This window comes from Dermochelys coriacea, chromosome 20 (assembly GCF_009764565.3).
Source record: "Dermochelys coriacea isolate rDerCor1 chromosome 20, rDerCor1.pri.v4, whole genome shotgun sequence".
NCBI classification, from domain to species: domain Eukaryota; kingdom Metazoa; phylum Chordata; order Testudines; family Dermochelyidae; genus Dermochelys; species Dermochelys coriacea.
Window position 1 is genome coordinate 7,757,018 of NC_050087.2, and position 109,534 is coordinate 7,866,551.

The following is a 109,534-nucleotide window of genomic DNA, read 5'->3' on the forward strand; positions in this document are numbered from 1 at the left end:
TAGAGAGAGAAGTCCTGGGATGGCAGGCGAGGCCCCTACTTAGCATGGGTCAGGCGCCATTATAAACCCGATACTGTCTGGGCCGGGCTGGGTCAGGGCCAGGAGAGAGGCATCTCTCCCCACCACAGCCCCGAGCGTCTGTGCGGTGCTCAACAGGCTGCTGAGCAGCCACGCAGTTTAGAGGGAATTTAGGTCACAACACAATCAATGGTGGATTTCGCTTAGATTTGCTTCCAGAGAGCAAAGAGTTAAAGAGAGATCGTCTGTGCGGGAGGAAGGGGCCGGTGTCCTGTTAACAGTGCCTGTCCTCTGCATGCTGTTCTGTGTTCTATAGCATTTCACACTGGCTCAGAGATCGCCAGCAGGCTTATCCACTCCCACAAACTTATCCACTCCCATCTGCAGCAGACACTGAGGCACGGACAGAGCATTAATCCATCTTGACTTGCAACTCCTGCAGCGGTTCTCAACCTTTCCAGACTACTGTACCCCTTTCAAGGGTCTACTTTCAGCCCCAGGCGGTGAGACTCATTTTTGGCTTTGGCTTCACTTTCACTTTGGCTTCAGCATTTATCTGTTTCGCAGCTCTCCTGCTTGCCACCCCCCTAATGCTGGCCCTGCACTTGCAATCCCCCATAACCCATCCTGTCACACCCAGATTGAGAAAAACTGATATAGTATACAGGGCAGTACAAACAAGTGATTGTCTATATGAAATTTTCATTTGTACTGACTTCGCTAGTGCTTTTTATGTATGCTTGTCTGTTGTAAAACCAGGCAAATATCTAGTTGACTTACCCCCTGGAAGACCTCTGCGTACCCCAGGGGTACGTGTACTCCCTGATTGAGAAGCACTGCTGTAGAGCAGCTGCCTTGCTCCCTCTGAGTTTGGTGCAAAGGGCTGTAGGAGGTTGGAGGCTGCAGGGAGAGGAAGAGGAGAACAGAGTTGGCAAAGATCAAGACTCCAGCAAATCACGGGAAGGCTAGCTGACTGCCTTCAGAGAAAAGAAATCCATGCAGAAGCAGGGATAAAGCAACATCAGCAAGTCTGCCTGCTGGAATGGCTGGAGAGGAAGGGGAAGAACAAGGAGCATGTGATGCTGAGAGAATGGGGGCCAGAGAAGAAGCAGCAGCCACAGGTTGACATGCCAGCAGCCTTTTCTATACCTGAGCTAATACCTGAAATCAGCGCACCAAGTGGTACAGACTGCAGCCAGGCTATGCTCTTGCATCCCGCCCTGTAAAAACTTCTTTCAATATCCCCATCTCCCCCCACATTACAGGTGGGGAAGCCCCTAAACTAATGCAGTTGGAAGGTAGCCAGCTGCTGCCGTTACCTATTGTACCAACTACATCCTAGAGCAATTCACATACTAGCATCAATGTTTAACATGCTACACAGCAAGGAGCCCATGCTACCCAGCTCAGATCCAAATATAGATGCGTCAGGCTTAGCCCTAAACCTACGCAAATCCTAACCAAGTGAGAATGACGGGAATCCCCAAATTCCTCCCAAAGCGTCATCACCACATGCCCTGGCTCTGGGAGTTCTCTCTGACTAGCCCAAGGTCACTCAAAGCAAATTAAAAAATGTCATAACCCCATAAAAACACTCAATCTCTGTGGATTGTGCTAGTGCCAGAGGTACCTGTGCAAGCCCCACAGTTATTGGAACAAGAGGCTGTAAGACCACATGCGCTTAATGATGAGCAAAGTCAGTTACAGAGATGCCAGGAATGCTGCTAAGCAGAAGCCTTGGAAGGGTGCCAGGGCCAGGAATACTTCCCAGCACATATGAAAAAGTGTGCAGCATTGGAAACATCAGCATTTCTACTCTGTGTGCTGGCAGCTGCAGCTTGGCTGGCCTGTTTGGCAGTGTGGCTCAGAAGGCAGATTTTTTAATTTCAAATCACTCTCAACATCAGCCAGAACAATGCAACTAGAAATACTGACCCTGACAATGGGAACTTTCAAAAGTAAACGATGTATTGATTATGCTGCTCTAAGCAATGGCCATGCTAACACTTTGCCTGCACGCACCTCCAAAAAGCACAGAAGACGATGGCAGGTGCGTCAGTGAAGTGGAAATACTGCTTAGTGATATGTGCTCAACTAGAAGTTGTGTTAGAGACACAGTGAAATCCTGGCCCCACGGAAGTCAATGAGAGCTCTGGCATTGATTTCTAGGGTGCCTGGATTTCCCCCACAGCATCTGAACTGCTTGCAAGCAGAATTCATCCAACAGTGTGAACATTATACTGAAAGAGCTTGTGCCCAGAAGAGAGACAGACAGACAGATACAAAGGCTGAGAACAAACTGCATCACGTGCTCTAGAAAAGCAGAACAAGTAAAATTTTCTGTGCCCACACCACAGACTAACCAGAGTCCAAGGGCCAGGAAGGGAGTCAGCACTGATAAAACTCCCTCTGTACCCAGTCTACAGATATGTCCCAATGCCATTCAAGATTTCCAAGCTCACTATAAAGGGAGAGAATCAGGGTAGCACAGGGGTGGGAATGAGGGAAGATAAACAAGAACAGGACCAGGCCTTTGAACTGAGGAAAGTCAGGATGCAACAATGATACTTTCATTCCAGAGAATAAACCCACAACCCCTTTCCAATTCATCCACTTGCAGGTCCCCACTTTATGCAATAAGCCTTTCCAAGCCGCAGTGAAGGCCACAAAACCAACTAGCTCTCATCCTTGCAGGAGCTTTGCACAGGGAACGAGCCAACCAGAAACCAGCGTCGATACCGCAATACCATAATTTTATTACTTCTAGTCATCAAGGAGGACTCTGTTTGCAACATTAGGTGCGGGGAGCTTAAGACATCCATCAGTTCCTGCGGGGAAGGAGACCGCTACAGAAAAGAGAGCCCAAGTCCAGCTAAACTACACAGGATGTAGGATCAGCATGAAGAGTGAACATGATGCTGGAAAGCAAAAAGGAGCTGTGCCGAGATGCTAAGGAGCAGACCTTGCAACCAGCCCTGGGTCAGTTCTCCACTCCGGCCTCACCATACTCAGGGAGGGAAAGAAAAAGGAACCCCCAAAAGCAGTGCCTAATACTGTAGCGGCTCAGTTCTGCACCATCTTACTGTGCTGCCAGCTCTCTTGGGCAGCAGAGCGACTGTCCCAGATACCCATGCCTTGCAAAACAAGCATTCATCCTCCTGGGAAACAGCAATGCCCTCTCTGCTCCACTGGGAGGTCCTAGAGCCTGGAGCATATTTCACCTGGGAGAAGTGCTGTGCATACCAGACCAGATCAGCTGCCCAGTTTCCAAGGCAGAAACATGGCCTCTCCTTCCCTCCCCCCTCTCATGGGAGAGGGAAGGAGAGGCCCTCAAGGGGGAAGCCACTTTGGTAACACAATGCTTGTGGCCTTTGAAGCAACAGCCAATGACAGAAATGGAGCAGGTGCCTTGGCACAAAGCCAGCCACCTGATACGCTCACACTATAGAAATACACAGCCCAAATGAGAAATGAATATATACATACATATTGTATAAGATCATACAAAAGCAGTGGCAGGCCTCCACCTGCGCCCGACAGGGGATACACAATCGCATTTAAAGTTAAGAAGGCTCCGCTTTTCCTATCTCCCACACATTAGACTCCTCCTGGAGGAAGGGGGCTCGCTCTGCATCTGGGAACCAATACTAATGCAGGCTGGGCTTGCAAAGACAACACAGCTAGCCTGGGAACTTATCCTAGGCATGAGACAGGCTGGAAGGCATCAGAACCCAGGACAACTGGTGTCCCCCAGGATGGAGTCCAGATGCAGAGTCCCAACAAAACTTTGCCAGTTATGTAACAACACACAAGCCAGCATACAAAGGTCACATTGACCATCTCAGGATGTTGCCCTGTGTAGCACTAGCAGGAGGGATTTCCCAAATGCAGACAGCTCCTATTGCTTTTCCAGCCAACAGCCATTTGTGCACTTGGACAGGATAACTCCACTTAGTTCTGTTTAGAAAGAGCATCGCTGCCACTCTCGGCATTTAAAGCGGCAAAAAGGGATGGAACCAAAGGGAACCAACAACTCTGTAAACCCCTGGAGGCTCTAAGAGGATGTGAGAAGTCAAAACCGTTTTCTGGAGGGTGGGGGGAGGAGAGAGGAGACACAGCACATAAATCTCGTGGGTTTCACTAGAGATGAAGCTGAACATGAAGCAAACCATTTATGTTATGACTGAACCAATAACAAGGTTTCTCCTGGGAGCACAGTAATAAGCACATTTCAATGGATGTGGTCAGGTCGGGTGGATGTGTATGTACAGCTAAGGATGGCCCAGGATGGCACTTTAGCTTTTCGCTGCTTCTCTCTCTTTGTTTTCCGTGTCCTCTGGATACGCGTGCCAGGTCAGTCTCTCCTCATAAAACGCTATCACAATCTGCGGGCATTTCACATTGGCTTCCTTTGCTAGGACCAGGTCTGCTTCATCTGTGTCTTTCCTGAAGATTCAAAGAGAGAGTATTACTATCTTTGTTAGCTCTGGATTTCCACTGGCCAGCTTTCCACATTACATTAGAACCTCAGAGTTACAAACACCTCGGGAATGGAGGTTGTTCATAATTCTGAAGTGTTCATAATTCTCAACAAAACATTATAATTGTTCTTTCAAAAGTTGACAAGTGAACATTGACTTAATACAGCTTTGAAATTTTACTATGCAGAAGAAAAATGCTTGATTTAACCATCTTGATTTAAATGAAACAAGCACAGAAACAGTTTCCTTATCTTGTCAAATATTTTTTTTTAAACTTTCCTTTTATATTTTTAGTATAACACAGTACTGTACGGTGTTTGCTTTTATTTTCTGTCTCTACTGCTGCCTGATTGTGTGCTTCCGGTTCCAAAGGAGATGTGCAGTTGACTAGTCAGTTTGTAACTCTGGTGTTCGTAAATCTGAGGTTCTACTGTAATAGGACTATAAAACTCTGCTGTGAGCAACAGCGTGAAAACACAAACACACACACACCCTTCCCTCCTTCACAGGATATGTGTCTCTCTCTTTATGTATATACATAGCCCTTCTCACCATAATCCCCGAGCACTTCCCAGCCATTAATGGGTGTGATCTCCACAGCTCCCTTGTGAGGAAGGGAAGCATCATACCCATTTTACAGATAGGAACCTGTGGGGCAGAGAGACTAAGTGACTTTACCAAGGACACAAAGGGAGCCTGGGAGTAACTGAACCCAGGTCTCCTAAATTTCTGTCCACTAGATTATCCTTCTCACTCGGTGTGCAGATTAGTTTTGGACAGTGCCTTGAAAGCACATAGCACTGTGAATGCGGCTCATAGAAACAACTTTAGTCAGATGTCAATGCTAGACTATTAAGCAGCTTCTGTTTCTGTGAAATGCTTTCCATTCCCAAAATCACTTCAGCATGTGACTAAACACTGAGCATCCCAACTAGCATTGGTGTTAGCAAGTTATGGCATTCCTTAGGAACTCTCCACAAACCTGCACTAGCTTGGGGACCAATACAGCACCCTTTCAATTTCTAGTTTTGTGCAGTACAAGCAGCTGTCTCTGGGGTGGAACAGCCAACACAACGATACCCATATACATAAGGCAAGAAACTTCCTGTTAAACTGTACGTTCACCATAAACGTAAAAGAAGAAATTACTCACTTTGTCCAGTAACAATGATTCTTTGAGATGTGTGTCCCTATGGGTGCTCCACTGTAGGTGTGTTTGTGTCCCTGCACTGCTGATCAGAGAACTTTGGTAGCAGTGTCTATTGGGCCCACGCGTGCTGTTTCTCCTCATGCTGAGCCATGAGGCTAGTCAGCGTGCACGGGCTAACCCCCCTCAGCTCCTTCTCTACCGCAGTCATTGACAAGAACTCTGAAGTAGAGGGGAAGAGGGTGGGTCATTACTGCACAGGTGAGTAACTTCTTCAAGTAGTGTCCCTATGGGCATTCCAGTGAAGGTGACTCCCAAGCAGTACCCGTTCTGGAAGGCTGGAATTTCAGAGTCGGGTCAGTTACAGATGACAGTACTATGGAGCTGAAGATGGCATTGGAGGCGGAGTCCCCAGTGATCGCATAATATTCTGCGAAAGCATGGACTGACGCCCATGCGGCATTATCTGATTAGAGTATAATAATGCAAATCACTATTGCTACCACTGTTATACAATTGCAACAAATCTTATACAAAATGTAATGCATGGCCAGAAAGGGCCAAGCAGCTTGCAGGCTAAATGACCCAGAGCCAACCTTTAGAGACATGTAGAAAAGTATGTGAATGGTAATTAGGGTCATTCCATGGTAGATAGGCTAGAACTTTGAAATGCAAACCTATACTGTTAGAAATCAGAGGTGATATTAATTATATGTGTGTACTCATATCGTTAGATGTTAGCTATGTAAACAGACAGTTCAAAGGGAAATAGTAACATTTAAATGAACTGTAAACATAGTGATATCACTGTATTCATCTCTCTTTGAAATGTATAGCAAATCACCTGAGAATGGTGGAAAACGGGCAACTGCCTCATGATAATCTGTGTAGCTAATTACAGTGATGCTTAGGAAATAGGTCTACTTCCAAAGCTCCATAATTGCCTATTGTTTGCCTAAGGACTCTGAGCTTCCAAAGAAAACCTGGAACTGTATAAAAACCCTTGGGATCCTGATCCTTTTTATCTCAGATGTGCTTAATGCTTCACAAAGGGGAATTTTAAGCCATAAGGCTGAGATCTCCAGTCCTAATCTGGATCACCCTGAATATGAACATTGGACTATAACCTATGGACTAATTTTGAAAGAACTCTTTGCAACTACAAAACTCACTATCTATACTATGAATCTGATCTCACAACTGTACTCATGTCTGTATGTATATTGATCTTTTAACCAATACCCACTCTTTTCTTTTTTAATAAATTTTAGTTTAGTTAGTTAATAAGAATTGGCCGTAAGGGCATAATTCGGTAAGATCTGAAATATTCATTAACCGGGGAGGTAATGTGTCCTATCATTTGGGATTGGTAGAACTTTTTTATATGATGAATAAGATTTTCAGTAATCCTCATCATATTTCACTTGGGTGTCTGGGTGGAGGCCTGAGGCTGGGTTGCTTTAAGGGAACTGTGTTGTTGGCTTCTGGATAACCAGTGAAGTATTATAGAAGCTGTTTTGTGCTTGGTAAATCTAAGTACTGGAATATCCACCAGCTCTGGGGATTGTCTGCCCTATTCTTTGCAGTTCACCCTAACTGAGTAACTTCAGCGTTGGTCCCCAGGACTCCAGTCACAGCCCATGTCACACTTCTACAGATCTCTGAGATAGAAACATTCATGAAAAAGGCGATAGATGAGGAGATCAACCTTGTGGAGTGTGTAAGAGTAGTATCTGGAGGTGTCATACTGCGAACTTGGTAACATTGTCTGATGCAGTTTAAGACCCACTTGGAGAGTCTTTGGGCTGATACTGGTGAGCCCTTGGATGTGTCTGTAATGAAAAGGAAAAGCTTGGGGAACTTTCTGAAAGCTTTCATCCTGCCCAGGTAGAAGGCTAGGGCTCTCCTGCCATTTGAAGTGTGTAATTTAGCCTCCCTGTTAACTTGGTGAGGCTTGGAATAGAAGGTTGAAAGATGAATCAACCTTAGGTTATCTTCGGAATGAATTTTGGATGCAGCCTGAGTGTAACCTTGTCCTAAAAGGATACCATTGAAGGGGGGATGTGCCATCAGAGCCACTATTTCTCCTATTCTCCTGGCCAAAGTAATTGCTATCAAGAAGGCCGTTGTCACCGACAGGTATGTAAGCGAACAGGTGGCCATGGGTTCGAAGGGAGGCCTAGTCAGTCCCTAGTCATATTTAAGTCCCATGTGGGAGTAGGAAGTTGAGGTTGTAGGAAAAGGTTTACTGTACCCTTGAGGATCCTTTGGTGGTTGGGTGTGACAGCACTGAGCACCCCTCTACTGGATGCTGGAAAGCTATTAGAGCTGCTAGGTGGACTCAGAGAGTGCTCAGAGACTGTTCCAATATTTTTAGGGCCAGAACAAGTCTAAGATATGTGGAATAGTCGCGGATGTTGGGGAGATTTGTTGTGAAGTATACCAAATCCGAAACCTGGACCATTTTTGGAGTTAAGTACCTCGTGTTGAGGACTTTCTACTGTGTAATAATACCTCTTGCACATCATTCAAACAGAAGTTTTCTAGGCGTTTGAACCAAGGATCCATGCCTTAAGGCAGAGAACCCTCAAGCCAGGATGTAGGTCCTGGGAAAGGAGGTACGGAGTGACAGGGAGAGGGATCGGCAGGCACGTTATGCACTGTGACAGCTAAGGGAACCAGGTGTGTCTCGGCCAAGTAGGAGCGATCAGAATGACGTGTGCTCCATTTCTTTTTATTTTCAGCAGAACCTTCAATAGTAGGGGAAAAGGAGGAAAGGCAGAAAGAAGGTCCCCATCCCAGGGGAGGAGAAGGAGAGCATCAACTTGGGAGTGTTGTCTTATCCCTGCTCTGGAGCAGTAGCATGGACATTTTTTGTACAGGTAAGTGGCAAACAAGACTGCGGTCAGTGTTCCCAGCGACCAAATAGATTGTGAAGTACTACTGGGTTTAGCTCTCACTTGTGGTCATGCGGGTGTGACATTACACCCATATTCTTCATAGAAATATTGTTGTGATATGAATATAGCATAACTAAGATATGTTTTATGCAAGATGGGTCATGTGAGGAATCATTGAAAAGGTTATGATCTACTGAATGTGTTTATCCAATTTGCATGCATGTAAAATTTCTGTATCTGAAGTTAGAAATATTGACTATGTAACAATTACAACTGTGTGTATATGAGGGGGAACACCCACCAGACAGTAAGCAATCAGCCTGAATGAGCCATTTAAGGACAAAAGAACTTTGAAGATACTAATCTGAGGAGCTTCCTGGGAAGCTTTCTGAGGCGCTTCCTGGGATGTTGCTTTGACACTGCAGGGTCATCTGATGAGGTCACTGATATGGAGTACCACTGTGGACACTGCTGGTATTTTTCCAGTGGAAACAAAAGATTCCCACCTTATGTAAATTCTATTTATGGCTGGGAAGTAATGCAATCAGGACTCTTCTCCATTGCCTCTCTATCCAAGAAGGAAGATTGCTAAAAACACCTGAAGGGAAAAGCTGAGACAGGGGTCCAGTCTGTGAAGAGAAATAACTGGAACCCTAAGCTACAGAAACTCTGCAACCTGCCTAAAACAACATTTAGGGTGAAAAATTACATTTTGTAACCTGTTTCTTGAGTGTGTTAAGCTTAGTTTGCATGTTTTGTTTTATTTGCTCAGTAGTCTGCTTTGTTCTGATTTCTATCCCTTATAAACCTTTTGTAGTTAATAAACTTATTTCTTGTTTATTTCAAAACCCAGTTTGTGCTGATCTTTCTATTCAGGACAAGACATTATTTTGGGTTTATACCCCAAAGGAGGTGTGCATGTGAGTGCTGGCCATTCTCCTAGCTAAGTCCTCCCACACAGAGCTGATTTCATTCTGTGTCTGCAGCAGGTTATGGCCTTACCTATGTGTGTGCTGGAGAAGGCTTGCGAGCCTAGCACAGCAAGAACAGGGTGAGGAAACCCAGGCTGGTGGTAAGGACAGGCTCAGTGAGACCCCAGCACATCAGATGGCACCCCAAAAGGGGGGTCCAACCTGTCACAGTGGGAATTTGCAACTAAGACTGTCCACTATTGAGTTTTATGTGCCCAGGAGGTAGGCTGCTGCCAGTGTGACGTTGTGGGAGTTCCATAGTCTCATTGCCTCCATGCAGAGGGAGGGTGACCAAGCTTCCCCTTGTCAATTTATGTAGTACATGCAGGCTACATTGTTTGTTAGGACTCTTGTCTGAGGTCCTTTGATCAGCAGGAGGAAGTGGGCGCAGGCATTCCTGACTGCCCTTAGCTTGAGGAGGTTGATGTGAAGGGTTATCTTTGTGAGTGACCATTTGCCTTGTGTTATAAGGCTGGTGGAAAAGGGCAGGCTCAGTGAGACCCCAGCACATCAGGTGGCAATGTGCACCACCCTATGAGCAATGTGTTGGTGATGAAAAGCAACACACTGTGGAGATGGACCTGGCCGCAGTGTCAGTTGTGTCAAGGGCAGATGATAGCGCTGTCTTTGCTTCTAGCTGTCCCTCCTGAACGATGACCTTAAATTGATCACAATGTGACTTGGGCAGCTGTTCAATAAAATCATTCAGTTTTGAATTTATGTAGTTGTATTTCACCATGAGGGCTTGGTAATTAGCGATTCGATTGGAGCATGGCCAAGAAGTACTCCTTCCTCCCAAAAAAGATCCAAACGCTTCCATTCCCTGTCATAGGGAGTGGACCTCATCTGGTGTTGATAGCCATAGGAGTTAACAGTATCCACCACAATGGAATTGAGTGGAGGGTAGGAAAAGAGGAATTCAGTCTCCCTTGTTGGACATCTTGCTAGGTCCTGGAAGAGGAAAAATTGTCTGCCAGAAACAACGGGGGAGGCATAACGGCATCATCCACGGAGGAGGAGGAGGAAATGGTCCTCAGGGTCACTTCTTCCTCAGTGCCACCCTCCTGTTCCTCCACGATTTCTTCCAGTGGTTCTGAGACCTGGGACATCACGGCCGAAGGGGTGTAACTCATGGGTTCTCAAGTGGGGCTAGAGGTTCAAGAGGCATGGTGGTGATATGCAGCCCAACGGTCCCAGTATGGCCTCTGGGGTGGTGGCATAGACATCAGTGGTGGTGCTCATGGATTGCCATACCAAGGTGATGGTGGTGGGGACATCTGAGGGTATCCTTGAGAGCTCTTCTGATATTGGGCACCACAAGGAGCCTGTGAGGAGTATTGAGATGTCATCTCCTCAGCTTCACTGTCCGAGTCCTCACTGGAGGAAGACTCCCGTGCCGAATGAAAACTGTGTGGCGGTACTGGCACCGAAGAGGAGACTACCTCAGCAAGTCTGTTACAGAGGTCCCTGGAGTGTTGGAATTCGGCAGTGCCGGGGGCAGGGGGGAGAGAAGGGACGGAATCTAGGCAGTACCAGTCGCTCTGGTGCTGGATGAAGCATCAAGTATGGTACCAATGCGGGATCACGTATCAGTAATGCCTTTTTGGAGGAGTGCTTACTCCTGTGTTTGTCCCTCGGTGCCACTGACTCAGCGCCCATGCCCATCGAGTCCAAAGGCTTGTCAACGGTACCTGCCACTGAGGACTTCCATGAGCCATGGGAACAGGACCGAAAAGGTCTCGGTGCTGGCAGCATGAGGATACTGAGTTTGCCAGAGAATGTTTACAGCTATCTTGGTGCTCACTGTGGGGACCTTTCACTCTCTTTTTTGATGATTTGTGAGAAGGGTCAGCAGCTTGTTTCTTTGACCCAGTCTTTAAGTGTTAAGGGCTGTCGAGAAGACTCGCATCTGCCAGGTGACTTGTGGTGCAGGTCTGGAGAGGGTCGGAGAGCTGACTCCATGAAGATAACCTGCCTGAGCTCTCTATTCTTAGAAGACGGGGGCCCGAGTTGTTGGCAAAGACCACACTTTTGTTGGATGTATCCTTCCCCAAGGCAGCGAATGCACTGGGAGTACTTGTCTGCAATAGGGACTGCCACTTTGCAAGAAAGGGACTTCTTGAAGCCTGGTGAGCCGGACACACCCCACTGGGGGAAGGGTCCACAATAGGGGGGTGGGGGGGCAGGAAAAGCAGGAAAAGAAACTAAAGGGTATCTTTTTATTATTTTATTTTAAAAAGGGGAAAAATAAGAAAAGAGAAAAAACTACAACTAAAAACTAGGAGGCTAACTAGCTATAGAAATGCAAAGTATGGTAATGGAAGTAATGGTCTTAATAGTCAGGGGCAGTTGAAAAGGCATTGATGGGGTTTAGCCCTTGCACGCTCACTAGACTTGTGGCACAGCACAAGGAGAGACAGTTCATGTGCAGGCCTAACGGACATCGCTACTGAAGTTCTCCGATCGGCAGCGCCGGCACGCAAGCACACCTACAGTGGAGCACCTGCCAGGACGCGACTCAGAGAAGAACTGAATAGTGGAGCAACAGCTGCCCCAGCGCTACCATCAAGTAAAACTGCCAGATAAATTCAATTTATGTACAGGATTATAGGAAACTTCATTTCCTGCTCCCCACAATCATCTTCCATCCCAATCAGTGTAATGCTGTCCACTTTGGTAATGTCAAGAACAACATTAGTTTAATATTCACCCCTCACCAGGGAGCTCTCTCTCCCTGCCTCTCTCATCTACCAAGATTTTGCCATCTTCATCTTGTGAGATCACTTGCAGTTTCCACCTCTGTTCCATAAATATAGTCCATTGATATAGGATACTTTTATGCACACCTTCTTCCCCGAGTATCACCATTCCTACACCGGGTGTAATCTGTGCTGTGCAAATGAGGTGGCAGGATGAGACCTGTCAATAACCATGTCAGGGGCTGGCTCTACCTTCAGGAACACAAAGCAGTGAGAAGGCATCCAAACCTGAAAGCCCACTTAATTATTAATTTCCCCAATTAAATCCATCTGCAGAACACAGCAGTGTAACTCTTCTACTGATCTGACTCAAAATGTAGAAGGGTAACAGTGAATTAGGACAAGACTGAACAGTCGAAGTTCAGATGTTATCCCCCCAGTGCAGAAATGGCAGCAGCAAAACCCCCTGGCTGAGCTCAGAGTGAATGTTTTAGAGGCAAAACTTTTTTTTTCCATTTGTAAAGACAATATCCCAGGACCAGAGAGGCCTCTGCAGATGTTGCCTTCACTCCTTGTTTGCAGCATCTGGCAAAAGCCTGCAACATGACCAAGTTTCTGCCTTACACATTTCTTCATACAGCACGTGAATTTACAATGTAGAAGTGTGCTCACTCTTAATAAGCTTTTATCGTTACATTCCTTTAGTACAACATCTTTAGCCACCTGGTAATGTATGCATAAGGTGCTTTTTCACCTTTAACTAGTGAGTACAGAACAAAGAGAACTGTTGGATTTCTATATGCACAAGAGCTTACCAAAAGATAGGCTCAATTAACAGCTGTAAGAGCAACACCCAGCGTGCGTCACTTTGTCCTTATAATGTTTAGCTTTGGTGCATATTGCGGGCAGAGGACCCGAGACCTGTGGGAAGTACAAGACTTTGCCTGCTGATTTGAGGCAATGGAGAGAATCTGCTTCTGTCCTGCTGGGTTTCAGGGAAGCCAAAGCAGAGCCAGGGCTCACTCTTGTGCTGGACTCTGGGCCAATGAGAGCAGGTGCCACGAGCCAAGGAACTATTTACGGCAGGGCTGGGAACTGGAGCAGGCAGGCAAAACAAAGCTGCAGCCTTCTCCTGCCTAGCAAAGCTGCAGGATTGCTGTGCATGAAGCTCCCAGCTCTTTGTCTTTGCAGAGGGTGGGGGAGGGGCCACTGGCTGCCTGCTATGACGGCCCAGCAAGATGCCAACCCAGATGAGAAAAGCAAAGGAACCAACAAAACAAAAAAGCTTCAAAAACAGACTCCAACGAGAGACTGCTGAATTGGAATTAATTTGCAAACTGGATACAATTAATTTAGGCTTGAATAGAGACTGGGAATGGATGAGTCATTACACAAAGTAAAACTATTTCCCCATGGTATTTCTCCCCCCCCACCCCACCCCCCACTGTTCCTCTGATATTCTTGTTAACTGCTGGAATTAGCCTACCTGCTTGTCACCATGGAAGGTTTTCCTCCTTTCCCCCCCCTGCTGTTGGTGATGGCTTATCTTAAGTGATCACTCTCCTTACAGTGTGTATGATAAACCCATTGTTTCATGTTCTCTGTGTGTGTGTATATAAATCTCTCCTCTGTTTTTTCCACCAAATGCATCCGATGAAGTGAGCTGTAGCTCACGAAAGCTTATGCTCTAATAAATTTGTTAGTCTCTAAGGTGCCACAAGTACTCCTTTTCTTTTTGCGAATACAGACTAACACGGCTGCTACTCTAAAGCCAAATGGGAATCTCTTTCAAAGGATTTCCTGTGCGCTATCACTGGGGGGAGTGGGGGGCAGTCGGGAGGAGCAGAGTTGGAAATTGCCTAGTTGCTGGTTCCAGCAGGAAGCTTGAACTTGATTGTGTTCTGGGACAGGGGAGCGAGCCCCAGAACCAGTGAACACCAGGTCAGTGGCACAGCAGAGGTAAAACCTAAGATAGGAGGGGCAAGCCTGAATAAGAGAGAATGAAGCCACACAAAAGAAAGTGGAGCTACCTAGTTGCCCTAGTCCTGTTTACTACAGTGGCTCACTTGGGACCATTGCTTCCCTGGGTGTGTTAGATGAGAGCACAGACCAGAAAACCATCCAAGCTACTAATCTGAAAGAGGGGGAAGGGGGAGGGGGGGAAAAATGATGACACTCCGGACTTACCATTTCATTAAGAACATTAAATCTCCACAGGAGTCTGTGGCACCGATGATCTTTTCTGGCTCTAATCCTCTTTCAAAGCCCCTGGCAATATCGTTGCTCTGGCAAGGATAGAATGGGTTGAAAAAAAAAAAAGTTATAACAATTTATATTATCTTTGGCCATTTCTTTACATCCTGACAATTTAGAATGAAGCAGGCTTAAAAGGGCACTGGCAACCCTCTGATATGTAGAAATATGGTGGGGTTATAAAAAGATGGCTAGACTCCTTAACTTCTCCAACTCATTGTTTGGAATCTACAATTCATGAGTCAATAATAATGAACATGGAGAGAGGGGAAAACAAGGAAATCCATAAAGACAAGCCCCTATTTTAGGGCAGTCAGTTTAAATTTACAGCTGCTGAGAGGTCCTGGATTGATAACAGACATCCCCAAAGATCAAAGTCTGCTTCCCCAGAAGAGGAATATCTCTGGCTGCAGTGACACTAGCTTCTCGAGCTTACCACCAACTCCAAAGGAAGAGGAGAGTTTGATTCTGTCCATGAGGTCTCTGGGCTGAGGTCACCAACAATGGGACAATTTGTACATTTTTACTAACAGTTTGAGATGGGGCTTTTGAGCGTGGGAGGGAGGCAGGGGTGATGCAGCTCCTTGCACATACCATCTGATGGCTGTTAGGTGGCCGGACAGCTTTCAGTCACCAAGGCCATAGTGTCTAGGATGAGGGTTCTCTCTTTCATTGCAGCAGCACATGGTATTCTCAGATACGCATGTTTGGTGCTTGCCATGCTGTACAACAGATGCTGCTATGCAGATCAAGAGGCAAACAAAGAGGCAGCCAGTTTGGCTTTGGATGCACTAAAAACATTTGCCAAATGAAGAAACGCTCAGAGGGTAATGAGAGAATACAGACCCAAGCAAAATCTGGCTACTTCACTAGTGACTAGGAGACCCACTGGGAATGCACCAATTTCAGTAAATGAATAAAATACAAAAAATCTAAGCTACTGCATCACAATTTGCACGGTAATTTGGAGACAACAGGCATTTAGTTTTTATATTGGAGATAGGTCTAATCAAAAGTACAGACCTATACACTGTACAACTTTAGAAGAGTTTGGGTCTGGAGGAGAACTTTTAATGTTCAACTCATCACTATCTTCAGCTGCAATACTACAGTGTTGGGGCTAAATTTTCAAAAGAGCTCAGCACCCAAACAACTGCCTTTGAGAACAATGGGAGCTGGGCGCATTTGAAAGTCTCCCACTTCATTTAGGTGCCTACACAGGAGCTGAGCACATTCAAAAATATATGCCTGACCCCAATCACGGGTGCTCAGAGCTTTCTAAAAATCTAACCCTAAACATTCTGTGGTATATTTGGTTAAAACAGGGAAGTTTTATCAATGACAGCTCAGCTACTAGATCTAGCTGAGATGTGGAGGGTAGAGGAGCATTTTGGGGGTAAACAAAGATGCGTACCTCAAGGATATTTTACTGCAGGTGCCACACAAGAGATCATATGGTGTAAGGGGCACAGCTTAACAAACAAATCATATTTCTGTTTGAAATAGTGGCCCTATTATTGTTACATGCAATAACTGAGATTACCATCACCGAAAGATTAGAGGGGGGGAAATTTCCCAAGAGTATATTTTGTGCATTTCACAACACTTTGTGTATCAGTTTCACTGTTTCTCCTATAATTACCCAGCTTCCCCTTTTGTCTTTACACAAGAAAGGAGAGGAAAAAAACATCTTTTAGAAAGTGTGACTAAGCCACAGAAATTGGCAGGGGACTTGGGGACAGGTGCATTTTCTCAAACTACTTTCAATTCTTTTTTTTTTAAATTATCTAGATTTCAAAACAATGTCCCTTGTAACAATGATTAAGAAATATCTGCGATTCCTTTTTTGCCCACAGAAGATGTATGCAAGGCTCCAGCCTTTTAATGTTCAATCATGGACTCATGGCTGATGTAACAAAGCAGGGGAAACTCCAGCTTCAGATACATGGCAATTGCCATGAAACGTACTGGTGGATGCAAGCATGGCATGGATTTCTAAGACCCATACCAGTGTGTTGATATTTGCATCATCTCTTTGGGAAACTGTGCCAAGCTAGAACATTGGAATCAGAAGACAAGATGCTTCAGCTAAGCTGCAGAAATCAAACTGCTCATTTTACTGGTGGAAAGCTTTAGTTCCAAAACTTTAAATAGGATACATAATGGGTTATAAAACTGTAATCCCTACACACTAAGGGTAACCTTCTGGATATGAAATATATGACCTTATTACCCCTTATGATTTCATTACCGGCAGATAGTAGCAATGTGGGTTTGAATCTCCAATGACTTAGCCATAACTTTGTACAGACACAGCTGTAAAGGGCAGGGCATTTCTTCAAATAAGGTTGTAAAAAAAGCAACGAGAAGACAGTTCTGCAGGAGAGTTTCTTCAGGAAAGAAAATCTGAGACATAAAATACTGCTCAATGGTTCCTCATTTATGTAAGATTCCATATATTAGTCTTTTCCACAAAGATGGGCTTTAATAACCCATCTTCTCATGCTTTGTGCATTGGACAGCGAATTCTGCACATCTGAGAAACTTTTTTTTTTTTAAAAGGGAGTCAACATTTTTATTTTATACTTCAGCCAACAAGGCACCCTCATCATAATTGAGTATCAAGGTGCTTGCAGTGCCAGTAATTTAACCAACAGGCATCATTACCTCCAGCATCTTATCTGGATTTCCTACATTTTCAAAGCCACGTCTGGGGATTTACTTTCAATGCCCCATTGGCTTTTAATGGTGGTTAAAAGTCTCTGCAGCACTTTGAAACACAGAGCTCCTATTCTAAGAGAAAGCACCATGTTTCTGCAGCTCTGTTGTATTCCTTGATTTCCTTTCCTCTCTTGACCATGAAAGGTCCACCCCACCACCTCTGCAGGCTGTAAATACTCCCTCCATAGTTGCTTGACCTTCCCCTGTTTCCATCAGCCTATACTGTAGTTTTGGCCTCCAGAGTTTGAAAATTAAATGGCTGGGTTTCATTAAATATTTGCTAACAGATTAGAAAGGCCTGTCAGTCTTCTGTGATCTTCACAGCTGTGAACAGCGCTTTGTCTCAACAAGGCTAAAACCATAACCTCCATAAAAGTTACTCTGGTTTCCCAGGTCTACTTTAAATGTACACGGTTCTGAAGTGACATCTAAGCCATATTGAAATCAATGGGAGTTTTGCCACTGATTGCAAGGAGGCCAGGATTTCACCTCTGACCTTTGAAGCCCTTACTAGCTAGGCCCCCATCTTGAAAAATGTATTTCCCTCAGTGATGTGTCATGGCAGCTATTGGCTGGTACAGATGACAGAGTCCATGGCCAAACACTCAGGAGCCAGAGCTGTCCCAGTGGAGATCTGTACAACATCCAGCTGTGGGTGTCAGGAGGAGACCACATCTTGTCAACTGCACAAAGAGATGCATCTTTCAGGAGATGCTGCAACAACTTTCCAAAGAGAAGAGCAGAAGTGCCCAGCAGCATTCCAGTGGGAGACAGCAATCAATAACGAAAGCAAGGGAAGGACAGAGGAAATGGGTCCTACTTTACACAGAAGTTGTTCATTTTACTGATGCATCCTCCCTAGAGCCCCAAATGATTGTTGCAGACTGAGACATACAGGAAAGCCTCTTGCTTTAGGCACGTATTGTTTTAAGGCAAGTTCTACTTTAAAACACTTATGTCAAGCTTAAATCGGCATTTAAAGTCTCTTTCTTCAGTCAAACTTCAAACAATAAGCTGTATTTCTTGTGTCCTAGCCTACTGCAGTTTGCTCCTTGTTTGTTTATTAATCTTTATTATATTTAAGATCCTAATTATTTTTAGTGATTCAATTTTTTGGAGTCAGCGGCCGCATTTAGTTCATCCTATTCTAGGGCAGCTTTCTTGAAAGTCGTACAAAGCTGGCAGACTGAAGCACAGCCAAACTGAGGTGTTGCTCTATGCCAGTTTGCCTAACAGAATACACCCTCTTGACTCTTTCGTTTTAATAATTCTCTCATGTAATTTTTAGGAGGTTGCAGGTAGGAGATGGTTTCCACCAGTACAGATCAATATATTCTGTGCAGAACAGGGCTCACTGCTTTGCTAGAAGCTTGTGGCAGAATGGGGTGAAGGAAAATCCTGCAAGCTCACCTCCCTCTTCTTTTTGGTTTTGATGTCCTCAGCACTGTTGGAGAGGCTGGATTTCCTCTTTGTGCTTTCGGATTTCTCTCTTGATTTGTTGTTCTCACCCTCCTTCATTTTTTTATATTTTTTCATAAACTCGGAAATCAGCTCGGGGCAGTCCAGATTCTTCTCGGGTTCCCAAGTGTTGTGTTCCCTGCCATGGAAAAGATGGGCAACAACAATTAAAACGGAGGTGGAGAAGTTTTAATGCTGCCATCCAAAGATCATAGACATTGACCTACTCTAAAGCAAAGTTAGTTAGTTGTTAGCAAAGGTTTTAAGATGGGTTCCCCATTTCCTTTGGGAGCCCAGACACCTGCAGTATCAAAACTTTAGACACCCTTGCACTTCATGAACACATATTGCCATGTTGCTAAGTGACTCATAAGATGAAGATTTCAAAATGAAGCATAATCTCAGACTAACAGGAGACAGAGAATGCATTTGATTATTCTAGAATCACCTGGAAGTCTGCAGAGCTCTTTACTGCAGTGATAATGGAGGTCATTATCTTAAGTGAAGACATATGGAGAAACCAGGTTTGACTAAACAAGGTTCTACCAGATTTTCTATGCAAATACATACTTCCCAATCCCTCCCCCCAGAACCTTCCTTTCTGATCATCTGTATTAAATGTTCTGCGTCCCCCCAACACCCCCCCAGTATAAAGCAGTGTGCATCCATTTAAATAACCCATGCCAAGATATAAACCTTGCACATTTTCAGTCATGGCTGTGCTTCACGGTAGACTACTAGATTCCCCAATGGTCTGGGACAAAAGCCATGACAAACACAGAGGACACACAACCTGCAAAAAGTTTCCCCATTGGGGCAGATTAAGAGGAAGTTAAGGGGGAGATTTTTTTAAAAAGGCACTTGAAGTATCCCTCTTCTAAACAGCCATTTACCCAAGCTGCAGTTAATAGCATCTCCACAATAAGTCTAGACAATAACTGCTCAGGTGCACCTTCACCTGCGAGTCAGTCACTGGTGCTCAAGTGAGGAGGAAGACTATAGACGAGAGTGCTGGTGAACAACTCAAGTGGAACTACCAACTCCATGAAGTGAGAGAGGGAACGCAGATGCCAAAGGGAAAGTAACTTTTGCCAGTGTTTCACAACCCACTTACAATCCCAGGCCCTCTCCTCGTGACCCACTCATTTAAATGGATGCACGCCATTCTTATCTGGAGTGAAGAAGGCAAGCTCCACCCTTGAAGGTGTTTAGGAAAGCTTGAATGAGGGCAGCGAAGGTCAAATTTGAAGCACTGCCTGGAGCGCTGCTAAAGAAGATAGCCCAAGTCAGAAGGAAAGTTGGACTTACTCAGAGAATCCTTTCCACTTGAGAAGATACTCCACTTGACCCTTCACAACACGCCTGTCTAGCACCTTCTCCACAACATACTCCTCCTCATCTTCAGAGGACGAACTATCTGCTGTCCTCTTGGTTTTCTTTCCCATAGCGCAGGAAGTTCCACCTAATGCACCAAGGCCACCCAATTCCTGCAAATCGGAAGTGAAATGTTGTTAATTGTTGGCACTGATGCAGGCTTCAGCACTGCTCCCAGCCAAGGTATCACCCACCCATTTGGGACCCTCTAAGGTTTCTCCAACTCTTGTCACTAAAGCGCAGACCCTGCAGAGAGATCCATGGTCAGAGCTCACTGAAGGATCAGGTCCTAGGAGGACACTATGAGGAAGAATGAGCGTGAACAAGACTATGGCCTGTCATTTAAGGACTTGACAAAGTGACTTTGTCCAGAATTGCAAGATTCTTGAAGCGAGTTGGTATTTCCAGTTGAGCTGTTGATCATAGCTAAACTGATCCATTTTAATCTCTGGAAGGCCTGTCTACCCTGGGCTGGATGCAGAGTTCAGTAAATAAATATATCCTGTGGATTTGCCCAGCAGGAATGCCCCCATCTAGAACTACAAATACAACCACATTTGGGGACCCAGTTACAACAACGGGGCCCTACCTACGCCAGGGACATTTTTATAGAAATTCTGAACACCAGTCCAGCACCACAAGGATTAGCAATGTTGGAAGCCACAGCACGGATGAGCAAGGTTTATCATATGGTGTTAAATGCCAGTGGTCCATCTACATTAGGGCTTCCAGCAACAGCGGATCTGAACATTTGAAATGGTGTGATTTTTTTTTTTTTTAAACAGTTTCCTCCATGTAGAGAGGGCTTGACTGTTCTTGAACCAATTCTACAACCTTCACCTTTACAGATACCAATGGATATAACTGCCCTATCCTCCTCGGAAGGCAAGTATTATCTCTGTTTTACAGAGGAGAGAAAACGAGGCTCAGAGTTTGAAATCATGACTATGTTAAAAGACTAGACCATATCAACCTGCATTGAAAGGTCCAGATGTGATTTAACTAAGTTGCATCCTGATGTAAGAGAAACAATTGGACTGGGGTAACACAGACAGGACCTTAAACTCTGAGCCTCAGTTTCTCCTCTCTGCAAACCAGGGATAATACTTAGCTATCTCCCAAGAGAGTAGTGAGGTTAAATTAATCAGGTTTGAGATCTTTAAATGAAAACTGCTATGCAAGTATTATTAAAAGATCTGAAGAGATATCATCACTTTCCAAAACATACGTGGGTCACAAACAAGGGAAAGTTCAGCCCCAAACTAGAATTCAAGTGATTGAGAAATAAAAACGGGCTCTTTCAACCTTGACTATCACGTTACTACTGTGACTATTGGGCTGTAGCCATTAAAGGCAGGTATTCATGGGACAATAGTTAAAGTTCTGTCAATGTTAGATATAAAATGGCATTTTTGCAGGAATTTATAACTTGGCAATAAAAACCATTCCAGACAAACATGGGGTTATGAAGTTTTGGTCCACACCATTTTAGGTACAAGAGTGAAAAAAGTTGTTACAGCAGATTTGTGCTCCTATAACTTTACTCTGCTTCCAGTTTAACAAGTCTAACAAATTATTAGTCCATAAACCTCGTGTGGTCCACCTGCATTGGGTATTAAGTTTCATTTTATTTTTAAATTACAGATCCCCTCTAGTATAAAACTCAACCATTGCACATACACAGAACAGTCATTGCTGCACGTGGCCTAGCTAATTAGAAAAAAGGGTCCCAGTTTAAAATGTTGACTTTTCAACATTATTTCTTAGTACACAGGCTTACCAAACTGGGAACCTTTCCAAGCTCTGAGGTAAATACATATTTTTATAACCTTAGTTGTTGTTTCTTTAAAAGAGGAATTCAACAACCCACCCCCTGAACACGCAGCCTGTGATTTAGACAGAAACCAGGAAATTCCAGGTTAAAGCAGACTCCCAGTTCTTAACTTGGAATTTCCTGGCTTGTGTCAGTTTAGGCCACACAGCTAATGTTCATTAAACAGTTATGCATTTAGTCCTATGAGGCACTAGTATACTTCTGGCCCAGGAGTGGATGAATAAGCTGCCTGAGGGCAGAAAAAGCAAATGGACAGAGCTTGAAACAAGCCAATCACCAGCAAACCCAATTTAATTGCACTATTTCAGTGAACCTGGGAGCATGAACAGGAATCCTAACCTGGTTGCTGCAACAACAGAATTGCTAACTACAAATGCAGAATCTTTATTGATGGTGATGCATGGTCCACAATTAGCCTAATTTTCTTCACAGACCTCAACGGGAGTTTGCTGAGCCTTTTTACATGAAAAACTGAGCATATCAGCTCATGTGCCAGACACAAAAAAACGAACCTGGAAACCCATGGAATCATTTCCACACAGTCTGTTTTCAAAGTAAAATCACACTTTAAAAGCATTTTTAATGGTGTTATGCCGCATTCACACAGCTCATTGTACATGTTTTACAACACTAAGGGCTTGTCTACACTTAAAATGTTACAGCAGCACAACTACAGTGTAAGTAATCCACCTCCCTGAGGTTGCTAGATTGATGTAAGAATTCTTTGGTGACCTAGCAATATCTACAAAAGGACTTAGGTTGTCTTAACAATGCCATTCCCCTGAACGATGTAGCTAAACCAACCTAATTTTCTAGTGTAGACCAGGCCTAATTTATACACAAGGAAGTTCTAACACAAAGACAGAGCCTTGGAATAACTACTTTCACATATCAAAGTCTGGCCTTTCCTGGAGAGAAGCGGGGGGAGGGGGGAGAAGATACACGGACTTGGTTGGCTTAACTACATTGCTCGGGGATGTGGATTTTTTACATCCCTGAGCGACAGTTTTCTAGTTTAGGCCAGGCCTTATTCTTTAACTTGCTTTACTTTAATTGCAACTAACCTGCTCTTCAAACAATCCCTCCCCCAGGGTTATTCAAAAGCATGGTGATTTAATTAAAGGTTACAGCTCTGCACCAGTGAACTTGCACCACTGTAGTACTTCAGTAAAGATGCTGCTGCACCGATGGGAGAGCTTCTCCTATCCACGTAGTTATCCACTTGTACAACAGTCAGTAGCTATGTCAATGAAGAAGCCCTCTTGTCAACATAGTGCTGTTTACACTGGGGGTTAGGTTAGTGTAACTAGGTTGCTCAGCAGTGTGGATTTTTTCACACCCCGAGCAATGTAGCTATACCAATGCAAGTTTGTAATGTAGACCTGACTTCAGTCTGTCCAGGTGGTGACCATATGTGGCTACAATCCTACACTCACCTTAATCTACCTCTCTGCCACAGCCTATAGTCATGTGCAACATTTGTCTTTCTGTCATGTTATCATGTGGCTGAGGCCATGTTAGCTAGCTGGTAAGCAGCCTGCTGCTCACCCCCACCTCAGCGTTAGCATGTGCTGCAGTCTGAGAGCTCAATTCTGCAGAATAACAAGCACCACAGAGTTAAAGGCGCTCTCAGCTCTTTGCAAGATAAGGCTCAGAAGAGAGTGCATTTATTAACTCTCTGAAAGAGATCACTGCTCTAGTGTTACCTGCCTGAAAACATAAGAACGGCCCTACTGGGTCAGACCAAAGGTCCATCTATCCCAGTATCCTGTCTTCTGACAGTTGCCAGTTCCAGGTTCCCCAGAGGGAATGAACAGAGCAGGTAATCATCAAGTGATCCATCCCCTGTCGCTCATTCCCAGCTTCTGGCAAACAGAGGCTAGGGACACCATTGATGGACCTTTCTTTTTTGAACCCTGTTATGGTCTTGGCATTCACAACATCCTCTGGCAAGGAGTTCCACAGTTTGACTGTGTGTTGTGTGAAGAAATACTTCCTTTTATTTGTTTTAAACCTGCTGCCTATTAATTTCATTTGGTGACCCCTATTTCAGAACCTCAGAAATTTTGGGGATTACATGTTTTCAACATCATATTTTAATCCAGAACGTAAAGAACCACAAAATTAGCAGACTCAATGTAGTTTGATTTTAAAACAAGTCACTTTTAAACCTGTTTAAGATATGCTTTGCTATTATATTACAAAACTATGTTATAGAAATGTACGCTAGAGTATTAAGAGGAAATAAATCTGTATTTATACTTTAAAAGAACAAAGGTGAAGAGGGAAAAAAATTCCATAAAATATAGTTGGTTGCGCTGTGATACCATGGTAATGGGCATCCTGTATATACCTAAGTGTGGGTAATTTATTAAGTTAATAACTTTGTGAAATCACATGTACAAGACCACACACTAAGGCCCCCCTGCTAAAGTGCACTGCTCCAGGTTTTCAAAACAGCTCCACACCCAGCGTCTACCCAATGTGCTGAGCCCTTTTGAAAATCTGGCCATTTATTTTCATGCCTTAACGGGAGCTCTGAGCTCTTTTCAATAGCAGGCTCAGTTTCTTGTAAACATTATAAAACAGGAACAGGAGCTGCAACAACCCAAATGTCAACTCCAGATGCAACCCAGATCCAAAGAGAGAAATAACTAGTGGGATTTTCCCTTGTATATGTCTACAACAGTTGGACATCTTGTGAACTAGCACAATCACTTTTCAATTTTGGAGTCTTATGTACTGCTACTAGAGAATCCATTAAGAAAAGGAGTACTTGTGGCACCTTAGAGACTAACAAATTTATTAGAGCATAAGCTTTCGTGAGCTACAGCTCACTTCATCGGATGCATCCGATGAAGTGAGCTGTAGCTCACGAAAGCTTATGCTCTAATAAATTTGTTAGTCTCTAAGGTGCCACAAGTACTCCTTTTCTTTTTGCGAATACAGACTAACACGGCTGCTACTCTGAAACGTAGAGAATCCATTGGCAGTCTTTTTCTAAAGGCAGAAATCTCTAATCTTCCTGGAAGGGAGGAAGATGGACAAAATTAAACAATTGGAAACCTGTAAGAGTTTTACGGAAGCCTATGTGGCATCTGTTATTACAGGCAATACAGGGACAGTATTTGCAATACTTTGGTAATACTGCAAAATAAACTAGTAAAAAAGTGTTTGTAACACAAAGCTACAGGTTAAGATATCCAAAACAAAATATACATTTCCTATGCCACTGTTGTCTATCAAGTTTGGTTAAGTTGTTTCTGGTAGCACCCACAAAGTGCTAGATGCTGCACAACCACAAAACATGATATGATCCCTGTAAGGATTTCAAAGCACGTAATAATCCTTAAATATTCCAATACCTCCAGGATGGAAGTGGTAATTTTTCTGATAAATCACTCAACCTCCAAGAAACCCTAAACTTCTCACTTCTAGCAGTGGAAAAAAAATCTAGTCTACTAGAGATGACCATTCTGGAAATGGCTTTCAAAACCTTGATCTGACAGTCATGTTCAGCAAGCATAGTTCATAGCTCCTAGTTGAACTGAGATAGAATTTGGTTAAGAAAACCATTCAAGACTAGGTCATTGCAGAGCCTCAAACGATTTTCAAGGAGAATCTGTTAACATGTTAAAATTCCAGTGAAGATAATGCAGCTGTGCTTTTAACAGATTAGCTGGTCAAGGTAATCCCTAGCTAATACGCATCCAGACAAGACCTATGTTATCTGTGTAGACTGTAAACTCTTGGGGCACAGACCTGTCTTCTTACGGTATATAAAGCACATAGTCTATTTGGACATAAAGGAATCTTTGCTAACTAGCTGCAGTTTGAAAAAGCATTAAATACCACATGTTCCTTAACCCATGATCATTAAAGAGTTGCATGTTTAGAGAACTGGGACTTTTCATAATTATTCATAGATTCCAACACCAAAAGGGAACATTGTGATCATCTGGTCTGACCTCCTGTATAACACAAGCTATAGAACTTCCCCTAAAATAATTTGTAGAGCAGATCATTTAGAAAAACATCCAGTCTGGATTTAAAAACAGTCATGATGGAGAATCCACCACAACCCTTGGTTAGTAGTTCCAATGGTTAATTATTCTCTCTGTTAACATTGTATGCATTTTTTCCAGTCTGAATTTGTCTAGCTTCAACTTCCAACCATTAGATTGTGTTATACTTTTTCTGCTAGATTGAAGAGCCCATTATTATTTGTTCTCCACATAGGTAATTACAGATTGTAATCAAGTCACCCATAACCTTCTCTTTGTTAAACTAAGTAGATTGAGCTTCTTGAGGGTATCGCTATACGGCAGGTTTTCTAATCCTTTAAATCATTCTTTTGGCTCTTCTCTGAACCTTCTCCATTTTATCAACATCCTTCTTGAATTGTGGACACTATAACTGGACACTGTATTCCAGAAGTTGTCGCTCCAAAGCCAATTATGGAGGTAATATGGCCTAACCATCCCTACTTGAGATTCTCCTGTTTACACATCCATGAGCATTTAGCTCTTCTGGCATCACACTGAGAGCTTGAGTTCAAGCTGCTTATCCACCATCCCCCCAAATCTTTTTCAATGTCACTGCTTCCCAGCATACATTCCCCCATTGTGTAAGTATGGCCTATGTTCTTTGTTCAAAGATTTACATTTAGCCATATTAAAAACACACATCGTTTGCTTGCACCCAGCTTACCAAGCAACCCAGATCACTCTGTATCAGTGACCTGTCCTCTTCGTTATTTACCTTCCCCCTATTTTTGTGTCATCTGCAAACTTTTATCAGTGACTATCTTATGTTTTCTTCAAGGTCATTATCAGAAACGTTACACAGGGTAGGACCAAGAACCAATCCCTGCGGGACACAGCTAGAAACATACTCTGACCAGGGACCCCTTGGTGCCAACTGGCAGAGGTCATAAAAGGTCCAAGGGGAGTTTTTAGGGATCCCTGGGGTCTCGTATCTACATAATAGTAAGCCAAAGGAGGGCATTTAAAGGCTCTACTGAGAGTCCATTGCCTGCTGGTCGTCATAATCACTTTGAAATGTATGTAAGGATCTTATTTAAAAAGTTATGTATCTATACTGAAAACTACGTTCTTAAGATATGTAAGGCAAGACAAGTAACTAGAAGGTGATAAAAAGGAATTGTTTAAGCAAGAGGCAGTAGACATTTATCTTCCTGGCTGGTCGCTGTAAGTCTATTTACATATAAGCCACCAGCTAATCAATACTGTGAAGTTGACAAGAGATCACAAAAATCTACAGGAGGGAACACACAGCAGGAAGGTGTCCTGTTGATGTCAAACATTAAAGAACTAATCTGGTACAACAGGAGAATGCAAGGAGACATACAGGATCCTTCTCCAGAGAGAACAAGTTGAGAGTGTGGCTTGTTTCATGAAAAAAGGATCATGGCCCACCTGGCTGAAAAACACTGTTGAACAATATTACAAGACATGACAATGATACCGGAGAAATTCCCCAGACTCCACTTTGTACAAATTGTTTGTATATTATTTATTATATTAGTGTGTTGTTGAACCAAGAAAATGTATGTTAAATTACAAATAGTTCAAAAAAGATTGGAAATTGTAATGGGTTTATTAAAAGAAATTTAAAATTAACTTGTAAAACATGTATTAAAATTTAATGTGAACAATTCACAGCCAACCATTTGTTTTTCTAAATAACTCATAAATATGTCATGAAACAGTTTTAGCCTAGTTTTGCTTAAACAATTGTGTGGGTGTAATATTATATTTGCAAGAACTTGTTATAAGAGTCAAAGCCAATATACACAGAGTTATGATCATTATATGTCACTTTACAAATAAAATGAAACTAAAATAAAACAAACAGGAATGCAAGCAATTTTGCATCTATTATAGTGATCTTAATGCTTCAGATATTGGTGGTGACTGAGATGCTTATTTTAATACACTGAATTAAAAGAAAGCTTAAACAGTTGGAGAGAGCTGAAATCATCACATCCTTCTAGTGAGGCTGAATTGGAGAAGAAAGGTATTGTGCCAATGAAAAGAAACATATGCTCAGTCTCAAAAGAGACTTGAGCCAACTCTGGACAAAGCCAAACACCCATCGAATTCACTAGTAGGTGATGGCTAGATATATAAATATCTTCAAACCATTAAGGAAGGGACTGATACCAGAGAAATTCCCCAGACTCCATTTTGTACCCCTGGCTTCCATTTTAAATAAGCAAGAGTCACTCCGCCATTAGAAGCTGCAGGTCACATAGCACTAAAAATAGAATTGGCGGGAAAACCAAAGTAGGGGAAAGGCCCTAACATTGAGGTAATCAACAGTTGCGAACTAAGAACAGACCTTGCAGTTTGGAATGTGGGCAATTGTGCAAGAAAGATCTGACAGGAAGATATTAGCGGAAGTATCTAGAAAGTTCTGACAAGACAGTATAAAAGTCAGTGTGTCAGTGGGCAGCCGGAGGGTTATGAGCAGCCAGGAAAGCAGCAGCAGCAGCAGGACAGTAGCAGAGGAATCCTGCCCTGCCACTGGAATGCAGAGACACAGACTGGGACACAGAGGAAGGAAAGGTTTCAGAGTAGCAGCCGTGTTAGTCTGTATTTGCAAAAAGAAAAGGAGTACTTGTGGCACCTTAGAGACTAACGAATTTATCTGAGCATAAGCTTTCGTGAGCTACAGCTCACTTCATCGGATGCATTCGGTGGAAAATACAGTGGGGAGATTTATATACATAGAGAACATGAAACAATGGGTGTAACCAGAGTGATCACTTAAGGTGAGCTATTACCAGCAGAGAACGGGGGAGGGGGGACCTTCTGTAGTGATAATCAAGGTGGGCCATTTCCAGCAGTTGACAAGAACGTCTGAAGAACAGTGGGAGGTGGGGGGGAGGGGGAATAACATGGGGAAATAGTTTTACTTTGTGTAATGACCCATCCACTCCCAGTCTCTATTCAAGCCTAAGTTAATTGTATCCAGTTTGCAAATTAATTCCAATTCAGCAGTCTCTCCTTGGAGTCTTTTTTTGAAGTTTTTTTTGTTGAAGTATTGCCACGTATAGGTCTGTAATCGAGTGACCAGAGAGACTGAAGTGTTCTCCAACTGATTTTTGAATGTTACAATTCTTGACATCTTATCTGTGTCCATTTATTCTTTTACCTAGAGACTGTCCAGTTTGACCAATGTACATGGCAAAGGGGCATTGCTGGCACATATCACATTGGTAGATGTGCTGGTGAATGAGCCTCTGATATTGTGGCTGATGTGATTAGGCCCTATGATGGTGTCCCCTGAATAGAGGGAGGAAAGAGACCTGAGGAGAAGACAGCGAAGTCAGGAGACAGAGTAAGCCTGTCAGCTATAATCGCACATAGTACAGTATAGTGTTAGTGTATATATGGGTGTGCTTTGGTTAATAAAGGCGTATGAATGTGTGTAAGCTGCAAAAGGAATGCATATATGTAAGATTTAAGAAACATTTAAGAACTGCTGACAGTGTCCTGCCGAAGATTGGCAATCTGAAGCAGGGCGCAGCCACTTAGAATGATCTCAAACTGTATGTTATTACAGTTTGGGGTGCTCTCTAACTTGAAAGGGATTTGTATTTTAGATTATTATTGTATTAGGGATCATTATTTGCACCAATAAAAAGGTTCCTTGTTTTGGTAAAAATACTGTTTTAGGTTAATCGTTTATTTATCAGAAGGCTCCATCCATGTCCTCCGGGAAATTCCTTAGCCACCCATACCTGAGGAAAACAGACTGAGGAGCACAGGTGGGCGGTTTTAAGAGAAAACCTTTAAGGAGATATTTAAATTCACCTCTCTTGAGGGAACCCGTGGTAAACCCAGGTGGGGGTAATAGGTTAGCCAGAAATCTGTTTTCAGGGTAACAACGGTAACTAGTTAAGTAAGTCTGGGTTCTAGAATGCCTGTTATGCTTTTATTTTACATGTAACCATTTGTATCCAATATTTCTACGTGCTATCATTTCAATCTTTACTCTTCGTTAAATACACTTTTACTTGTTTTCACTGTAGACATACGTAAGAGCTGTGTGTTAAACGGAGTGATGATCCTGAGGTGAAATTTGTAAGCTGGTGCATGTTGCTCCTTTAGTAGCAGCAGGTCTGTGAATTCTGTCAATGGCCAATAGACTAAGGACTGGTCACTCCAGGGGGATGCATGGAAGGCTCGAAAGTTGGAGCATGCTTCTTACGCCACCCGCTCCTAAACTGAATTTCGCACCCCTTGATAATCTGTACCTTATTCCCTGATAACCAGAAACTTCTATGCCTAAACTCTGTTTTCTTTTTACTTCAACATTATCTTAATAAAATTATTAAATCTAGAGCGAGACAGCAAGGCCTGCCTGGGGAGTGCTTGTGTTGCCCGTGGCCAGTGGGGTTGGAGAGCTGACTCCTAGCAGGTACAGACAGCAGGCTTCCTCACATTATGAACAGGTGGTAATGAGGTATCTCACAGCTTTGGGGAGCATCACGCTTTCCTGTTCAATGACAATTTGCCCTTTACAGTTACATTTTGAGACCTATCGGTTAGCTAGCTTTAGACCCATTCAATGTGTACCATGTTCATTTTATATCTTCCTAGGTGGTTTTTTTTTTTAAATAAAAATGTCCAAGTCAAATGCCTTACAGAAGTCTAAGTATATTACAGCAATCTGATGAAGTGAGCTGTAGCTCACGAAAGCTTATGCTCAAATAAATTTGTTAGTCTCTAAGGTACCACAAGTACTCCTTTTCTTACAGCAATACTGTTACTTCTAACAATGAAACCAGTAATCTTAGCAAAAAAAGCTATCAAGTTAGTTTGATAAGATCTATTTTCAATTAACACATGTTGATTGGCATTATTTATATTACCTTCCCTTAAGTCTTTATTAATCGAGTGGTGTATTAGCCACTCCATTATCTCACTCAGGATCAATGTCAGAGGGACAGGCCTATAATTACCTGCATCATCCTGTTTATCCTTTTTAATTATTGGCATAACATTAGCTTTCTTGCAATCTTCTGGAAATTCCCCAATGTTCCAAGACTTATTGAAAATCAAAATTAATGGTCCAGTGAGCTCTACAGGAAGCTCTTTTAAAACTTTTGGATGCAAGTTATCCAGACATGCTGATTTAAAAATGTCTAACTTTAGTAGAGACACTAGTTAACATCCTCCTGAGAAAGTTAACACATCTTCATCAGATCTACAAGCCAGAAGAATAATCAAAATCCAACAACCCTAAACCTTTTTCTAGATTCATGATGCTCTCAGACCAGTTGCTAGCCTCTGCAGAATGAAACTACTCCTAATGTTTCTTTAAAATTTTATTCAATTTCTCTCAGAATGTTAATTCTGAATTTCTGGATTTGCCAGCATGGAAGCTGGCTGTATTTGTGCACATTACACAGATGTCAAGCTCTTACACAGATGTCAAGAATTTTTAATTCCCAAGTTTTCCATCACTCTAACATGGATACTTCATCTTAAAAAAAAAAAAGTCACATGAAATCGCCAGACGTTAATTTAGAAATGAATCCAATTCCCTATGAAGTTATTGAAACATATTACACTAACTTTAACGAGAGTTTGATCAAGCCTCTCAAGAGTTTCTTCTTATTTTTAAGATTATGATTGTTATTATTAAAAAGGAGCTTGAGTGCAGTGATAGTATACAGGGATAATTCACAAACGCAGAACTCTGCAAACTGATCAGCTGGTTCATCTATCAAATCATGGATGTTTATTAGTGTGAGATTCACAACAAGGACTAGAGAACACTCAAACAACTATGACTAAAATTTAATCTCCTCTAAGGAGAGGCTTCCAAATGTTTATGAAGCCCTTGACAATGTCCCTTTAATGCACAGTATAATTTTGTGTCCTGCTATCACTTCAGTGTATTTGTAATACAAATTATACTTAAGCTATATTGCCTAGAACTTAGATAAATAAAACCAAAATAGTATTAAACCATTTCCACCCCATACAACAAAGTATCGTTGGCAGCTTCTTAACCATCCATTACAATCCAAAGCAATTTCTCTCTGAAGCAATTTAAGAGCTTGTAAAAAATATAATGGCCGATGAGAGGCGAAACAAACCGCAGAGTTATTGAACCTTGCGGGCCCTCTGAAGTATCTCTGTTGAAGTTTAAGTGTGAGTTATTGTGTCACAATATCATAAAAGTATGCTCAGTGCTACAGATATATTGTTATTTAAATGACACCAAAAGAAGCCAGTTTCATACAAGAGAAGGCTACTTTTACAGAAATCGGAACTTCCCATTTCAGAGCTACAAGGCTGTAAGAGATAGTTCATTTAGAGCAGTAGCTCTCAATCTTTCCAGACTACCGTACCCCTTTCAAAAGAGTCTGATTTGTCTTGTGTATCCTCAAGTTTCACCTTACTTAAAAACTTACAAAATCAGACATAAAAATACAACAGGTGTCACAGCAGACTATTATTGAAAATTTCTTACTTTCTCATTTTTATCATAGAATTATAAAATAAATCAATTGGAATATAAATATTGTACTTACATTTCAGTGTATAGTATACAGAGCAATATAAACAAATCATTACCTATGAAATTTTAGTTTGTACTGACTTCACTAGTGCTTTTTATATAGCCTATTGTAAAACTAGGCTAATATCTAGATGAGTAGATGTATCGTTGGGGGTATGCAGAGGTCTTCCAGGGGGGTACATGTACCCCTGGTTGAGAATCACTGATTTAGAGAAATGTAATACATTTTGTTCTTCCTATATTGTATACCACAGTTAATCACCAGCCCTGAATCAGCATACATATATGGTTATTTCCCTCTTGCAGGGGTACTTTAGGTTCTGGATAAAAAACATTTTACAAAACCCATTAATAGAAATACGTAACATATAAACATTCTCTCGCAGTGTGTGCAACCCAAAAACCAACAGCATTGGGCTAGGGCAGGAGAACCAGAAAATAAAACCAATTCATCTATTTTAATTGTCCAAACTAAATGAAACAAAATCTGCATCAATGGACATCTGTGGAAGATCCTAAGTCTTCACTGCAAAAAGATGTACTTTTAATATCAAGATAAAAACTACAGTTCCTTGTCTCCACTAGGATTTTAGCTATCTTTTTTGCAATTTTGAAAATTCTCTCTATGCTAATGTTCCAAGGTGGTCTCAACAACACAGGTAAGATATGCTGAACAAAGAAACAAAGCCAGGTTAAACATTAAAACACAGTAGACATCTTGCAAGATACTGAATCCTAATGAAGTTCAAGCACCTAATACAATCCGGCCCTAAATCCCTATCTGCCCTAGGAAAAAAGATGTATTTAACACGTTAAAAAATGCTTTTTCCCAGTGTAGAAGTGGCCTTGAACAGTAACCTACAGATAGAGCCTTCTTCCCATGGCAAGAGTAGTGCAAGAACACAGCATCACTATGACAGCAGCCACCCGGCCCCACCTGCATCTAAAACCTTAACATTTTGTGTTAAACATGCATTTCAGAGTTTTACAAGTTCACAGTGACGTGTACATTAAATGAGTTACAGCCCCCATTTTAGTGAATTAAAACTCTTCTTTGAGCATTAACTTCCAAATGAGAACCTGACCTTGCCATTTCCACTGAATTGAGATAAAAAAGGCGAATTCACACTTTTTATGGTGCTGTTTCAGTGCTTATGACTACAAATACCAGGCCTTGTCTACACATATGAATTGTACCGCTGCAGTTGAATTGTTACAGCCCCCCAATGTAGATGCAGTTATACTGGTATGGATATTCTCCTTTGGCAGCATGCGGCACCTATACACAAACACAAGTGGGTCTACACTAGGACTTGTACTGATCTAACTATTTCAGAAGGAAAATCACACTCCTAGCCAAAATAGTCAAAACTGATACATTAATTGTATGTAGCTTAGGGTACGTCTACACTAGAAACTTCAAAGCGCTGTCGTGGGAACGCTCCCGCGGCAGCGCTTTGAAGTGTGTGTGTGTTTGCGCGCCGGGGGGTGGGGGGTGATTTTTCATACCCCTGAGCCAGCAAGTTAGAGCACTATAAAATGTAAGTGTAGACATACCCTCAGGCCCCAGGGCCACTGTTTATATTAGTCCTTCTCCCACCAAAATATCTTCCTGTCACTGCTCAAACACCAGGTCAGCTCCCCGTGGCAGAAGCAACAGTAGGAGCTCTAGTGCTAAGCAGCCACCTGCATTTTAGCTACTACAATGAACAAGACTAGACAACATGTTGGTTAAAATGCAACAGCTGACAGCATCTTTTCTACAACAGCATTCTCGCTATTGCTTCCACATGTGGAGCTGTACCAGCACAGAATGATGGAAATGTTTTTGAAAGGAAGCCAGAGCAGAGATTGCAGTTATTCTAACTGGGACTAGCAGACACTATAATTATCAATGCTGCAAAACATTTTCCACTATAAACCCTCTTTTTCCCATACTTACAACTTCATAAAAATATTCACTGAATTCTTCTGTGCTTGGTATCTGCCCAGAGGAAATTTGCTGAAAAGTGGCCAGAGTCCCTTCAGCAGCATGAGACATGGTAGAGACAAAAATCACCTTTCCCATCGTAATACCACCTTAAAATAATATATAAAAGCTACAGCAAAAATAGGCTCAATTTGAAACTTGGAACAGATGTGGTTCTTGCTGAGAACAAGAACTTCTACTTGGTTTGAAAAATATTTTTGATTTAACAAAAGTTGTTGGAAATTATTTTACTAAGAATGCTTAGAAGCAAAATGTGAAGTCCATAGGTACCCTTCACCCCTGTCTCACACCTAGACCAACTCTACACTAGACTTTTGTCAACAGCTACTCACAGCTGTTCAGAGTGTGATCCCAGACAGACATAGCTATGCAAGCAAAACCCTCTAGAGCACGCACAATATGCCAGCAAAAGCAGCTTATTTCACCGGGGAGGGAGGTATGGGGGACGAAGACCTAGATAACTGTGCTTTTGCCAAGTTTCGCCAGTATAAACTGCACCCACCCTAGGGGCACTTTGATGGTATAGTCTACTGGTATACCTGCACTAGGAAAGCACAACTAGTATGGACCAGGCCTTAGTTTTGAAACCAATATAGTAAAACGGTACAACCCCCTAGTGTGAACACTGCTGTATGTAAGCAAGTTTATACCGGTATAACAGTTTCTACCCTAGGGGCTACTTTATATCACTTTCTAAACTATGTGCAGACTAATTCCTAAATTAAGAAACAAGGTGCTTTTTAAAATCAACTTAGGTAACCTGCCTTATCCAACTCGATTTCAAACACCATTTAGCATCCAGTGCAGACACAGCTTAAATCTTCACAATAATGTTAACTAGTCCTGTCATAACCTAGAAAGTAGCCTAAAGTCCAGTTCTTGACAGGCAAAAAAAAGGTGTGTTTTTTAATCGAGTTAAAGGTAACAACTGAAAAGCTCCATTAAGATACAGCCTAAGTATGTTTGAAGCCATGTTAGCTGGCTGTGCTTTAGCCTAGCCTCTCCCCTAACCTAAAATGTGGTAGGCTAATTCAGACCTGTTAGCCTGCATCATAAGCCATGCCTGCACTAGAAAAGAGGTATATTTTTAAAAATGTATTAAGAAATCCTACTGTAAATATGGCAAATTGTAGTTTTAATTCATGTTTGCTAGTCAAAATAAACATCAAGTTGTCAATAAATAATGCAGAAGTGTACTATAAAAATAATTCTGATCTGTATTGGGGAACAAGCCAAGTGATATATACATATGATGATGAAATACTTTCTGTTCCAACAGTAACTAAGGAGGATGTTAATCAGCAGCTACTAAAGTTAATATTTTTTATATCAGTATGTCCGGCTAACTTACATCCAAGATTTTTACAAGAACTGGCCGAGGAGCTTGCTGGACTGTTTAATGTCGATTTTTTAAATAAGTCTTGAAGCACTGGAGAAATTCCATCAGACTGGAAGAAAGCTAATGTTGTGCCAATATTTAAGAAGGGTAAAACAGGATGATATAGTAATTATAAGCCTGTCAGCCTGACATCCATCCGGGGCAAAATAATGGAATGACTGACCCATTCATTTAGATTATCAATTTGAGGACTTGTCCTAGATTGAGATGTCAATAAAGGAGGTTCTGGGGCAGATTGATAAATTAAACAGTAATAAGTCACTAGGACCAGATAGTATTCACACAAGAGTTCTAATGAAAATAAAATATGAAACTGCAGAACTACTAACTGTGGTATGTAACCTATTTAACATTTAATTCAGCTTCTGTACCAAAAGACTGGAGGATAGCTAACGTGACACCAATTTTTAAAAGGTTCCAGAGGTGATCTTGGCAACTACAGGCCAGTAATCCCCAATTCAGGGCCAAGCAAATTGGTTGGAACTATAGTACAGAACAGAATTCAGACACAGATGAACACCATTTGTTGGGGGAAAGTCAACCTAGCTTTTGTAAAGGAAAATCATGACTCGCCAGTCTAATAGAATTCTTTGGGGGGGTCAACAAACATGTGGACAAGGGTAATCCAGTGGATATAGTGTACTTGGAATTTTAGAAAGCCTTTGACAAGGTCTCTTATCAAAGGCTCTTAAGCCAAGTAAGTAGTCATGGGATAAGAGGGAAAGTGCTCTCATGGATCATAACTGTTGAAAAGACAGGACACAAAGGGTAGGAATAAATGGTCCGGTTTCAGAATGTAGAGAGGTAAATAGCAGTGTCCCCCAAGGATCTGTCCTGGGACCAGTGCTGTTCAATAAATGATCTGGAAAAAAGGGTAAACAGTGAGGTGGCAAACTTTGCAGAGGATACAAAATTACCCAAGATAGTTAAATCCACAGCTGATAGTGACGAGTTACAAAAGGATCTCACAAAACTGGTGACTGGGCAACAAAATGGCAGATGAAATTCAATGATGATAAATGCAAAGTAATGCACATAGGAAAACATAATCCCAACCATAAGTACAAAATGATGAATTCTAAATTAGCTATTAGGGATCTATTACACGAGTGGGTGCATGAAGTTCTGTGGCCTGCAGTGTTCGGGAGGCCAAACTAGAGGATTCTGATGGTTCCTCCTGACCTTAAAGTCCATGAGTCTATGAGAATCTTGGAGTAATGGTGGATAGTTCTCTGAAAACATCAACTCAATGTGCAGTGGCAGTCAAAACAATTAACAATGTTAGGAACCATTAGGAAAGGGATAGATAAATATCACAATGCCACGATATTAATCCGTGCTACACCCACACCTTGAATACTGCGTGCAGTTCTGGTCATCCCATTTAAAAAAATGGGACATTGAAAATGGAAAAGATACAGAGGACAAATGATTATGGAACAACTTCCATATGAGGAGAGATTAAAAAGACTGGGACTGTTCATCTTAGAAAAAGAGGAATTTAGGAGGGACATGATAGAGGTCTATAAAATTAGAAATGGTGTGGGGAAAGTGCATAAGGAAATGTTATTTTCTCTTTCACATAACACAAGAACCAGGGGTCACGCAATGAAATTAAATAGCAGATTTAAAACAAACAAACAAAGGGAAGTACTTCTTCACACAAAGCACAGTCAACTGTGGAACTCGTTGCCAGTGGATTTTGTAAAGGCCAAAGCTATAAAAGGATTCAAAACAGAATTAGATAAGTTCTGGAGGATAGGTCCATCAATGGCTATCAGGCAAGATGGTCAGGAATGCAACTGGTTTCCCCTAAGACTCTAACTGGGACTTGAACACAGGCAATGGATCATTTGATAATTGCTCTGTACTGTTCATTCCTTCGCAGCAGTTCTACAACTTTATTGGACCGCAATAAACTATTCTGACAACAAAAATTACTACACGACCCCAGGAAGGGGGACCAAAGCCAGAGCCCACCCAAGCCCTGCCGCCCCAAGTAGGGGAGGCCAAAGCCCAAGCCCCACCACCCTGGGTTTGTATGCAAAAGCCAAAGAGCCTCAGCCCCAGGCAGGGGGCCTGTAACCTGATCCCCACTGTCCAGGGCTGAAGCCCTCAGGCTTGGGCTTCAGCCTCTGTCTGGTGGGGCTTGGCCTTCGGCCCCTGGGCCCCAGCAAGTCTAACGTCAACCCTGGTGACCTCATTAAAATGGGGTCATGACCCACAGTTTGAGAACCACTGCAAGCATCTGCCATTGGCCACTGCGGGAAGGCAGGATACTGGCCTGAATGAACTACTGATCTGAGCCAGTATGGCCATTCCTATGACCGATACAAGACTCGATTAAAAAAAAAATTAAAAGAGGATAATATAATTAATTGTACCAGGGTACTGAAGGGATCAGTCCTTGACCGTATGTTATATAATATTCTATCAGTGACCTGAAGAGAAAATATCATTACTGATACAGTTGCAGATGACACAAAGATTGGGGGAGTTGTAAATAACCAAGAGAACAGATCACTGACAGAGTGATCTGGATTATTTGGTAAGCTGGGCGCATCAATCAATGTGTGTTTCAATAAGGCAAAATGTAAGGTACAAACAACACAGGCTTAGAAACTAAAATCTAGAAACGCAGGCTATCCTTACAGGATGGAGTACTCTACCTGGGAAGCAGCAAAGATGAAAATGACTTAGGAGTCATAGTGAATAATCGACTGAACATAAGCTTAAAACTGCTAATGCAATTCTTGGATGCATCAATAGAGGACTGACTTAGAGTAGGGAGGTTTTATTACCTCTATATTTGGCTATTGGAATCCTGCGTCCAGTTCTGGTTTCCACACTTCAAGAAAGATGCTGATAAATTGCAGAGGTTTCAGAGAAGAGCCACAAGAACGATTAAAAGATTGGAGAAGACGTGTTACAGTGAGAGACTCAATGAGCTCGATCTATTTAGTTTAGCAAAAAGAAGGTTAAAGCATGACTTAATCACAGTGTATAAGTACCTATTTGCAGTAAAGTGCTCTTCAATCTAGAAGACAAAGGTATAACAAAATTAAACGCCTGGAAGTTGAAACTAAGTACATTCCAACTAGAGACAAGGCACACATTTTTAATACCCACCCCTGGTCTACACTACAGGGTTAGGTCGAATTTAGCCGCGTTAGGTTGATTTTATAATGAATGTGTCTACAAAAGCAAGCCCGTTCTGTCGACCTAAAGGGTTCTTAAAATCGACTTCTGTACTCCTCCCCGGCCAGGGGAGTAGCACTAAAATCGACCTTGCTGGATCAAATTTGGGGTAGTGCGGATGCAAATCGACTCTATTGGCCTCCGGGAGCTATCCCAGAGTGCTCCAATGTGACCGGTCTGGATAGTACTTTAAACTCCGATGCACTAGCCAGGTACACAGGAAAAGCCCCGGAAACTTTTGAATTTCATTTCCTGTTTGGTCAGCGTGGCAAGCTCAGCAGCACAGGTGACCATGCAGTCCTCCCAGAATCGTAAACGAGCTCCAGCATGGAGCGAACGGGAGACACTGGATCTGACTGCTGTATGGAGAGAAGAATCTGTGCAGGCAGAGCTCCGATCAAAAAGAAGAAATGCTAATATATATATCAAAAATCACACAGGGCATGATGGACAGAGGCTACAACAGGGACACACAGCAGTGCTGCGTGAAAGTCAAGGAACTCAGGCAAGCCTACCAAAAGACAAAGGAGGCAAACAATCGCTCTCCGTCAGAGCCCCATACATGCTGATTCTATGATCAGCTGCATGGCATTCTAGGGGGTGACCCTATCGCTACCACACCACTGTCCGTGGATACCTGCAAGGGGGGAGTCTCACACAACACGGAGGAGGATTTTGTGGAGGAGGAGGAGAATGCGCAGGAGGCAAGCCGTGAATCCATTCTCCCCGGCAGCCAGGACCTTTTCATCACCCTGGAGCCAATACCCTCCCAAGGCGGGATTCCCGCCCCTGAAGTCGAAGAAGGCACCTCTGATGAGTGCATATTTGTAACTACAGTACAGGGTTTAAAAGCAATAGTGTTTAATGTTTGATTTGCCCTGAAGACTTGGGATGCATTCATGGCCAGTACAGCTACTGGAAAAGTCTGTTAACGTGTCTGGGGATGGAGCAGGAATCCTCAGGGACATCTCCATGAAGCTCTCCTGGAGATACTCTGAAAGCCTTTGCAGAAGGTTTCTGGGGAGGGCTGCCTTATTTCATCCTCCACGGTAGAACACTTTACCATGCCAAGCCAGTAGCAAGTAGTCTGGAATCACTGCAGCACAAAGCATGGCAGTGAATGGTCCTGGGTTTTGGTCGCATTCAAGCAACATTCGGTCTTTATCTTTCTGTGTTAGCCTCAGGAGAGTGCTATCATTCATGGTCACCTGGTTGAAATAGGGGAATTTTTGTAAGGAACAGTAAAAGGACCCGGTTTATGCTCGGCTGTTTGCACTTGGCTAAAAAGGGATCATCCCATAGCCACCAGTGGGGGGAGGGGTGAAGGGATCATCCCAAATATCCATGCGGAGAGGTGGGAGGAGGTGTGTGCTGCATATCCACCCGAAAACCACAGCCCCTCCTTTTAAATGGCAAACCCAACCAGCATTGCTTGCTATGGGAAAGGAAGACGCTGCAGACTGAAAACATTCCCACGTTATGAAGGCGTTAGAAGCCAAACCCCCGTACCCTTTGGCTTACCATGGCTGCCTGGAAACCGAATTCTGTTACCCAGCCGTGTGTGATGTGTCATCATACAAGCAGGCACTCAATATAAAAGGCAAAATGCGACCTTGTACCTAAAGCACATGTGCTGTCTGCTGTGAATTGCTTGATTCACTGTGAAAGAGTCTCCCTTTTGTTCTCAAATGTATCATCTTCAATTTTACTCTCCCTTTTTATCTCCCTGCAGGTGCCAATGTTTCTATGCTCCCTCTATCATCTCCATCCTTGAGGTTATCGCAGACTAGAAGGCAAAAAAAATGCACTCGCGATGACATGTTTTCCAAGCACATGCAGTCCTCCAGCACTGATAGGGCACAGCTGAATGCATGGAGGCATTCAGTGGCAGAGTCCAGGAAAGCATTAAGTGAGCACGATGAGAAGAGGCAGGATGCAATGCTGAGGCTAATGGGGGAGCAAATGGACATGCTCAGGCATCTGGTGGAGCTGCAGGAAAGCCAACACGAGCACAGACCGCTACTGCATCAACTGTACAGCTGCCTGCCCTCCTCCCCAGGTTCCATATCCTCCTCACCCAAACGCCCAAGAACATGGCAGGTGTGGCTCTGGGCACTCAGCCACTCCACTCCAGAGGATGGCCCAAGCAACAGAAGGCTGTCATTCAAACAGTTTTGATTTGTAGTGTGGCTACAATTAGCCACGCACCCTTGTCCTTCCCTCCTCCCCCACCCCACCGGGGCTACCTTATCAGTTATCTCCTTTCTTAATTTAAAAAAAAAAAAAAAGAATACATGGTTTCAAAACCATAGTGACTTTATTTCCTTTGCCAGCTGTGATCGAAGTGGGGAGAGTGGCTGGTTTACAGGGGATTAAAATCAACAAAGGGGGCGGGTTTGCATCAAGGAGAAACACACACAACTGTCACACCATAGCCTGGCCAGTCATGAAATGGGTTTTCAAAGCCTCTCTGATGCACAGCGCACCTACCTGTGCTCTTCTAATCACCCTGGTGTCTGGCTGTTCAAAACTGGTAGCCAGGTGATTTGCCTCAATCTCCCACCCCGCCATAAATGTCTCCCCCTTACTCTCACAGATATTATGGAGCACACAGCAAGCAGTAATAACAATGGGAATATGGGTTGCACTGAGGTCTAACCTAGCCAGCAACCAGAGCCAGGGAGCTTTTAAACATCCAAAGGCACATTCTACACTTGCTCAGCCTATAGCTGAACTGCTCCTTACTACTGTCCAGACTGCCTGTGTATGGCTTCATGAGCCATGGGAACAAGGGGTAGGCTGGGTCTCCAAGGATAACTATTGGCATTCCAACATCCCCAACAGTAATTTTCTGGTCTGGGAAGCAAGTCTCTTCTTGCAGCCGCTCAAACAGCCCAGAGTTCCTAAAGATGCAAGCGTCATGCACCTTTCCTGGCCATCCCACATTGATGTCAGTGAAACATCCCTTGTGATCCACCAGTGCTTGCAGCACCATTGAGAAGTACCCCTTGCGGTTTATGTACTGGTAGGCAAGGTGGTCCAGTGCCAAGATAGGGATATGCGTTCCGTCTATCGCCCCACCACAGTTAAGGAAACCCATTGCAGCAAAGCCATCCACTATGACCGGCACATTTCCCAGAGTCACTACCCTTGATAGCAGAAGGTGAGTGATTGCATTGGCTACTTGAATCACAGCAGTCCCCACAGTAGATTTGCCCACTCCAAATTGATTCCTGACTATCAGGTGTTGCAAGCTTCCACAGGGCTATCACCACTCGCTTCTCAACTGTCATGGTAGCTCTCATCTTGGTATTCCTGCGCTTCAGGGCAGGGGAAAGCAACTCTCAAGAGTTCCAGGAAAGTGGCCTTATGCATGCGAAAGTTTTGCAGCCACTAGGAATCATCCCATACCTGCAAGACTATGCAGTCCCACTGATCTTTGCTTGTTTGCCGGGCCCAGAATCGGCTTTCCACTGTATCAACCAGCCCCACTGCTGCCATGATGTCCCAATTGCCACATCCCGTGCTTTCAGGAATGTCTGTGTCCATGTCCTCCCCACAATCGTCCTCGTGCTGCTGTCTCTTAGCCAGGTTCTGCACATACTGCAGTATAATGCATGAGGTGTTTACAATGCTCGCAAAAGCAGCGGTGAGCTGAGCAGGCTCCATGCTTGCCATGCTATGGCATCTACACAGGTAACCCAGCAAAATAATTGTCTGCAATTGCTTTCATGGAGGGAGGGAAGGGAGACTGATGACATGTACCCAAAACCACCCGCGACAAAGTTTTTGCCCCATCACGCATTGGGAGCTTAACCCAGAATTCCAATGGGCAGCAGAGACTGCAGAAACTGTGGGATAGCTTCCTATAGTACCACTCCGTGAGTTGATGCTAGCCACAGTAGTAAGGATGCACTCCGCCGACTTAATGTGCTTAGTGGGGACATGCACAATGGACTGTATAAAATCGATTTCTAACAATCAACTTCTATAAAATCAACCTAATTTTGTAGTGTAGACCATACCCTCAGAGTAATTAACAACTGAAACAACTTACCAAAAGTCATGGTGGATTCTCCAGCACTGGAAATTTTTAAATCAAGATTAGATGTTTTTTCTAAAGGTTATGTTCAACTTCAACCACAGCTCTTGGACTTGAAGCAAGATTTAATTTGGGGAAGTCCTACTGCCTGCCTCATGCAGGAGATCAGACTAAATGATCATAATGGTCCCTTCTGATCTTAAAATATAAGAATCTAAGGGGGAGTCTTAGGGCTTGCCTTTACCAGGTAACATGCTAAAACTACATCATGCCTCATCTACACTAGAATTTTAACATGTTAGCTAACATGTTAAGTACACATCCTTATTCCTAAGCCTTGTCTGTCTTCACTATAAAAGAGATGTGTTCTTAACTCAAGTCAGCAGGTCCAGGAAAACCCTAGTTCTTCAAGTCTTCAACTCAACCATCTAATGCATGGGAACACACAGCTCTCTCTTCACTAGGATTTACCTCATCATTAGTTAATTCAAATTAAAAATACATCTTTTTCCTAATGAAGAGCTGAAGGTGTGATGTTAGACTCCCCATTGAACTACCTACACTTTAATGTGGCCAGTCTAGCATGTGTTAAAGGCATTATCTAAACCAGAGATGGGCAAACTTTTTGGCCCTTGGGCCACATCTGGGAATAGAAATTGTATGATGGGCCATGAATGCTCACAAAATTGGGGTTGGGGTGCAGGAGGGGGTGAGGGCTCTGGTTGGGGGTGCAGGCTCTGGGATGGGGCCAGAAATGAGGAGTTCAGGGTATGGGAGGGGGCTCCGGGCTGGGGTGGGGGAGGGCTCCAGCTGGGGGTGCAGGCTCTGGGGTGGGGTGGGGATGAGGGGTTTGGGGTGCAGGAGGGTGCTCTGGGCTGGGATCGAGGGGTTTGGAGGGCGGGAGAGGGATCAGGGCTGGGGCAGCTAGTTGGGGGCTCAGGAGTGCAGGCTCCAGGTGGTGCTTACCTCAAGCAGCTCCTGGAAGCAGCAGCACATCCCCACTCCAGCTCCTATGCGGAGCCACGGCCAAGCAGCCACCTCCACAAGGGGATTAGCTCAGAGTGCTGGGAGCACGGCTCCCAGCGCTCAGAGCCTGTCTACACTAGTGCTTTAGAGCACTGAGACTTGCCTGTGCTCAGGGGGGTGATTTTTCACACCCTTTGAGCCAGCACTTTAGAGCACTATAAAATGTAAGCGTAGACATGCCCTAAGGGTATGCCTACACTACAAGCACTATAGCGGCACAGTTGCAGTAACACCATTGTACCACTGTAATGTAGACACTTGCTCCAGTGACAGAAGGGTTTTTTCTATTCCTGTAGTAAATCCACCCCATTGACAGGAGGTAGATAGATCAATGGAAGAATTCTTCAGTCAATCTAGCAGTGTCTATACCAGGGCTTAGGCCATCTTAACTATGTCTCTCAGGAGTGTGAATTTTTCACACCCAAATGACATAGCTAGATCGACCTAAGTTTTAGGTATAGACTAGGCCTATGTTTTGCTGGCATAGCTATGTCGGCTAGGAGTGTTTGGGAAAGAAAAAAATATCACATCACTAATCAACATAGCTATACCAGTAAAATCCTCTATGTAGACACTGTTTACATCAGCAAAAAAGTCTTTCACCAGTATAGCTAATGTGTTCAAGGAAGTGGCTCCTAAGTTGTACAGTAATACAAATAATAAATAACAATAGAAAACAACTCCTTTCGTCAGTGTAAGCTGCTTCTCCTCTAGGCCTAAAGGCTTTGCCAGTATAGCTATGCTGGCAAAGCTTTTGGAGTGTAGACTGCCCTAAATGTACAGTAGCATGCCAACATTGGCAAGTATTAGAGGGAAAGAGGCTAACAAACACAGCCTAGGGTCTCCACACAGACAGAAGCTTTCCCAATAAACTCTACAGCATTTAAACTGTAATTAATTTAATTAAAGTGTCAGTTACATTTCCTAGCCTTTCTGGTTGCTAAAATACTCCTAAATGTAATTCAATGCAATTATCCTGATGAGACATAAAATAACTCTATGGAGTGAATTCTCCGCTATACTGGGTCAGACCAATAATCCATCTAGCTCAGTATCCTGTCTTCTGACAGTGGGCGCTGCATCATCTGTCTTCCAGCCCCAGCTGCTGGCAGTCAGAGATTTAGAGACACCCAGAACATAGGATTGTGTCCCTGACCATCCTGGTTAATAGCCATTGATGGACTTATCCTCCATGAACTTAGCTAATTCTTTTTTTTAAACCCAATTATAGTTTTGGCCTTCACAACACCCCCGATAACAAGTTCCACAGGTTGACAGTATTCTGTGTGAAGTACTTCCATGCATTTGTTTTAAATCTGTTCCCTACTGTTTTCATTGAATGACCTCTGGATCTTGTATTACGTGAAGGGGTAAATAACACTTCCACAGTCACTTTCTCCACACCATTCATGATTTTATAGACCTCTACCATAACCTCCCGTAGGGCAGATCTACACTACTGCTTACGTCTATCTAACTTACGTTGCTCAGTGGAGTGAAAATCCCCACCCCCGCATGAGTGACGCAACTTTTGCGCTGTCCAGTTCACATTGGCTCTACGTCAACAGAAGATGCTCTCTGGCCGACACAGCTTACACTTCTCACTTAGGTGAAGTAATTACACCAATGGGAGATCACTCTCCCGTTGGCACGGTGCATCCTTCAACAGACGTGCTACAACAGTACAGCTGTACTGAGCCAATACAGTGCTGAAATGTAGACCTGCCCACAGCTGGATCTTTTCTAACTGTCCCAGTCTTTTTAATCTCTCAAGTGAAAGCTGTTCCATACTCCTGATAATTTTTGTTGCCCTCTTCTGTCCTTTTTCCAATTCTAATATATCTTTTTTGAGATGGAGCAATCAGAACTGCACATAGAATTCAAGACGTGGGTATACCACGGATGTATTTAGCTGCATTATGATATTTACTGTCTTATTATCTATCCCTTTTCTCATGGTTCTTAACGTTCTGTTCGCTTTTTGACTGCTGCTGCACACTGAGTGGATGTTTTCAGAGAACCATCCGCAATGACTCCAAGATCTCTTTCTTGAATGGTAATTTAGAGCCCATTATTCTGTATGTATTGCTGGGATTATGTTTTCCAATGTGAATCACTTTGTATTTATCGACATTGAATTTCATCTACCATTTTCTAGCCTAGTCACCCAGTTCTGAGAGATCCCTTTGTAACTCTTCCAATGAGGTTTGGATTTAACTATCTTGGGTAATTTTGTATCCTCCACAAACTTTGCCATCTCACTGTTTACCTCTTTTTTCCCAGATCATTTATGAATATGTTGAACAGCACCTGTCCCAATTCAGGTCCCTGGGCTTCACTGCTATTTACCTCTCTCCACTGTGAAAACTGACTATTTATTCTTACCTTTTATTCCCTATATTTTAATTATTTACCGATCCATGAAAGGACCTTCCCTCTTATCCCAGGACTGCTTATTTGGCTTAAGAGCCTTTGGTGAGACACCTTGTCAAAGGCTTTCTGAAGGTCCAAGTACACTATATCTATTGGATCATCCTGGTTCACGTTTGCCGCCACCTTCAAATATTTCTAATGGATTGGTGAAGCATGATTTTCCTTTACAAAAGCCATGTTGACTCTTCCCCAACATATTGTGGCATATGTGTGTCTGATAATTCTGTTCTTTACTATAGTTTCATCCTATTTGCTTGGTACTGAATTTAGGCTTACTGGCCTGTAACTGCCAGGATCACCTAAAAACTTTTTAAAAATTCAGCATTACATTAGCTATCCGCCAGTCATCGGATATAAATCTGCCAGTTTAATCTCAATGGTGTTTTAACAGGACAATTTAAAATATAGGTAATCATGATTAATTATTTGAACTGATCAAGTTAGCAAAAACATCCAATCAGTGAACTAATTTTGCATGTCAGGTTTCATTTGAAAGGCATAAATTTTGGAGATACAAATACAGTGCACTCCTTTTATATGAATCATATCCATACTGGATGATTTGATTCTTATAAGCAGTTGATTCTTAAAAGTGGAGTATTTTATGTTCTAATAGGAATGATTTTGTCCCACTGGTTTTGCTCACTATATGCGGTTGATTCTTATTTCAGCAATTCTTCTAAATGGAATGCACTTTATCAGAATTTTATCATGTATTAGATTAGTTAAAACTGAAATTCTAAAAATCCAGTCTACTTTTTGCTCTTCTCTCAGACTGAACAATAAAAGTCTAGGAAGTCAGTTTTGGAGGGGTGGGGGGGGTGGCCAATTTTCCTTTTAGCTTCTAAGTGCTGCATATTGAAATAACACTCTTATGCAATGTTTGTATCCCAATCACTTGTTTCCAGTAGCATAATTATTGTTTAAAAATAATGAAAACATTTCTATTGTTTTAGGACTTATGAGGACTTTGTTTTGGCAAAATTGAGAGCCAGGTTGGTGGTAATCTGAAAACAAAGGTGTGGAGAGCAGGGTGAGGGGTAGCATTACCAAAAAAAAAAAAAAAAAAAAAAAAAGTTACCTGGCTCCTCCTTAGTTTGGCTTTTAGATTTGGTTTAATAGGGTTGTCAGTTTAAAAGGTCTGGTTCATGCGTTTTTTTAAGTGAATGGAATGGCAAAGAATAGAGTGCACATTTTTAAGTGAATAGGACAAAGTAGCAAGGTCCTTCCTTTCTTGCTCCTGTTTGATTGAAGCATTTTAATTATGCTTAAGGAACTGAGAATTATGCTGAGGGACCTGGTCTTTTTTAGTCTGCAGAAGAGAAGAGTGAGGGGGGATTTGAAAGCAGCCTTCAACTACCTGAAGAGGGGTTCCAAAAAGGATGGAGCTCGGCTGCTTTCAGTGGCGGCAGATGACAGAACAAGGAGCAATGGACTCAAATGGCAGTGGGGGCGGTCTACGGTGGATATGAGGAAACACTATTTCACGAGGAGGGTGGTGAAGCAGTGGAATGGGTTACCTAGGGAGGTGGTGCAATCTCCATCCTTAAAGGTTTTTAAGGCCCGGCTTGACAAAGCCCTGGCTGGGATGATTTAGTTGGAGATTGATCCTGCTTTGAGCAGGGGGTTGGACTAGATGACCTTCTGAGGTCTCTTCTAACCCTAATCTTCTATGATTTTCAGCATTTGCAAACACCATCTAACTATTCTGGAAAAAGGAGTACTTGTGGCACCTTAGAGACAAACAAATGTATTTGAGCATAAGCTTTCGTGCACTACAGCTCACTTCATCGGATGAAGTGAGCTGTAGCTCACGAAAGCTTATGCTCAAATAAATTTGTTAGTCTCTAAGGTACCACAAGTACTCCTTTTCTTTTTGCGAATACAGACTAACACGGCTGCTACTCTGAAACCTATCTATTCTGGGTTGACATTTACGCAGAAAGCCCCAATAATATGGATGCACAGCCGGAGAAACCATGCAATGTTGCCTCTGCAACCTCTACGTTCTGAGGCAATGAGCCTAAATACACTTGGGCCAGAGCACAAGAGGAGTATTGTATTCGTACTTCCACAGATCTAATGGCTCAAAAGGGCCATGTGGAGGAAGCAGAGGGGCAATGGTTGCTCTTCCAAACCAAAGTTTTTAATGGAGGAGTTACATTCAGCAGTATTGTCCCAGTTTAGAGAGAATTCCCTTCCTCCCAAGCTCGCTCCTCGCCCAACTTGCTCTATGAAAGGGCTTCTATTAAGGATCTTTCTATCCAAGAAGTATAACCATGCCAGGAGACCCAGTTAGAACAGGGGGTCAATTTTGTACTTTGGACCAGAACATTAAGAGCCCCCGCATCATGCTAAAGCCTTAAAGGGACACTGGTAAGGTCCCATCTGCACTACAAATGAAATGGTGTTCCGCTGTGTCAGGCAAACTTGGTTGCATTTGCAGTACTAGAACTTGCTTAATGTAAAATTTAACATTGCAATGATGTAGATTTTCTGAGTGATTGGTATAAGAGCAAGAACTTTATTTCTATCGTAATTTCTCCACTCATGAAGACTGCTAACTTTGCCCTTAGTTACAAACAATGAAAAACATCCAAGTGTGTGTCTGGTAAAGAAACATTTGCTGCACATGGTAACAACACCAGCTCTACAGAGATGAATGCATGTTGTTGAAATATCAATTATAGTTCCCTCTGGATAAACATAAAAATCAGAATTATCTACACATTTCTAAAGTAGCTGCTTTATTCTAAGGAGGATTGTTGGAGCTCTGATGCACAAAAATAGCCCCACTTCCAACATGTTGAAGCTAACATGTACCTCCAAAAGCTTTATGGAGCTAGTTTCATTTTACGTGAACACATACAAACAAATGCTATTAAGATTAGGAGATCAATTGGAGAAGAATGCCTCCTTTCTGAGTTCAAAGATCCTAGCCCCTTCCCTAAAATCACTGCTCTGACTGTTCGTCAACTGGATTTAAATCTGAAGTAAAAATTTTGCCATTTCTGAAACTCAAGCTGGTGTCAACTATCTTGCTGAGAAGTTACTGACATGGAAGCCTTACTGACATAGAAGATGGTTAAACCAATATTAAGAGGATGAAAATTAGTTACAGATCAAACAGAAACAAGCAAGTGGCTTAACATTTGGAACAGTAACACGTTTAGTCTCGTCATTATACCAAGCAGACTATTAAATAAAACCACCACTATCAATCTGTAGCTCAGGCATTTTAAATTACAAGGGCTCTCTCTGCTTCAGGATATACAACTAACACATAGTGCACGGATACAAACATATTTAGTAATATGTTTTAAAACAGCATTGGACTATTATTAAAACAAGCAAATCTGGCTGTTATTGTATTAGGAAGTGCTCAGATACCAGGGTGATGAGAGCCATACAAGTACTTAGGCATACAGAAATTAAAGTTACACAAGGATAAGTTCTGAAGCATAGGCTCCAGTTACCTGGTCTAATTTAACATGTGCATGTGTATATAACTTGGTTTCCAAACATCATGGTAATCAGACAGTGTGGGTAAGAAATAAACCCAGTATTTCAGTAAGGAATACCACTCCCACCATTAAATTATCATTGCCCCTTGTTCTGAAATAGGTGGGCAGAATACAGTCTCCTCAAAGGAAACTCTCAAGCATAAAGGATTTGCCTAACAAAAGCAGGTAACCGGTTCATCAAGTTCTGAAATCCTGCCTTCCTTTAGAGGGGAGAAAAGGCTCTCTGAGTCCTTCATTAGACACCTGGACAATTTCGTCACATAGACCAATTTTGGAGGCAAGGGCAAATGAAGAGTTAATAAGAATTCAGACAATCAGTATGAAATTAGATTACCTTTGCTTTATTATACAGTTACAAGAGTGGTAAAAATCAATCAAAGACATCCAGATACTTTTTCTTTACATACAGGTTAAAGCTTGGTTCTATCTTGCTACATATAGAACAGTAACATGTACCCGAGTGCCTGAGCATGGTAACTGCTATGGCAGTGGTTTTCAACTGCTGGTCCATGGACCCCCGGGGTCTGCAGACTATGTCTAAGGGATCCATGAAAGGTTGTTATAACCATAGAACAGTGTTTTGCAACCTGGGGTCTGCACACTATGTCTAAGATTTCCAAAGGGGTCCACACCTCCATTCAAAATGTAGGGGCCCACAAAGGAAAAAAAGTTTAAAACCACTGTCCTATAGCATACAACAGACAAAGATCCAAATCCCATCTGCCCGTTCTGTTGCTACTAGCTTTGTATCCACACATGAAAGTTAATCCAGAATAAGGTAGCGTGTGTGTGAATTTGAAGTGGATTAACTCTCTATATAGATACTTATTCCAGAATAAGCATGCCTTTTTCCATGTTTAAACTAATTCAGAACAAGGTATTCTGGAATAAGTGCATCCAGACATGGAGTTAATCAGGAATAGTTAACCCACAGTAAATTGCAGTGTTGTTGTAGCCATATTGGTCCCAGGATATTAGTCAGGCAAGACGGGTGAGGTAATCTCTTTTATTGGATCAACTTCTGCTGATGAAAAAGACAACCTTTCAAGTTTACACAGAGCTCTTCTTCAGGTCTGGGAAAAGTACTGAGGGTGTTATAGCTAAATACAAGGGTGGAACAGATAAGGAGTTAACACATTTTGCAAGAGACCATTCAAAGTGAAGTGGGCAGTTAACACCACTACAGTCATAGGACACGAGAAGTAGTGGGTTTCAGATAGTTATAATGAGCCACTGTAACTTCACATTCTATCTTATTCTGGATTAATTTTCACACGTGCAAACACAAATACCATAACAGTATACAAGACCATGTCCCAGGACACTTCAGTGCACTTGGAGTCATGCTGTCTACAAAACCAAGAATGTTGTGAACATGTCTGGAAACTACAACAGTAGAACCTCAGAGTTACGTACGCCTTAGAAATGGAGGTTATTCATAACTCAGAAATGTTTGTAACTCAGAACAAAACATTATAGTTGTTCTTTCAAAAGTTTACAACTGAACATTGACTTAATACAGCTTTGAAAGTTTACTATGACAGAAGAAAAATGCTCCTTTCCTTTTTTTTTTAAGTTTACATTTAACACTGTACTGTATTTGCCTTTTTTTTTTCTCCTGTCTCTGCTGCTGCCTGGTTGTGTACTTCCAGTTCCAAATGAGGTGTGCTGTTGACCCGTCAGTTTGTAACTCTGAGGTTCTACTGTATTCCCAAGAATGTAGATGGGCCAATAGTGGTGCATACAGTATTTAACCTAGAGTTGTAGTGGGGGGGGAAGCACTTGGTTAGGAGGAACCCTGAATGAATGTGGCAGAGTTTGGGCTCATAAGACAAGATCACTGCTCTGAAGACTTCACATCCAGATCCAGTTTGTTGTTAAATGAAGGCATGCAACATGGGGGGGGTATAACTACAAATAAAGAGAGCACTGGGAGGAAGAGGGGTGTCTACTGGGATTTGCAGGGCTGGGAGGTCACATAGGCACAAGAGAAGCTGCAGGATATGCAGGGCCGGGAGCAATATGGGGTTTTCAGGCGAAATCCTGGAACATCGGGGTTTTGGTATGAAAAATGAGAGTAGGGGAGATATTCACAAAGGATCCCAAGCAGGGCTACAGAGGGATTTGCAAGGCTAGAAGCAGGCCTACTGTGAGGGTTCTAGAGATAGGGGATGTGTTGGGAGGTTGCAGGGCTAGGAACATTCACAAGGTTTGCAAAGAATAGTGGGGAGGGTTAAAAAGCTAAGTGGTGTTTGCAGGGGGCTGCAGTGCAGAGTATGGTTTGTAGTCCCCCTAATCAGGAGGCTGTAGGTGGGCAGTTGCAGGGGATCCTGAGAGGAGAGGAAGGACTGTGAGGGGCATTCAGGGAGAGGAGGAGGGCTGCAGGAGAGAGAGATGGGAGAAGGAGGAGGGCTACAGGGAGGTGGTTTTGCAGGGGATAAGGGAGATGGGCTGCGGGGGTATGTTTGCAGGAGATCTGGGGGGTGGGACAAGGAGGGCTGTGGGGGAGGGTAGCAGGAGAGATGGAGTTGCAAGGAATGGAAAAGTTGCAAGTAATCCCAGGGAGGAGTGACAAGCATGAGGGTGTGTGGCAGGTGATGGGGGGGGGGGGAAAGAGATACAGGAGATCTGTGGTGGGCAACTGGTGGAGGAAGCTGTAGAGAATCCGGTGCGAGGCCTGTTACAGGGGATCTTCGGAGGGGGTGTTTGCAGGACAGGGCAGTGCAAGGGATACAAGAGCTTGATGGGGGAGGCTACAGGGGATGTTGGGGTGGGGGGGTGCATGTGGGAGGTTTACAGGAGATTGGGAGTAGGACAAATTTTGGAGAGGGGGATTTACAGGGGATCTAGGAGGAACTAAGCACTAGGAAGGAGGATGTTGTGGGGAACCCAGTGGGGGAAGGGAGGATTACAGAGAGTTGGGCAGGGGGATTTTCAGGGGATTTAGGATCCCAGGGAGGTTACAGGACAGGGCAGCACAGAGGATCCAGGGGCTGTTGCAAAGAGTCGGAGAGACAGTGGGGAAGGAGGTTTACAGGACAAGTCTGTGCAAGGGACCGGGGGGGCACCAGGGGATTCGGGGGGGAGGGTTACAGAACAAGGCAGTGCAGGGGATCGAGGAGGGGGGCGAGCGGGGCTGCAGAACACAGAGGTGTACAGAATACAACCAGGGAGAAGCAGCAGGGTCGCTTCCAGGGGGAACAGCGGGGGTGTTGCAGGACAGCACATTGCACGGGTCAAGAACCCAGGACGATGTGGCCAGGGACCCCCTACCTTTCCCAGGTCTCTTTCTGCACTTTGGGGGGTGCACCCCATTTCCCAACCCCCATCTCATGGGGTCCAGAGGCGGGCACTGAGAAGTCGGGCCCCGACTGGCTCGTTGCCCTGCCCATCAGGCTGAAGCACCACCCTAATGCGCTTCAGGAGCGTTCCCCGAGAAACCGCGCCTCCCTTGGCCGCCGCGCCATCAGTCTGAAGGGAAAACACCACCCCTTCCCTAATGCGACTGCCTCACTGGCGGAGAAGGCTGTCGCTCCCAGCTACCGCTCCCTCCCTCTTCCGCGCAGTTGGCACTGGTGCATCGTGCTGCCAGTCATGCAACATTAGCCACGCCCCCACCCCTCCATTGGCCGGCTAACCTGTACATCAGGCGTCGCGGGCCCGCCCCATAGCCCCTTTCATTCCATACAATGAGCCCCTGTCCCCCTCCGGGTCTCCCGCCCGAACAAACCGATGCCCTAACTCAGCAAGCCTCCCGCCCACCGGGTACCTGGGTACGAAGCGGGTCCGGCACAGCACCGACTCCCCCTTCTCGCAGGCCCTCAGAGCTGAGGCTGCTTCTGCGCAACGCCCGCCAAAACAGCCCCCCAGCGCGCAGGCGCCTGCTTCTCCGCATTACGCATGCGCGGCCAATGTGCTCCCTCCCCCGTTTGTCACGTATGGGAGCGTCCTTGGGTTTATCTCAGCGCATGCGCAGATGTGCAGTTTCTGGCTGGTGCGTCTTTATTCCCTTTTCCGTGACGCTGCCAGGCAGAAGCCTACGTCCGATCTGTTTCACAGGGCTAATGCTCGCGGTCTAGTGCCAGTGACACAAAACAAGTCATTTAATTCTTCTCCCCACAGTAATCGACACCCTCGCCTCATCGAATGATTGACAAGACAGCCCGCCAGTCAAAATCAATGCTTGGCAGCAACGGCCAAACATTGGGCAGTTTAGACTGTGATTGTCCATCAGCGAACCAATCAGAGGTGAGATGCAGTCTCTCGAGAATGGAGCGGGAAAGACAGATGGGGGGAAAGGCATGGACTCGCAATGAGATACGTAATGGGCGGGGCTTAGGCTGCCTTAGCCAGTAGACTGCCGCAGTAGGGTAGGTCAAGGATTTCCACCACCAATGAGATGTGTCTGTCGTTCGTGGCTATCCAATCGAATGAGAGGGGGCGTGACCCGACCACCTCCATCCAATGGGAGCGCGCGGCGGGCGGAGCCCGAAGAGGGGGCGGTGGAGTGAGGCGGCGACGCACTCGTCATTCAGCCCTTTCTGTATCAGCGCCTCACGGAGGAAGCATCGCGCGCGCAGCAGTCTGAGACGGAGGCCCGCACCCCCCCACCCGCCGCCATGTCCAAGTCCGAGGTGAGCCAGGCCCCAGGACTCCGGCCGCCATCTTCTACACGCGGCCCTCCCCTGGCCCTGCTGCTCCGGTGGCTCCTTTCTGCTTTCGGGGCCTCTTAGGCTTCGGTCTAACCTGCGAGGCCCCTGCTTGCGCCCGCGGCGGTCCGCATGCTGCGCGTTCGCTCCCGAGGGCGGGGGGGCCCCCACCTTTCGCGCGTGCGCGGCCCTCCTTTCGCCCCTGTGGGTGGCCCTTTCGCGCATGCGTGGCGGAGACCAGTCTCTGGGTGTTGGCCCTCCCGCGCTCCGAGCCCTCGCGCCTGCGCCCGTCTTTGTGCAGAGCCAGATCGGAGCTATGGCGGCCGGCCGAGCGGCGCGTGGCGGACATCGTGTGCGCGTGCGTGTCTGCTCGGCTCGCCCTTCTCCCGCGCTAGGCGCCTGGGCTGTGCAGGATGCAAGGCCTCGTGGGGGGGTTAGGGCCGGTGATCGGTACACGGGGAGGCTGGCCCCCTTTTTCTCTGTGGTCAGCAGCCTGAGGGGCCGGAGCTGTCGTTAGCCTGGAAGCTATTGTATAATGGGGGTGGCTTTCCCCCCCCACTGCCAGGCTATTCTGATCCCCTTGTGGGGAAGGGAATTCCTGCTCCCCTACCCTAGATCAGTGCTCCCTTGGGTGGGAGAGAACGGGTAGTGTTAGCTCCAGGAGGCTGTTTATCTTGTTCCCTTCTCATGGCTTGTTCTTCCTCTCTAGTCCCCTAAGGAACCCGAGCAGCTGCGCAAGCTCTTCATCGGTGGCCTGAGCTTCGAGACAACAGATGAGAGCCTCCGTGGCCACTTCGAGCAATGGGGCACACTCACTGATTGCGTGGTGAGTGTCCTGGTCCCAGCGCCATAGCTGAAGCGCTCTAGGACTTTTCTTGGGCAGGGCAGCTGTGTTTCAGTAACGGAGCAGCCTTCCAAAATACTTCTTGTCAAACAGAGTAAAAAAAACGTTTCCTTGCGGGGAATAGGAAGGGAGCAAATAAAGTTATATGTATTTGATATTAAAACTCAGAAATGGGTGAAGCAATCTCATTCTGTGGCATTACTGGTTTTTGATGCAATGGGGAGAAATGAACAATTTTGTTTTTACTTATCAGTTAAGAGTCCTTAAATCACTATTCTTAGATAGTGGAAATAGTATGGAATTGGTCTAGTTGCATACCTAGTGTTGCTCTGAAGGGTTCACTGTACATAAGGATGGCCATATTGTGTCAGAACAGTGGTCCCTCTAGCCCAGTATCCTGTCTTCCAACAGTGGCTGATGTCAAATGCTAGTTTAGAGAGAATTAACAAAATAGGGCAATTATCAAATAATCCCTTCTGTCATCCAGTCCCAGCTTCTGGCAGTCAGAGGTTTTCAGTAACTTGTAGAACAAAACCAGTGCTAGATAATAACCTTAGATGTTCCTTTGTTCTCATCTGTATGCCACTTTGCTTATTTCACATTATCTACTTCGGTCACCAATAGAGATGTCATTTCTAGGTAATGAGAGATCCAAATACCAAGCGCTCCAGGGGCTTTGGGTTTGTTACATACTCTACAGTAGAAGAAGTTGACGCTGCCATGAATGCGAGACCACACAAAGTTGATGGCAGGGTTGTTGAACCAAAGAGGGCTGTATCCAGAGAGGTATGAATTAATGTTTAGTCTAATCGTTATGTTTCTGTAGCCTTAAATTGGCTGTTCACGCACTGGTGATAGTGTTAAATGGTCCTGTGTGATTGTGTAGAGAGTAGGATGAGGTTATTGTGAGTATGGTGTGGCTATAATCAAGGGTTTAAACTGAGAAGAATAGCTCCTGTCCTCTTCATGGGTTGGGGGAGCAGCCACTCCCCACACACAGCCAGTGTGATTAATGTAGGGGGAGTTCTGTAACTGCCAATGCACTGGTGCCAGCCAGAACATCCCCCTCCTGCCCCCCCAAAGGACATTAGTCGATGGCATAGATTGGGGTGGGCTGATTTAATGTGGCCCTCAAGCTCCAGCTGGGAATCGAGGCCCGGGGCCTTTCGGTGTGCGGGTGCACGAGTGCCGCAGCTCTTGGAAGCAGTGGCATGGCCCCCCTCCAGCTTCTATGTGTAGGAGCAGCCAGGGGGCTCTGTGCTGTCCCTGCAGCTCCTGTTGATTGCAAACTGGCCAATGGGAGCTGCAGGGCAGGGCTGCTGTGCCTCAACAAATAAGCGGGAGTGGAGACATGGAGCTGCTTGAGATAAGGGCCGCCCGGAGCCTGCACCCCTGAGTCCCTCCCATGCCCCAATCCCCCAGCCCTGATCCCCCTCTGAACCTCTCAATCCCAGCCTAGAGCACCCTCCTGCATGCCCCACCCTGGAGCCCACACTTCCAGCTGGAGCCCTCACCCCCCCCCCAGCCCAGAGCCCCCTCCCACACTGAACTTCTCATTTCTGGCCCCGCCCCAGAGCCCGCACCCCCTCCTGCACCCCAGCCCCAATTTCTTGAGCATTCATGGCCCACCAAACAATTTCCATACCCAGATGTGGCCCTCGAGCCAAAATGTTTGTCCAATTTTGGCATAGATAGTACTGAAGTTCTTAAAGCAGAACCATGCCATTAGTCACTGACTACAATTGATTATGAAGGGGGACACAATTTCAGCTGTACACTAGCCTTTAACTTCTGTTCACATTCATAGTGTACAATTACCACAATTTTGAGTATTGGCTTTCTTTGTTTGAGCTATGGGAGCCTTGCAGTTCAGACAAGTGTTTGTGGAGTCCTAAATTCGTACATCTCAGATAATACTTCATATTGCCCTATTCTATCCTGCGTAGGACTCGCAGAGGCCTGGAGCTCACCTTACAGTGAAGAAAATCTTTGTTGGTGGGATTAAGGAAGACACAGAGGAGCACCACCTAAGAGACTACTTTGAACAGTATGGCAAAATCGAAGTAATTGAGATCATGACAGACCGTGGCAGTGGCAAGAAGAGAGGCTTTGCGTTCGTCACCTTTGATGACCACGACTCTGTGGACAAGATTGTTAGTAAGTATCCCAGCAAGTCTATTACACGAAGCTCTGCAAACCAGTGAAGAATCTATAGTATTTGAAGGGGAATTGTCCTTGGCTTAAATTCAGGACACAATTGTGGGTGTAACAGTTAATGACAACCTAGTAATGTCTGATTCTTCCCTTTCAGTTCAGAAGTATCACACTGTGAACGGCCACAACTGCGAAGTGAGGAAAGCACTGTCAAAGCAAGAAATGGCCAGCGCTTCATCCAGCCAAAGAGGTGAGTCCCAGTTTCTATAAATCAGTTTGAAATTAATCCAAATGGACTCTTGATGATTAGCTGTGCCATTCACAAACACTACTCTCTCTTCTAGGTCGCAGTGGCTCTGGGAACTTCAGTGGTGGCGGCCGTGGAGGTGGATTTGGTGGAAATGACAACTTTAACCGTGGCAGCAACTTTAGTGGTCGTGGTAAGTGACTTGAGGGGTCATTCTGACTAAAATTAAAAGAATACTGTCAGGCTAACAAAACTAAAGTTTTAGCCCATAGGTTAACACACATGCTGCTGCAGTTCTGACTATTGATTTTACTTGTTGATTTGGACGTTGGACTAAGTGCAATTCTCCTTTCTTGGCTCTTGTGTTCTAACACAGTACAAGGGCTCATTCAGGCAGAGCTTGGAATCCCTGATTCCTTGCAACAGTCTCCATCAATTTATACAGCTGCTTCATTCTGTAAAACTGGCTTACAAAACCGTGTGCCCTGGGCGCCATCACCTGACAGTTTCCCTTCCCGGATAGACTGAACACAAAGGTTTGTTCTTTTCAGGTGGGTTTGGTGGCAGCCGCGGTGGTGGCTATGGAGGCAGTGGAGACGGCTATAATGGATTTAGCAATGAGGGTAAGGCCAAAGCAAAACTTTACTGACATGTCAGCGGCCAGGTTGCCTTGTTTCCAGGCTCAAAGGTGCTACGCCCATGAAGAAGCACTGGTGACATGAGGAAGGAAAGTGACTAAACTACAATCCCTTGGCCTGGCGGATGGTTGATACAAACTGACTACAGCATGGAGCCAACTGGATCCATCCAGATAGAATAATTATTGCGTTAACCACGTCACGCTGATTGGTCACAAATTTTCTATACAAGTATATTGATTTACCAAAGTGCATACTGTGATCAGTTCTTTGGGGAGTTTCTAATTCCATCAGTGAACTGTGGGTTGTGAAATGCTGGAATTCAGCAGTCTTGTGTTTTTATTTTGTAGGTTATGGTGGCGGCGGCGGTGGCCCTAGCTACTCTGGAGGAAGCAGAGGCTATGGTGGCAGTGGCAACTATGACGGCTATAACAACGGAGGTGGTGGCTTTGGCAGTGGCAGTGGAGGTAAGTATCCCCCCGATGTCACTAGGGGACCTTACCCAGAAGTGGACTATTTGGCTTTCAGACAGCAACGCCAGTTCTTTCTGCTCTGCTACAGTTTCATGACAAAAGCCTTCATTACTAGTAGACTGACATGGGGCATAATTTCCTACGCTAACTGAACCTCCCCATTATCACATGGTATGTTGCACCTCCTGTTACCCAAAATTCTGTTCTGTGTCATCTCCAGCCTTGGGCCACCTCTTTCCCTCCCCTGCCATGTTGCAGAGGTAAGAGAATGTCCTCACTCCTGAGGTTGCCTTTGAGTTCTCAAAACCAAGCTGCAAAAACGGCCTTGTAGTCGGATGCCCTGCAAAGTGTATTGTTGCTGAGAAAGGCATTACAAATCACAGCCTTCCCATTGCTTGTTCCACTCCTTAGGAAGCAGCTTTGGAGGTGGTGGAAACTACAATGACTTTGGCAGTTACAACAACCAATCTTCAAACTTTGGCCCTATGAAAGGAGGGAACTTCGGAGGCAGGAGCTCTGGTCCATACAGCAGTGGTGGTGAGTCTCAGAATGAGGGGTCCGTCCTTGTAAAGGGGAATAGGCGTGAGAGAAGCCTAAGCCAATATCACGATGCCACACTTGTGGTACAAGCTTAAAATCTACCTGCCTAGTTGTCTCCTGCAATTAATTGAGATCCCGGATTTTGTGGATCCTCCCCTTAGGCAGGGGGAGGCCCTTTAGCAGCGGGCATGCTTCTGCCCTCCCACTTGCAGGTTCCCAAGAGGGCCTACAATTATCTAGCTTTAACCACAGGAACAGTCCCTAGCCCACAGTTAAAAAGCTTTCCTCCTGACATGAAAATATCCTTGTCCATTTAACCTCACACAGACTTAACTTGCTATAATCGTAATAAATCAAATGTAATTCTAGCTGAGTATTACAACATGAATATCCAACAGGAACAAACTTATGCTTCAGAATATGCTTATATTACAGACACTCAAACATATAATTCGGGTCAAATGCAGTCCTTTGCAATTGTGGCTTACCTGAATCTAATCCACTGCCCTACCTTACAGTCAGGTTTGCCAAACCCTCAGTCTTTGTGTTTGCTATAAAACAGGGGTTCTCAAAATGGGGGGTCGAGACCCCTCGGGGTCACGAGATTATTATGTCACAAACTGTCAGCCTCCACCCCAAACCCTGCTTTGCCTCCAGCATTTATAATGGTGTTAAATATATAATATATATTAATTTATAGGGGGGGTCGCACTTGGAGGCTTGCTATCTGAAAGGGGTCATCAGAACAAAAGTTTGAAAACCACTGCTATAACGCCGTCTCCAATTGCTCTCTCAGGTGGCTACGGTGGCTCCAGTAGTGGCGGTAGTTATGGCGGTGGGAGACGGTTTTAACTACCAGGTAAGCATTTGGACGTTGCACTTCTCAGTTAAACGTATCATGCTAGTGAATCAGTAATAGTAACTAATGTAGCTGAGCAAGTACACAGTAAAAAGACTTAATTTCAGTAAAATGTGGATGTTTAAGCTAATATTCCGATCAGCTATCTGTGGGAACGAACTTGCTATTGGATTGTAGCCTTGAGTCTCAATGTGTTTAGATTAACAACTTTATTCCATATTATTCAACAGGAAACAAAGCTTAGCAGGAGAGGAGAGCCAGAGAAGGGACAGGGAAGCTACAGGTTACAACAGTTGTGAACTCAGCCAAACACAGTTGTGGCAGGGTGTAGCTGCTACATGAAGACATGTGTTAGACAAACTCTCCTTTGCAAACATAAGGACTGTATTTGTGACTAATTGTATAACAGGTTATTTTAGTTTCTGTTCTGTGGAAAGTGCAAAGCATTCCAATAAGGGTTTTTATGTAGAATTTATTTTATTTTTTTCCGCACCCATGCTGTTGATTGCTAATTGTAATAGACTGATCATGACGCTGAATAAATGTGTCTTTTTTTAAATGTGCTGTGTAAGTTAGTCTGATATAAGTCAATTGAATGCCATCCTAGCTATATGAATGCAGCAGTACCTGCATGTAACTAGACCAGGTATAGCTCAGCAATAGTCCACTGCAGTGTCACTGGGCAGGAACAGTCATTTGTGGGCCATGTCAGGCATCCTGAGCTGGGTCCTGAATACTAATGCCAGAGGATGTGTGCATCAGCACACTTCACAGCTGTAACCACCAATGGAATCTGTAGATTTAGGTGTGCTACCTCTGTGTAACCCTTGTAGACAGAACTTGGGCATCCTGTGCTCCAGCTGCCGCAGATGCAGCTGTTGGTGAATTACAGCTGCAAAGTCTGCTAGTGTAGATGGGTCCAGAGACTGTCTTATAGCAACCAAAAGGGGTGAATTCCTTGCATGGTGTATATACCCATGTAAACCCTTTCTCACCAAACAAGATTAACTTGCCTGAATAAAGTACATCAGAATCCTGCTCTATACAAGAACAAAAGTCAGTTGATGTGGAGTAGCTAAGGCTGTAAATTGAAGTGTAATGGACCAGTCCCTGCCAGCCAAAACTTCCCGTAAAACTGTCCCTGGGTTATCTCACAAAGTTAGGGGCGTTAACTCTCATTGGTATGGATCTTCTGTCCAGTTAACCAAACCTTAATGGCTGACAGAGGTGGGAATTAAAATTCCTTTCCTATTTTTGGAAAAGGAAGAGCAATTCTAAAACCCAGCTCTAGCAGTGAGGAGGGTGCGGGGGTGGGGGTCCTAGTTCTGCTGAGAAGCACACCTCGAATTCACAGCAAGCAGCAGGAGATACTAATGGAGGCCAGTCTAGTGGCCGTGAAATCTTACCTGTGTAATGATAAAGGAAAGCTGAGTGCATCCAGGGTTACTTTGAAAGCAAGCTGCACTTTTGTTTCTCGCAAAGCTATCTAGCTCAGATGCCTATGTTAAATGTTTCCACCAGCTAGACAGTGGCATCATGACCATAGGTGGATCAGCTTGGGCCTCATGCTGAGAAGTTGCATTGCATTTTTCTTTAACCCAAGTGTTCAGCAAAGGGGTTAATTCTCAAATACAGCTTCCAGCTTTAAGAAACAGTTGCAGTTTCTCAGACTGCTGAAATCAAACTCTAATCTGTGTCTCTTCTAAGCCCTGAGTGGGTTCTGCAGAAGTTGTCTGAATGGTAGCCTCTTGATATCTGAGGCATTTTCTGACTGATGCAGTGATTCCTTTGCAGTTTTAAACCTGTGTATAAACATAGCCATCCAACTGCTGTAACTGAATCTCCCTTTTTTGTTTTTAAACTGGTTGGTAACTAACTGTGCCTCAGCCTGTTTTAACGGGGAACTGCAGAGGAAGAACTGACCTTAGGGGATAGCCCCAAAATGTAAACAAGCTTCTTCTGCTCCTCATTAGGAATATCAGTTCTTTGCTGGCATGTGTACAAGAGGGCTGGAGATGAGGTGGATGAACAAGCTTCCCCAGCCGTGTAATTTGAGGAACATTAAAATCTTACTGCCTGTGTTTAAAGGTTTAAATTTCAACTGCTGAAGTAGTTGGGATAAAAACTGAACTGGCACCCCCTTCCGTTCTAAGCTTCCAACGCAGTGAAGACCTGAGCTTTCTGATGTAAATGAGTATAAAATCTACGTTTTGCAGTTGCCCTCTAACGCAAACTGTAGATGTGCTGCTGCTTCCTCCAGCTGCCTAAAAGCTTAGCTTTAGTTTCCTTCTGTTTGCTGCATTGCAGAACATGGGAGTCATTGCAGAGCTCTCAATTCTTCTACTGGTATTTCAAATCAGAAGGCATTCACTGGTGATCTCAATCCTTTGATAAAAAGCAACTTAGCCCCAATGGTAACAGTTTGAAGCAGGTCTCTGTCTAAATCGTGTTGGCATATTTCTAACAGATCTTTTCAGTTGAATGATTATGAAGTGTATTAATGTGGCATGCAAAAAAAAAAAGTTTTAGTTCCATTGGGTTTTATGTGGCTGAGTTTGCAATAGCAGGTGGATCCTAAACTTATAGAGGGAGACGAGACCTCAGGATTCATGGAGTATACTCTTGGCATGGCTTGATAACGTTGAGGACATGGTAGCATACCACAACAGAGGAAGGCACTCCAAGAGCCAAGAACTAAGTAGCTTAAAGATCCAGGAGACATGCAGATGTTGAGCTACTAGGAGCTGCTAGCAAGCATAGCACGAATGGCTTCGAGTTCAGACACTTCTACAGCTGAGAGAGAGTAGACACTTGTGTGTGGAGTCCAGTGTACACAGATAAGCCAGGTGCAGGCTCTGCACTCTAGGAGGGAGTGGAGTATCAGTGACCATCGAAGGAGGCAGACAAGAGTAAAGATCCTTGCTCTTAGGACTAGCAGTCAGATCCAGAAGGCAAGGTTTTATTACTGTGCTTGTAGGTAAGAACAGATTTTACTTATGTCCATATGGTTTTGCCTGAAATTAATTTGTCGAGTACTTTGCTAAAGCTTTGTGTAATGAACCCAAGTAGTCAGGCTAGCTGTCTTGAAATCTACAAGATGGGCTGCTTTTATTAAACTCGCCCAGTGCTGTAAGCGCAAGCACCAGATGGCTGGAATATAGTGACTTTAAATTACTCGGTCACTGGCCTGAAAGTAATGCTCGCCCACCTATTTTGGCACATTCATTCTCAAGTCACTGCCTCTCATTCTATTGCCATTATTATTGGAGCTGCTTAATGTTTACCCACTTGCTTAGCACTGCAGTCCAGGTGCTGTAAACTGCCTTAGTGCGCTGTCTGTGCCTTTCAGAGGGCACTCAAATTGGCCAGCAGTTAATTCTTTAAATTGCAATGGGGTGGTCATGCAGGGTAGCTTTTAAATGTCCTGGAAAGCAGCTATGCTGGAGAATCTAATGTGTGCCTTCACTTTTGTAGGAGGAAATGCCCAGTGCTAAGCCTGCCCTCTAAACTAGAGGACTCCATGTACATCTGCAGTGGCTGCTTTAAAAGGTGAGAACTGTTGTAGGGGTTTCTCATTGTAGGCCACTCTGTTTATGACTGCTGTTAATGCCTGGTATCTTCTTTTCATGGCTCTAGTATGCTTTGTTGGGAAAACTGCCTTTGTTGGGCCTGGGGTAGATTTCAACCCTCAAACAAGAATAAGGGATGCTTTGTCTAATGTGGAGCAATTTAAAAGCCCACGCAAGAAGCAGACCAACTAGTGATCCCAACTGACTTGTGGTAATGTCTGCCCTCTACTCATGTGCTCTCTCACTTCCTTGCAATACTTTCTCTTATCTAGCCGGAAGCCCAGTTGATGTCTCCGTGGAGAGTCGCAGAGCTGCTGTGTAGCTATGGTCACTCGTTCGTATTTGAACACATCTTTTTAAATAAAGATTTTTATTTTTTTTTTTACAATAAAGCTAGTGTGGCTGAAAGTTTTATTGTATTGCAGTAGCACCCCAAGCCTCCTTGAGTTAGTATTCCATTGTGCAAAGTATTGTACAGGTGCACAACAAAAACCATCCCTGCCCCAACAAGCTTACTTTCTAAGTATGAAACGAGACAAGGTCAATACAGAAAAGAGGAAGCAATGAGGCAGTACTGGTCAACATGAGACAATGGATTTAGCACAGTAGCTGCTTCGCTACTGTCAAGATTTTGTAAACAAGGGAAAGACTGAGGTGCCCCTCCCAAGCAGGATGGGCAGCATGGGGGGATGGAGGAAGCATGGCTTGGCTGAAATTGACATATGGGTGATGAAAGGCTGCCATCATTAGGCAGTCAGAGGTAGGAACTGCCATCTCCATATTGAATGAGATGATGGCCAGAGAGGTAGGCTGTGAGTGGCCATGGAAGTGAAGGCAAGTAGTTTGTTTGTTTGTGAGAGAAAATGGGGAGTTAGTGGAAGGATGCAGAGGTGAGATACGGTCAAAGCAGCAAGCTACGATAATGACTTTTATAGCAGCATTTTGAATGAATGTGAGCAGGCTGAGATTGCATTCATCAAGGCCTCATAAAAGGATGTTGCAGTAATTGAGGTGCAAAATATGAATTTTGCTGTGTGAATAGAGAGGAAAGTTCTCTTGCACAGCAAGAATCAGCAGGATGTGAGGCTGTAGACAGGGCTGAGGTGAAGATGATACCCAGGTTATGGGCTTGGGTGACAGGGAGGTCTGTCTTGCTCATGCTAACTTTAGGCCCTGCGGGATACCCATGAGATCTTGGACATCTTAGTTTGGACAGAAGACGCATCTGGTGTAGAGAGGTAGGTCTGCGAATCATCCACATGGAGGTGGTACTTGTGGATGAGATTGTGTGGAGCAGGAAGAGAGGAGCACCAAGAATGCTGCCTTAGGAACCCCCATAGAAAGCTGAGGGGGATGAGGAGAATCCTCCAAACTTTCTGAAGGAGTGATTAGAGAGGTAGGAGGAGAAGCAGGAGAGGACTGTCACAAAAGCCAAGGGAAGACAAGATATTGAGAAGAGCACAGTCAGTGTCGATGGGGGTGGGGGCATTGGTTCTCAGCTTAGGCTTGGAAGAGGTCATGTTACCTTTGACAGAGTAACAAGCCTTGTAGATAGGGGGGACATGGCAGATGTGGTATATCTTGACTTTAGTAAGGCTTTTGGTACTCTCTCGCATGACATAAACTAGGAAAATACAACCTAGATGGACCTAGTATAAGGTGGTGCATAACTGGTTGGAAAATCATAGGCTATCAGGGTTGGAAGGGGTCTCAAGAGGTCATCTAGTCCAGCCCCCTGCTCAAAGCAGGACCAATCCCCAACTAAATCATCCCAGACAGGGTTTTGTCAAGCCTGACCTTAAAAACTTCTAAAGAAGGACATTCAACCACCTCCCTAGGTAACCCATTCCAGTGTTTCACCACCCTCCTCATGAAAAGGTTTTTTCCTAATATCCAACCTAAACCTTGCTCGCTGCAACTTGAGACCATTACTTAATCATTCCCAGCACGTAGTTGTCGATGGTTCACATTCTTGCCAGAAGGGCATAACGAGCATAATCCCTCAGAGAATCAGTTCTGAGCTGGTTTCATTCAATATCTTCGATGATTTAGATAATGGCACAGAGAGTACACTTTCAAAGTTTGCGGACGATACCAAGCCGGGAAGGGTTGCAAGTGCTTTCGAGGGTAGGATTAAAATTCAAGAGGATCTGGAGCAATGGTCTGAAGTAAATAGGGATGAAATTCAATGAGGGCAAATGCAAAGTACTCCACTTAGGAAGGAACAATCAGTTGCACACATACAAAATGGGAAATTTTGACAGGTTTCAGAGTAGCAGCCGTGTTAGTCTGTATTCGCAAAAAGAAAAGGAGTACTTGTGGCACCTTAGAGACTAACAAATTTATTAGAGCATAAGCTTTCGTGAGCTACTGACTGCCTAGAAAGGAGTACTGTGGAAAGGGATCTGTGGATCATGCTGGATCACAAGCTAAATATGAGTCAAGAGTGTAACGCTTTTGCAAAAAAAGCAAACATTCTGGGATGTATTAGCTGGGATGTATTGTAAACAAGACACGAGAAGTAATTCTTCCGCTCTACTCCACACTGATACAGTCTCAACTGGAATGTTGTGTCCAGTTCTTGGTGCCACATTTCAGGAAAGATGTGGACAAATTGGAGAAAGTCCAGAGAAGAGCAACAAAGATGTTTAAAGGTCTAGGAAACATGACCTATGGGGGAGGATTGAAAAAAATTGGGTTTGTTTAGTCTGGAGAAGAGAAGACTGAGAGGGGACATAACAGTTTTCAAGTATGTAAAAGGTTGTTACAAGGAGGAGGGAGAAAAAAATACTGTTTTTAACCTCCGAGGATAGGACAAGAAGCCATGGGCTTAAATTGCAGCAAGGGAGGTTTAGGTTGGACATTAGGAAAAACTTCCTGTCAGGGTGGTGAAGCACTGGAATAAATTGCCTAGGGATGTGGAGGAATCTCCATCATTGGGGATTTTTAAAAGCAGGTTAGACAAACACCTGTCAGGGATGGTCTAGATAATACTTAGTCCTGCCTTGAGTGCAGGGGACAGGACTAGACGACCTCTCGAGGTCCCTTCCAGTTCTATGACTCTGTGAGAGCTTTGAGTGGCTGTGGGTTTGGAGAGATTCTAGGATGTGATTGGAACCCCAGAGAGCGTGTTGGATGTAGTCAGAGAAGCAAGGGGAGTTAAGAGGTGGACTCACTAACATGGGAGATGCGAAGAGAAGAGCTTGTCTACTGGTTAACACCTGTCCCAGCTCACTATTAATGAGAAATTGCTTCCTTTCTCATTTTACCATATAATTTATAAAATCAATTGAAATATTAATATTGTACTTGTATTTCACTGCATGGTATTCAGAGCAGTATAAACAAGTCACGGTATAAAATTTTAGTCTGTTCTGATTTCGCTAGTGCTTTTTATGTAGCCTGTTGTAAAACTAAACAAATATCTAGATGAGTTGATGTAAGCCCTTGGGGTACACAAAGGTCTTCCAGGGAGAAGTGTCCCCACGGTTGAGAACCACAGCCCTAAAACTTGTCTGTATCAGGAGGGGAGTGAGGCAGAGGTGTAGGTGAAGGGTGGGGCAAAAAGTGGGACAGCAGCGGGTGGGATGAGCTGGCTGGGCCAAGTGGAGGAGGGGATAGAAACCTATAACATGCATGTCATTCCAGCCTACATGGTCAGTCTCTCTTCTCAAAGGTTCTGTGCGGTTTCAGTAGAGTCTGAGTAATATCACAGCTGCTCTCCAGTCCCATGCACCGTCACTGGCTTCTCAGACAGACATGGAGTGATTTTAAACATCCCAAATTTAGAGAGACTAAGGGTCAAGCTTCTGAAAATCTTTGATTGTCACATGTTACTGACTAAATATGTTGGTGACTAGGCCGAGCAGCAGCCTGTGCTCGTTCTGTAAGAAAAGACTCCACAAAGCCATGCTTACAGCCCCTCTTTCAGCAAGGGCTGCAGTAAATGTTTTCCTAATCTCTTGCTCTGTGATGCCAGCGGAGGAATCTGCTCTATTCAGCTGCGGTGATGAGTCCTGCTCCTCAACTGGGTGTGGGTCAATGTGCAGCCCTGGAGCCTTCATCCCAATGAATGAACAATTGGCATTTGAATCAACTGCACCATGAGTGGCAAGGGCAGCTGCTGCACAGGGCTCAGCTGGGCCCGCCTCCAGGCCTGGCCTGGTAGTGGAGCAAGCTGTTGCACCACTTCCTGTGGTGCATCAGCTGGTCTGTGACCGGAGTGTGAGTGTGTAACACTCCCTCAGTGGGAAGGGAGCACCGGATGCTCGGAGTACAAGATCGGAAACAGCAAGGGCCTCTGCCCACAGGACTGTACTGGGCTTGAAACATCCCTTGCTGGGCAATCACCTCCACATTCTGTCCCACACAGCCCCCGACCCATCAGAAGGGCCGCAAGGAACATCTAGTCTAACCCCCTGCCAAGACGCAGGACTTGTGTCTAACCATCCAGGACAGATGGCTATCCAGCCTCTTTTCAAAACCCTGTGAAGGAGACATCATGACTTCCCGGGGTGTCTGTTCCATTATCCTGCTCACACAGTTCGGAAGTTTTTCCTGAGATTCAATCTAAATCTGCTATGCTGTAGTTTGAGTCCATTGCCTCTTGTCCTGCCTTCTGTGGCAAGAGAGAGAAAAATTTCTCCATTTTTATTATGGCAGCCTTTCAAGTATTTGAAGACCGTTATCATGTCCCCTCCCCCTTAATCTCTTTTCAAACTAAAGAGTTCCTTCAGCCTTTGCCCATATGGCTGGCATTCGATCCCTTTGATCATCTTTGTTGCTCAACTCTGGATCCTTTCCAGTTTCTCCACATCCTGTCTATACCTTAGTGACAAGAATTGGACACAGTACTCCAGCTGAGGCCTCACCAGGGCCGAGTAGCACGGTATTATCACCTCCCGAGCCTTGCGTGCTCTGCCTCTGTTAATGCAACCCAAAACTGCATTTGCTTTTTTTTGCAACAACAGCGCATTCCTGACTCCTGTTGAGGTTGTGATCCACCACAACTCCCAGATCTTTCTCCGCAGTCTTGCTGCCAAGCCAGTTTCCCTCCATTCTGTATCCCACACAACACACACACCTCATAACCACACCACACAAACACCACATCATACAATGTGGGCAAACAACACACTTATCGTACAACACCGCACCACAGAATGCACCCCCCTGCACAATGTACACACAATGTACATACAACACAACATGCAACATACACAACGCACTATATGTAACCACAGAATACGGACAACACCCACCCATTCCACCCAATGGACACCACACAATGTGCACACACCCATTCTGGTGCCATCAGTAATTGTGATCATCGTTAATTATACACCCAGAACCAAAGCCCAACAGCCAGGGCTGGGCAGCAAAGTGTCTGAGATCCCCGTGGATCAGGGACAGATGGGTGGACAGGGGGCTCTGCAGTGTCTTATGGGGAGGCCCAAGCAGGGCACAGTCAGATCATTCCCCCCCACACACACACACACTTTGCTTTATGAGCTCAACACATCTTGGAGATTTATATTTGCAAAAAGCAGAGCCCAGGAATGGGCCCAAATACCCCCAGTGGGAATGGGATCAGCCAGAAATGGTGCAAGGACAAGTGACTTAGAAAGGGGGGAGCAGAGATCCTGACCCTGAAAGTTGCCCCACCCCACAGCCTGTTCATACTGCCCCGTGCACGCCCCCACTCCTTGTCCACACTGTCCCACGTGGTCTCCCCACGCCCTGCCCCACTCCCTGTCCACACCACATGGCCTGCCCAGCAACACTGCCACAAGTCTCACTTTTCAAAGCTTCGATCCAGTTTCCATGTGTGTGAACAATGCAGCGCAGCTCCGCTTGGCACTGGTCTGTGCTGCCAGCCCACTGAGGCCAGGCGCGCTGCGGGGAGGCTGAGCAGGCATCTCTGCAGAGCCATGACCCAGAGTGAGCCAGGAGGAGCAACCTGCGCCCATGGAGTTACAGCGCTGGGAAGTGGGTCAGCGTCCCTCGTCCAAGCCCTGGGCTGTATACAGACTCCCCACCAATGAAGGTGCTGGCTGTGTTACACAGCCAGACTCCCACCACGTACACACACACATACAACCCCTTCACTGCCCGCACACACAAACCCCCCCTGCACTGTTCACACACACACATGCCCTCCCATATCACACAGGCTGCAGCCTGTTCCCACCCGTCCGCCTCCCCCTCCCACCCCGTGCGTCGGAGAGTGACCCCCCAGTAACGGGCACGGAGACGCAGGCTCCCAGCAGGTCCCTCTGGGCGCTGTTTATTGCGGGACAGTTGGCAGCTGCAGGCCAAGTCTCTATTTACAACAGTCCAAATGGGGGAAATGCTGCTGGGGGCACCTCGCACCAGGGCAGTTGGGGCCACAGCTCTCCACATTTAACCCTCTGAGCTCTGGGGTCCTCTGACCAGCCTCCAGGCCACAGGAGCTCAGCTGCTGTGCTCAGCTCCTGCTCACACGGCCCACTATGATGGTGGATTGGCCCCATTCCCAGCCACACGGGCTCAGTGCCACGAGCCAAGGGGCCCAAGGCCGGCCTCTCCCTGCCCAGCATCACCCGGAAGAAAGGCTTTTCTGCTCCCCCTCAGGGACCTCCTCCTATCCCCTCTTTCATGGGCCTGCACAGCCCCCCCCCGCCCTTCAAGCCCTGCCCTCAGGGACCCCCTCCTGTCCCCAGCTGCCTCCTCCTCAGCCCCCCTAGCCCTCCCCTCAGGGACCTTGGGCTCCCTGTTGCTCTCAGTGACTTTGCAAAGGGGCATCTGACAAACAAGCTTATGGATGCACAGGAAGGAAGAGACTCTTGTTCTGTCACGCCGCCCACCCCCCATGATGGGCAAGCTCCTTGGGGCTCATGGGGCAGAACCCTTCTTCCTCTCTCCAGGCCGGGTCATTTCCGTGGGGCGAGTGGGCATGAGAAGTGTTGTTCTTCCCTGCAGTCAGCAGCGCTGCCCCAAACACTCCCTAGAACAGAGATCAGGGAGTAGGGGGCAAGGGACTCAGTGGGGCTGGTCTCTACAGGGGAGTGAAGGGGGTTGGGGCAATCATCACAGAAACAAACAGTGTCACGTCTGGGACGCGGGCACATAACACACTACAGGGTCCCCCCATCCCCATATGACATCTCCAGGGTTCGCTTGGGTGTGTAATGCTCTGGCAGGCCCCTCTATTCCCATATGACACCTCCAGGGTTCGGTGTGTAAGGCAGTGACAGGCCCTCCCATGCCCTTATGATGCCTCCAGGTGTGTAACACACTAAAGGGCCCCCCCACAAGCAGGTTTGGTTACTGGGAAAGAACACAGACCCCACCCCACACACAGGCAGGGACTAGCTGTGGGGTCCCGGGGCCGCCCCGCTCAGTCCCCGCTGTCCAGCTTCTTGCTGCGCGGCACCAGAAAGATGCCACCATCGGCGGTGAGCTGCAGGGAGAACTCGTCAGGCGAGTAGGGGTTCCCCGCATCGTCCCGCAGCATGAGGAAGACCTCGCGGTACAGCTGGCCCAGCTTCTGCTTCATGAGGCCCAGGGTCTTGTCCACCTCGCAGCGGTCCCGCAGCAGCTGCTGCCGCTCCCGCCCCAGCTGCTCCAGCTCCTGCTCCAGCTGCACGATGTTCTCCAGCTTGCGCTTGCGGCAGTTCTGGGCCGCCACCTTGTTCTTGCCGCGGCGCCGGATATCCCGGATCAGCGCCAGCTGCGGCTCTGTCAGCTGGTACTTGGATACCAGCTCGTTGAAGTCATCCACCGGCAGGTTGACGATCTTCTCGGTGGGGAAGGGGATCTTCATGGCCAAGGCGCGGCGCTCGTCCCGGCTGCAGGCCAGCTCGGCCCGAGGGGGCGCCCGGCCCTTCTCCAGCTGGGGCTTGAACGCCTCCAGAGGCTGCATGGCGAAGGGGGACACTTCCTGCAAGGTGGGCAGCAAGGGGTAGTGTGGGCCATAGTCCACAGGGTACATCTCTGCGTAGTCGGGCCGCAGCCTGCTGGACTCCATCCCCTCGGTCTCCATGGAGTCGGCGTCGCTGTAGTTGAGCGACAGGCCCGAATCTGATTCCAAGTCCTCCTGGGCATTGCAGGGTGGCGGGGGGCCATAGCCCTCAGCCCGGCCCCCCTCAGCCCGCCCGCTGGCCTCCCCCTGGGACTCGCTTAGCAGCCCGGACAGGGACGGAGTCTTGTTGTTGCCCATCTGGTCCAGGGCGTTGGTTCCTGGCCCCAGGTCAAGGCTGGAGGAGATCAGCATCCCAGTGTAGCCATAAGGGGGGTCCATAGGGGGCACAGGGCCAATCCCTAGCCGGGGGCATGGGGCCGCCATGACATCCAGATAGTGGCGGTCATAGACTGGGGCAGGCTGGCTGCAGCTGGGCACCAGGCCATCTCCCAGCGCTGGGCAGTGCCCGTAGTTGGCAGCGGGTGCCATTTGGTGCATGAGGGTGTAGACTGCGGGGTCGTAGGGGGTCTCATTCGGCACATCCAGGCCCTGTGGGGTTGAAAGACACGGGCTGGTTAGTGGCTGCTAGGAGCTTCCCCCGAGGCATCGCTGGGCCAGGCCTCCCATACCTGAGGGATCTGAGGGATCCCATACCTGAGGGTGTTGTCCCCAAAGTACAGGGTAGGGAAACTGAGACACAGGGAGGGTAAGCGGCTTGCTCATGTTAGAGCCAGAGTCAGTGGCAGATTGAGGAATAGAACCCAGGAGTTCTTACTCCCAATTCCCTCCTATAGTCCCACAGTCACACTCCCCACCACCCCCTAGGCCCAAAATACTGGTGCAAAAGCAACACAGGGATCCAGACGGGACCCGTGTCCCCTTCCCTCCTTCGACTCATGTTCCCCCAACCTCCTTCTGCAAACTCCTGTCCCCTCTCCCACCTCATGCTCCCCAACACCCTCCCCCCCAACTCACTCTCCACCAAGCACCTCCCCTCCCCTCCCCCAACTCACTCTTTGTTGCCCTTCTCTGAACCTTTTCCAGTCCCACTGTATCCTTTCTGCGACAGGGCGACCAGAACTGCCCCCATTATTCAAGGCCTGGGCGTACCAGGGATTTATATTGTGGCATTATGATGTTTTCTGTCTCATTATCAATGGATCCTTACATCCTCTTCGCTTTTTTGACTGCTGCTGCACACTGAGCTGACATTTTCCATGGTGATGCCAAGCTCACTGTCTTGAGTGGTAATTATATATTACCATCATTATATATGTGTAGTTGGGATTATGTTTTCTAGTGTGCTTTACATTTATCTACAACATTGGATTTCATCTGCCATTTTGTTGCCCAGCCACCGAGTTCTGAGATCCCTTTGTAGCTCTTCACAATCAGCTTTGGACTTAACTAGGGGTGATTGTGTATCCTCTGCAAACTTTGCCACTTCACTGTTTACCCCCAGAAGTCCCAGTACAGATCTCTGAGGGACCCTGCTATTTACCTCTCCCCACTGTGAAAATTGACCATTTATTCCTACCCTTTGTTTCCTGTCTTTTAAGCATTTACTGACCCACGAGAGCACCTTCTCTCTTATCCCATGACTGCTTATTTGGTTTAAGAGCCTTCTGTGAGGGCCCTTTTCAAAGACTTTCTGAAGGTCCAAGTTCACTATGTCCTTGGATCACCCTTGTCCATGTATTTATTTGCGTACACGTTGCATCTGAAGAAATAGTTTTTTACCCACGAAAGCTTATGCCCCAATAAATCTGTTAGTCTTTAAGGTGCCACCAGACTCCTTGTTGTTTTCACGTATTTATTGACTTCCTCGAGGAATTCTAATAGATTGGTGAGGCATGATTTCCCTTTACGAAAGCCATGTTGATTCTTCCCCAACAAATCATGTTTATCTGTGTGTCTGATAAATCTGTTCTTCACTTAGTTTCCACCAATTTGTCCAGCACTGAAGTTAGGCTCACCGGCCTGTAATTGCCAGGATCACCTCTGGAGCCCTTTTTAAAAATTAGTGTGACATTAGCTACCCTCCAGTCAGCTGAGTCAGAGGCTTATCTCAGTGATAGGTTACATACCACAGTTAGTAGTTCTGCAATGTCATATCTGAGTTCCCTCAGAACTCTTGGGTGAATCCCATCTGGTCCTGGTGACTTATTACCAGGGGTGAAAGTAGGCCGGTACAGGCCGGTACGGTCAGTACCTGCCCTTACGCAGCCGACGTTAAACACTGCGGCAGGGCTGCCGACAAGGTGGGCAAAAGAGGCAGCTGCCCCGGGGCTGGCAATTTAAAAGGGCCCAGGGCTCCCAGCTAGTGCAAGATGGGCTGCACAAGCCAGGCAACATGGATGGGCTGACTGGGGGAAACTGACCCCCCAGCCCTGCCCCTTCCACCCAAGGCCCTGCACCTTCCGGGGGCCAGGAGCTGGGCCCCCATACTGGTAAGAGTTTAATATTACTTTCACCCCTGCTTATTACTGCTTAATTTACCAATTTGTTCCAAAAACCCCTCTACTGACACCTCAGTCTGGGACAGCACCTCAGATCGGTCACTAAAAAAGAACGGCTCAGGTGTGGGAATCTCCTTCACATCCTCTGCAGCGAAGACCAATGCAAAGGATTCATTTAGCTTCTCCTCAACGGCCTTGTCTTCCTTGAGTGCTCCTTTAGCACCTCAATTGCTCAGTGGGCCCACTGGCTGGCTGGCAGGCTTCTTGCTTCTGATGTATTTAAAAACATTCTTACTGTTAGTTTTTGCGTCCTTAGCAAGCAGCTTCTCAAATTCTTTCTTGACCAGCCTTATTTTAGTTTTATGCTTAATCTGCCAGAGTTTGTGCGGCTTCTTATTACCCTCACTGGGACCTGATTTCCAGGTTTTAAAGGATGCCTTTTTGCCTCATACTGTACTGCTTAGCCCTGGTCGCATTCTTTTGGTCCTCCGATTGTCTCTCCTGGTTTGGGGTATCTGTTTAGTCTGAGCCTTTACTATGGTGGTTTTGAACAGTTCCCATGCTGCTTGCAGGCATTTCACCCGTTTGACAGCTCCTTTTAATGTCCAACTAACGGGCATCCTCCTTGGTATGTTGTTAACCCACCATGGTGACATTTAACTTTAAAAAGGTGTTCTTGTGTTATCCCCCTACAAGGATTATACAGTGGTTGCTATTCCCAAGCAGGTCAGCTGTATTCACCTCTTGGACCAGATCCTCTGTTCCACTTACGACTAATCAAGAACTGCCTCTCCCCTCATGACTAGCTCCCAGGACTAGCTGCTCCAAGAAGCAGTGGTGGAAGTTAGTGGTGTCGAGGAATTTTATCTCTGCCTCTTGCCCTGGGGGGACATGTGCCCACTCAGTAGGGGACAATTGAAATCCCCCATTGTTATTCCACTTTCTGTTTTTGTAGCTTCTCCAATCTTCCTGAGCATTTACAGGCACCCTTGCCACTGGTCAGGGCACCAGCATTGCCTGCCCCTCTACCCACACTCTGCAGCACTTCCAGCCCTAGAAAGGGGTCAGGAACGCCTAAGGCTGTGGGGATGGGGAATGCAGCATGCTGGGAACTCACCACCCCTTGGAGATAGAATGGGAGGCCCAGACCATGCTGGGAATATGCCACTCCTTGGGTTGGAGGAATGGAGCATGCTGGGAATACCTTGCCCCTTGGGATGGGATGAGGGGCCCCAGAGAATGCTGGGAACATCCTGCCCCTTGGGATGAGATGGGGGGGCCCAGAGCATGCTGGGAACACCCTGTCCCTTGAGGTGGGATAGGAGGGCCCAGAGCATGCTGGGAATGTGCCAGTCCTTAGTCTGGGATGGGAAGGTCCAGAGCCCTCCCCCTTGGGGTAGGATGGGGGGCCCAGAGCATGCTGGGAACACCCTGTCCATGTGGTGGGATAGGGGACCCAGAACATGCTGGGATTGCCCCACTACTTGTGGTGGGATGGGGGACCCAGAACCTGCTTGGAACATTTCATTCCTGCGGTTGGAGGGGGAATGGAGCATGCTGGGATCACCCTGCCCCTCGGGGAGGGGGTTGCAGGCCCAAAGCATGCTGGGAAGACGCCCAGCCCTGCAGCAGGTGCCTGCCCTATAGAGATGGACAGCGCGATATCGTCCCTACCAGAACAATGGAGCCAATTCATCTCATCAGACAGACTCCCCATTGTGCGGCCGGCCCCCCCGCCCTACCCCCACCAGCTGAACACCACAGCAAGGGCCCTGCAGTGAATGGGGCAGTGTTGGCGCAGGGGCAGGTGAGCGGCTCCATCCCACTGGGAAAATTAAAGAGGCGGTTGCATGTAATTAATACCTGCAGCTCTGCTGGGGCCCTGGGAGGACAGGGTGCTGGGCGGGGGGCTGTGTGTCCCCAGAGCTCAGGCTGCCTCCCTACACTGAGCAGGTCATCTGTGCCTGGGGGAATGGATCCAGGGGGCTGCAAAGAGTCTCAGGGAGGTGGGGCTAGAACTCACCAACAGGAGGCACGCTCCCTTGGCCTGCACAGCTAGCAGCTCCTTTATCCTCTTGGTGGGCCCAGCCACTAGGGGGCAGCATTTCTCCCTCTCTCAGGGATCCCCACTAGGGGGACGGGGATTCGGTCAGCGCTGGGGGCCGGTTAACGCCACTGGGAACTGGGCTGAGGCCAAAGGAGCGGGGAGCAGTTGGGAGAAATTAGATCCAAACATCAGGTCTGGGGTGAGCTCTGTGTTTCCAGCCAGGGCCAGATTGGCTGGGGCAGCCTATTGCAGGGGCGCCCCACTAGTCCAGCCTTGACTTATCAAGGCCAGGCCAAGAGCCAGCCAGTGCACTCCCCTCCTCGAGCTGGCAGTGTCTGTGCCAAGGTGGGGTGGGGGCTGAGCCGTGAGTCCCCTTCCTATGCCAGGCTCAAGGGAACCCGCGTGACTTTCAACCCAGATCAGAATTTCCCCTCTCTAGGTGCTGGGAGCAAGTCACCCGCTAGGGTCTGGGCTCTGAATCTGCCCAACCTCGTGTCACTTGTGTGAGCCTAGAGCAGGCAGCTGGCCAGGAACAAGGCCCCATCGTAAGGGGAGATGCCAACCAAACTCCCTGGGAGACAGGCACCCAGGTGGGTGGCAGTAGCCCAATGGGGATAGGGACCTGGCAACACAGCGCCTTGGGACCCCAGCACAGCTTCTACAATAACTGCCCCTCCAGCTTCTCTAGCGCCCAGGAGATTGCAGGGCTCCGCGCTGGATGCAGCGACCAGCTCGGCCAGCAGGAAGGAGAAGGGGGCTAACAGCACCAGGCACTGCCACTGCCTCAAGCAAGGAGGCTGGGATCCAAAGCTGGCCTGGCTGGGGGAGGGAAGCAGAGGCTCTGTTTGGGGCTCACCTGCAGCTCCGCGATGGACATGATCTCCTGCCAGGTCAGCTCCATCTCCCCCTGCTGGCCAGGCTCACTCACCGGTGGTGCGGGCAGGAGCGTTGTCCGGGCCCGGCCCTGCTGGGGAGGGCAAGGGGGCATCTTGCCGGCCCAGGTCCTGCCCAGCGTCTGCTCCAGAAGGGCCACCCCAAAACCGGCCGTGGCAGCGAAATTCTGTGGCACAAGGAAAGAAGGAATTTGATTGGATAAAGGCCCAGCCTTCCCACTTGCAGATTGGTAGAGACAGGATCCACCCTAGCCTTCCTGCCTGCTGATTGGTAGAGAGGATCCATCCCAACCTTCCTGCCTTCTGATTGGTTGGGACTGGATCCATCCCAGCCTTCCCGCCAGCCAATTGGTAGAGACAGAATCCACCCCAACCTTCCTGCCTGCTGATTGGTACAGATAGGATCCATCCCACCCTTCCTGCCTTCTGATTGATAGGGACTGGATCCACCCCAAACTTCCCCACCTGCCGATTGGTAGAGAAAGAATCCACCCCATACTTCCTGCCTGCTGATTGGTACAGACAGGATCCATTCCAGCCTTCCTGCCTGGGGATTGGTGGAGACAGGATTCACCCCAGCCTTTCTGCCTGCAGACTGGTAGAGATAGGATTCTGCCCCCACCCCTCCCCCAGCCTTCCCGTCTGCTGATTGGTGATATGAGCTATTTCTCTCTCTTGGGAGCTGGAGAGCTCTCTCTGACATGAGGCACCCTGAGGAGCTCTTTGCAGCTTCCAGGTTCCCTAGAGGCCTGAGGCTTGTTCTGTCCAGCATGGCCTGGGTGTGGCTGGGGAAGTGGGGATGCCTGGGATCACCCTGCTCTGTGCATCTCCCTTGGGTCTGCTGGACCTGGAGGGGCCAGGCTCCCCTTGGGCCCCGCTGTGGAGACCGGCTCCAGATCCCAACTCCCCCAAGTCTGAGGGGTTGGGTCGCAGGTCAGTCTGGAGCTGGGTGGCCTGAGGGGTTCTGGCTCTAACTCCTTGCACAGAATTGGATCGGGGGCACCCCCTTCCTGAAGTTCAGTAGGGACTGGATCCAGGCCTGGCTATAGCGGGGGGGGAGGGCGTTCATAGGAAAGACTCCAGTACCTGATTCCAACTGAACTCTGGCAACCTTAGTCCTCCTCCTAACCCAGCTAGGGATGTGGGGTGAGCTCAGGACTACACCCTCCAGCCCCCATGCACCCCGCTGCTGCCCTCTTACCCTACCAGCCTCATGCCTCCTCATTTCTCTTCCCCCTCTGCCTGGGGCGATCTCTCCACCCCCACCTCCCCCTCTACCCCTTCCTGAGCTCCCTCCAGAGTCTCCCACCCTCTGGGGTGTCCTGCTGCATCTGGGGGGCTGGGGCGAGAGGCTGCAGTATGGGGCCCTTTCCTGAGCACCACATTTCATTCTGCAGCCCGGTGGGATGTTCCCCACAGCGATCCCGGGCGTGGCCACTCTGTCTGGTGCCCCGATAAGCCTCCCCTCCCCGGTCGCTCCCCTCACCTCTGAGCCGGTTCTGTGAATTTGCAGCCCGCAGCTGGCAAAATCAGACATTCATGAAGCCGCGAGGAGGCCTGTCTGCTCCTGCAACACACAGATAAGGGACCTTATCACCCGCAGCTGCATGGCCCCGGCATGCACCCCAGCCAGCGGCTGTCAGGCTCATGCCCAGCCAGCTCCCTGAACCCCACTGTGCTCTACCCACCCCCTCCCAGCCATGACCGTCCCCAGTCTCTCTCCAGGGCCAGACACACCCATGAAACTGCCCAAAGCACAAAGGAGGCAGTGTGATCTAGTAGGTAGTGCACTGCACTAGAACACAGGACACTGGGGTTCTGTTCCTGACTCTGGCCTGCTGCGTGACATTGGGCAAGCTGCTTCCCTGCTCAGTGCCTCAGTTTCCCCTCCATGTCTCTGTTCAGCCTGGGAGCTCTTTGGGGCTGGGTCCATTTCTCACTCTGTGTCTGTGCAGCGCCTGGCGCAGCAGCACCCTGATCTCTGTCTGGGTCTCTAGGTGCTGCTGGTACTCACAGAATAATCCTGTTTGCAGCAGGAGCTGATGGTGGGTCATGGAGGGGGCCCCAATGAACCGACTCAGATTGGCCATGATGCTGGAACTCACGCTCCTGCCCTGAGAGACTGCGCCACGCTAATGACCATGAACGGCCAGGTCTTGGATTTACATTGCACCCTCCTGGAGCACAGCACCCCCTAGCGCGACCCTTGGGCAATGGGGCCGGTGCTGACTGCCAGGGGAGAGCACCCCCTATTAAGCCCCTCACTTTGCTTCTTGCAGTACAGCGCCCCCTACAGCCACACTGAGGCAATAGGGCCAGCACTGACTGCCAGGGGAGAGCGCCCCCCTGCTGAGCCCCCGCCCCGCTCCCTGGGTCCCCAGCCCTCCCCAGTGCCAGTGCCTGAGCGTGCAGGCAGGGCTGCCTCCCTCCAGCGATTTCACAAGAGGCTCCTTGCGGCAGGGGAGGCCCCGGGCTGCCGGGAAGAGAAGCAGAAATGGCCCCGTCACTTGCCAGCCCCACCCAGCGCCCATGTTACCCCCTCCCTGCTGGCAGTGCCCTCCCAGAGGAACTTCCCTGCCACTCCATTCAGCTCTGCCAAGCAATGATCCCCACGACCCGACCCTTCCCAGTGATGCTGAAGTTCCCTGTATGGGCAGGTCAGCGTCTTTAACCCCCCAATGGAGCTGAGTCCCACTGAGTTTGTACCACCCAGGAATGAACAAATGACATGGCCAGGACGCATGGGGCACAAAGGCAAGGATCTCGGCTCTTCCCCATAGCCAGACTAACTCAGAGGGCCCCAAAGGCACAGACCTTAGCTCTTCCCCATAGCCAGACTAATTCTGTGGGCCCCAAAGGCACAGATCTTAGCTCTTCCCCATAGCCAGACTAATTCTGTGGGCCCCAAAGGCACAGATCTCGACTCCCTCCATAGCTGGGCTGGTTTTCTGGGGCCCAAAGGGAGAGACCCCAGCTCCCCCACCCCCGCATGGCCAGGCCAGCTCCATGGGGCCCAAATGGACAGATCCCAGGTCCTGCCCTTGGCCCAACTGGTTCCGTGGGTCTTGCAGGGACAGACTCTGGCAGTTCGACACTCCCCTGCCCCACACCCCCTTCTCATTTCCCTCTAAGCCCACCCCAGCTCCAAGGCTAAGGCTTATGAGGAGAGGCTGAGGGAACTGGGATTGTTTAGTCTGCGGAAGAGAAGAAGGGGGGGGATTTGATAGCTGCTTTCAACAACCTGAAAGGGGGCTCCAGAGAGGATGGATTTAAACTGTTCTCAGTGGTAGCAGATGACAGAACAAGGAGCAATGGTCTCAAGTTGCAGTGGGGGAGGTCTAGGTTGGATATTAGGAATCACTATTTCACTAGGAGGGTGGTGAAACACTGGAATGGGTTTCCTAGGGAGGTGGTGGAATCTCCTTCCTTAGAGGTTTTTAAGGCCCGGCTTGACAAAGCCCTGGCTGGGATGATTTAGTTGGGGTTGGTCCTGCTTTGAGCAGGGAGTTGGACTAGATATCTCCTGAGGTCCCTTCCTACCCTGATATTCTATGATTCTATGATAAGGCCAGCCTTCACAGGGTGGGCACCCAGTCACAGCCAGATTCTCAGTAGAGATGGCCCTGCCAGGGGCATGCTGGGCAGCAGCTCCTTGGAAAGTCCAGCCCGGCTCCCCACGTCCTGGGGGTTCAGGTGGGCCTGAAGTGGTAATTTGCGTCCCAAGCGCAGAATGGCCATGCAACCAGATCCGAAAGCGCCTGCCTCCCCCTCCGTGCACTGGGGAAGCCTGAGGAAGTTCACAGGAAAGACGTGGGGGAAGGGGAATCAGCCCAGCCCCGAACCTACAGACACGATTGGGGCAATAAACCAAGGAGACGACGGGTCAGATGTGTGAGACCTGAGCCAATACAAGGGTGAGAAACAAAGGCACACCCTGCTCAGGCCACCTGCTGTCCTTCCCTCCATCCACCCATCGCCAACCAGGGGAGTGTTTGAGTACTTCATCTACGGGAATCCCACCAGAATCCAGGCACAAAGCCCCCTCTACCAGTGCAGTCCCCTCTCACCCATCCCCAGTTCCGCATGGCAGCATCACCCACATTGACAACCCAGCTGGGATCATATGGCTCCACAGGCCCTATTTCTGGGATGCTGTTCTGCAGGGTATCCCCAGACAACGCCTGCCAGGTGCCACCCAGACGCGAGGGGTGGGTCTAACCAATGACAAGCTCTGAGGCCCGGGGGATGCTGGGTATGGTCAGATCAGGATGGGGGGCAGAGCATAGACACAGGAAGTAGAGGTGCGAGGGGGTGTGGCAGCATCCCGAGGCTTTGCACCCAGCATCCCAGCTGCCGGCCCTGCGCCCCTGCTGCTCGGGGTCCCGGCCGTTGGTCCCGCTCCTGTCCAGGGTCTTGGCCACTGGCCCCAGGTCCTGCTCGGCAGCTGGCCCCGGGGGCTCCACTGCTGGCCCCAGGGTCCCAGCCACCGGCCCCACATGCGAGGTCCTGGCTGCCGACTCCACTCCCGTGGCTCTACACTCACCCCTAGCTGTGTTCCCCCCACCATACCCCTGTCCACATCCCCCTCTCCTGGAGCCATAGCCCTGCTCCTGGCCCCAGCTCTAGGGGGCGGTGATAGATGCAGACAGGGATAAGAGGGGTACAGCTCAGCACCCCCACTCCGAAAACTTCCAGCACCACTGGCCCAGAGATGGGCACTGCCAGGGGCCATCCAGGCGGGTCCCATGTAACTGACCAGGCAGGTCAGAGACTGTTTTACAGCTGATTGGTACCAAATGGGCCACACCCATTGCTGTACCAGAGAGGTAGCACACCCATCCAAACCCAGCAGACAGTGCCAGCAGCTACCACCTTACGGCTGTTTCCATGTCTGCGAAACGAGTTTGCCGGGACTCCGGCCAGTCCCTGGATCACAGAGATACCTGCCCCCACAGCCATCCCTAAAAGATCCCCTGGGCTAGTCTCAGCCGAGTTCCCCCAGGCTGACAGGCTCTGGCAACTGAGCTGCCATGGGGGCAGGGCGGGGCTCGCAAGCCCCGCTGGGAAGCTAGTGAGGTGGTTCTGAGCATAAATAGATTTCTTGGCAAAAAAGCAGAAGGGCCCATTCAGATCCCTGCATCCAGCCTGGTAACTGATAGGCACGGATCATTTAGACACACGTCCATCCTCAACCAAAAGCCTCCACATGATGGAGAATCCACCAGTCCCCTGGGAAGCTGCTCCCAGGACTAATTCCCCTCCCGGTTACAGACTCATGTCTCAGCTCCTCTTTGAACTGGGAGGATCCAGCGTCCGGGGCAGGGTATTCCGGAGGCTCCTACTGTCTGTAGTTATTTGTTAGGTGTATTACGGTAGCATCTCGGAGCCTTACTCATGGACCAGGACCCCAGCGTGCCAGGTGCGTATAAACACAGACAGATGGTCCCTGTGCCAGAGAGCTTACAGTCCAATGCAGCCATCTCTGGGGTGGGATGCAGCAACTTCCATCCGGAGGCCTGGATAACACTTAAAACGTCGGTTGACAGCTATGGGACTCAGGGATGTGAAAAATCCATCCCCAAGACCCGGCCGCAGTAATCTCAGTTCTCAGTTCAGACCTTCGCTGGATCATCTCTGTCCTGCTGCATTTCCAAAGGGGCCGATTCAGCTTCAAAAAAATTCTCCAAATCTGCTAGGTTTCTTGGTTTGCTTTTCCCCCCTTCGCTTTTGTCTCCATTCCTGGCAACTTTGAAAGGCTGTTTTCCTCGAAGGCCTACTCTGGTTCAGGGAGGAATTGGTGGGGGAAGGTTTCTGGCGGGTGCTACGCGGGACGGCAGACGAGACGTTCCCAATGGCCCCTTCAAAGCTATTACAAACATTTTGTAATTTTCCAAAAATATATATAATAAAAAACAACGGAATGTGGAAAGAGGAAACAACCCCTTTGATCCCAGAAATATGGGGGTTGGTGGTTTTTCTCCAAAAATCCCCCCACACTCATCATACACACACATGTGACTTAAGTAACCAATCAGAACTGGCCATGGGGAGCTGTCCCCATTCCCAAATCCTTTAGGTGGGCCCTGACCCTGGCCCTGCCCTTGTGTGCCCTGCTCTCAACCTGCTGCCTTTGGGCATTGCGGGTGCACTGGGGTGGGCCCTGGAGGTGCTGGGGAGCAAGTGGCAGCTCCCTGTGGGGGCAGGTTGGCAGAGTGCCCTGTGCTGTCTCCTGCGGATGCTCTGTGGATGCCCCAAGCTGTCTCATCCCTCTTGCCCTGGGACAATAAACACTCCCAGGCCAGCCGCAGGAACGCCCAGCCAGACCGCCCGCTGCGCTCACTTCTGCTTTCAGGTGCTTTCCAGCAAGCGGGAAGAGCAGCCGGCCGCAGCAGCATCCCACCGGGACCAGCGGTCCAGGCTGGGGGGAGCAGAGGGGGCCTCAGCACTGCCACCTTCTGCCGCCAGTGCTTGGTTTCTACCGAAGCCAGCATGGACGGGGTTAATGGGCCTGTTCACCGGGGGTGAACCAGTGGAGAAGCTGTGGATGTGGGGTGAGGAGTGCTGTCCTGCGGGGGGAGCTGGGGACTTCCTGTTGAGGAGCCCAGGTGGTGCCTGGATGCAGGACTCTGTCCGTCTCTCTCATCCTGTCCGTTTGTCTGGTTTTGACCCAGCTCCCCTCCATGTGGATCAGAGCCCCTGGGTCAGGGGCAGCTCCCCACAGGGCTGAGCCCGATGCCAGCTGGGGGCAGATTTGCGCCGAAGCAACATGAGATTCACTCTCCCTCCGCCGGTGTCAGATCCCAAACCTGAGTCCCCCCTTCAGCGCCACCAGTGGGGGCATTTTGCCAGGCCTAAATGTCAGATCCCTCCCGTTCCGAGACACGATCTCCATGTGGGTTAGAGCCCAAGGGAGTGGAAACCAGGACTCCTGGGTTCTCTCCTTTGGCTCTGGCAGGGGAGTGGGGCCTGGGGGGTTAGAGCCATGGGGCTGGGAGCCAGGACTTCTGCGTTCTCTCCTTTGGCCCTGGCAGGGGAGTGGGGTCTGGGAGGTTAGAGCCATGGGGCAGAGAGACAGGACCCCTGGCTTCTAGCCCCGGCTCTGCCCGTGAGCCCTTTGTCAGAGCAGTTTTGCCACCTGATGCTAGGGCCCTGTAGGGAGCAGGGCGCTTTTATTGCAGGGAGATGCAGGGATCAGAGGGTTAAGGCACTGAGTGGCTCCTTCCCCACCGCAGCCTGTGGGCCGTTATCACCTTCTGGGGCCCCTGGTTTCCCGCCCATGTTTCGACATAGGCCCCCTATGATTTCCCAAGGCCCCGGCGGGATGTTGCACAAGGCAAAACCCTCTCTTGGTTAACACTATGCCTGGCTCCCGCAGGGCAGGTCCCCCGCCCCTGCTCCTGGGCCCAGGGTGTGGGACGGGGCGTGGGAGGGCATTTCCTTAGGGGGGGGCCTCCCCACCAGCCCCAGCCACTGTCCAGCCCTCTCAGCTCATCAGGGTGGCCCTGCCCAGGCCCCTTGGCCCAGGCAGCCCTGCCATGGGATCAGCACAATGCACTGTGCTGGGCTCACATAGCAGGACCCTTGGTGCAGACACTGCAGCACCCCCCAGCCATCCACCCAGTGCAGCCACTTGCAAACACTGGTCACTGCCCTTGTAGCATCAGAGGCAGCGTGGCCTCGCGGGTAGTGCACTGGACTGGGACTCAGGAGAGCTGGGATCTGTCCCTGGCTCTGGCCTGCTGGGTGACCTTAGGCAAGCTGTGCCTCTCTGTGCCTCAGTTTACCCATCTATACAATAGGGATCACAGCACTGGCCTGCTTGGTGAAGCGCTTTGAGATCGATAGAGAAGAGCCTGGCAGGATTGTTACCATGGCACTGAGAGCTGGCAGTTTGCTCCAGACCCTGCAACGGCTCTGACAGCTTAGATTCCACCCCCGCCCCCGCCCCCGCCAGCAGTGCTGACCCCTGCCTGCTCCCTCGGTCAAGTGCCCCACCCTGTCCTGCCTTCTGCTGGGTCTCACATACTCCCCCACCAGGTGAGACCCACATCCCCTCCCCCACCCATTCCAGATGTCACCCAGTGGAGCAGGATGGGGATACTTTCCCTCCAGACCCCTGTGCCTCCCAGCTGGCGTCCTGCAACCTTAGCATTAGCAGGAGCCAACGAGCATGTGTGCACCACTGCCCTCTGCTAGGCAGGATAAGGACTGCTCAGCTGTGTGTCAGAGGCCCTGCACTGCTGAGGGGGATTCTCCCTTAGTGCAGGTGGCTTTGACACCAGGAGGATCCGAGTTCCATGTCTCATGCAGCTACGACATGCAGCGTGGAGCTGGACGTGGAGTTCCCAGTGCCCACGGCTTTACTACAAGATTCTGCCCAGCTCCTGTACCTGTTGTGGGAAGACCCTACAATAACAAACCAGCCTATGTGGCACAGTGCTCAGGGAGACCCACAGAATAACAAACCAGCATGTGCAGCCCAGTGATCAGGGAGACCCTGCAACAACAAACCAGCATGCACAGCAGTGTGCTTGGTGGGCTTTTCAAGCTCCCAGTGACATTCAGGTTCAGGCTGGGGTCAGTGCAGGGATGGGGCTGCCTGGGGCTTGAACCCACACCTGGGTAGGTGCGCCCTGGTCTGCTCAGGGCTGGGGCAGGCTAGACAGGCAAAGGGGAGAGACAGGCAGAGACTCTCAGTGGTTGGGGGCATCGGGTTCCCCCAGGACCATTGCTTGTTCTGCCACTTAGCCTGAGACGTAGCTTGTACAAGCGTGTGAAACGCTGACACCCTGAGTATGTTATCAGCAGTGGGGATTCATAGATTCATAGATACTAAGGTCAGAAGGGACCATTCTGATCATCTAGTCCGACCTCCTGCACAGCGCAGGCCACAGAATCTCACCCACCCACTCCTACAAAAAACCTCACCTATGTCTGAGCTATTGAAGTCCTTAAATCATGGTTTAAAGACTTCAAGGAGCAGAGAAGCCTCCCTCAAGTCACCCATGCCCCATGCTACAGAGGAAGGCGAAAAACCTCCAGGGCCTCTTCCAATCTGCCCTGGAGGAAAATTCCTTCCTGACTCCAAATATGGCAATCAGCTAAACCCTGAGCATATGGGCAAGATTCACCAGCCAGATACCCAGGAAAGAATTTTCTGTAGTAACTCAGATCCCATCCATCTAATATCCCATCTCAGGGGATTAGTCCTATTTACATGAATATTTAAAGATCAATTACTTACCAAAATCCCATTATCCCATCATACCATCTCCTCCATAAACTTACCGAGTAGAATCTTAAAACCAGATAGATCTTTTGCCCCCACTGCTTCCCTTGGAAGGCTATTCCAAAACTTCACTCCTCTGATGGTTAGAAACCTTTGTCTAATTTCAAGTCTAAACTTCCTGGTGGCCAGTTTATACCATTTGTTCTTGTGTCCACATTGGTGCTGAGCTGAAATAATTCCTCTCCCTCTCCTGTATTTATCCCTCTGATATATTTATAGAGAGCAATCCTATCTCCCCTCAACCTTCTTTTAGTTAGGCTAAACAAGCCAAGCTCCTTAAGTCTCCTTTCATAAGACAAGTTTTCCATTCCTTGGATCATCCTAGTAGCCCTTCTCTGTACCTGCTCCAGTTTGAATTCATCCTTTTTAAACATGGGAGACCAGAACTGCACACAATATTCTAGGTGAGGTCTCACCAGTGCCTTGTATAATGGTACTAAAACCTCCTTATCCCTACTGGAAATGCCTCTCCTGATGCATCCCAAAACCGCATTAGCTTTTTTCACAGCCATATCACATTGGCAGCTCAGTCATCCTATGATCAACCAATACTCCAAGGTCCTTCTCCTCTTCCGTTACTTCTAATTGATGCGTCCTCAGCTTATAACTAAAATTCTTGTTAATAATCCCTAAATGCATAACCTTACACTTCTCACTATTAAATTTCATCCTATTACTATTACTCCAGTTTACAAGGTCATCCAGATCCTCCTGTATAATATCCCGATCTTTCTCTGAATTGGCAATACCTCCCAGCTTTGTATCATCTGCAAACTTTATTAGCGCACTCCCACTTATTGTGCCAAGGTCAGTAATAAAAAGAGTAAATAAGATTGGTCCCAAAACCGATCGCTGAGGAACTCCACTGGTAACCTCACTCCAACCTGACAGTTCTCCTTTCAGTAGGACCCATTGCAGTCTCCCCTTTAACCAATTCCTTATCCACCTTTTGATGTTCATATTGATCCCCATCTTCTCCAATTTAACTAATAATTCCCCATGTGGCACGGTATCAAATGCCTTACTGAAATCTAGGTAAATTAGATCCACTGCATTTCCTTTATCTAAAAAATCTGTTACTTTTTCAAAACAGGAGATCAGATTGGTTTGGCACGATCTACCTTTTGTAAAACCATGTTGTATTTTGTCCCATTTACCATTGACTTCAATGTCCTTAACTAATTTCTCCTTCAAAAATTTTTCCAGGACCTTGCATACTACAGATGTCAAACTAACAGGCCTGTAGTTACCCGGATCACTTTTTTTTCCTTTCTTAAAAATAGGAACTATATTAGCAATTCTCCAATCATTCGGTACTACTCCTGAGTTTACAGATTCATTAAAAATTCTTGCTAATGGGCTTGCAATTTCAGTTGCCAATTCCTTTAATATTCTTGGATGAAGATTATCTGGGCCCCCCCGATTTAGTCCCATTAAGCTTTTTGAGTTTCGCTTCTACCTCAGATATGGTAATATCTACCTCCATATCCTCATTCCCATTTGTCATGCTACCATTATCCCTAAGATCCTCTTTAGCCTTATTAAAGACTGAGGCAAAGTATTTGTTTAGATATTGGGCCATGCCTAGATTATCTTTAACCTCCTCAGTGTTTAGCGGCCCCACTTCTTCTTTCTTAGTTGTCTTCTTATTTATATGGCTATAGAACCTTTTACTATTGGTTTTAATTCCCTTTGCAACCGGGAAGATCAAACCTGCAACCGGATCTTCGCCCCTACACCTAAAACATCAGCTCTTAGGCAAGGCCCATCAAGCCATACCTGGCCTAGGCACCACAAGAAGGGGACAGAGCACCACACTGAGTGGGCGTGGCTTATATACGGGCAGGTGGGTGGTGTGTGCACATGCGTCAGTGTGTGAGCTCCACTGTCCTCTACTGGATGGAATCCACACCGCTGCACTCTGTGTCATAGCCCCTGTACTGCTCCCAGGGAATCTCTTTTCACATGGGTGTCCATCCGGGAGGGAGTGCCTCTGGAGGCATCTGTCCCATCCTGCTACCATGAGGTTCTGGGGGGGTCTAGGGTGTGACTCCTGTGATGTCCCGGGGGGCTTGTCTCAGGGCCCCTCTTCCAACCTAGGCAAGGCTGAGCCCTGCTCTGAGCCAATGGCCCCTGCCCAGGAGGATTGGCCTTCAGTGTCACTCCACTTGCTTGGAGCCTTGGGGCCAGCCCAGGGGCTCCAGAGGGAAGGACCCAATGGGGATCATGGTTAGTGTGTGTGGGGGGGTGGAGCCGGCCCCAGATTCCACCCTGGTTTTGGCAGTGCAGCCGCAGGGGCACATCCAGCCCCATCTCTGCTCCTAGCAAAGGGGTTCAATCCAGCCCCCCTGCTGGGTTGTTTCTCTGCAGTCACCAATGGAGATGATGCAGACGCTTGGCTAGAATCTGGCTCGCTTGCCCCTGGCCGGAGCAGCTGGCTGGGGGTGGAAGCCTGCGTGGGTTTGGATTGGGAAGGAAGCTTTGGGACTTGCAGAGGCAGCTGCTCCTCGGTGTCGCTGGGGTAAATCCAGAGTCACACCATGCACCTGAGTGGGGTGAGTCCAGCTTCACACCGGCCTAGCTAAGTGCCGAGTTTGGCTTAGAGGGGTGGAAGCGGGCACAGCTCTTCCAACCCTGTGTGCCAAATCAACACCCGAAGCCATGAGCCAGAGCTGGGGTAGGGAGAGGGCTTGGATCCCCCAGGAATGCAGGCCTCTGCCCCCAGAGCTGAAGGAGAATCCCCACTAGCTGTTAGCAGTATAGGGTGTATGACACACAGCTCAGCCGTTATGCTGCACATGTTGCTCTGCTGAGGCTAAGAGAGAAGGGACACCTGCTCCGGCGTGACACACCCTTGGAGACAGGAGTGAGCTGAGACTCTGTGGGGAGATATTTCCTTTGCTGTTTCTCTTTGTTACCAGTCTGAGGACAAAGCTGCCACAAGGCTCAGATCCTCAGAAAGAGAGAGAGCTACAGAACCCCCTTATTGCCCCCCAGTGCAAGGCCCAGGGCCCACCCCCTCTGAGGGCAGCCCCACCCCCTCCAAGGGGGGAGGAGGGCTGCGCTCGGCTGGCCCCTAGTCAGGTACATGGGTACCCAGCCAGGGCCTGGGCACATCCAGTAAGCCAGTGCCGCAGAGCTGCTGATGGCCTGTCTGACAGGGGGCATCACCCCCACTGCTAGATTTCCTTGGTACCTCCAACAGCCTCCTCACCCAGCTCTCAGGCATCCCCAGCACTGGCACATCCCCGGGCGCCTCCATCAAGCCAGCCGCCCCTCTGCTTGGGAGTGTGGGGTTCTGGCAACACCCCCAATCTGAAAAGCAAACAGAGCCCAACCCCCCTGAGCTCTGCCTAGTTTCCAGTTCATGCTAAACGGCTGTGGGTGGCGCTGCACCCCAGAAGTGGCTGCTTTTGGGCAATGGGGGAAGAGGTCCCTGTGTCAGCAGGAAACCCTGTGGGACCCTTCAGGGATAGAATCCAGCCCCTGCTGCTCTAAGTGTGCAACCCCAGGCACTTGAACTGAAGGGAAATCGCTGTTGGCAGTGAGGGGGTTATGACACTCAGTGAAGCAGACCTGCTGCCATCCAGGAGAGGCCAGTGGTGAGCGCTAACTGGTTGGTCACAGGTTTCCAGGAAGAGGCTGGGAAGAGACAAGCTTGGAGCAGGGTCCCTGGGGCAGCAGAAACGGCCCCAGGGAAGGGCAAGGCCAAAGGGCTATTAAGTCCAGGACCTGGCTCCCCTGTGAGACCCCTTCCCCGCAGTGTGTCCAGCCGACCACAGACCTGTCCCTGGAGCCCAGGCCTGGCTCTGCTGCACAGCCCAGCAGCCCAAGGGGCTGGATCAACTCAGCCCCAGCCTCTCTATTTATTACCAGTTATTGCAGTCGCAGGTGCCATGACCATTTCCCTATGTCTCTGTGATATCATGTGGCAGGGAGTTCTGCTGGTTCATACACTCTCCCGCACATGGTCAAGCCCCACCCTGCTGACTTCAATAGAAAACACTGTAGTGAAGCCAGGGCCTCGTGAATCACACGACAGCTGCAGGGAGTGAGCTTAGTACTCTGCCCCAAGAACCCAAACCCCGACACAAGCTAAAGGAAAATCTCCTGCAGCTCTTCACACTACAGGGTCTATGGGCCATGGGTAGCAGTGCTGGGTGCACCCAGGAGAGGGCAGTGGTGCACGTGTGTGACACACACACACACCACCGCCCCAGCCTGGCCATTTAGATTGTCCTTTTCCACCAGTGTCCCACCCAAGCCACAGACCTGGGTTCAACCTTCAAAGCAAATGCTCGACTCTCAGCAACCTACCAGGAGCAGAAACCTGCTGCATGCGCCACAGAAACAAATGCTAGAGCCACAGGGCCACGAGCCCTGGGAGAAGAAGACCTGCCAGTGACCCCTACCCCCACCCCACTCACCCCACACCAAGGGGAAAGTGCAAATGCCCGTGAGCTCCCCCATGGGAGCTGCTTCTCACCTAGCTGGTGAGAGAATTTGCTGACCTCAGCACTGGCTCCACATGTGTGTGTGTGTGTGTGCATACAGTGTATACATGTGTGTGTGCACTGTGTGTAGGGGTGTGTGTGTGCAGTGTGTGTGTCTAGGATGTGTGTATGTGTGTGTGCATGCAGTGTGTCCGTGTGCATGTGCACTTTGTGTGCAGGAGTGTGTGTGTGCACTGTGCATGTGTGTAAGATGTGTGTATGTGTGTTGTGCACCAGAAGGTGATGCAGGGGGAGGAGGGCTGTGTTTTCCACTCACCGCCAGCGAGTCACTAACTCACACCCAGAGACACAAGGGCACAGACGGGAGAAGGAAGCCCCCAGGCTGAGTCCCCCCCCCAAATCACCCTCCTGACCTGCCGTCTCTTTCCTGCCCTCTCAGACACAAACCCTACCCCCCGCCGAAGCCCCAGGATGGGCAGTTGGGGCAAGTCTCCACAGGTCCCCACAGCGCAGCTACTGCCCCACAAGCCACTGAGCGCAGACCCCCAAACCCAGCAGGGTGGAGCCTGTCTGATCAGAACCCCCAGGGGCTGCAGCATCCCTGCCCCACATGCCCCAGGGCTTCATACCCCCAGCTTCCTTGTGGGCCCCGTGCCCTCCCCACGCCTGCCCCCAGACCCATGTGTCCCCAGCCAGCTCACAAGGACGGGCCCTAGCAGCAGGTTTCTGACCGGGATCTGGGTTGGACCCTCCCCACAGCTCAGGCGGCCGGATAGAGATGGGGATCTGGGGGAGGGGAGCGGGGGTGTTGGACAGGGACAGGGATCCTGGTCAGGGGGTTGGATGCAGACCCCAATTGAGGGGCTGAACAGGGCTGGGGATCCGTGCTGTGGGGGGCGGCATTGGAATCTGGGGGTTGGTGCTGGGGTTGCACCCTGCCTTGTTCCAGAGCCTGGGGCCCCAATCCTGGTGCATTGGGGGTGGGGTGCTCCTGAACCACCCCAGCGAGCAGTTCCATGGAGGCAGGACAGGGCTCATCCTCCCACCCCCGCCCATGGTGACCCATCTGCCTTGGGAAAATCTCCCACCCCCAGCTGGGATCTCGGGTTCCCAGCACCTGCCGGAGTGGCACAGCCGCGGGGATCTGAACAAAGTCTCCTTTGAGAGGCCGTGGCTGGGCCGGGCATCGCTGCTGGCTCCTACCTGCCTGGGATCCCCAGCCGGGGGGCGCGCAGGGGTCTCACTCTTTTCCCTGTCTCCGTCACGGTGGCTCCTTCCCACCGGACCCTGAGGTGCTGGGGAAGCCGAGCGTGGTCCCTGCTGCGAGCCGGGGGGCCTTCTCAAGGCACCTCCATCCTGGGCAGCCCTACGGAGGCCCTGGCTGGGCTGTGGGGCACACCGAGGGCAGGGCTCTCGTCCGTGTTCTCTTCTGTGAGGCTCTGCGCCTCTCCCTGGGGTTGCCTGTTATTACATAAGCGGGGCCAGCCCTGCCCCGCCGTCTAACGGCCTCCCGCCCCCCCCCACGAGGTGTGGAGGGGAAGCCACAGAGAGCGTTGTCCCTAGGGGACACTCCCCCCCCCGGCCTCCGGGGGCTGCGCTGCATGGAAACAGGAGCCCTCGCTCCATGGCACACGGTGATAACACAGACACACACCACAACACGACACAATCCCCAACAACACACAGACACGCAAAGACTCCTGCACGCAGCGCCATGCACACACAGCCACACACACGCACTTGTGCATATGCACAAACACAGCCACATGAGCATGCACAGAGCCCCCTCCCCTGCACACAGAGTCACACACACACCCAGCTGCACATGCACTCACACACACAGACACACATACAGCCACATGCCCAAAAACGGAGCCCCACAAACACCCACCCAGCCACACACACACACGCTTGTGCATATGCATAAACACAGGCACAAGCATGTGCACACAGAGCTTGCCTCACCCACATAAAAAGCCACAGACACAGAGCCCCACAAACACACACACAGCTCCATACACAAAGACAACTTTAAAAGGGATTGTTGAGCCCTGAGAAAGACTAACACAAACCCACAGACACAGTCCCCAACTCAGCTGAAATGTTACATGGATTCATCCACAGGGGTGTGTTTTCTTTCTTTCTTTCTTTCTTTCTTTCTTTCTTTCTTTCTTTTCCCCGCATTGGAGCCCAAGAATTTTTGTGACTTTTTGCCACATTTCGGTAAAGTCTCAAATATACCCAGGTGGGTGTTCAATGCAAATTCATTTTTAGTCAATAAAACAGGTTGAGTTTGTCTCACAGGAACCGGTGGCAGGGAGGGAGAAAGGTGCCTGCAGCTGGGGGTGCTGGCTGACCAAAGGGGGCACAGCGATCCTGGGGTTAGCTGGGGGGGCAGCAGGGTGACCACGGGGTGCAGGAGGGCATGATGAGGGGGACACCAGCATCATCCATTGTGTCTTTTATGTGAGAATCTTGCACATATGTTAACCCCCCCGCCATCCATTACCCAATTGTACTGATGGGGAAACTGAGGCACAGAGAGGGACTGGGACTGGCTGAAAGTCAGACAGAAAAGCTGAGGCAGATATGGGGAGTGGAACCCAGGTGTCCTGACTCCCAGCTCCCTCTGTTCTAACCAACTCCACTCCACCACGCAAGCCACTGGGTTCTACAAACAACAGGCCCATACAGTCTCAGCGGGGCAGTCAAGGGCTGAGTGGGCCACTTCTGGGAGGACAGTGGGGTCTTGTGGTTTGAGCAGTGGAGATTGGGAGTCAGGACCCCTGAGTTCTATCCCCAGCCCTGGGAGGGGTGTGGGGTCTGGTGATCAGAGAGGGGTTGTGTGGGGGAGACAGGAGGAATGGGCATCAGGACTCCTGGGTTCTATTCCCAGCTCTGGGAGGGGAGTGAGGTCGGGGGGAGGAACCGCCAGGCCATTGCCAGAAGGGGCAGCTGCAGCTGTCTGGCCAAGGCCAGTGAGAAGGAACCAAAACTGGCCGATTGCACAAGTCAGACACATTGTCTTCGAGGCGGGGGCTTTCCATGGAGAACCGTCCCCATGGGTAGGGAGCCTGTTCCCTGGGCCGGATGGTGAGTGAACCCCCTCACCCCTGGGAGTTCCCTGCCATTGGCCCCAGAGCTGGTGCCAGGGATGTGGGTTGCCATGGAGGCTCGGCGCTCATGGGGCAGGACACAGGGGAAGCGGGACCCTTGCCAACAAGGCCTCATTGTGAGGAGGCTACAGGGCCTAGGCCAATGGCAGCCAGGATGCCTGGGTTCTATCTCCAGCTCTAGGAAGGGAGGGTGACTAGTGGTTAGAGCAGGGGGCCTGGGAGCCAGGACTCCTGAGTTCTGCCCCTGGTGCTGGGAGGGGAGCGACTGCTGCCAGGTTGAGCTTGAATCACGTTGGCCATTGAGGAGCAAACGGCCCCATTGTTTGTCACAGAGAGCCATCCCCCCCCCTCCCAGAACAAGGGTTACAACTTAGGAGTCCTGGCTCCCCCACCAAACCACTAGACCCCACTCCCAGAGCCAGGGATAGAACCCAAGAGTCCTGGCTCCTAGTCACCGCCAGTGAGTGGGTGCAGGCTGTGAGTCCACGTGTCCTGCAGTTTTGGGGGGGGCCCCTGTGGAAACCTGGTGGAGCACTTAGGGAATGCATCCCAGCAGGAAGTGCACCCCCTGCACCCCAGAGCATGGCAGCGGGCGGGGGAGAGATCTGATACCGGAACAGTCCCAGGGCAATGGGGGGCTCCAGCGCTGAGGCTGGGGGAGGGTTGCCTGAATCTCGGCCCTTTCATTCTCCTGGGCTCCCCCTCCCCCAGGGCTGGCCAAGGCAGAGACAAAGGCCCTTTTATGGGCCAGGTAACCAGGCATCCCTACGCACCTGTCTTAAAGGCGCAGGCAGTCTTTCTGCTGCACACGCCGCCCCCTGGCTGTGAGCATTGGTGTGTGCCCTGTCTTCACTCAGTGCATGCGTGTGCATATCATGGGTATGACATGAGGCACCATCTGTACCGGGGCTCACATGGAACGATCCCAGCAGCACGTGTCTGTGGCGTGCATGGTGCAGGCGTGCTAGTTCAGTGCATACCTGCCCCCATGTAAATAACATGCAACACCCCTCAACATGGCTTAATAGGGGATCATGCAGCTGCACATGCCTGCAACATGCAACCAATGTGAATACTAGATCAGCATATATCTGCACAGGCAGTACATGTCGATGCTAGATCATCATGACTGCAACATGTAATATACATGAATGCTAGAGCAGCATATATCTTCAATATGTATACATGTGAATGCTTGATCCTGGTCCTGATTCTTCTCACACTGGTGTAAATCAGGAATCACTCTGTTAAAGTCAGTGAAGTTGTATGGGTGTCAAGCTCTGGTATGAGGAGATTCAAACCCCGTGTACATCGGCACATGCTAGTGGCACGTAGGAGTAGCAGAGCTGCATAGAACTGCAGCAAACAGAACATAGGAATATCACACCACACGTTTGCCACATGCCTTACACATGAACCCTGGTGACATGAGATAGTAGTTACACAGCTGTGACATGTATGGTGTGGAGATGCTCTAGCAGCACATAACTGTGACTTGCTTCCTATAGCAATAATACAGATCACAGGACAGATCTGCAACATGCTTAAGGATGAATCCTGGGTCAGCATCTAGCTGTAATGGGCACCACAAAGAAATACCATGTGTGTAACATGCAGGGCACATAACATAGGAATCCCATGTTAGCACATATCTGTAACATGTCCACAGTAATACCAAGGCAGCACATCTGTAACGCAGCATGCAGGGATGCCATGGCAGCACACACCTATAACACGTGGCACATGGATGCCACGGTGGCACACATCTGTAACACGCATAGCACAGGGATGCCACAGCAGCACATGCCTGTAACACGTGGCATACAGGGATGCCACGGCAGTACATGCCTGTAACATGCGGTGCACAGGGATGCCACAGCATCACAAGCCTGTAACACTGGCACACAGGGATGCCACGGCAGTACACGCCTGTAACATGTGGTGCACAGGGATGCCACAGCAACACAAGCCTGTTACACGCAGCGCATAGGGATGCCACGGTGGCACACATCTGTAACACATGGTGCGCAGGGATGCCACGGCGGCGCACATCTGTAGCATGCAGCACTCAGGGATGCCATGGCAGCACACTCCTGTAACACACAGTGCACAGGGATGCCATGCCAGTGCACGCCTGTAACACACAGTGCACAGAGATGCCACACCAGCACACACCTGTAATGCACGGCACACAGATGCCATGGTGGTGCACATCTGTAATACGCGGCGCACAGGGATGCCACAGCGGCGCACATCTGTAACATGCGGCGCGCAGGGATGTCACAGCAGTGCACGCCAGTAACACGCAGCGCACAGGGATGCCATGCCAACACACGCCTGTAACACGCGGCACACAGGGATTGCACGGCAGCACACACCTGTAACACATGGAACACGTATGCCACGGTGGCGCATGCCTGTAACATGCGATGCACACGGATGCCACAGCAGCCCATCTGGCGCATGCCATACTATGGTATCAGAGCCAGGGTATCACAGGCTCTGGATGTTTTCCCTCCCTTGTGCGACCCGCTCCCCCCCACACACAGGAAGGCCGTTACTGTGGTTTCTGTGCCACCTCCTGTGTATTGTGCCATATGGACAATTTATAACCCCCAGGGCCTGAGACTATTTCTAGGGCTTCCCTCTAGCCTGCCCAGGGGATCTTGGGACTCGTAGTCTGAGGAGGGGGCCGGGAGCACCAGATGCTGCAGCAGGGGAGCAGCTCAGCTCCCTAGGCCCAGGGATGCTCGGCCGAGCCAGTGCTGGCCTGGGGCTGCAGGGGGGTGGCGACCCCACCAGGATAAAGTCAGGCCCTTTTGTTCAGTGCACTGAAGCAGCCACCCCACCCACCCCAGAGGTGGCTGCAGTTCACTGCTGGAGAACAGGTTTCTGAATAAGGATCTGCCAGGCTTGGCAACAATGGGGGCTGGGGCTGGGTGCAGGTGAGCCAGTGCAGCATCCCCCTGCCCCCCTCCCACTTACTCTAGCCCCAGTCACTCCTGCTGTCACCCCAGACATGCCAGGTTCAAGTCCTGGGGATGCTCACTGCCCAGGCTTCCCCTGGGATTGGACCCTGCCCCATGGAGGAACACCCCAGACCCAGATTCTGGAGCAGCTCAGCCTGAAAGGTGGGTGGGGGGCCAGTTGGGTGAGTGGCTCTGGGGGGCACAGACTTGACGGGACCGCCCCTTCAGCTCCAGAGGAGACCCAGCACAGCTGTCCCACCCCCCACCTGGCCTCGTTGCTAAAGAGCCCAGGCAACGTTATGTAACTGGTCTCACAGCAGGCTGGCTGCTTGGTCTAACGCAACCTTTATCAGCACGGCCCAGCGTATCCGCCCCTGGCAGCGCCCGGCCCTGCTTCCTCTGCAACCGGCCGTGGAGGCTGCAGGGCTGGTATCCCTGACACCCAGCGCTTCCCCTCCGCAACCAGAGCCCCCACTCCGACCCCTGGCTCCAGCAGCTCCCGCCACTGAGAGCTGTGGGGACCTCACTGTGGTTACGGAGCAGGACTGGAAATAGAACCCAGGAGTCCTGGCTCCCTGCCCTGCCTCCCCACAACCACTAGACCCCCTCCCCTTTCCCAGAGCCAGGGATAGAACCCAGGAGCCCTGGCTCCTCACCCCCACTGTAACCTCTACCCCTTCCCTCCCCCCCAGAGTCAGAGATAGAACCCAGGAGCCCTGGCTTCCAGCCCCTGCCACTCTAACCAGGAGATACCACTGCCCCAGGGGCTCAGCTCCTCTGTGCCAGGGGATTGTGCAAGCAAAGAGCACCCCCTGCCGTCAGAAGGCAGCTGGACTCCCAGGGCCATCCTGCAGACATCTCGGTTTTGGGCTGATCCATGCGGGGGAGGGGGGCAGTGCTGGGTTTTTCCTGCTGTGGTTTGAGGTTAGCACCCCCACGCCAAGCCCCAGGACATGGGATTAGCTGCTCTCATCCACAGCCTATGTGCACCGGGGAAAAAAGAGGGACAGTTCAACCAGTAGAGACTGTCAATAGGGTAGGAAGGGGCTGTGGATTGAGACTGAGGGGCACCAGCAGAGCTGGGGGCTGGGAGCCCAGGACTGGGGTAGCAGGGGGCTGCAGGTCAGGACTCAGGGGCGTTGCCTTAGTTGATGCCAGGGTCTGTGTGGGTCCAAGCACTGGCTGCAGAGCCAGATGCCAAGTCCCACAGAGTGCAACGGATGGGGGGCTGGTCCTATTTCAGTATGTGGGGGAGGGGGGAATTTTCCATCGCTCAACAAGGGGCGGCTGGGCCTGTGATGCCCGCTCTGCTCCCCTGGTGGTTTCTGGTTTTGGGAACATATAGGCACTGGGCTGAGCCCCCACAAACTCATCTCACCCAGAGTCCTAAGACAGGAGCACCTTCCTGTGATGGCCCCATCACTCCCCCACCAGCTCTGTTTGGTCCCTAAGCCCCCCCCATGTTGTCCCTACCATGAACCCCCATGCCAGCCCTGCCTCACCCCCCACACCAGGTCAGCCCTGCCCCACTCCCATGCTGTCCCTGCCATGCCCCCCACATGATGCTGGCCCTGCTGCACCCTCATGCCAGCCCAGCCACACACCCAACCCCATGCCAGCCCTTCCGTGCCTCTGCTGTGGTTCGGTCTTTAATTATAGGGTTGTGGGGTGTTTCCCAGAAGAAATCTGGCCTTGTGTCCAGCCTCTTCCATGGGCCCCGATGGCAGGACAGTAGGAGGAGGGGCATGAGACCTATGACCCCACCCTAAGCAAGGCCCACAGGTGCTCCCAAGCCTGGAGGGTGTTACCTGTCAGCTCTGTGTTCTTGGGGAACCAGGGCACAGTACCCAGCCTGTCTGATTCACAAAAGACCTTACCCCCAGACTCTGCTTGAACCAAAACTGATCAGAAGAAAGACTTACAAAAGGCAACAAAAAGGCCGTGGGAGACACCCCTAAACCCCTCCAACAAGGGTGACAGGAGTAAGGCAACTCCCCTAGCCTCATTTGCATTGAAGATGGGACATGGAGGCACCTGCATTAGCATACAGAACAGAGACCAGAGATTCCAAGGCAAGAACCATACTGAACTCTGGGACCAGAAAAGCAGGGAAGCACTACATGATGGGGGATCTCTGCTCCAGATGTTAATGAACCCATGCCTGCACACACCCAGCTCAGGAGTGATTCTAGTAGTAAATCCTTTATTGGTATCCAAAACAGTGAAGCTCCCTAATTGCATTGTGAGCTCCCTCCAAGGAACACAGGCCATAGGCAGGAATGATCAGCTCCCATTGTCTAGCTTTAACAAAACAACTTTAGTATACTCCCTTGTTTACATATAAACAAATCTAGTGTTCTCCCTTGAACCATTGTTGTTTCTCTACAAAAAGCCCTACCCATGCTCAAGTAAGTGTTCTGATGTCTGGATCCAGAATCTGCATCAGTGCCACTGGGACTTCATCATCTCCTGACTGATCGTGCTGGGGGCTCTGCCTCTGGACCCTCAGCTACCACCACCACCTGGGACCCCTGATTGATTCAAGCTTCACGGAGTGGTGAGAACCCAGCTCTCTCTCTCTCTCGGTATAGCCTTCTGACCCTGGCTTGTGTGATCAGTTATAGTTTTGTAAACCTGACTTATATACTCAAATTTAAGTTAGATTTAATATTATAACTGTTATGTTCATTTGGCTCCCCTATGGTTATTACCTGTCAATAAATAACTTTCATGATGAAGCTGGTTGCTTCTCTCTCTCCCCCGTCGTGAGTGTTCTTTGGTTTCCTCATTTGCTCTGCAGCAACACTCCTCGTACCTAAGCTAAAAGATCCCTGCAGCGCCCAAAAATCCTGTGGGGTTTGCTCATCAAATGGGTTACTACCAGTACAATTATAACATGAAAGTGGGGATAGAGACGTGCTGAACTTGGGACATAGAATCATAGAATCATTGAACGGGAAAGTACCTCGAGTGTCATCTAGTCCAGTCCCCTGCACTCAAGGCAGGACTAAGTATTATCTAGACCATCCCTGACAGGTGTTTGTCTAACCTGCTCTTAAAAATCCCCAATGATGGAGATTCCTCCACCTCCCTAGGCAATTTATTCCAGTGCTTCACCACCCTGACAGTTAGGAAGTTTTTCCTAATGTCCAACTAAACCTCCCTTGCTGCAATTTAAGCCCATGGCTTCTTGTCCCACCCTCAGAGGTTAAGAACAACAATTTTTCTCCCTCCTCCTTGTAATAACCTTTTACATACTTGAAAACTGTTATTGTGTCCCCTCTCAGTCTTCTCTTCTCCAGACTAAATAAACCCAATTTTTTTCAATCCTCCCCCATAGGTCATGTTTTCTAGACCTTTAAACATCTTTGTTGCTCTTCTCTGGACTTTCTCCAATTTGTCCACATCTTTCCTGAAATGTGGCACCAAGAACTGGACACAATATTCCAGTTGAGGCTGTATAAGTGTGGAGTAGAGCGGAAGAATTACTTCTCGTGTCTTGCTTACAATACTCCTGCTAATACATCCCAGAATGATGTTTGCTATTTTTGCAAAAGCGTTACACTCTTGACTCATATTTAGCTTGTGATCCAGCATGACCCACAGATCCCTTTCCACAGTACTCCTTCCTAGGCAGTCATTTCCCATTTTGTATGTGTGCAACTGATTGTTCCTTCCTAAGTGGAGTACTTTGCATTTGTACTTATTGAATTTCATCCCTATTTACTTCAGACCATTTCTCCAGTTTGTCCAGATCATCTTGAATTTTAATCCTACCCTCCAAAGCACTTGCAACTTCTCCCGGCTTGGTATCATCCGTAAACTTTATAAGTGTACTCTCTGTGCCATTATCTAAATCATTGATGAAGATATTGAACAGAACTGGACCCAGAACTGATCCCTGCAGGACCCCACTTGTTATGCCCTGCCAGCATGACTGTGAACCTCTGATAACTACTCTCTGGGAATGATTTTCCAACCAGTTATGCACTCACCTTATAGTAGCTCCATCTAGGTTGTATTTCCCTAGTTTGTTTATGAGAAGGTTATGCGAGACAGTATCAAAAGCCTTACTAAATTCAAGATACACCATATCTACCGCTTCCCCCCTATCCACAAGGCTTGTTACCCTGCCCAAGAAAGTTATCAGGTTGGTTTGACATGATTTGTCCTTGACAAATCCATGCTGACTGTTACTCATCACATCATTATCTTCTAGGTGTTTGCAAATTGATTGCTTAATTATTAGCTCCATTATCTTTCCAGGTACCGAAGTTAAGCTGACTTTAACTGTAATTTAAATTTACAGGTCTGTAATTTCTTAGGTTGTCCTTATTTCCCTTTCTGTTGATGGGCACTATGTTTGCTCTTTTCCAGTCTTCTGGAATGTCTCCTGTCTTCCATGACTTTTCAAAGATAATTGCTAATGGCTCAGATATCTCCTCAGTCAGCTTATTCTAGGATGCATTTCATCAGGCTCTGGTGATTTGAAGACATCTAACTTGTCTAATTTCAGAGTAGCAGCCATGTTAGTCTGTATTCGCAAAAAGAAAAGCAGTACTTGTGGCACCTTAGAGACTAACAAATTTATTAGAGCATAAGCTTTCGTGAGCTACAGCTCACTTCATCCGATGCATCCGATGAAGTGAGCTGTAGCTCACGAAAGCTTATGCTCTAATAAATTTGTTAGTCTCCAAGGTGCCACAAGTACTGCTTTTCTTTTTGCTAACTTGTCTAAGTTATTTTTGACTTGTTCATTCTCTATTTTAGACTCTGATCCTACCTCATTTTCACTAGCAGTCTCTGTGTTAGACATCCAATCGCCACCAACCTTCTTGGTGAAAACCGAAACAAAGAAGTCATTAAGCACCTCTGCCATTTCCACATTTTCTGTTACTGTCTTTCCCCCCTCATTGAGTCACAGGCCTACTCTGTCCTTGGTCTTCCTCTTGCTTCTAATGTATTTGTAAAATGTTTTCTTATTTCCTTTTATGTCCCTAGCTAGTTTGATCTCGTTTTGTGCCTAGGCTTTTCTACTTTTGTCCCTACATACCTGTGTTATTTGTTTATATTCATCCTTTGTAATTTGACTGAGTTTCCACTTTTTTGTAGGACTCTTTTTTGAGTTTTAGATCATTGAAGATCTCTTGCCAGACTTTCCGTCTTTCCTACGCAGGGAGATAATTTGCTCTTGTACCCTTAATAATGTCTTTTTGAAAAACTGCCCAAAAAACTGCCATAGGAGGATTGCAGCTTGGAAGTGTTGCTCGACCCAGTCTGCTGAGTCCAAGGGCATATGAGGGTGGCAGATTGAAAGTGCTGCTTGACCCAGCCTGCTCAGGCACACTCTGTTCCAGTGCGGTGCCCATGGCATAGGAGAGCGATAGCTTGGAGGTGCTGTTCGACCCAGCCTGCTGATTCCAGGGACATATAAGGGGTCAGCTTGGGAGTGCTGATTAACTTAGTCCTCTCAGATGTGCTCTATTAATGTGTGTGTGTGTCTGACTGATTCTGGGGCTGGAAGAACCTAGCCCTGGGGAACCTTGGTCCTGCAGGATAGCTCCACTGGGAGGGACTTGCAGCAGGGAGAAATACAGCGCCGTATGAGAACACGTGACACAAGTAGTACATTGATCGAATTACAGAACACCCCCCCCCCGAAGAGTAACCCTAATAATTGAGCATACTCAAAAGTAACAGGCAAAGCTGGCAACAAATTGGTGGAGGAATGCAGGCAGCACGTGACCCTAATCACGTGGTACCTGTTGAGTAGTTGCTGTGGAGTGGGGAAACTGAGGCACAGACCTGCGCAAACTGTCTTTTCCTTTTTCAGACTAAGCTCCTTTAGCGAGGTCTCTCTCTCATAGAATATTTGGTAACGTCCTGTAACTTTTAAGTTAAGAATCGTGCTTAGAATAACTGTAGGACCGTGCAATAAGGAGTTAAAGAGTTGTGCCTTAAAAGTAAAGATTTTAGAGCAATACTGTGACTGCGTGAAAGGTCTTTGGGTAGGGATCATTAATGAGATAAGGGAAGTAGAGATGGCTGGAAAAAAAACCCTTGGCTGCTCATTTGCGACAGGAAAAAACCAACAGGTAGAGAGATGAGTAATGAAGAAGGGGAAATGCTCCTGGGAAAGGGGGTGCTCTAAGGGAACTATCTCCAGGAAACAGACCCAGGATCGGAGCTGCCAGACCTCGGCACTCTGCCGGTGGCACCATGTGGAGGCTGGAGTCCCGCAGATGGACCTGATCCTGGCTGGCCATCAGGAAGGGTTCATCTGTCTTGTTGGGAGTTGTGAGCGTTGTGTGTATGGGTGTGCATTCTGTTTTGGTGATTGTTAATAGGTGGAGATTGAGTGGGGTATTGCTGTGTGGGGCTCTTTCACTGGTGGAAGACCCCATAAACCCGCAAAAGATTAAGCCCTGAGTCCACAGGGAAAGGGTGTTTGCCCAGAGCCCATGGAGGAGTAAAGTTAGCCTTTCGCCTGGAGCCCTACGAACTGGGTAAAGGTGGGTGTCCCTAGAATGTATAAGTAACAGAGAATTTTGTGTGGGTAACAATTAGGCCAAGCAGTGTTGTACAGACAGTTTTCAGTGAAGGAGCACTCTTTGACACACACCTGGGATGGCCTGTGCTTTACTGTGAATTGGGCCAGCACTGATAAGTGTTTATCAGGTAGAAATCCTGAATGGAAAAACAGGAGACCCTGGTGGAAATGGTTTCATTCCTCACCGCTCAAAGAGTGGAAGGGTAAACCACCTGACCCTCAAGGGATATTATAACTGTCTTCTGCATCCTGCCAGCCACCCTTCTTGGCTAGCAAGAAGGAATGGCTTGGGGCCACGGGAAAACACGCGTTGGGTGGGCTTGTCAGTGCCTACCCCGATGCTGTGGCAGGAAAGGGCCAGAGAAGTTTTCAACTTATTATGGCCACCCTCACGTAGGTCACTGCTTCATGATCCCCCTGCAATATTGGTTCCAGGCTCTCCCAGTATATATGGGATATATATGTTCTCTCTTCTCTCCCCTTCACAGGTCCCGAACATGAGCCATGATATCCCACCGTTGCACGAGCCCCCTGCTGTTCATAAGGAGTCTGATGCAGTCCAGGCTCTATGCTGTACCTGTGATCCCTCCGAGCCTCTGGAGGGGCTTGCCAGCTGGAGCCCAGGATGCAAAATTGCCCTGCCACATGCATGGATTCTATGGGAATGGGAAAAACTGGCCCTGCAGCGTCGCTACCAGTTCTATGCTGTCAGCAACTCCTCGGGTTGCTTCTAGGAAAGCGTTGCCAATTGCATGCAGAGCGCCCCGAGGAGTCACTCAAGTTTTGTTATGAAACTAAGACCACAACAGACTCCATCCCATTCTTCTGTAAGCTGTTGTGGTCTCAGAAGGGATGTACACCATCAAACGCAACCAGTGACAGCCTCCTGGGTGGTGGAAGGTGCAGGATAGTCCTGGTTTCTTCCACTGTTTGGGGAGCAACCATGCCCCTACATGTCATCATTGTCATCGGAACCCAGACACCTCCGTTACCCGGAGTGGAACTGCAGCTGTCTCTGATCACACTACCAGGCAAGAATATGATACGGCTCCTCATAAACTGGGAACTGCTGAACTGGACTTTAGCTGGACATGACCTGATTCAGCAAGGTCCCCCAGACTGGGTAGTTCCATTAAAGGGCACACATTGTGACAAGCTCATGCCAACAGTTTGGTTTAAATTCTATGGGCACATTGATTCCATGAGCCTGGTTTGTGCAGAACAGAATTGGGCCAACAACAACCAAAAAAAAAAACAGTTTTAAATTTTGACCCTCTGATCACAAACCTTGCTTCCCTCCAACATTTAAGAGCTCCAATTTCAGGACCCCATGTGTTAAAATTGGATCAACAAGAACATTTGGTTCTTCAACCTCAGACTTCTCTGAAGGAGGTTCAAATCCACTTAGAGGGCATGCATATCTCTCGCATACCACCTCTATAAGCTCCCTTGATTGGAACTAGCCATAAGGGTTGGGCTGAATGGGTACGAACGTGGCAAGGGGCTGACCATGTAAATAGGGTAAAAGGGGAATTAAGTGATTAGATTGCATCTGTAGGAATAGGAATCTCTTTAGTTGATGCTGCAAATATAGAAGTTCTGGCTAATAAACTATCATATGCCACCAAAAATATAGGAAAGAAATATACCCCATTAACAACATCTTTGAAATAGTTAAGTAAGGAACAGTAGTTAATAAGTAAAGTATTTCCTGGGTGGGAAAGACTCATAGAAAAAGATGAAAAGTTAATGATGTCTGGTGTACAGTCCCTACAGAATAATGTCTCATTGACCTCAGTGTGTGAGCAAACTCAGGCTCTCACCTGCACGTAATCATGGGAATGATTCGGCAACCCAAAGCAGGACAAATTCCCATGGAGGCAATCAACTGGATTCTGCCCCATGTAACGGAGGAAGAATTAGTCCTCCGGCCCTGGTGGAGACTAGTTAATGCTTCATACATTCACCACCAGCAAAGTTTGCAGTTATTCTTGATAACAGTGATAGGCAAAGAAATTAGAGTAATCCACCCAGTAGCCCCGCTAGGATTACAGATTAATGATAACTCAGTAATGTACTCCAGAGATCCTAACACTTGGGCCTGGCAGAAAGATAACGTGTGGAACACAGTAAATGTAAAGGGGTATAGGAGAAAAGAAAGTTTGGGCTATATCTGTGAAGGCCAAGCACTGGAGGAACATGATGAATGCTTCTTCCCACAACCTGGGAATAAGTCTCACTGTTCCTTCCATAAAAAGAACAGGAGTACTTGTGGCACCTTACAGACTAACAAATTTATTTGAGCATAAGCTTTCGTGAGCTACAGCTCACTTCATCGGATGCATGCAGTGGAAAATACAGTGGGGAGATTTTATATACACAGAGAACATGAAACGATGGGTGTTACCATACACACTGTAATGAGAGTAATCAGGTAAGGTGAGCTATTACCAGCAGGAGAGAAAAAGCATGCATCCGATGAAGTGAGCTCTAGCTCACGAAAGCTTATGCTCAAATATATATTTGTTAGACTCTAAGGTGCCACAAGTCCTTCTTTTCTTTTTGCGGTTACAGACTAACACGGCTGCTACTCTGAAACCTGTTCCTTCCATGTTATCAAGGAAGAGGGGACTGTTATTATCTATGTTGGTAAAGCATGTATGTGTGTAAGAATGAGATGTAATATTGTATTGATTAATGGACATTGGATTCAATCCATGGTGCCTTATGTTAACTGCTGTTTCTGTAATGTAATCACTATTGTTAGCTGTGATATTAAATTTACTGTGCCTATATGGTCTGTATAACATTTAAATGCCTCTCCTGAGCTCCACAAAGAGGTTCCCCCATTTCACTGGGAATGGGTCTCACTGCCAGTAAGGGACTATTAACTCATCCCTCCTTACAAACTGAGCTGCAGAAGCTCTGAACTTTGGGGAAGAAAGGCAAAATTGAGATTCAGTACCACAACCAGGTGATCTCTCGGCTAGCCGCTACAGTTAAAAACACAAGCCATCACTCCTAGTGGGAGACTGATTGGGTGGAGTGCTAGTGCAACAGGTCTTTTAAATATCATGCTTCAGCCCATTGTGGTGATAATCGATTTCCAAATTATACCAGCAATTTGTCTGGTTCTACTGGTTTGCAGGATCCAGTGACTGATGCGGCAGCTGCAATGGATTAAAGATCAGACCTGGTACCACAGAGTAAGGCTTTGATGGGGATACTCCCTCAGTGCAAGCACCCCATCAACGGGGGGACTTGTTACCTAGCAGCTCTGTATTCTTGGGGAACCAGGGCACAGTACCCAGCCTGTCTGACTCATGGAAGACCTTCCCCACCCCAGGCTCAATTTGAACCAAAATCGATAAGAAGATTTACAAAAGGCAATGAAAAGGCAGTGAGAGACACACCTAAACCCCTGGGATAATGATGACAGGATTAAGGAAACTCCCCTAGCCTCATTTGAATGGAAGATAGGACAAGGAGGTATCTCCATTAGCATACAGAACAGAGAACAGAGATTCCAAGGCGAGGACTGCAGGGAAGCACTGCATGATGGAGGATCTCTGCTCCAGATGTTAATGAACCCATGCCTGCACACACCCAGCTCAGTAGTTATCAGACCAATTCTAGTAATAAATCCTTTATCGGTATCCAAAACAGTGAAGCTCCCTAATTGCATTGTGAGCTCCCTCCAAGGAACACGGCCTAAAGGCAGGATGATCAGTTCCTATTGTCTAGCTTCAACAAAACAACTTTGGTATTCTCCCTTGTTTACATATAAACAAATCTAGTGTTCTCCCTTGAACCGTTGTTGTTTCTCTACAAAAAACCCTACCCATGCTCAAGTAAGTGCTCTGATGCCTGGATCCAGAATCTGCATCAGTGCCACTGGGACTTCATCTTCTCCTGACTGATCATGCTGGGGGCTCTGCCTGTCTCCAGCACTCAGGACCCTCAGCTACCACCACCACCTGGGAACCCCGACTGGTTCGAGCTTCACGGAGTGGTGAGAACCCAGCTCTCTCTCTCTCGGTATAGCCTTCTGACCCTGTGATCAGTTACAGTTTTGCAAACCCTGACTTTTATCATTAAATTTAAGTTCGATTTAATATTATAACTGCTTTGTTTGTTTGGCTCCTCTATGGTTATACCTGGCAATAATAACTTTCATGATGAAGCTGGTTGCTCTCTCTCTCTCTCTCGCCCCCACTTGTGAGTGTTTTTTTGGTTTCTTCATTTGCTCTACAGCAACGCTCCTTGTACCTAAGCTAAAAGATCCCTACAGCGCCAAAAATCCTGTGGGGTTTGCTCATCAAGTGGGTTACGACCAGAACAAGGCAACGTGAAAGTGGGGATAGAGACATGCTGAACCTGGGGCCTATGAGGGTGGCAGATGAAAGTGCTGCTGACCCAGCCTGCTCAGGCACACTCTGATCCAGTGCGATGCCCATGGCATAGGAGGGTGACAGCCTGGAGGTGCTGTTTAACCCAACTTGTTGAGTCCAAGGCCATATGAGGGTGACAGCTTGGAAATACTGCTTGACCCAGCTACTGAGCCCAGGGACATATAAGGGGTCAGCTTGGGTGTGCTGATTAACCTGGTCCTCTCAGATGTTCTCTCTTAATGTGTGTGTTCGTCTGATTCTGGGGCTGGACGAACCCAGCTCTGGGGAACCTAGGTCCTGCAGGGTAGCTCCACTGGGAGAAACTTGCAGCAGGGAAAAGTAGAGCTCCATATAAGAACACAAGTGACACAAGCAATATATTGATAGAAGTATAAACCTCCCCCCTGCCCAAGGGTAACCTAATAAATGAGCTACCCCAAAGTAACGGGCAAAGCTGGTAACATGGGGGCAGAGCTGACACCTGAGGGGCCCCGCCACCCCGCAAGGCTCAGTCTCTGAGGCTGTTTGCCCCCACACAAGGCTGCCAGCTGGGGTGGGGCTGGTTAGTGCCAATTGCAGGGTGGTTTGGGGGCTGTGGGAAATCTCTCTGTGGGTGAGCCAGGCCCCAGACCCGGGCAGCTCCAGCCCCACCACTTGGGGCAGCTGGTGTCAAACCCACAGCTCCATGCTCCTCCTCTGGGCCTCCATCGCCCTCACCAGGGCCCCTGCACCCCTGTGGCAACCTCCCTGACTGATGGTCAGCAAACAGAGGGGGTGCTGGGAAAGGGGCTGCCCCTCCTGCCCCCAGTGATGCAGCCCAAAACCCTTCCCTCAACACACCAGGACCAGGGGGGCTAGCACCCATCGCTCAGGGGGCAGGGAATGATCTGGGCTGTGAGGATTGTGGGGGGAGGGGGCTTTGCTGCAGAGCTTAGGCAGGAAGCAGCAACACCCTAGCTGCCTGGGCCCGGGGGTAGAGGGACGACTTGGCCCTAGGCCCATCCCCCTGACAGCAGAGCGCCCCAGAGATGTGCCCGCAGTGGTGCTTACTTCCCACCAGGGATCTGGCAGAGGCAGGGCTGGGGGGAGCTGGCTGAGAGGGGGGGAGCTGGGCCAGCCTGACACCAGCCCATGGATTGGACCTCCTCAGCCCAGCAGCGACAGGGGGCAATGGGGGGCTGATGACTGGAGTCTGTGACAGATCCCCCCCCCCCCAGCATCACAAACCCCCCCCCAGACTGTGGGCAGTGCACTGCTGGGATAAACCCCATGTTTCTCCAGAGGGAAGGCTGGCAAGCACCCCGGTGCCCACGGCCATGGGGCACATGGAGTCGGGGAATTCGCAGGGCCTGGGGGGGTAGCTCCAGGGTCACTCCTGACCTGCACAATGGCTCCTCAGTGACGGTCTCCCCGTCCCTGGCGC

The 109,534-nt window shown here is 48.0% G+C and overlaps 3 protein-coding genes across 21 annotated transcripts; 1 reads left to right on the forward strand and 2 right to left on the reverse strand.

Annotated features, from left to right (window-relative positions):
* Positions 1–4,146: 4,146 nt before the first annotated feature.
* CBX5 (chromobox 5) lies at positions 4,147–53,945 on the reverse strand. The gene is given in 6 exon segments (XM_038378107.2): positions 4,147–4,464; positions 14,404–14,501; positions 18,601–18,787; positions 19,957–20,135; positions 53,798–53,882; positions 53,884–53,945. Coding segments are annotated over 6 exon segments (747 nt in total). The 5' UTR covers positions 53,931–53,945; the 3' UTR covers positions 4,147–4,313.
* A 46-nt stretch (positions 53,946–53,991) lies between these two features.
* On the forward strand, positions 53,992–64,393 carry HNRNPA1 (heterogeneous nuclear ribonucleoprotein A1). Of its 15 annotated transcripts, none has more exons than XR_005289660.2 (12): positions 53,995–54,662; positions 55,387–55,503; positions 56,161–56,307; positions 57,468–57,678; positions 57,833–57,925; positions 58,020–58,115; positions 58,474–58,545; positions 58,911–59,027; positions 59,445–59,570; positions 60,370–60,432; positions 63,907–63,981; positions 64,274–64,393. XR_005289660.2 is itself a non-coding variant. In XM_038378104.2 (11 exons), the coding sequence occupies exons 1-10, from the start codon at positions 54,648–54,650 to the stop codon at positions 60,423–60,425; spliced, it is 1,050 nt and encodes a 349-aa protein (XP_038234032.1). In that variant the 5' UTR covers positions 53,992–54,647; the 3' UTR covers positions 60,426–60,432; positions 60,663–60,991. The 15 variants fall into 15 exon arrangements, 10 of the variants coding, with proteins under 10 accessions (XP_038234032.1, XP_038234031.1, XP_043362684.1 ...); XR_006278373.1 differs by lacking the exon at positions 53,995–54,662 and adding an exon at positions 54,886–55,029 and having other exon boundaries at positions 60,274–60,432; XR_006278374.1 differs by lacking the exon at positions 53,995–54,662 and adding an exon at positions 54,886–55,029.
* Positions 64,394–70,261: 5,868 nt separating this feature from the next.
* On the reverse strand, positions 70,262–92,611 carry NFE2 (nuclear factor, erythroid 2). 5 transcript variants are annotated; one of them, XM_038378951.2, is made up of 4 exons: positions 92,293–92,611; positions 78,829–78,909; positions 77,306–77,509; positions 70,262–72,492 (listed from the first exon to the last, which is right to left on the reverse strand). In XM_038378951.2, exons 2-4 carry the CDS (start codon positions 78,877–78,879, stop codon positions 71,380–71,382), a joined length of 1,368 nt encoding a protein of 455 aa, XP_038234879.1. In that variant the 5' UTR covers positions 78,880–78,909; positions 92,293–92,611; the 3' UTR covers positions 70,262–71,379. The 5 variants fall into 5 exon arrangements, with proteins under 5 accessions (XP_038234879.1, XP_038234878.1, XP_038234880.1 ...); XM_038378950.2 differs by having other exon boundaries at positions 92,289–92,608; XM_038378952.2 differs by lacking the exon at positions 92,293–92,611 and adding an exon at positions 79,357–79,482.
* Between the last annotated feature and the right edge of the window lie 16,923 nt (positions 92,612–109,534).

Excerpts from the sequence above, each read along its gene's own strand:
- HNRNPA1 (XM_043506744.1), top strand. The coding sequence starts at position 54,901 with ATGCGTGGCGGAGACCAGTCTCTGGGTGTTGGCCCTCCCGCGCTCCGA. Across the intron at positions 59,028-59,444 it reads CTTTGGCAGTGGCAGTGGAG|GAAGCAGCTTTGGAGGTGGT; the intron begins GTAAGTATCCCC and ends TCCACTCCTTAG. Across the intron at positions 59,571-60,273 it reads TGGTCCATACAGCAGTGGTG|GGGGGGTCGCACTTGGAGGC; the intron begins GTGAGTCTCAGA and ends ATTAATTTATAG.
- NFE2 (XM_038378951.2), bottom strand. The coding sequence starts at position 78,879 with ATGTCTGATTTTGCCAGCTGCGGGCTGCAAATTCACAGAACCGGCTCA. Across the intron at positions 77,510-78,828 it reads TTCACAGAACCGGCTCAGAG|AATTTCGCTGCCACGGCCGG; the intron begins GTGAGGGGAGCG and ends CTTGTGCCACAG. Across the intron at positions 72,493-77,305 it reads TGTCCATCGCGGAGCTGCAG|GGCCTGGATGTGCCGAATGA; the intron begins GTGAGCCCCAAA and ends TCAACCCCACAG.